We start from the raw sequence: 144179 nt of genomic DNA, 5'->3' as shown, positions 1-144179 counted from the left end.
CCAGAAAGCCTTCAGCCCTAGTTTCTTCCAGAATATTGCAAACATTTCTTTTGCTTGCATGGCAGAAAGCACACACTTGTTGTAGGGGTTGTTCCCCATCACATTAATTGGTGATGCTGGCAGCTGACACAGCTCCAAGTGAGGAAATCCACTTTCCCTGATGCAGAAAGAAGCAACAGCAATACACAAACAGAGCCAGGCACAGGCTTTTGACTGATCTGTCACTCCTTGCTGAACTTGCCTGAAATTTATTGCCAGTTAGACAGCATTTCCCTCTGTTTACTGATTTGATTGAAAGGATGATTTATCAAGGCTCAGCATCACATTGAGTGCTGCTCTCTGCTCTGAAGGGTAATGAGTTGTAGACACATCTCATTCTCCTTCCCCATGTGTCTGTGAGGGTGCTGGAGAAGGTGAGAGTCTGCTGGCTTTGGTGTGACACACAGACAGTTCTGCTGGGAGGGGCTGCTCCTGCTGGCTCCAGGACCAGCCTGCATCCCCCACTTCCTGCAGGACAGGATGTACTGTGTTTGTCAGGAGGTTGCAGGTAGCTGCACAAAGACATAAAAGGAGCGGCTATGGCAGAGAGGGAGTGGAATGGGAAATGACAGCAGGAGGGACAATGACAGTGGTAATGAAATAAAAGGATTAGAAATACCAGAAAGTGAAATGACAGCTTGCTGTTGTCACTGCTGTGACAGTCCCTACTGTCTCTGGGTACCATGGCTTGGTGCTGTTGAGCACTGCTTTGGTTAACTACTGTGGCACAGTCCCATCACAGCACAGGGGGAACCAACACCTTCTCTCTGAGTGGATATTTGTTTTGGTTATGGGGAGTTCTCCTTAAGCAGTGCTGGTATTTGTTTCAATCACAACAAAACCCATCGTCTCACCTTAATTTACAGAGTCATAACTAGCAGTATTTCTTTTCAGCATAAAGAGTGAATTGGAACAAATACCACTATTTATCAACTGTAATGCAGTTCTTTATAAAGGTCTTATGTGAGCAAAGAATAAAAATGCAATGATAGTTTCACAATAAATACTCTAAATCCTTTATTGCCTATTTATGGTGTAATCTCTCTACAGTTGTGCAATATATGACTGTTTAGAAAAAGATCTAGAATACGGTTATATGTTTTATTTACCAGGAGATGGCAATGGTGATCTACTGCAGTATTAACTTATATACAAGGCCCACGCAAGTCTTCCACAACATCACAAAGTTCAGTATGAATGAAATCAAAGTATTCCAATACTGCTTTTGCCTTCCTTATTTCTAACTTGTTTCAGTTGCTGCTATTCATTGTATTTTTTCCTCTCATTTTTTGATTGAAATTGCTGTCACTACATTTTTAAAGATGTCTAAATCCAATCCTCCTGGTATTCTAGAAAACAGAATATTATTTAAAAACAGATCAGCCAATACCATTGAATAAGACATGCCACGTGTCAGAAAAAAAATCAAATGATTGATGAAAGTAAAAGTTTAAAAAATACATTTAGCTTTATAGTATCAAAATTGAACTTGAGCAGTTAATGAAAAATAAATTATCAGTTATGCTACTAAAAAGCAGGGTATGATTTTCTATTTGGCTGCTTGAAGTATGGTTTTAAAGTATGCATATGCCAAAATTTTTATGTAATTTGAAATTAACTGAGGTCTGCAATGTTGTCTGAGTTGTCACATTACCTTAACCTGTAGTAAGGCATTCATCATTCTTGTAAATTAGTGCAGCACTGATGTTCACGTGAAGATCACTGCCATAAACACAGAGTAAAAATTTGGCTTCTTATGGGATAGCTTTATGTTCCTTTATATCATTCTCCACATGATTCTCCATTTTTCACTCTTCTTCCCAGAGCTTGCACAAGTTGACCAATAGGTTTTTGCATGTTTATTGGGTATCTGGCAGATTTCAAGCTGAAGCAATAGCAGGTGAGTGTCACTGCTCTCCTCAGCTACATCCCTGTCTGTTTGGAGCTGCCCTGGGACACTGTTGCATATCTAATCCTGCTCTGAAGCAGATCTGGACCTACTACAGCAGTGACCATCTTTCACCAGGGAAATACTCCCATGGTTGGCTTTTCCTCTGGTATTCTGAAATACAAAGTCCATGTCTCAAACAATGATTATGTGGCTCTCAGCTGGGAGGGTTATCCACCCTCAAGTTAAATAAATGATTTAACTGAATTTACAAATACCAGCATTTTTACCTTTCCATTGCTCCTATTTTAGTGTTACTAAAAAAGCCAGCCAGGACCTTAGACATGTGAGACTGTAAGGGGAGCATGGAGGAGGTAAGGAGTACTTATCTGTAACAACAGATGATAAGAGGGAAAACCCCATTGTTTTACTCGTGAAAAATCTCGATTTTCTACTGTTTTTACTGTTTCAACTGCATTTAATTTTCTTAAGTTCTTCTTCACCACAGTGTCTACCTTCCTACAGTATCTTTCCTTTGCTCTGCATTAAGTGGTGCTCAATCAAACCTTATCTCTACATGGAAGAAAAAGCAAATTTAGAGCATACGGAAAGTATTTCACTTAAGTCTGCCCTCTCCACACCTTCGTATCAGACAACTTTTGTGTTGGGATCTGCCTGCTCAGTACTCATGATATAGAGGAAGAGCTGGCTCCACCTAATCAGTAACAGGAAACCCCTATGTCCACAAAAGCAATCACACATTTCACATCTGCAGTATCTTCCCTCTCCACAGACACAGGGTACAACGAGACAGAGGTAAGGAAGACCTTTGTCAGTCTTTTTTCCAATAAGGAGATTGATCTATGGAGCAAAATAAACTGAGTGAAAGCAGCAGAAGAAACAGGGAGTGGGGTTTGGAGTCTGTTGGTTGCTGGTGCCTTGCTGTATCAACCAAGCAGACTTTCTGTTTCCCTCTCACATTTTTGTATCTCTTTACATTCCTCTGCATAACAGCACAAAGCCAATCAATACACTCAGCTCTGGATTCCTCTCTGTGCACCAGGGCAGCCACAGGATTCTCCTTATGGAGAGGTTCTCCAGCAGCTCTGATCTAACAGGGCTGGGAATCACCCCAGTGGTGTTCATACCTCTTCAAAGGACAAGTTTTGAGAAAGGGCAAAACGATGTTCAGACTGACAGCTGCTCACACAAAATCCCTTGTTTTCTCTGCTTGGTCTCTTGCTGTGAATACCCACATTCATGTCAGCTCTGTGAAGAGAGGAATTTTGAGTTTCCCTTTTCCTACCACTTATTTAGTTCCCTTGTCTTACCAACTTAGATCGTGCTTACGTTCTAGTACAGACTAGAGATACAAATGTTAGCTTGAAAGGAATTAGCTCAGCCATCTCTTTACTTTGCTAAAATCTGTCCTGTAAACATACCAGACTGCAGGCTCTTGAGAATGGGACTGCTTACAGCCTTGTTTTTACATTGTTTAGTACAACAGGGCCAAAGAAGAGAGGCTTTGGGTGCCCTTGGAGCTCCAATAATTTTCACAGTGATCTAGAGGGAGAAGAAAGGCCAGACTTAGAGGTGAGTGGTTCATAATGGGTCAAGAGAAGTTTAAATTTCTGAATTATAAAGTTGTAAAAAAGATTCAAAGGGAAGTAAGGGCATACTCAGCCCACTCTTTGATAGTACAATACATAAAAACCAGATTTTGTAGGAGTATAATAAAAGATTATATAGGAGTATAATAAAACCCAGACACAAGTCTGAAAAATTCATTAGTTTCTGCCATGACTAAAATAAGCACTGTCTAGGAAAACTATTTTGCAATGGTAATGAAAAAGCAAGTGGAAAAGCAAGTGTTAGCACCAGTACTGCAATGTGAAATAATTTCTGTATACTCAGATCTGTCATTGTGAACAATGTTGTTGATTATAAACCACATCAAATTCCCAGTCCCCCAAGACATGTTTTATTTTGCAGTTTTTCTAGTAATTATGAAATCAAAAGAATGCTATCAAGTTTTACCACAATTAAGCTAAATATATACTTAAATGATATAACATAGTTGGTAATTGCAGTATCTCTCTAACTTCCTTCCAAGGAACTGTTGGCATCGTTTCTCAAGCATTTTCAGGGGTGGCTGCTAATGATAATGACAATGCTCAGCTCTCTCATAATTTTATAATTTCAAAGATACTTGAATCCAATTTTGAATAAAGATTTGACCTGCAGAGCTTCATTCTTGTGAGCTGATAAGACAAGTCTCCTAGTTTGAATGGATTTTATGGCCTCTTCAATGTGTGTGGGTTTGATAGAAGAGAGGATGACACAGACTTATGGCCCTGTGAGCAGTTCTCTGAGAACAGGTCTGTATCCAGTCACTTGTGAGATAGTGCTCACCTGTAAAACCATCACCATGTCATCGTGCTGAAGACCTTAGGGCTCCAGGAAATAAAAATGCTTGTCTTAGGTCCTCAGTGAGAGAACAGCCATGTGCTACAGTGCTTCAAGCAATTGCCACTTGCTTGGGGTCTGGCCAGAGTGTTGTGTCGGTGATGGGCCTGGGAGGCAGGAAGTTTGTTCCAGTACTTTTCTCAAAGTCTGTCAGCTGCATAAATAGCTTAAGAGACCATTCAGTATTCTCCACCAAACTGGGACTCTCACTACTTTGGCAGTTTTGTCTTCCTGCAGCTGATCATCACTGCCATTCTGGCCACCAAAACTGAGCGTGTACTCCAAATTTATGTTTACAGATACTGGAATCCACCTTGTAAGAAAAGACAAGGCAAGTTTATTTATAGTTCTACCACTGACAACATTTATTTATATATATTTGTTCAGAAAGATAAAATCTCAATGAACTTGATGATCTTGAAGGTCTTTTCTGACCTTATTGATTCTAAAATGATTCTCATTACCTGGTTTTAAATATCCTGTCTTCATCTGACCTTGCTTATTATATATGATACCATTTGTCTGAGAGGCATTTTTCTGTCTAACTGAATACTACCTTTCAAATAATTTGGTTTAATAATTGACTTTTTTCTCAGGTCAGTGAATGGCAAAGGTCAGACAAAGCAAAGACAGAACACATCTACTTCAAATACTGCTTGCCTAACTAGAATTATAAATTGTGATAAGTATGGCATAATGAAACTATTATGGTTATATATAAAATGGTGTTTCTTTACTGAATTAGATAGATTAGACAAGTAAATGAGTTTACATAAAAGAGTGCAGAGTTTTTAAAGTTTCTAGGTTTATGAGTGTAATGAGCCAGATTTTATTTAATGTCATGTGCAAGTTGGTATATTTTGGAATGCATGATAACATGTTCAGATTCCTTCTAGAATATGAAATTGTCACTGAGATTTTTAAAAGCAGCTCTAACGGGTCCAAAACCATTGGAAAATAAAATTTTGTAAAGTGCACTAAAAGAAAAAGAAGGGTTTCCTCTATGCCTTTTAAACAACAATAAAGAAAAGACAAAGCATTTAATTTTTCCCCTTTTTTAAATGCCTTCTGGAAGCACAACATCCTCCTGTATATTTCCCAGTTTGTGCATATAGAGAGTATATTTGCCTTTTGCTTTTTCCTGCTAAAATCAGCCAGTGCAGTTAGGTTGTGGGTGTAATCACCTGGGTATTTGCTATGGTGAATATAGCACTGAGAAACCTTTGTTTTCTCTTTAGGAAACAGTGAGATCTTAAGGTTGTCTTCATGAAACTGTCCACTGGATGACTATGTTAAAGAAACTAAGAATGAACGGGGAGAAAAGGTAATTACAAGAAAAGGAATTTCTGGCCATATGCAGAACTACGTCTATCACAGTGCATGTGTATTTTTCATTACCTGCATGAGATAAAGATTTCTCAGCTCAACTGCATGAAAGGGATTATTTTATGTCTGTTGAAAGATATCTATTTCTATTGGAATTTCTGATTAGCCTGTTATGTTCCCTGGGTGATTAGTTCTGAATACTTTTCCATTTTGAGAGCTCATCATTCATACCCTGTGCGTGTCCCAGCACCTCTCCCTTGATCAGAGGTAGACAGCACGTTTTTTGCCAATTGCTGACATGCACAGACCAAGCTGAAGCTCAGCTTTTTTGTGTCTCCACCACTACAAAACTTAAGGGCAAACATAACCTAGGTTTTAAACCGTTTCAAGCAACACCGAGGTCAGCACAGGTTAAACTGCTTGTTTTTTTTTAATTTTCTGAATGAATTTTGCAGCTTGAACTGTGTGCTCTGTGCTTCTGAAGAGAGATTTCTGCCATTGCCAGTGTGACTGCTTTACATGATGTTTGGCTACACCCCTATAGCACCGCAGGCACACGCTGCTGTCCAAGGACAGTCTAAGAAATTGCACACTGGGAGTACAAATACTCATCTCTATGGTTGTGTGAAGGCTTAATGATCAGTTTTGGACCTGTCTAAAACTACTTTTGTGCTATACTTCCAAAAAACCTCCATCCAGGTCCAGTTTTTTTTTCTCTCTGCTTATCTCACTTTCCATTGTCACAAAATGAGAGCAGAAGCCCAGGCACTATTTCACACAGCTTAACAGACTTGACAGATAATCTTGTTCAAGAAAAATCTTAACATGTTGCATCTGTAGTAGAAATGATTCAGGTAGTCAGAGACTAGGACTTTGAAATCTTTCTCTGTTGAATATAATTATATATTAACAAGTGCAACAAAATGTGTATAGGCTGCTGTAAGTCCTCATTTCTTTGCCAGAAGACTGTGCTTTGCTTTGTGTGGAGAACCCAACCAGAGCGAGCTGGAACTGCTCGAGACAAACTAACCAAGTTTATGCTATGCTGTCACTCATGGGAATGTTTCTCTCATGAACCAAACTGTCTTTACTCTTCTATCCAGTTATTTTACAATGGAGATTACTCTGAGTAGTAGCAAGTAAACAAAGTAAACCTCTTCTTTCATTATCCTGCACAATAAATAGGTTCCAATATATCTGGAAAATTAAATTATACCATCGGGGTAAACAGAAAACGTTTTACATTTTACAAGCACAGAGACAAGCAGGTGACTGTTTCTGGTGAATCTATTTTCAACTTCCTTGGGAAGAGTAAGCTAGCTAGAGAGTCTTCAGAAATACTGAGCTACTCAGAGGGCCCTTCTGCCTGTTACCTTCTGTATTAAGATATTGGCCACCACAGCATTTTCTGCTCTGCCTTCCTCAGAGCAGCTGCTTTCAATCCAAAGAGTCTCCATTTAGTCAGAGCAGAGACTGGGTTTGTCATAGCCAGCACAAGGGTCTTCATTGCCCCACATGCATAGTTCCTGTCTTCTTACCAAGACTTTTTTAGAAACAACAAATTAAAAAAAGTTGAAGGAAGAAAATCGCAGTGGGAACAGTTGAGCTACTTCAGTTTTCTGGCAGCTTAACCAAGGGTAGCTGTCAATGTGTGGGGTAAGTCAGCGAAAAGGACACTCCTATGTGCTTTTAGGTCAGCTGGGAGGAGTCAGGTGTAGCTCTTGAAAAACAAAAAGGACCAAATGGGTCCAATACATTGCGTTTAGCATGACCATACAACTGTAAAATAGAGGGAATTCCAAAAGGAGACATTTTTTGTCACACAAGCACTGAGCCACTGTGAATAAATCTGGCAAGGCTGAGGATCCGGCTCCCCAGGCTGATCATCACAACACTGTGGGTAATGTCAAGAGGCAGGAATGGGGCTGTCAGATACTGCTGCTGTTATCACCCTATTACTGAAAATATCCATAAATTTCACTAGTTTACAGAAACTGTCAATGAATATCTTAATCCATAAGCATAGAAAACACAACTATTTACCATACAATTGTAGAAGCTAATCCCTGACAAGGTCATTACTTTCACCACTTCCCTTGTAATCCTCCTCATGAAACTACAGAATAAGGCTCTGAAGCCTAATCTTTCCAGTGCTGAAAATGAGATTTTTATGCAAACTGATAGAAGTTCTTTGTTTGATTTTTCTGTAAACCAAAATAGTCTGGTAGTTTGCCTTGAAGTTAAAAGAAAAAAAACATACTCTGTCAAATCCTGTGTATTCCTTTTTACGTATTTTGTCATTTCCCCTCTATTAACTCTGTCCTAAGGTTGAAAAGAAGAGTGCACTCCAGCTTCCATTTACATACTGTACGTTAGCTTTGACTCTTTTTTTTTGCAACCTGTTAAATTTATTGACTATAAACCCCTTGAGCTATTGAAGAGTATGCTGCTTACATTAGATATCTTTTGAAAGATGGTACTGGTAGCCTGTTTAAACGTGTTTGCTCTCTCCAGATAAAATTTGTCTTACATATTCATTGGTTTTTAGTGCCAAGACCAGTTTCTTCATTGTAGCTATTGTTCGGAAGTCTCACACAGATATTAAGGTTTAGTAATTTTCAGTGCTTCTCAAGGGATCTGAGTGTCAAATGAAATAATGGGTGGGAATTTGGGCATTGAAAACCCCTAAGCAGCTGGCTTTGGAGATCTCAATTAAAAAAAAAAAAAGGGAAATAATTCAAGATGGCATGAAAGACACTTTGGGACATCTAGGTTGTTTTATATGTACAAATAGAGCTGGCCAAAAAGTGCTACTTTCCATTCATTGACAATTATATTTCATTTTAATTTCAAGATTTCATATAGCCTAAAAGTCAGAGAAAATTTCATTTGCAAAATGCCAGCACATGGAGCTGGGAAAACGGAATATGTTCCCCTGCATACTGCAGCTGCTTTTTCTAGTGATGGAGCTGACTGGAATACTGATTTCATTAAGCAATGGCTCTGGGTGGAAAGGATCTCTTTTCAGATTAGTCAGAGCTTTCAGGTGCTCAGTTTCAGAGGTGGTTGCTTAAGGATCTCAAGGCTCCCAGACCTCTCCTGTAAGGCTGGTCCAGAGTGTGGGAATGTGATGCTTTGTATTCTGTGGTTCTGGCTCTCACTAACTGGAACCCCAGTTCTTCCCCATTCCCTGATGCAGAGGTGAGCTTTGGAATATCATTTGTTTCACAGTACAGGTGTTTGCACCTTGGCTGTTCATGCTAACTTGGAATCTGACCAGGTAGGACACCCACAGCAGCATGGATTTGACAGTACAGAGACAGCTGGATTGGGATTTTCAGATTTATGCTGCTATAAGTATCCTGCCTAGTCAGTTTAAACATTAGCTGTAATATACCTAAACCAGTAGCCAGCATGCCAAAATCTGTTGTGCATCTGGGACAGAACTTGGACTTGCCTTCAGATCGTCTGCATCTTGCTCTGTGTGCAATTACTTGTGTTGGATCCTGAGGCAGATCTCTGCTGTGGTGTATTTTTATTTTTAGAAAATCAATACCAAAAGTCAAACTCTTTCTCTCTGGGAAAGCCATGGGAGCAGACCTGAAGCTCCAGGTACTGACCTGTGAGGTACAGGTGAGTTCTCTGTGCACTGCAGCCTACATTCCATGCTCTTACCAGCTCATGCCAGGCTTCCAGTTTTTCCATCCAGATATTCGTATCTTCCAAATCTATTTTTCTGAGGAACATCTATGTCCCCAACAAGTACAGAAAAAGAAAGATAATTCAGTGAATGTTTCACGTGGAAAGCACTAATTGTATTTTGGCTCTCAGTGAAAAAAGGTGGGGACGTCATGGAGCCCCACTTGTTGGTTTAGACCCTTTGTGGCCACATCAACATGGGGGTGATCTCTCCCTACAGGGAAACCAGGAGAGCCTAAAATATTTCCATGCTGCTGTTTCATAGCACCTAAAAGCTTTCACAGGCAGAGACATCGCAGCTGTTAATGAAATAAATGTGGTTTAAGTTACATTTACTCTGTAGTGAGAGTATGTGTTGTGGAAGAGGGATATATTTTGGCTTATAGTGTATATGTCAAGTAAATGCAATTGTCTACTTCTGAATCTTTATAGTCCCCATCATCATAATTAACTTAAGTGAAGCTGTATTTAGCTTGCATATGACTTCAATTTGCTGCAAAGTAAATCACCAAATAAATCAATAATTTAAAACCTAACAAACAGTGCAGAGTTTTCCAAAAGAAAAAAAAAAAACTACAAACAAACAAGCCATTATGCCTGGGCTTTTCTGAATGCAGCACTTTTCCTTGCCTTGTTTCTCTGAGAGAAATGTGACAATTTTCAACGCCAGACATTTTCACTCAAGCAAGGAATCATGTAAAACCAAACAAATAATGACATGAAACAAAGCTTTGATTAGGAGCCTGTGAATAATGATCCTTTTCACATATTCAATGTCTAGGGTGTTTAACATATTTTACATGTAGAATATATCAAGCCAGTTCCCCCAGTTCGAATTTGGTATCAAGAGAAGCACATTTTATTAGACAGGGAGCGTGTCAGGGCTTGGTGCCAATCGGCTGCAACTACTTATGTTGCAAACACATCCAACACCCACATTTGGAGAAGTGCAAGAGTGAACATGTTTCTTATTTTCCTCTTTCCTGCTCTTTTTTCCTACAAAATTGTAAGAAGCAAGTGCAAGTTATCTCTTGGTTCCTGCATAGAAAAAAAAAAGGTGAAAGGAATTTTACATGGCATAAATAAATCACAGGTTTGCATTGTTGAAAATTGCTATTGGGCTTGGATGCTTTTGTACAAGTCATTGCTATGGCGACTGTATTAATTGGCTGCATTTCTCATGTGGGGGTAAGTAATACTCAGTGAACTCAAAAGGTGGAGAAAAATAATTTTGATATGTGTTAAATTAGTTGGTGTTTTTTGTTGCCAGGAATGTAGCAGGGACCAAAAGCATAACTAAAGTCTGAAACTTGGCGATATTTAGAATAAAGAGAACATCCATGGGTGAATTATTTAAAATGAGCTTGAGACCAGGGGCTGTTAATCCCAGTTTCAGAAAGGAATAAAAGTCTCTCATGTTTCACAGCACAAGCCACATATTTTCCTGAGGAATATTGGAAAGGTATTTTAACTGTACCCATCTAATTCCACATTTTTCATGAGGATTTGGCGCCTTGCTCTAGAAGTTCTAGTTCTGGATAGCAATGGAGAATAGTTACTGGAAGAGATGAACCACTACCCTGCTGTGTCCCTTCCTTGGAGGAAGGATTTTATACAGCTTCTGTATATTACTGGTCTCTTCCCTTTGTGTAATTCTCAACGTATTTGCTGCAAGAAGCTACTTAGCCTATATCTGTGATCCTATTATGTTTATCTTGAGGTCACATGCGGTATTACAGTAATCATTGTACTTTTAAGATATAAATATTTTACAGAGGATCAATGCAAAATTAAATTGATATGTAAGTGTCTATAAGCAATGAAAAGGTATCCTTTAGAATACCACACGTTTTAATTGTTTTCTGCACTATTTGTTAACATTAAGAAAAATTGTGACTGCATGCAACCTCCTGAAATCGGAAGTAGGAATTTAATCATATATCGGAAGCTGAAAATTTTAAAGATTAAAATTACATTGTATTTCCATAGATAGAGTTGTTTGTATTTCATTAACTAAAATGACTTTCTTGTTTCTCAACACTTCAGGAAAGAAATTATTTTTGCATTTGTTTTGGGATGAATGAATAAAATCCCAAATCTTTTATTTGCATCAGTGTGCAACGTGCCATTTTCTCAAATGAGGGCTGGGTGTATTTGCAGAGCAGACACAGAAGTGTGTCTGATTACCTCACTGTTTCTTTGTACCCAGCATAGATGGAGGCAAATTAGAACTCATCAGCAGAAGGGGGTTTTGTTTTCTTCCCAACCAAAGCATCAAAGAATCCCAGAGCCCAATTTAAACTATTCAGACTGAAAATAGACTGATTTTTTTCTTCCTGATTCCAGTAAATACTTGTATATTACTTATAGTGAGATTCTTTCAGGAGGGATGCTGGGAGCTGTGAACACCCATGTTGAAGGTAATGCTCAGTAACCAGTCTCAGGCCTTTCATGCAGCTGAAAGATTTGCTGAGCAGGACTGTTAGAAAATAGCAGTGTTTGCAAAAGCCCAGGTATGGATGCAGTTATACAGGCAAAAGAGTCTATTTGCTAATACACCTTCCTGTTTAGAGACCTACAGTACATCCCCAGTGTGTGCCAGCAGAGCTCCACCTGCAGACAAAATGCTCTAAATATGAACAAGGTGAGCGAAAGCTAATTAATTAGGCTGTATGTCTGAGAGCATTAAAGTTTGGTGCTCCTTATCCCTCCTGGAGTGCATGTTATTGATACTGAGAGATTTAGTTCCTGACTCTGCAATTTTAATTCCTGTCATGTACATGACACTAAGTCTTGTCCTTGATTGCCCCAAGCAAAGAGAGTTTGAAGAAAGTCAAAGGAAGCATCTGGAATCACCTTAGTGCTGGCGGCAGGCAGTGTGGGGCAAACAGCTCTGAATGCTCCGTAAAATGAGATTTGGGTCCATGCAGCATTTTGTGTCCTGCTACCTTGCACCAGCCCCTCACTAACCAGGAGACACAGAAGGAGGTTGTGCCTGGTTTCTGCTGATGGTCATGATAAACTGGATGCTTTTCAGCATTTTATGTCAGAAGTCTGTTCCCTGGAAAAATTGTGGGTGTGTCTAATTAAAAAGCAATAGCTTAACAACTCCCTTGTTTTCTATTGCAGAGGTCTTGCCCATGGTAAATAGTTGCTATTATCTGTCACAGTTCACTGAAATCCTCATTTCCAGTGGAGACAGACAGATCCAGACAACCCTTTTGCCAGAAACTATTGCTTTCCTTTGGCATGCGGTGTAAGGGGAGAGAGAGAGACAGGACGGGAAAAGAAATGAGACCTCAGTGGCTAAGGTTACCTTCTAGAAAGCCAAGATGTGGGTCACGTCTTTGGTGTGACTTGAACAGGGCAGGGATCATAGAAGCACTGAATCTAAGAAGCAGAGAATCAGAGAATTATAGAATCATAGAATGTTTGGGGTGGAAAGGACATTCAAGGTTACCTAGTCCAACCCCCTGCAATGAGCAGGGACACCTTCCAGTAGATCAGGATGCTCAGAGCCCTGACCAAACTGCTCTGTGTGTTTCCAGGGATGGGGCAGCCACCACCTCTCTGGGCAACCTGTACCACCCTCATTTTGAGGCAAGGATGTGAGACTCCAGCTCCTGCCTTCTGGTCATTCTCCATCTCCCCTTGGCTATGTTAGGATGGTAATATGTCATGCTTCTTTTTTGTGGTTGGTTGGCTGATTTTTGGGTAAGGGTTCGGTTTTTTTTGAGATACTGTCAGCATGCTGGTACAGACAAGAATTATTTAGTATCTTTAATAACTGTTGCAAGCAGGAAATTCTGCTGCCTCACTGTGGCAACCTCACTTACCAGAAATCTGCCTGTTCTCTGTGTCATTTCTGTAGTGTAATGGGTGTTTCTGTGTGACACATACAACATTTGTTGCTACTTTTTTGCAGCTGTGTGAAGCTCCCGTTTGACATATGTTTCTGTGGAATTAGCTAAATTGTGCAGTGAACAGATTCTCTGTTTCTGCTCAGTGTAGCAGGGAAGGTAAAGGTTATCCCTACCACAGGACACGGGGAGGAGTGGTCACTCCTCCGAGCTGCTTCTGGTGCTGCGCTGATGGTGTTTGGTGAAGCAAATCTGCTGCAAATTACAGCGTGTGGTTATAGATCAATTTATGCTCCTGCCTGCTGCCAACAATGTGCTGTGCACCAGTGGAGCTAACTCGGTAAACATGCACTCTAGTAACTGAAAATAACCAAGTGTTGTTGAAAGGAATAATTAATTAATGTTTGTAAAGCACTTAGAAACTGAAAAGCACCTTATTAGTGCTAAGTGTTCAGGGGCCTGGCTTTCTCATCAGAAGTTAAAGTCCTCGTCTTTTTTAGTCTTTAACCGAACAAAATATTCAGGGTATAAAGCCTTTGTGTCTAATGTCCTCAGTCAGGTGTTTTTATGCCTGGCAGTCATTAGGATGCAGTAAGTAAACAAGAAGAAACTATAAATGGCCTGAATCAGCTCATTTCCACTGATTCCAGCAGAATCAAGTTGATTTACATTAGCTGAAGAGCAGTAACGGAGAATCCAAAGCACATCTCCTCTTCTTGATCTCAGGCTCAGCCAGAGCCAGTGACCGGTTTATTCTCTGCAGCTTCTGCCTTTCTGAGCCCAGCTGCCAGGAATAAGCCCAAAATATATTAGGGAACAGGGTTCCCTGGGCAGTGAGGTGGACAAATTGGATGGCTCAGATTTGCTCCCTGGGACAGGCAGCACGTAAATGAACAGCCTCTTGGTAGATAGAAGGAATCCTATTTATCAGCTGTGCCATGCAGGGCTGAAAGGGGACAGCTATGGCTGACCCTGTTCCAGAGCTCAGGAACATGGAGAATAAGAATCTCTGCCTTTACTTCAAAAGTGCCTTGGCTCCCTCAAAACAACTCCAAATCTTCCTGATGCAGAAGTCACTGACTAAAGGGTGGATTTACTCAGAAGGGTAAGAGGGCTATGAGCCACCTAGAACAGAACTGTCTGGGGAGATGTGGATGATCCTGGGACTGTGATACAGCCCACAGCAGCCTTCAGCTCCTGCCATGTGCGGAGTGTGGCATCACACCTTCTCTGCAGCCATCCAAGGGCTGCTCTGCTCCTCCAGGAAGGTGCAGTCCCCAGTCAACCTTCCCATCTGCTTAACAGGATGCTCATCTGTATTTCATTCTCTGTAAATAGTACCTAGATCAGAAGCTGTGGGAGCAGGAGAAGGGGAGGGAGAGGGGAGAAGATCTCATGGAACACAGGGAGCTGCAGGAAAGAGTTTAAGACTAATTGGCCAGCGAGCACAGGGAGAAGCAGTAGCCTGTCCATCACAGCACATGCTTTTAAGATTTTCATATCCCTTTGCCGCACAAGTTTTTTTTCTTCCACCAGAATTTTTCAGGCTAAATTTGATTATATTGGGCATCTGTTCCATATTTATGAATACCCAGGACCTTAGTTGCTCACATTGAACTTCCAGATGAATGAAAAACCCAGTGATGTGCCCTTTCATGGTGCATGAGCAGTATGCCCACATATGCATCACACGTACTCACTGGCAGGAGTGCTGGGACAGGGAATCCAGTCTTTGATCACTTGGTTATTTCTTCGCACAGGAGATCAGGAGACCTTTTTTTGTCTTCTGGATTGATTGTCAGAGTAAGAAAGGTTACCTGCCAAGAAAATCCAGTTATTCAGCCCTTGCTAGTCTTGAATAAAGCTCCATGGCTGATAAAGGGTCACAGTTAGAGAGAATCAAAATAAGCCACCAGGACACCAGATATTGAGTTTTTTCAATCTCTGCACCAGCCTAGGGCAGACTATGTTTGGCTCACTTCAGTTGCAGTGCTGGAACACAGTGTGCCAGAATACCCCTTCATGATGTTTTTGGAAGAGCTAAGCATTACTAGGATTGGTTAATAGTTATATTTGTAATTAGCCATCTGTTATAGATCCATTTATTGAATCTGAGAGGGGACAGAACTGTTGCATATCCTGCTCGCTCCTCACTTTGCTTGAGCTCACCATAGGGAGCTTTGTGCAAAACCCATAAAGAACCAAAAAAAGAGCTTATTTTAAAGGGAAAAAATTGTGGTGGCCCTATGAAGAGTAAAAGTCATAATAATTTGTCTTCACCAGAAGCACAGGCTTAGGAGCACTGGATAATTTTTTTTTGGAGGTTGGAATAAGAAATTGAGAGGTCTCTCAGAGGTCCAAGCAAGATTCTGGAGCTGTTCACTTGGTCCCAGTAACCTCCTGCCCCACGTATCCATAGCTATGGAGGGGAAGACTAGGTGTCAAATCCTGTGTCTATCATCAGCAACATTTTCCAAGTTAGATATTTAAGAGAGCCAAAGATTTTGTTTCTGTAGATTTCTGAATCCAGAGGCCAGAGCTGAGGTGATTTGGGTGAAACACCCAAAGAATCTAGCACAGGTAAATGACCAAACAGAAAGGTCAATAGATATCAAGGCAGAAGGTGAATATGTGATAATTAATTCTTTCTCCTGGATTATGTGCTGCTAATTGACTTGGCAGCAGCACCATCACTGTGATTCCTTGGCTCATGGATTTTAGGCCAGAAGCAACAACAATAATGTTCTGGTCTACTGTCTGCAAAGCAAAGCCCACAGAACCTTACCTGGTGGTTTCTATACCAGCCCTCAAAATTCTGCTTAGATTACCATTTTTATTGAAAACCAATTCTTATTAACAGACTATGCAATATAAAATGCACCAAGTACTTGCTCTAAAGGTTTTTTTTTTAATTTGCAGCTTATTTTTGGCATCATATTTACATTGATATTTCCATATGATTCTATTTCTTTTTTTGTGTGAATGAACCCCAGAAAATTAAGAAAATAGACAAAAATTTTTTTTCTTGGTTTTTTTTGGTTTTTTTTCTGGAGTTAAAGGTATCTGTAGAGTTTATGGTAATCTTCCTATATTAGTACATCTTTATATATAGATATAAATATACATATGTATATATTTACTGTGTTAGTAATATCTTTAATGGATCATTGAAGATTTTTTCTTTTTTCTATCCTCTCTCTCACTTTTCACTCCTTTCATCACCCACCAAAACCCCACAAAAACCAAACCAAACCAAAACCAAATAGGACAGAAAATTAAAAAAATAGCAAGAAGTGGCAGACAAAATCCATAATTCCACAGAGGAATTTAAAAATATGCAGGGTGTTCCTGGACACATTTAGTGAGACAGGGAAATACTGACATTCCTACAGTCCTGGAAAAATACATGGGGTTTTTTTGGTTTATGATCCCAACTGTTGCCTCCAATACATCTCTCTCCTCTTCTTGTTCCCCAATATTCCCCCTGAATCCAATTTCTCTGGTTTGTAGAGCATGTGAGGATTGTTTAGGTAGCTGACATCAGTGACAACCCAGTGACACAAACCAGACAGGGCATAACTCTGCTTTCTTGCAAGAGCTGAGTTTGCCCCCTTTTCCAGACAAATAACAAGTCAGCAGAGCTACAGGATCTGTGCCCCCTCCCACACCAACACCAAGTATTCTGAGACAACCATTTGCCATTCTCTGCTCCTCTGGGTATCCTTTTATCCCACAGAATAATTTCAGTGATTTAAACAGGAACTGAAGTACCGAAAAATGTGACAAAATCTGGCACACCTTTTGTCATTGAGCAAATCCTTATCCTGCGAAGGAGGAAGTGTCAAAATATCCACTGTCTGTACCTGAATAAACATCTTGAAGTAAGTGATGCTGCCCATGAAATTTCTATGAGTTACTTGTGATATATTTGCACAACTTAGAAGAAAAATTCATCAAAACATGAGAATTTTTAATCAGCATTATTCTCAGTACATGAAATGGAACAGTTTAGCTCTCAAGTAGTTATGATACAGGTGTCCAGGTGAGCCAGTAGTCACAGAGATGTAATTTCCTTCTTATCTCATGATCATATCACATATCTGTGTCATCTGTAAATAGAATATTAACCACCATGCACTTTCAGAAGTTGGGAGAAAACATGGTGAGTTCCCAAAGGTGCAAGTGGAGTTGTTTGTGTTTGTAAGTAAGCCACCAAGCTGATGTGATTAAACACTTACTCCATCAGTGTCTTGGCCCTTCTTTTCTCCATCTGGTAGGTAGGCAGGCAGATTAAATATATGCCATGTGTTTGTTTTTCCTGTACAAAATGAGCTGTGTTAGTATTTCTTGTCACTATGAGGTGGTACCAACTGTACAAAATATATTGATTTATGTTAAAAAATGAGGATTTACCAGGAACACGACATGCCACCCAAAGCACAGTATTTCATTAAAGGAAATGGCAATAAACTGTATTTTTTATTTTAAAAAAGCTCAATTACAGACTTCAGAGAAAATTAAATTTATTGTTGAGCCTCAGTGTTTTGAAGCTACCAGTTGATTCCTGGAAGTGACTTTGAAATGAGTTTTGGGAAATCATTTTAGTATTGACTTGGGCCATAATGGTTGGCTGTTGCTTTTTTGTATAAGATTGATTAAATTACCCTGAATAAGCTCCAAGTCCGTGTCCTTCTCTGAGGCCAATTGTGAATATGACCATAATACACTCTCTAAAACATATTTCAGAAAGTAAATAATCTCTAAACCTGGAAGAACATCACTGCACTCTTCCAAGAATAAGCAAATGAACCTGGTTCCTTGTCTCAACATGTATCACTTCTTTTTTTTACACCTCCCACTTCCTCTGGTTTTAAAAAACAGGGGTTATTTGCTAGATTTTCTCTATACATTACAAAAGGAGATAATTTTGACTAGGTCTTAAAGAAAGAAGTAGCTAAGAAGTAAGTGTATAGTATAAGATTCAATTTTATTATTGTGTAATAAGAACTGGCAGTTGTTCTACTGATGTCAGCCTTTATCTCCACTCCAAAATGTAGTTATTCCTTCATACATCAGTAAACTCAAGTGAAATCAGGGCCATGGTGTAGCAGGTTCTATACAAGCACATGGGAATGAACGATCTTAATCTCAAAATGGTTTGAAAATTAATGCCAAATGTGCAAAGATATGATTTATCCACAGCTGCTGAGTGTGCCTGGTCTGGAGACAAGAGAGGAATCCAGGTCTTTGAAGACCCAAGCCCTATCCAGTGAGCTCTTCTCCCGAAACAGTGGCTGGTCTGAGTTTCTATCAAATCTAAGGTATGTACTTCAAAAGCCAAAATTAAATAACAATAAGATACATCCTAAAGAAAACCCCAAGAGATGACTGGTGCATGGCTGCCACAAAGCCAGAAACAAGACAGGTAGCAAGTAGCAGCAAAACAATAGGAGCAAGAGAAAGAAAACAGTAGAAGTTTTGGGAGGAATTTATCATGATCAGCTGCACAGAAAGATTCTTGAACCGGGACATGGGATTTGCAGGCAAGATTCAAGAAAAAACAACAGCTTTTGGAGTACAACCTTCCAAAGAACAGCCTGCTGCACTTCCCAAATGCTCCGAGTTCCCATCTGAGATGGAGTAGGCTATTTGGGGAGCAAAACTCTTCTAAGGAAATCTGGATCAATAAGGGTAAAGATTTCTAGGCAGCACAGCCCTGGGATACTGCTAGGAAGGATTTCTATTTCCCTGGCATTAGTTTCCATGCTAGGAGTCCCCTCTGGGTCTTCAGGCCATAAAATATGGCAAGTCTTGGTTGAGAGGCAGATGAGGTTGACCTGCAAAGGTTGAGATTTTCTGTTTTTCCTGTCCTTAAGTGTCTTTAACTCCTGCTGACACGAGTAACCTGAGTCCTCAGAGGTGTGGGGTAAACAGGAATCCTGCAGGGAACAGGTTAAGCTGGCATTGGAAGAGTGAGTAACTGCAATGTTCTGTAATTACTTCCATAAACTCTCTCTTTCCAGTACTCTCTTGTTCAAGGCAAAAATATTTGGGTACAACCCATGGGGGGAACTGCCAAACATCTCAGATATTCCCTACTCTACAGGCAATCTTTAGATCTTTAGGTTAGAAAGAAAACTGGTTTGCTCCTTAAATTCATCAAAGCACAAGGGATGATATAGTTTAGTGGATGGGGAGAGAAGTGGCAGCCTGTGTCAGATTTTCTTGTTGATAGTAATTTTTTTATTTATTTAAGTTTCTGTCTTGTGTAGAGAGTAAAATCTTGTAATTTGCTGCCTTGAATTTGAGCTGTAATAGAGTTTTTTCCTTACTGTTTTTTTCCCTTTGCTTCTGGCTTCTTTGAGTTTCAGAAAAGACAAGAAGTTTTCTTCTGCTAAATGTACTGGCTCATTTTGTATTAATTTGAATACCTTAATGATAAATTGAATTTACTGCTGCCCCACAAACAAAGTAGATATGAATGATCCCTCTTGCATTTGCTTTCTTAATGAGATGTTAAATGTAACTTGCTATAAATGGAATCTCGGCTAAAGCAATAATTAGTATTTCAGTCTGTTTAAAATAACATTTTAATTATCTTCACTAATACTAAAAATTGTAGAATATCCCTTCAGGCATTACAGTGTTATTGTAGATGCTCTGCTTAAGTACCTAAATTCACATTATTTGCTAATATTTCCTCTTCAGCAGGGTGACATTCAAGCTCTGGGTGATATTTATGTATTTTTTAAACCACAAAAATGGAGATGATACAAAATAAAGGAAATAGAAGCATTCAATTGAACTCTCAATTTATCTGCCACTATCTCACTTCACATCATTGAATGGTTCTACAGTAAAGCAGACCTAAAAAAGGAGAGCACTTTCTCTGAAAAGCTGATGTCCCAGGTGTTTGATGTAGAAGCAGGTGAACAAATGGGGAGAATCCTGGACAGAGGACACTGAAGCTCCAGTGGGCCAAGAGGGAGAAAATAACCACCATGAAAACATTGGGCCAAATATCACCAGAACATAGGTTTGAATGAAGCCTACACTTGGTGCTGGACAGAGCTGAGAACAGAATTTGCTTTAGCCACTATGTTTTTCCCCATCTTTTCCCAGGGTAGGAGTGGGAATGGCAAGCAGGATGCACCAGGGTCAAGAAGGTGACTTAGGAAACAACTCAAAGGGAGTGAATATGCATTTCAGCAAAGCCAGCTCAGTTTGCTTCAGGTGAGGCATGGGCAGCCTCAGTGCCTGTGCTGGGGGGAGTTTTGTTCACCAAACAGCCTCGTGTGCTTTGCCTGTGTCCCCTGAGAGGCTGTCACTGAACATGCACTGTGGGGTGTGTGGCTGGGGAGGGCTGATAGCTGTGAGCAGCTCTGACACCCCAGTTGCACTTTTGCTTTATTTAATTCAACAGGAGATCTCTATTTCAGTACCTGGTGTGAAAGGAATTGTTTGCTATTCTTCTTGGCTTCATTTTCTTTCTGCAGATGCTGAACTGGACACCTTAACAAGACCAAGTGATGTGTTTCCTATAGGAAAAGCTTTGAAACAAGGCAAGATTGTTGTACCTTGTTCAAAGCCTTCTTTCAGGAGAAACTTGACTAACACAGGGAGGCTTCCAAGAAGTTTGTTCCCAAAACTGTTTTTATGAGAGAAGAGTTTATTGTTTCTTTAATTGTTTTGGTTTTGTTTTGTTTTTTTTAATATTTATTGTGGTTTTTTTGAAAAATAATCTGCTTTTGTTTTTAATATGTGCTTTGGCCACAAATATTGCTATGAAGAAACCCAGTACTATGGTCAGGCCTACTCCAGTGATCCAGGGAGGAATGACAGATGCTTTAATGACATTCCTTAGGTGTATTTTTTTGGTTACTAGGAGTCATTTCAATAGAGACCCTGCAATATTCAGTGTGCTTTGCTCAGAGCCTGTGCCTGCCATGGGAGATCATCCAGCTCTGTGACTGTGAGAGACAACAGAAAAGCAAAAGGAATAGAAATAAGAGAAGGAAAGAGAATAAATGTAGGCAAGGAAAGCTCAGGAGAGGCATTTCTAGTTCTTTAAGGGATTTATAGTCCTTTAAGGGATTTCCAGCACTTGATCTGTAGAAAATTTTCATCCACATCCAAACTGGGCAGAAATTCCTTTCAGGAAATGCCATCACTAACCCCCAGCAGCTGAGATCAGCAGCACAGTCCAGGCTGCTCCAGGGACTGGGATCAGACATTAAATGATACCCAGACCCTTACTCTGAGGAAGGACCTACAGAAGGCTGAATACCTTGTATTTTAGTACTTCTGGCAATGTCCTGGTAATGAAGGTAATGAATAGCACAGGCAGGATAAAATATCAGCATGTATGGCTAAATACTGCTTGGACCTCTCTCTTGATGCAAGAGGCATGTAAATGGCACAAGTTTAATTTCTGGTTAAACTCTAGCTTTTTCCTGGGTGGAAGAAGCAGGAAGTATACTTCAGAAGGCAGCTGTGAGTGTATCCTGTGTTTTTATTCTCTTTTGCCATGGAGTCATTCATTCTTCAACCTTTCCCCATAACTTCCCATTATTTAATGTCCCTAGGCAAAAACCACTCCCTAGTACTCTCTTTCCTCTCCAGAATTTTCTTATTTTCTGGACGACTGCTTCCCAGTCTTACCTTTTCTTTATACCAACAGCATGCCACTTGCTTGGAGTTAATGCTCAGCAAAACCAAGGTTGCAAAAACTCATTCTGTGCATTTGAAAAGATTAATTAACAAAGAATTTGAAGTTGCTCAGTCCAAACAGGCACTGTATAAACCACTGAAACACACAGGAAAGGTTTTTCAAAAAATTCCACCAGAAACTAGGGATATTTCCAGAGGAATGGTAGTTAGGTTGTCAATCCCATAAGTTTTCATTAAGACCAAAATTCCTAAATGCTATCCTTTGAACACCTTCTGCCTTAGCACTCAGTGGTTATGACAGCTACTTAAGCATATCTGTACTTCTTAATATTTTGCTCCAAAATCCACCTTAAGTATCTAATTATGAGGGACTATAGGAATTATGTTCTTTTATTTGCTTAGGTCTAAAGATGAATACCATTTACATTTCCACCACCAAGGATACAAGTTTTCCAGTCTTTAGTCAATGCCACTAATAAATGAACAAATCAGACATTTTTGAAAAATTAAAAAACCCACCCCACCTTGGAATGTTAACTCAAGTATTTTTTTCCAATCCAATTCTTACTGCTTGCCTTTATTAACTGTGACTGAATATGCCTTATGTCAGCAGAGATTGCAGTTAACAGCATTACATGGGATTCAGCATCTAAAAGTTCTTAGCCTATATTGTGTGTCAGAATTGTAGGAAAGAGCAGCTGGAGAGAATTGTGTGGAGCTTGTTGTTGAGAGTGGATGCAATCTTAATTCTGGTGTCTTGTCCTTAGTAATGAGAGAGCTTTTGTAGGTTGAGTCACAAAAGGGAAAGAATAGTCTTTGTTTGACTATTATTAACCTGGTGAATAATGTAAATAGTTTTTCTTTTTGACATTTGGAGAATAATGTATGTTTAATGTCAGTTCCACTGTTTTGCTTCCCTGTTGCTCTGCACAAGTATCATGGTGTTTCTCAGAAGTAAAAAATGGTACAGAACTGTCTTGAGGAAGGACTGAGTTGCTTTGTATCTTGCACTTGTGGCTGTTTGGTTCTACACCCATTTTATAGATCTTCTAAGCAAAATAAACACATCACCGTCTTCAGTCTTGTGGGGTTGGTTTGTCCTCAGTTGCATCTTTTGATATTGAATGGATTATAGATTAAAAACAAACTCTCACTATCAAAACTGTCATTATTCCCTTCTCTCTTCTTCTTCTCTCTGTCTCTCATTTTTGGAAACAAACAAACAAACAAAAGCTACAATTTATTCTATCTTTATGCAGAGATGTTTGTTAAAACTCCTGTTGTTCTTGATGCTTCTCAGCTCCTGCCAATTTATATACAGTTTTTCAGTCTTTTGTTTAACTTTTTTTTTTTTTTTCAAGATTACTTTAGTCCTGAGTGATGTTCTCTGGATGACACTTTTATCAGTGCCAAGCACCAAAGAATGATAACCTCCCATGTTTTATATGTGCCAGTGCTGTTACTATACAGGCAGGTGAGATTCACACTTCTGCCACAGTCCTGCACTGTTCACAGGCACTTCAGCTCTGTTCTTCTCTTGTGATGCTGAATAGGACATTGCCACTTGCCCATTGTCATCTCGTTGAATCTTGAGCATCTTTCCAATTTATCAAGATCATTTTGAATCTTAATGCTGGCTTCAAGAATGTTTTTACCCTTGATGGTTTAATGTACACTGTAAATTTTACATGAGTACTGTCTTCCATCATTTAAGTTAATAAAAACAATGACAGGCCTCTGTCTGAAATACCTGCCTACCTTTAGATAAAGTATTAAATCTTCTAGGAAAGTGTATTTTCAAAACTTTGGTAGAATTGTGGATTAGTGCTAGTACATATTTGTTCACCTTGCTTTTATGTATGCTGTATAGCTTTCTCAGAGTAAATAGAGATGATCCCTTCATCTCTTAATCTCTAAACAGTTATTTGGTCAAAGAACATACTGAGTATTTTGTGGATTTTTTTTTTTTTTTTAAATTTCAGGTGCTCAGGAATAAAACAATTTAATGAAATCTCAGAGTATTTTTGTTCCAAAGTCTAATTCCTGTGCCACGGTTGCAGAAAATTAGATGGAAGGCTTGAGAGTTTTACTATTGTGCCACTGTAGGTGATAGATGATATGAACAAAAAATTTTCAAAGTGTTTGTATAACCACCCACAGAATAGGCCTAATGCATTCATTCAGGCTGGTTTTCTGAGAATTAATTTACATTTCATATACTTGAGAGTCTCACATGAAAAGATATTTTTATGATGATTTTTAATACAGTAATTTGATGAGATCATAAGGATTTACTTTGGAAGGATTTATAATTAATTTCTGCATATAAGAAGATATCATTCCACAAGTGTGAAGTTTATATTTATTTGTTCACCATAATGTTTCATGAAGGAGAGAGAAAAATAGGTGCAATTACAGAGCAACAGGATCTTCTGGTCTCTTCTCTCCCTATATTGTGACTGCTAATATGAAATTTTCAGTGGAAAATCTGTGAAGAAGGAGAAAGAGTCCATGCCTCTTTAAAAAGCAAGAATTTAATTATGAAAAAATCCTGGTTTCTCTACACTGTGTTAAACTTCCTCGTGTCCTTTCCCTGTTAATTTATATTCTACCCTGTCCTAGATACAAGATCTTTTCCCCAAACTGCCTTCAATAATACAGAACATTGTTCGAGGGAAGATTTTTCTTCTCTCTTTCTGTTGAATGTGTGATGAAAAAGTTGAATAAGACTCAAACAAATGCATTTTCAGGAAAATCTTGTGGGGGTCGGAGGAACAAGCACTGAAACAACTGCTGAGTCACTTCCTCCTGCCGTGCCAGGTGTCCTCAGGATCCCAGAAAGGCTTCTTGAAGGCAAAACCTTCTTCACTGGTGTAGCACATCCATCTGGGACATCATCAGATGAATTCCTGACAAGGGGGAAGGACAAGATAATTAAGGAACTGACTTTGGGATGTGAGCTGTTGTGCACTGAGCTCAGTGGAGCAGAAGACTTGTAAATGTCACCATCAAACCAGATATTTATTAGTTGGAGCTGACAGACTCCAACTTCCCAGTAAGTGGTGAGAAAATATTCCCCATCACTTGAGATTTTAAAACTGTGGCAGATTGAACATGGCCTGAAAAAAATGTTCTCTTGAGCTGAGTGCTCTTACAGCAGTGGGAGGAGTGATGAGATGAGCAGTTTTGGTCTTTCCCTCCTGGTTCTGCCTCCCTACTTTCCTGTCACCACCTCCAAGAGGCTATTGGTTGTTTCTACAGTCAAAATTGTTTCCAGGGTGCTATAGAGTAAGTGGGAACTTGACTTATACACTAGTGAGTACTGGCCAGAGAGCAAAATAATGGGAACACTTCTAAAAAAATAATATTGACTTTTTTCCCCTCCTTGCTTACCAGCTGCAGACTGTGCCATGAGAGAAACCAATCACAGACTCATTCCCAAACTGTCCAGATGAAAAAGACCTGGAGGCTACTTTGTTTATTGCCATAACTCTCTGGAATTGCTTCCTGCCATATATCTGAGTACTATATTCAGGCTAATTTGCCATAACTTTCCACTAGAAACCTATTCCATGCCCTGATAAATCTCATCTCTAGCTCTTCCTGCAACCCCCATCCTGAAGAACTCAGTCCATGTTTTCATTTGTCCATTTTCATTCCGAATCAGAGATGCTGCCTGAAATATTTAAAGGCTAAGGACCTCAACAGGCACTGGAGAATGCTGTCGATGTTTTCCCTGTCATTTTCTTTGCTCTGTGAAGGATCTATCATTGTAATAAAAATTCCAGACAGGCAAGAAAAACCATCCATATTACTGGACAATCTGCTACCCTTATCTCCTGCAGATGAAAACCTTTTTACCTATAACTTGGGAAAGTATTATTTTAAAAGTATGAAAAGAGAAGCACCTTATTACATAGTTGGTTCTACCATGCTGAATTAAAGAAATACCTTTATAGAATACAGAGGACAAACTGAATTTCAAACTAACCTTTCAGGTGTGTAGATATTCTCCTGGGCCAAGAGGATGTTGAAATGGTGCAGGCTTCATTCTGCAATGCAGAACCCAGCAGAGACTCGGGTACCCCACTTTTTGTGGTGCCATTTCGTCCCTGTCTTGATGTGGGGTAGTTTACATAAGGCTGTGTATTTACAATACACTGTGATGACCTCAGAGGAGGCAGTCCCAGCTGTAAGGCAGGACACATCCTCATGAAAATCATTCTCCAGGTGCTCAGCATTCCCATAGGGTACTATATATTACCATATCATCCCTTTTTGATTCAGGAATGCTCATACCTGATTCTGTAAATGCTCATTTATCTGTTTCACCTTGTCCATGACACCTCACTTAGCCCACACTGAAACTAATGGAAAGTTTTTCTGTCCTTTATGGGGGAATTGAATCAGACTCAGCTGGAAGATAAAATGATGTTCAGATTCAAAGATATTGAGGATGAGACCGTAAAAGTCATTGGTTAGAAGATAGTTTGAAATTTCTTCTGCCATTGCAGCATTAATTGTGTGTTGAAATATAAATATTTTGCTGTTCTCATCCAGATCTTTGAGCTCTTTATCAGCTTATTTTCAAATCCTGTAGCCTTAATACAGGTATTGAATCCTTTTACATCTTTTAGCAGTAATCCTTGTAAGTGTCACTAAATACAAAGAAAGCACTATTTCTCTGAGCAAGTGGTGATGAAGGTGTACTGTCTTGGGAAAAATAGCACTTTTTTGTGTGTGGATTATCACTTTTGAGCCCCCTCTTGGTTATCTCTCTTTGTTTCACACAAGGATGGTATTAGTAGCCTGGAACAATCTCTGTGTGCCCTTTCAATCGGAAACACTTCTTGATTTGTATACTTATATAGCACAGGCCAAGCTGAAGTGAGAATTTATTTCCTGAAGAAAACAGATTTAATGTGAAAGGTGATCCTCAAAAGTTTCACAGTTCCAGTTGCCTTGGATAAGCACCAAGAAAGGCAGCTGCTGCTCGGAGTGAGTCTCCCCTGTCCCTGAGAGCTGCACACCACAGATGAGGTGGGGGAATGTTCTGTGCACAGGCCCCTCTTTTCAAGGACAGTGCACATACTAGAAGTTCCAAAGGAGGATTAATATGAGAACCATGAAATCCAGGCTTTCAGTTCCTCATTCTGCATTGCATCGTGGTTCAGAAATCTGCCTAGCACAGCCTTCATCTCCTGCCCCTCACTAATTATGTTCTCCCTCTGTCTACCTTTAACTTTGCAATCCTGATTCTCATAACCCCAGACCATTCTAAACTTCATTGTGTTTATAGAAAAACAAACAAAAAAAAGAATAAAGAAACAATATTAGCAAAATATTCACCATCTTTTAGAGCACTAAAAAAATTATGGCAATAAGAATGTTTATTGGAATTTTAAGACTGTTTATACATTTGTTCTTAAATTAATGAGTGCAAAAATAGAGGGAGGACAGAGCGAGTAAGTAGCTTATTGTCTGGAGTGCTGAGAGCTGCCTAAAAGGATGTTGTACTGAGAATACACTCCAACGTGAAAAAGAGACCCACAGGCAAACAGCTATTATCTGAAGTAATCTTCAGCAAAGAGGATGTGTCTATGAAATAACTTTTGGAGACCTTGGGTAATTCGATGCCTCAACCTCTGCTCACCAACCTATTAGATCAGAAAAGAAATGTTCATAAACCCTTTTGAAATACCATTTGTTCCCACCAGAAGTGCACTAAAGTGTATGGAATATGGTGAATGAAGGATGGGTTAGTGTGTGACCTAATGATGAGATGAACAAAAGAGGGGAAAAACATTTCACCACCTTTTTGCAAGTTCCATTTATCCATGAAATAACAATTGCATTCATATTTGCATTTCCATTACACAGAATTACTATCTTCTGACTTACCAGCACAATGGTATTGTTTTATTTATTTAAACTGGATGGTTTGCTTTCCATGGTGTGACCAGCTGGGAGAAAAATAGGATTCAATAATGTGAACATTTCACAGTAAATAAATTGCATTGATACAACAATATAAAAGCTGTGCTCAGCAGTTTCTGTAGGACAAGGTCTGTTCTAGAACTATGCATCCAGCTTTCTAAACACTTGGAGAACTATAAAGGTTACATCTTGGTGTATGAAATAATACAAAAATATATTGAATTTCCACTTAGGATTCTGTTTACTCACATCTCCCCATTAAGGAAGTTACATGTTTAATTGGCTGCTTTCAAGCAGAATATTTGTCTCTCTATTTCTTGCTCATATTGCAGGCTTCTCTGTAAAATCTTGCTGTGATTAAGGACCATTGGCTCAGTTTCAAATTCACTCTATTCAGACATCACAACCCCCCCAAAAAGAAAGAAAACTGAGAAAGGCTTCAGAAAGATTCTTTAGGTGTTAGATATGTTGACTTGATTGCCTGTCAGATTTAGTGTTTTCTGTGCAGAATCCCATCTCCTCTGCAGGTTCTTCACCAGGACAATTGCTCTCCACTCCACTTCTTTGAGCTGTCAGAGACAATGGAGTTCCCTTCCTTTTCTTTGGTCTTCTCTGGATTCCCACAGGCTCTCTTAAGGAAACCCTTTTGGTATTTTGCTGAGGAAGCTGTCAGTGAAAGCTCTGCTTCCACCTCCTAAGCAGGTGCTGTTCGAAGAACAAACACTCAATCTCTATTCAACACTCTGCCTCCTTTCCTACTGATGTTTACAAAGTTCTGAAGCTGAGGACACACTCAGCTGCAGTCATGACTGCTGTTCCACGTGGACAGTGGTATGAACTGACAACACTGCTACGTGTGGCTGTGGATTTGTTACAGCAGTCGATGGCAGGGCTTTGTGGCAGGAGAGCCCTTCCATAATGTGTTCCCTTGACTCTGATTTCTGTTTCTCATGCAGTGCTTCCAGTCCACGGCCCAGCTGGACACCAGTCAGTCTTTGCTGGTATTTTGCCAGCAATAAATCTGTGCAAACCCCATCCTCCTCAGCAATGATAGTGTCCATCAGAGAAGGGCAGTGAATTATTTTGGTGGCACTTGAACTTATTTGGCCTTTGCAAGACAGTGAATTCTTTATATACTGCTTAAAGAATTATTTTAGCATTTTGAGTTTCATAGAAACCCTGGATTCTTTCAATATGAATAAAAAATTCTTGAAGGAAAGAAACCAGTGAGGTCATGTCTTAGTTGGAAGGGTAGCAAAACCAAAATGAAAATAAAAATACTTGCCTCCTTTTAATGTTCCCAGTTGTCCTCTTTCTCCTTGTCTACTTTGTAACAACTGCAATGTTTCTATTTCTGATCCAGTATGAAGGAAAAAGAAAAGCCTCTTGAAAATGTAGTGCTTGAAGATGGACAGCACATATTTTTATTCAGAAATTTTTTAACTATTCATATGTGCATAAAAGCATCTCAAACACTTAAGTTAGAAAAAAAACTCAAACCATTTTGGTTTTAACTCTTTGTATTATTCATTGCAATGGGGTAGTTTAGGATGGTGAACTCAAACATTCAAACTTGTTATGAACTTATGTACATAAAATGATACCCACAGTGATATACAGGTATAACAGTATTTTATTATGAAGCATTTGTGGTGAGCTCTTTTTTTATAGATAATACATATAATGATTGAAATTGTAAAATAATTAATATTTAAGTCAAGCAATTTCTGACTTTTTTTGAGACTCTATTTCTGCATGCCTCCATAAGCATCTGGAGCATGGAGGCATAACCAAAATCTGTAGCAGAAAGGGATGGAAAACACTGTTATACTTTGTCTCTCAACAAAAAAGCACACATACATTCTACACCTCCCGTTTCTACCCTGCACATACACTGAAATACTCTCTCTATCTTTCTTTAGAGATACACTTTATATGGTGTATATATCCAGGGTGAATAAATTGAACAAAAAATACTGTAGCTATATTTGTATTTATCTTTAGCAAGACAACTATAGCCTGCATCCTCTGCTGATGACAATTAGAATGAAAGAGTAGAAATTACAGCAAAGAAAGAACTTCTCACACATTATGCATGAACATTGAGCTGATTTTATTCTAATGTTCCACAACATCCACACAGCAGTCAGAAAGCTTGAAACAATAAAGCATAAAAAAGATCTAAATATTAATTTTTCTTTTTATGCCACTGGTAAATTAAAACCTTAAAAACATTGGGATTTCATTGGTGCCACTATTTGATGTTCATAAAGAAACTGAGGAATTTACATCTCCAGTTTTAATTATATATGATCTTTAATTCTATTTTTGTGCATAAAAATGGAAGCCTTGCACCACCTCTTCTGCAAGGGTGAGAAGCAGAATTTCTTCATGGTATTGTCTTTAAACACCACTTAAGTCAAAGCAGAATGGATGCTTGAGCAGACCCTTCATCTGTGTAAGGGATGGCTCTGTTTCCATTAAAGCTCCTGAAACTGTGATAAGTATCCTCAGGTGTGGATCTGGCCTCCAATTTTTTACCAAGAAGTAACTACAACACAGCAAAGGTTGTAAAGCATTCACTTTGAAAATCTGAGACTTTCTGCAACAACACTTTTTTCCCCCTGTCTCAGTATCCTCCTGCCTGATGACTCTTCTGCTGACAGTAAACTAAATATTGAACAGCCCTTCAAGGGATTTGGCTCTTTACTTCTGAGCTTTTCAAAGAAACTGATAAAATGTCTAATTATTTGAATAATCAAGGGAATGAATATTTGATCACCAACATCAAAGATGAAGCCATAATTCAAGAGCTGAGGTATATGCTTAATATTGCATTACTCATAACACAAAGAGAGTTATAATTTCCTTGAAAATGTGTTTGTTAAAGGTCTTTTGGAACAGTGGAATGGAGAAATATTGAGCATTAATTTATATATATTTATTTAATTATCCAAAACTTGCCATTGTGTCATTTGTCAAGCTGTTGGATGGAAGAAATCATGGTCAGTTAAGGACAATAACCTCAAATTTGAACGCACTTCACAATGCCAATAATGGTCTGAAGTCCAACCAGACATTGTGAATAATATTAGGTTTCACACATATGTATTCTTATTATATTTCTTAATTATTTGTAATAAGCCAGGCATGGAGGCTGTATTACCTGTTTAGTGTCAATGAAGTAATTTTGTTTCTGTTTCTGACTGAGATACACTGAAAAGTGACTATGGAACATTATCATTGCCACTACCTGCTAGATCCTGCTTGCCTTTCTCTTCCCAGCATCCTAAAGAGAAACCAATTTAGTCCTAATGCCCCTTTTCCCCCATCATCCCTCAAGGTTCAGCACCACAGCTAGCACTGATCATTAAAAAATACACTTTGACTTTGATGTGACCTAAAGCTCAAACTGGAGCCAGCCAGGAAACAAAGCAGCCATTTCTGTTTTAATATTTCAAACACACCTTAAGCAGTTTGGGGACCTTCCATCAAGAGCAGTTGCTGCCTAGAGAGCCACTGTCAACTTTATGAAGCCCTGTACATTTACCTGCCCTGAAAAGTTGCTCATATTGAGATGCCAGGTTGTTTTGGTTGAAGATCATTAAAATTATTAACGACTATCTATCAAGATATAGGGAACTGCAAATGCAGAAAGGCCACTTAATAGAGCCTGGGCTAATTGAGGAATGTGGGTTTGGACCCTTTCCTCCCTTCTGCGTCCCTGGAATAAATCACAAAAGACCAAACACTGGCTCACTCAGGTATGTCCAGGCACAGGGTTTCAGGCCTGGATTTGCCACCCACTGCCCTTTACTGAGGCAGAACAGTGCACAGTGAGTGCAACGCTGCACAGAGAGAGCCCAACAACATGCTGAGAGCTCCAACTCCAGTTCCCAGTCCCTATTTTACACATTTAATCACTTTCTCATTCATTCTGCCGTGTGTTTCCACTGATTAGATCTCAAGTCATGCATCTCCCACTCACATTTAATCTTTTGTTAGTTAGGTTGCGAGTAAACCAAGCATGACTCTGAGCTTCATTTATTCACAGAAATGTTATGTATTTTCAGCAATATATTTGAACATTTTCTGGTGTGAACATGCACCTGTACAGTGCTCAGGTGTCTGAGTGATTGCCAATGCTCTTTAGTGGACTGCAGACATCCTGCTTATTAACCTGAGTAACTGCTCACCACTCATATTCTCAAGAACCCCATCACTTCTGCTGCACAGCAACAATATTTGGGCTTTCTGAAAGGCATGTAGCAATATTTCACACCACGTACTAACCCAGGTTCTCAGGCAGAAAACACATCAGTCAGCTGCAGTTATGCAGTTAAAACAACAAAAAAACAACAAAACTTTTGTATTTAAAAGTGACTTGTGCTCATTTTGTTTGAATAAATTTGAAAAGAAATGAAAATTCATAGCCTCCCCAAGAAGATAAATCTTCCCAAATCTTCTAAAAATTCACAGCTAGACAAAGAAAGCGAGGTCATTGCCTCATTGCCCTTAGGGACATTAGGACTCTGGACTGTGGCAGTGTCCTTTGACCACCACACCTTTCCCAAAATGAATGAGAAAGAAGGAAAAAGGCCACCTGTGTTATGTTGACCTCATTGTCAGTTAAAAGAACAAAATATTGTATGGGTTTCCTCACAATTATTAGATCTATAGTGAATAAATGATCCAAGTGAAAGGATAAGGAGATTAAAGGAGGTTTGTTTACCCAAAGAACTCTTCAATTCTTTGATAACAGAACTCTTCATTGTAAAAAAAAACCCCGCCTTCAACTGAGGAACAATAGCTCAAATTGCAGATATTCACTAGCAGAGACAAAACTTACTTTAAAAGAGGCAATACAACTACTATTATAATTTCTGCTGTTAAGAAATAATTGCAAATTGTACTTGTGCCTGAACCTCCACTTGGAGATCAAAGACCAACTGTAATAAGAAAATATCTCTTATAAAAAAGAGGCCCCATTCTAACGAATGCCTAAAATAAAAATGGGCATCCAGACAAAATGTGTGTACAGTCAACTATCCTAGGGGAGCAAGAGCAACCCTGGAGCTTCTCACAGAGCTGCAGCTACTCTTTTTTATCTTACCGTACCTTAAAAGCAGCTTTTCTTCCTGTCTGTGCCAGCTCTTCCACAACAGGAGCTCAGCAGGAATCCTCACGGTGTGATCCAGCAGCTGCCCTTGGACATCCCAGAGCCGTAAATTCGCTGCTGATGGGAGAGAGGGCATTGATGGTGAGAGGAATGGCAAAGCACAACATTAAAACACCCTGCAAAAAACCTAACCAAAGAATTGTAAGCATTCACATGAGCTAAAAAAAGAAATTCAAGGTAATTTAGATATAGCTTGGCTAAAACATAAGGCACGGAAAGCAGCCAGCAGATATTTTAAGGCCATGTTTGCATAGGAAATACTTAGAATGGAAATACAAAGAACTGTGAAGAATTGCGTAAATAGGAGAGTTCAAATCAAGGGAAAATTAAAAAAAAAAAAAAAGGATTTGACAGCAAGGCTGTGTAGTTGCTTCATTTTGATTTCACAAGGGAAACACTCCAACCTGTTTCACTGGATACAGTAAAACACAAAACGAGTTGGGCAAAAGCAGAAGAAAATATACTGCAGAGAAAGTCAGCAGTCAGAGGTGGAGCATGAGAACATTTCCATCCATTAATTACCCATTTTCTGTCTGGTGTTTCACTGTGACTTTTTTTTTCCCCTCTGGAACCACTAACATCCCACCACACAGTGATCCCAAGCAATGGGACAAACATCCCAAGACCTACTTGGGACACTGATGCCACTCTAACTTAGCTGTCTGTGCCATTTGTGTCTCTGGAAAGAGCCAGCAACTGGGGTTAGGTCCTGGAAGAAATAGCCAGAAATTAACTGCTCTATTATAAGACATAAAAATGTAATCCAATCTTGAGAATGTGTGATAATTTCCCTAGTCTATTTTTATAATTGCATGGAAAATATTCTTGAACATTCCACATAGATTATTAGAGAACACTTAATTTATGCTGCTAAGTACTGCCTTAAAATACCTTTACTGGAGTCTTCAAAATGACAAACACCTGTCTTATCATTCACACTAAGAATAGGTTTCCAGCAGACCATAATAACAAAATGATAATTTGTGAGGTTCTGAAAGAAGATGGGACTAGTAAAAATCATCACCGAATTAACTTTTTAATATCCCAGTATCACTGTTGATTAGTAAGAGTGAGGTTTTGAGAATGAAATTAAAGCATAAATCCCTGGAAAAGACTTTGAGAAGCCTAACATTCAATTACTAGGTTAAAAAAAATATCAGCTTTAAGTGTCTCTATCGATAGAAATGCAAGGAGAGGATGTAAGCACACACTATTAGAAACAAGAGCAGCTCAGCGCTGGAGATGTTTAGGGAATAGAATTCTTTGATCAATTCAGGGTCCAAAATTGTTCCATCCAGCATAGCAGTTTTATAGAAAGACCTCAAATTAGACAATTGTTGGTGCAACCAAATTTTTCTCCATGAAGGTATGGAAGGAGTAAAACATGTTTTCAAGGTGTTCTCCAAAATCCTGGGCAGCTCAGACAGATGTCCAAAGATCTTCCCAGTAATTTCACAGCTCTGCAGACCTGGGACACCACAGCTGGCACCAGGAGAACTGGGGAGAATTCCCCCACCCCCAGCCACACACAGGGTCAGGTTTGGAGGGTGGGGGCTCTGTCAGCCCCTCCCCTGCAGGGGTGACCTGCAGACAGGGCTGCCCACAGCCTCTAGGAAACTCCTTGCTGAGGGGCCACAAGGAAGGCGCTGCCTGGAAGCCACAAGTGCTTCAAAGCCTTTCCCAGGGCTAAAGTTTCCCCCCTTCTGGAAGGCAGTCTGATGAATCCTGGCTCAGACCTGTTTCCAGATGCAGGGATGTTTTCCATGAGATACTTCAATTTCTGGGAAATAGCAGGGTGGTTTATCTCAACAGAAGACTGTCTTGTCTGATGAGGTCTGACTGGCCTGTTTCTGCTTCATTCCTGTAGGGGGTTGCTTAACGCTGGTGATTATTTTTATTTTTAGAAGTTTACATTAAAAAAAGTCAAGCTTCTACTTAAAAAAAAAAAAAAAAGAAGACGAAATTGCATAGCTGAAAGCAAATGGTCAGTTTTGTATAAAATGGGAAGAATTTTCTGATGGTAAGGCAGAAGTCTATGTATAATGACATAGAAAGAGATGCAGCTGCTGTGGCTCAAGTGTGGCAAGACACAGAGCTCCTGCAGCATCCCCAGTTTATGTCTTACAGCAAAATCCAGGAAGGACACATACAGCAGTTTGGTGCCTCAGCATTGTGTTCAGCCTGGGCTGGCAGACTCATTCAGAGTAACCTGGGTGTTTCTGTACTGACCGGTAGGTCCAGAGGTGCAAATTGCAGCAAAAAGCTACTCAGTTTGTAGAGGTGAAAGCTATTTCTACCCCAAATCCCTCTTCCTGTGATGGGCCATGAACACCTGCTCAGCAAGTGAACTCCTGCAGAGTTCACTGATGTCTCCAGGCTCAGGATCACATTTATGCTGTTGATAAGCAGAAATTTGATCTTTAGATACACCTTGCTTCAAACTACACAGATACCACAAGGTGAGATGCCAGAGTTTCAATTACTTTTCTTCAACTGGGTGTGTGTAAGAGAAAGAGCAAGTAAAATAGACATAACTGCTGTTATTCAGAAGACACCCTGAGAAACAGGGAGACAGGGAAAGATTAAATGTGACAGGGACTCCCTGGAGGATTTTGGGGGAGTTAGGGAGGACTTTTTTTTAACCCCAGCACATCTGAAACAGAGAATCTGAGGCAACAAAGGAATAACAGTAGTTCACTAACAGGTAATTTTATTCTTAATTCCGCTGAAAAACGGCTAGAGAACTATTTAAAGCACAGTGGAACTTTATACAAATAATACTTCCTTGGACAACAAAAGGAAAATAAGGCATGCCTAATGTGTGAGAGGAAATTGCTGGAGAAGCTCAGATAATGCTGTAGCCTTTTGTTGATTTTTCTTAATAGTGACTACAATTATAGAATGTGTCTATGTGCTATGAATAGATGCTGTGAATAAAATTCAGGTACCCTGCTAGTCAGTTTTTCTTACCAATAAATACACGCCCCAGAAAACATTCACCTGTGTGGCAAGTAGCTTTTAATCCATGTACTTTGCACAATTGATGGAATTACAATGGGGATTCATTAGAGGCTCCCTTGAATGGATATTTGGCATTGCTGACTGTCCTTGGGCAGCTATCAGCCCAAGTGTGGGTCAGCCAGAGGAAGGATGAAGCCAGAGCCCAGCTGGAAAACAGGTGTGCTGGAACAGAGGTATTAGGAATCCGTGATCTGAATTCCACAGCTGGACAGACACCTACACCACAGAGTTCTCTCTCAGCTTGGAAAAGTGAAAGTGAAGAAGAATCTCACTGGTTTTAGTCTCTCCAAAATGAAAGGGGAAGCAGATCCTGTTTAACAGGAGAAACAATATTTAGTGACTCTCAGTGACATACTTACCAAATATTTATGTGTTAATGCCACACAAAACTGACTTCAGATGGCATAAGCCACATTTCGTTCACTGGATAGTCTAAGTAATGCTTCTGCTTAGTTGTTATTGTGCTTGAAGCCCTTCATTCTTCCCAAAAGTATCTGGGCAGTTGGGTGTTGCATGGTCCCCAACTGGAAACACACTGATCTTTCTTAACGACTGTAAATTTATTTAATTGTGTTGGATTCAACTATTTTCATGCGTGTCCAGCTGAGTTACTGCTTAATCTGAGCTGAAATCTATGAAATCTAAGAAACCAGGTTTGTTTGGTTTTTTTTTTTTTTGTTTTGTTTTGGTTTTGTTTTTTTTTTTTTTGAGGAATCTGACTGAAAATAACACCCTAGCTTGGTTTAGCAAAGTCACATCTGTCCTTATCTAAGCTTTGCCAGGAGGTGAGATGTAGCAGTTGTTGAATGGTGCTTCTTGGAAAATCACACAACTATTTCAAATAGAATTTCTAATAATGTGGCATCTTAAGGTAATGAAAAGACTTTAAAATAACGTTTTTTTTTCCTTTTCTGTTCATATTTTTTGTTTTCCTAAGGTCTTTCCTTTTCTCTGATAGTCAAAAATATAGAGAGGCCCTCAGAATAAATCTGCATGGGTCACCTGACTTCAGTGGTTTCCTGACAATTGCAATGAGTTAAATTTCCAGCCTTGTGATTTAGAGCATGAGATCATCCACGTCAGGTCTTAGCCACTCTCTAGCAATGCATACCTAGGGAAAAATTACAAGGATAAGACTTTGCAACTGGCAGAAATTACACCTACTAAGTCTTCTATGGAGTTTTTTCCTTTCATCCATTTGGCTGCTGGACTTTTAACCTCAAATATATTTCTGGCTCATAGCCATGAATTTGACTAGTTGTTTAACTAACTAGTTTAACTAAACTAACCATTTAACAGGATGTTGGAAAATGACCTTGTGATTGTTTGGAACCTGTAACCTGAACAGCCCATTTGCTGTCCTCTTCTTCTTCTATTTTGAGAAACAGGGAACAATTCCTTTCTCTTAATTTCTTTATTTATAATTGCACAGACCTGTGTCATATCACCCTGAGTCATCTCTTTTCCAGCCCTAGGCTTGCTTGGTTGTTTTCTCTGAGAAAGAAGCTATTCAATATGTTTGCTCATCCTTCTCCCTGACTGGAGTTCTTTTTTCTTCTCTTTCCAGATGAGAAAAGATCTAAATAAATACTACCCAGAGACCTCTTACTTTCTTTGAAGACCGCAGTGATCTTTTTAACAGTACTGTGTAAAAATGACATATGTGAAATACAATGAAATTTGTTGACACTCCCAACACTGAAGATTAAGTAAATATGATTTTACTCTCTGTACTAAATCTGCTGATGAAGAAGCTAACTTCTGATCAGCAGCAGTTACAGTAACTAGCTTGCCTGCTGTCCTCACGCTGGGGATAATTCTGCCTTGGAGATGCCACTCGTTGATTTCTTTTTGCCACGACAGATGTTTAAGCTGATACTTCCTTAGATGACAAGACTGAAAATAGACTGAACATCGTTTGATGGAAACCCCCCAGCATCAACAGAACCAGTACAGACCCCAAGCCCTTTATCTTGCCTCTCAGACAGTACTTTGGCAGCCCTATATATGATAATGTAAGAATAATTGCTTATTACATCTCTGCTGTAGCATACAAGCATTGTGTAATTCAGCATTAATGTCTGACAACCCAGCTGTCATCTTTCCAAAAATACTTGCTCTCTAACTACTGTAGCTGCTGCTGCTTCTACTTCAAACCAAGGGAAGAGATTCTGCTCGGGGGCATTTTGACAGGGTGTTATCTTTTGAAAAGACAGATGTTTGTGCTGCAACTGTCTGGTGGTTTTAAGGCTCATGCACATGTTTCAATAAATAAGTGCTAAATTACTTGCCAGGTTCTGAGTTAAAGTGGACTTCTAGAGAAATATGTAGGTGAAACCCAAAAGTAAGACCAGCATGCTCACAAGAAAAGTTTCAAATCACCTTTGAAACAACAGGAAAAGACAAGAAACTCTGGCTTGAAGGCTTATGAATATGAAAAGACACTTAGAATTTATAAAATAGATGATGGTGTCACTTTCTGCCCTTCTTCATTTAATTTCCCAAGAGAAATACTTCAAAGGGAGGGCAAATAATTCCTCCCCTTGACCCAACTTTGATTGGTAAGATGGTGATGAAATTAATCTGGCCTTTGGTATAACCACAATTAACTTCTCCAGAAGGGAGGTGATTCCATGTCTTGAAGTAAAAAAGTTTCCTTGGAAGGAGCAGCCCAGGGCATTTATGTTGTTTGAGGCTTCAATAGACTCATGCCAGGCTGATGTGGTTTGCCTTCCTCTGGCTCAGGTCCTCTGCCCTGGGTGGAATTTCACCTTGGCAGATAAATTATGGAAATTCTCTCACATCAGAACCACTGACTATTATCTGATGTGGGAGTTTAATTCCTCATTCAGATTCCCCATAATGGACCAAACAAAGACCTGGAGAATGACACATTGAACAGAGTTTAATATTCTTTAGAAAGCCTGGTTAACCTGTCACTGCTAAATGAATATGTGTCTCTGTGCACTTTAGATGCTGTCTTGTCTTAATAAATGGAAGTAGGATAAACTACTTGAGCTTTAAAACAACTTACAAGGAAAGACATGAAACACTCCCCTCCCTCTGGTAATCTGCAATTCCTTACTGAATGAAGGGTGAGGAGGAAGAAAGAGAAAAGAAAAATAGGGATCCCATTTTCTAAAGTACTCTAAAACTCAGTCTTGTGCTACTGACTTACCAGAACACCAATCTGAGGACTCTGACTCTGCGAAATTTGCTCAGTAGGATCACTTTGAGTCATTCTGGAATCACAGAAAAGCGAACATAGGGCAAATAATTCAGAAAATTCATATGAGATGTGGGGAGGCAGGTAAATGTATATTACAAAGTACAATAAAAGTACAATGCCTTTTATATAAATACATAAATAAATATGTATGTATATATATGTATGCACATACATACAAAGACCTTATGAAACCTCAAATTTGCAAGCTGTTCTGTACAAAGATTTAACATACATAAACTAGATCCTGGGGCAAAAAAAAGACCACTTTGCAAGTTAGAACCTAACAGTATCTCTCCTCATGCCAACGTGCCCACCCTGTTCAGCTAACCACATGCTTAATTTTATTTTGGACATTATGAAAATAGAATTAATGAAAAAAAGCTTAGTTGCCTGGTGCTATAGCTCTGATCCTGTCTGATATTTTCTGCCCTGTTAGGAGCTGGAGAGGGCCATGGGTGCTCATTGATTCCAGAGGCTGGAAGAAAATTTTGTTGGAATAATTTTGATTTTCTATGCCAAAATAAGATTTTTCCATATGAAGATTATTTCTTCTCCCCTTTGTCTTCCTTGGATTACACTCCTCCCACTGTACCTCATGCCCCGCTGGAAAACCTGAAACCAAGGTTCCCCAGGTGCTGCCGTGGGGACTCCTGAAAACATCACCTCCTATGAATGTGCTGCACACTTCTTACATCCTGCTTTAGTTTTTTTAGAATTGTTTGTGGCACATCTTTGCAAGCAAGCAAGGCCACAGCAGCAGGTTCTTAGCAAGGCAGCACAATAGCTATCAGTAGATAAAGTTTTTAGTTCTTCCTTTTCCTCTGACCAGCTGTTCAAAGCAGTATGAAAAGCTGCAAGTATTCCCTGGGGAGAAAAAAGAGAAAGAAAATTAAATTAAAAAAAAAAAAAAAGGGAAGACAAAATGGAAGCATTTCAACATTAAAACACTTTGATTTCTTTTTTGTTAAAAAAAAATCATTTAAAAATGCCTTGTATATTTTTTTCAGTGCTGATACTAGTTTAAAGTATATGAAAGAAATGAAATAAAATCTATTTACTTGATTTCTTTTTTTTTTTTTAGATTGGCACTTTGGAAGCAATTCTTACTTGTTTTCCCACTTACTGCACATGGGCTTGCTTGCAAACTTGAGTGTGTGAAGCCGATTCCTTTTGCATGAGTGAGGTGGAGGGAGCACATTGGGCTCACACACAGCACTCTGCTCGTGAAGGGTCTCCTGGCACAGAGCTCAGCCTGTGCCTTCCCTCCCTGCAGCCCATCCCTGGCAGGGGAGAGGAGCCAAGTCCCACCTGTGCCACTCGTGGAGGTACAGCTGCTCTACAGACACAGACCTTACAGGGCTGATGCATTCCTTTGTCTCTGAAATTCCAACAGCAGCAATATTTTGAGAGAACAATGGCTTTGGAATTTCTTTAGGGCAATCTAGTGAAGTAGCTGTTTGTTCAAGGATTTGCTAACAGCGGGAGAGGTTTGAACGTGCACCCTCTTACTTTTGTCAGGAGAACACTGGCCTGCAGCCCCTGCAGGGTTGCAGAGGTTTGAGATAATCTTCGAGATGTGTGCTTGCTTTGCACATATGTTCTGCTTTCAGAAAAGGCTGCAGCAGGTGATGTGCTCTCCAGCTCCGCTCCTCCCGTGTTTTTCTGAGGATTTGGCTTCCTTATTGGATGTCTGATGGTGCACTAAGGGACGTGTGCCATAGAAATGACAAGCACAAGGTGACTTCTCCTAAACAACAGCTCTATGCAGGTTATGAATGTGCAGGAGGGCTGTAAAAATGAAAAGCTCAAAGGAGAATCAAGGCCAGGTTGGGTGGGGCTCTGAGCAACTGGATTTAGCTGGTGGGACCCCTGCCCATGGCAGGGGCTTGGATTGAGGTGATCTTTAAGATCCCTCCAACCCAAATGGTTCTGTGAAAAATGAAGCACAAGCACCCACAGTTCAGACTCCTTCACATCCCCTCCACTGCAGTGCAGAGGGGACACAGATTTTCACTGCTGGAGAGGGAATTTCAGGTGCTCCAGGTGCTCTCAAAGGCAGCTCCATGATTCCTCATCAGGGGTTTGCTGTGCCAGCCGTGCATTTGTGCTGCTCTCCATCCCTCCTGCAGTGGGTCCCACAGCTCCTTCAGGGAGGATGACTGACAGTGCCCCAACAGCAGTTCTTAATTATTTTCCAACTTTGACAATTAATAACTAATAAGGCCTATATAATCAAATGGGATTTCAAGCCCATGGTTTAAACTCAATTTACTGTACTTTCACAACTGCTAAATTTTTCTTTTCCTTCCCCCTAAGGCACCTGCTTCCTTGAATTCTGGGAGGTGAAGATTAAGCTGACAGATGGTATCAGCAGAAGAATGATTATGAGTTTTAAAAACCTTGATATTTTGGCTTAGTACACCACTTTTCATGCAAATACTGACATGGATATTAGCATCCAATTAAGAAAGTATAAAACTATGCCATTCTGTTACAGTTTACATTACAATCATTTAATGTTTCATTAAAAATACTAGAAGAGCTGCTCTGAAAGGGATAAAAATCAATGATCTATTTATCACTTCTGCTGCTTTGCTCTTCTGGCACAATGTGGCAGTGAAAATGGGCTATAAATGTCCTTAAATTATTCTGTTAATTTGAGTTGCTTTCTCCATTTTTTTGTTCTAGCCTTACCAAAGGATCAATTTCTATCAAGACACACTACCTTGTGTTAAGGGAGTGTCAGCAAGGTAAAGTGTTAACTCTTCAGTGGTCATAGAGTATTTCCAATTTTTTTCCATAGGTTAGGTTATGTCTAAACAGACACCATTTTTTATTTGGACAAGGACTGTCAGTGCAATTTAAACACCAAAACCAGCTGATTGTCCACAGATGAATGTTTAGAAATATCCTTTGTTTACTGTTTAGTCTTGTTTTTTGTGAGGAACATATATTCTTGGCACTTCCATTGAATAATAACACACTCTCTTATTAAAAATAATGCTCTGACTTGTTTAACATCACCACATTCACACCACTTTTTAAAAATAAGGAATAAATGGAAAGAAATTTCCCAGTCCAATGTGAGGTAACACATGAAATAACCTATGTTTATTATAAAAACTTAAAATAATTCATTTGATACGAGTATTTTTCTCTGGAAACATTATTACTTAATTAGCTTAAAATTAAAATGAAATTTGGAATGTTCTTAGAAAGTTTTCAAATGAAATGCTTTGAAAATTTGGAAACAAGTGGCTTTGGGTGAAGAAAATTCAATATACTTTTTTTTTCATAAATGTCAGGGATTTAACACACTAGATTTTGTTATTTTAACCAAGAAAGGTGTAATTCAAAAGGTTTTTGACCAAGTATACATACATTAGTTTAGCTCTTTCTCACAGACGGGGAAAAGGTATAAATCTCCTCCTTCTCGTCATATCTATTACCAGTGAACAAAACATGATAATGAAAATTATTCAAGTCTCATGAAATTCTGGTTTTGTGAGAAACTTTGGACATGCAGCCACATTATTTAACAAACTATTTAAGCGTTACATGACGAGTAAACGAGGGGCAACGTTGTACCTGCTGTAAACAGAGACCATAAAATAATACAACTGAACCTTCTCATCACTGACTGCACTGACCCTCAGATTACAGGACCCTCAGCTTGGGAGCAATCACCTGGACAAATGTCACTTACCCAAATAGCTTAGTCAGTTTAACAAGTATTTGAGGCTAAGAAACCTGTGACAATTCTCCTTCCTGCTTTGCTTTTTCCTTTTTATATGAAACGTGAACATACATCCCAACTCTGTCTCCTGCAGCTTCTGACTCCAAAAGCAACTGCTGGATACAGGAAGGATGACAAACCTGGATGGATCAGCCTGTAAAAAAGATAGTGGAGGCTCTGAGTGCTGAAAAACAAACAGCTCTTAAACTAAATGGAGTTGCACCATAAATAGCAACAGCTGGTTGCAAGTATTGCTTGCAGATTGTCTTCTTTATTAGGAAATATCAAAACCTCCAGTGACAATTCATCACTTTTCTAATGCTATTAGCAGTAATGGAAAAATGCCAAGTCATTTTCCACAAATCTCCCTCAGGTCTCTTTAAATTCATAAAGCACCCAAGATTAGAGTACAACCTGAGTCAAAGAACATTGACTGGCCCTTAGCTGACCAAAAAATACCCAGCCCTCTGCTAGAGAGGCATTGCTGAATTGTTTTAAAGGACAACAGAACATCAGAGTTGAGTTTTTTAACTGGAGATGCTGAGGCTTGTTTGCTTTATTTCATTTGCATGTGGGTAGGTAACAAGACTGCCCTACAAGGCCAAACTTCACCATAGCTCCTAATAGCCATTGCCTTTGATATCAAAATTACTTGTAAATGCTTTCAAATTTGAAACACCACCACAATAACCAGTAGCCTGGCTGATTTTGCAAACTCTTGTAAAATTTTTAGACTAATGTTCATTTTTATGGTTGGTATAGAGGGTAGGATATAGTTTGGTTTCATGCAATGGCTAGAAGCTAATGCTAACAAATTTGAATTCAAAGGAGTATATTACAGATAGGTAGCCAGCAGGACAGTTTACCTAGGGAAGCAATGGATACTTACACATATAAAATCCCTATTAGTCATTTCATTCAAAGAGCAAATATTTTAATCTTTTCTACCAAAAAGTCAAAATACCATAGTCTCAAAAAGTATGAAAAAATCAGAACATTTTTTCTTAAGTAAAATATTTTGACATCTTTTTACAACATTGTTCCAGGGTTTTTACCATTTCCCAAAATGTATCATTGCAGGTATTGCGGAACATTCCAAGAACAGAGTGTGGACAATGCAACCACTCTGTAAAAAATAAAGAGTTTCAGGATTCATGCTACAACATTTAGAACCTCCTGTGGTTTCTATTCTTCAAACACAAGGCAGCAGTTTTACAATATCACTTAGTACTAAGTCACCTGTTCTTTTCTGCTGGGATTCAGCCATACAGGATTCAGACAGGGCTGTTCCTCAGCTTGGAGATAAGGATATAATGAATACTCACTCTGTGGATCAGTTCAGTGCCGAGAGAGAGGTGAGCAATGAGTGAAAACTTCCAGTTCTCTTCACAGATGTGCCTGCCATTTATCTCACACTGTATTCTGGTAAACAAAATTCAAGGGAGAGCATATAAGAGAACAACCAGACTAATGATCTGCAGAGATCCTTGTGTTAATGTTATCTATTTATACTAAAAGTATGCTTTTAGCTAAATGCCTTTTCAGTTCCCTTCCTGGGCAGCTAAATGAAAAAAAGGGTGATAATGGCATTTTCATTATTTTAGGAACATATTTACACCTTAACAAAAGAGCTCTTGGGGGGCACAAGAAATGAAGATGCAAGTGCTTAAACCAATAAGAAAATGTTTTGTGGATTATGTTAGAAATGAAAATATAAACTGCTAACAAAGTCATCTCAAAGAAAAAAAACCCAAATGGTAATGAGATTTTTAAAGCTGCAGTCAAACTTAATCTTCTCATTGTATTTCAGTAAGTTTTCAGGAAGAAACCTGCAGGAAATTTTCTTGGACCATCAGGAACTAAGGAATTTTTTTCAATACATGAAATCATAGTTTTCTTTTGTGACAGATATCATCTCTTAAAACAAAGACTTCAAGTACATATAGACACCAGCAACCTTGAGCCACCAATCTATTTGAAAATTTGGGGCTCTCTGCTCTTAGCCATTTAAAAGGCATGCATTTTAAGGGAAATTTAAATAAAGTTTATGCTCTGTGATACATTACATTTACTTATGAATTATGGAGTTGTCAGGTTCTGGTCTCATATTCTTCTGGACTGTTTTCAGTGCAGTGTTCAGCAAGATGCAACTTCTCAAGTCTAACAGAGAAACACAGGAAAATTTCTCCCTTCATGTGGTTCTTCTCACTTTGGCATTTGGTGATTGGGGAAAAAAACTTACAAAAAAAAAAAAAAAAAAGAAAACTGTGGATGAAATCTGAAGTCAAAATTTAAAGCAATGCAAAACACTGAAATACGCCAGCATTTGATCTAAGGAGCCTACAGAATTAGCATAGTGAGCATATGTTCATGTTCAAAGATAACAGACATTTTTGATAACCCTCCCTAAACTTAGGTCATCTCTGATTTACATATTTAAATGTTCCTTTTTTCTTTTTTTTTTGGGAATGACTTAAATCAAGGTCACCTTCATCATTTGTACAGAGATATATACACAGCTTTCATTTACATAAATGTTTAACTACAAATATTTCACCTCAATTTTTAAACAGTAAATCTGTATAAAATTGCTCATTTTCTTGTCCAATAATTTTTGTAATGTAGAATTATATTTTCTTTCTCTGCATATGTGCCAAAACTCTGTCTGCAGAAATGATGCCTGAATCTCATTCATCCACACCTGAGTTGATTATTTGTTGGATCTGTTTTCCCTCTTCTCCATAATCTTCTCTTATAAACTCCTTATTAAAGTCCTTAAAGCAACCTAGCTGCTTTAAAGTTTTTATCAGAACATCTGTATTTCCAGAGAATATTTGGGAACTCATGATTCTAGCACAAGCCATTGCTGCTAAACATTTCTGACTAGCCTAGCATTAGCCATGATAAAGATCATTTGATGTGGACAAAGAGGGTGATCTAACAACATAAATCCCATAATTCCATTAAAAGCATAGGTAAATGCCTAAAAAACCCCAATCACAAAATTATCTTAAAACATTGTGAAAGCATCTTAAAAATGCAGATGTTTTCTTTTTTCTTCCTTTTCACATGTGGCACTTGCAGGAACCATAGCACTGATGAGAAGGAGACAGGAACATTCACAATTTTACCTGAAGCAGCTGTGTGGTTTGCTGTGACAGTTACGAGGGCCTGATGTAACATTTCAGCTGTGACCATTTCTGTCTGATTTTTGGCTGAAACACAAAGCTGTATTTCCAAGCTGGCCTTTGCTGTAGACATGTTTCCATCCAGAACAAGCTGATCCTTCTGGTTTACTCACCTCTCCAGCTGCCCTCCTGACCTGGAGGATAAGAGCAGTCTGAAATTGGGGCCTGGCAGGGCTGTGTACGGGTCTAAATCCTTCTTGGAACTGATGGGAAAAGTATCTTCTCCTTTTTTTTTTATTTTTTGCCAAGTGAGCTCTGATTAGGTTACAAAATTCTCCATCAAGATACCACAAGTACTCATAACAATGGGTAGATGTCACAGCATTTGTATGAGAATAAGCTGGACATCTAATGAGGTCAATTTTGGAGCTGTGTTTGTGTTCCACTTGTAATTACCCTCCACAGGCCAGGGAAGCTTGCCAAAGGCACTGCTGTAGCTTTTTACAGCAGGTTACGTACTTACATTTTATATCTGAGTATCTAAAGATACTTCAGGGCAGTACTTCAGAAGCAAACTGCATTAGTTGCTATGCCAGTGGATATGAAGCTTCCATGGCTTCAGACAACGTTTTCCCTTTATTGGGAAGATTTAAAAGCCCTGCATCCAATTTTACACTTTGGCTACACCACTAAAAACCCCAAAATACAGCACAGAGTGTTTGAGAGTGTGCATTAGCTCTGCTATCATTCATGCTCTTGGTTAACGAAATCCCCCAGGCCATTTGTCAGTGTTATGAAGCTCCCACAGCAAGTGCAGCCAGCCATGGCATCCAGTGTGCCGAGTGCTGGGTGTACCTGCCTTCCTAGAAAGGCTTGGGGCACTGGATGAGCTCATTACAGGGTTAGAGAGGCATTTTAAGGCTTTTTGCTGTTTCCATCCTCAGTCCCTTGCACTGGCTGCTGGAGGCACTTCCATACTGCCAGGACTGAACGGGGATTAGTTTGATTCTTTCCCACTATGAATATTAGAAAATATACCACAGCATATCCAAGTGTTATGATACTAACTGCACCTTTTGTACATGCAATAAGCGGGCTTTCAGAATAAAATAACTCCTCTGTGCTTTTCCTCTTCCTCCAGCTCCTGGTCTCCCCGCTAGCAGAGTTACTGCCATTGAAGTTCTTCACCTCAGCCCTCACTTGCCCCTAATGCCATGGTCTCTGTTACCTCCTTGGTTTCCCTCAAAACCTGGGGCTCGCAGGGATGGCTGCCTTTGCTCTGAGATGAGAGCAGAGGAGCCATCCAGAGGGCAGCAGAACTGGGGACCCCACTCTCCTTGACAGTTCACCCAGGGAAAGCCACTTTAGCTGAAAAGAGAGGGAGAAGTAGAGACAGGCACACAGGGGCTGGAAAAGCACAAGTTCTGTATTCAGCTGCCTGGGAAGGTGCATGTGCAGATTCCAGATGAGAATCATTGAGTCATTAAGCTTGGAAAAGACCTCTAAGGTCACCAAGTCCAGTTATTAACCTTACAGGACCAGGTCCACCACTAAACCCTTTGCCTTAGCACCACATCCATGCGATTTTCGAACACTTGTTATGTGGCACAGCCACCAGAGAGGGAAATATTTTACATCAGGGTGTACTGAACAATGTTTGATATTCAGCAGCTCTACAACTCATGGTTTAAGAAGACAACATCATTAAAACAAGAGGCTTATATTCAAATGAATGCTATACATTACAGGAGTGTCCCCAGTGAGACAGGCCCAAAGGACTGCACTGGGAATGGGTTAAAATTGCCTGGATAATGACCTTCTGCTGCTATTAATCTAGTATGTGGCACAGGAATATAGCACATAAAGTTACAGATTTTTCTTTCCTACAATCACAAAAGCAATAAAATTAGATAATCCCAAGCTTCCTGTGTTCATATAAAAGAAAAACATAATTTTAAAAACTAAGACCTATATTTGAGTTCAATTTTTCAGGCAGGTTTCAAATCTTAGAAGTGTAAAATAACAAAAAATTATCTCCCAGCAAAAAGTATTGCCTTTCACTTAGGTCCAAAAGCCTGCTGATATTTCATTCATCTGCATCAAATTAAGTTCAGGTGGGAGGCTGCGTTTATTGGTTTATTTGCTTTCTTTTCTCCTAGGAAAGCTGACCTGATTATTGAACTTACCTCTGTGGTGAAAAACTAAAATATAACTTCCTTGGTGCTGCTATTTTCCCACAGCTTGCACAGTTCTGCATTCCCAGGTTATCAAAATCTGCTTATATGAAAATCTTAAGTGGGAATGTGAAATTAAAGAAAAAACTTTTTATCATTCCTCTGTTATGAAGACTAATTTATTTATTGTTTAATCTGATAAGTAAGCAAATATTTATTGAATATCTAGTCTTTAAATTGCCAAATAATTATATATTGGGCTTAACTAGTTTAGTTGCCTTCAATCTACCAGTCTTCATTTCTCTGCAAGAGTATATCACAGTCTTCATCCTTTATCCTTTAAATATTAGACATTATGATGTTTGCCTGGTGCCACCCTATGTTCTGTGTAGAGTTTTATTACAGAAGGATGAAATGGGGCTTGCAGATATAAAATCTCCCAGGTTGCCCTCGGGTAAGTATAATACTTAAATGCAAGAGTTATTATAATGAAGCTGATAATTATACCATACACAAAAGGCAACGTGGAGGATGGTGCAGGAACGCACTGCACCAGAGCTGTATTTTAGCTGCAAGGGGAGTGAGAGGTTAACTATTGCCTTGCTGAATTCAAAGGCAAATTTGCCACAGTGAGCTGATGAACAGGCAGCTTCTCTCCCGACATGCTCGTTCCTCTATAACCACCAACAGCTGGACTAACTTCCAAGTTGGCTCTTTTAAGCCTTAAATATATGTGTATGCAAGCAGCCACCATTTCCTGCTCTAGGTGGGAAATGCTGCACATGTTAGTTGAAAAAATAGCAAAAGATCTTGCAGTTGTGCCAGCAACAGACACTTTTCAGCAGGCGTTTGATGGAGGTTTCAAGCCTCATTGGTGCTATATTTCCATATTTTGAGGTTCCAGCAAAGTGATCAAAATATGTATATTACCTTACTTAAAAACAAAATAAAACAAAGGAATAAAATTAAAAAGACAAAATACATTGAATAGTTTGCATTCTCAGCAAATTACGATTCATGATATTCCTCCCTTTGTTTGGTTCATTTTCTGGCTTCTGAAAAGCAGGCATGCTGCTGCCTCAGTAATATTTACAGCACATGGTAAAGCACATTTCTCTGTGATCAAAATCCCTAATTTTTTACTTCCCTGCTTATTCTTAAACACAATACTGCTCTCAGTTAGGCTGCATAATAAAAGCAGGTCTAATAACAGCAACTTCTTGTTTGTGCTCCTCACATCACTGACATTTAGAGAATTATTTTACAATGGCATAATGGAGCTCATAGAACATTTTCAACAACAGTAGATGGTCACAGTTTCACTCCTACCTAGTATTTATAGTGCATTTTACATTAATTGTACCTTAATTGGAAAATTATATCAATTGGATTAACAGACTGTGTGTCCTGCTTTTGCCTGGGATAGAGCTAATTTTCCTCACAGAGCTAACATGGGGCTGTGTTGGATTTTTGCTGGAAAGTGTTGATAGCACAGGGACGTTTTAGGTATGGCTGAGCAGCACTTACACTACGAGGGCCTTTTCTGCTCCTCACCCTCTCCAGCAGCAAGGGGGCTGGGGGCACAAGGATTTGGGAGGGGATACAGCTGGGACAGCTGACCACAACTGACCCAAGGGTGTCCCATACCCCATGGTGTCATGCTCAGCTGAGGGAGAAGCAGCAAGGGGGCACATTCAGAATGATGGTTTGCCTCCCCAAGCCAGCCTTAGCAGTGATGGAGCCCAGCTTTCCTGAGGAGGTCTGAACACCTGCCTGGACATGAGAAATGGGGAATGAATTCCACATTTTGCTTTGCTTGTGTGCTTTTATTCTCCTTATTAAACTCCCTTTATCTCAACCTGCATGTTTTCTCCCTGTTACTTTTCTGATTCTTTCCTCAATCCCACTGGGGAGCAGTGAGAAGAGGATCTGTGAAACTGAGTTGCTGGCTGGAGTTGAGCCACGACACCACAAAAAAATGATCTTTTCTTGAAACACAGCATGAGTATTTTCTTCATCTGTAAAAGGGGCAAGATCAATATTTAATTACCTCATGGGGAGTTGGGAGAGCTGCCTAAGGATGCCGTGCAAAGGGCTACTGACCAGTTAAAGAGAGAGCAATTCTGCTCTTGTTTAAGATGTGTCAAAGCCTGAATACGAAGGTGTGGCTTGTGCAGCCAAGCCTGTGAGACTCCTCGCCTGGGCAATGGCAGCAGTGCTTAGACAGTGACACTTTGGTATGGCCTTGCACAGCTTGAGGAAAGGTGTGAACATGAGGCACATGCGTGGTGTTAACCCACACTCCTCCTGCACTACAGCATCTGCGCTGACAGAGGTGCCACGAGTTACCCAAGGCTTCTGCTGTAACTTCATTCTGCTGGCAGGACTTCTCTTGAAAACACTTTCTGGAATAATTCCAGATATGTCACAGTGGAATGCATGTAAGAATTGGAAACAAAGCATTTATTTAGCTACATGGTTTATACACTGCTTTGTGTCCATAAACTAAATGAATTATTTCTTACATGCTAAAAATGTTCGGTGTGTCTTAGATGCCATACACACGGCAGAGTAAGATGTTAGTTGAAACAAAATAAAAAATATTTATACATATCACGTTTATATACATTTTGAATTTCTTCTCTTCCTTCTTTGAAATTGTGTTTTATATTTGCAGTTGAATCATTATGCTAAATTCTCCTTGGCACACAGACTCATATCCTTTTACAAGTCAGTTGGCTGCCTTATAGTGCATCACTGTATTGGAAAATCACAGCTGGTGAGAACTGGCACATCATGGAAAAATACGGAGCATTTTACAGATATTTTAAATTCTGAAGTGGGCAGTTGGGGAAAGACAGTGGAGAACCCTTGTCAAACAAAAAGTGGATATGCAGAAACTCCTCTGTGCCAAGAAACTCTGGATAACTCAAGAATGCTGCCTGCAGACAGTGTACTTTAAACCCCCACTGATAAATCAGTGGGAAATCCAGTCAGATCTGAAGGAAGGCCTTACCTTGACACACAGTGATCATTCTCCTGCCCTGTGTTCAACTAAAGTCACTGTGAAAACTTCAGGGCACTTCCAAGTGTGCCACGCTTAGGGCACACTCCAGGAGCACTGGTGGACAGTGATTGATGGTCTCTGCACTTCATAACAGATGGAATTTGCAGCATTTAACATCTAACAGGAGATATGGTGGAGTTACCTGCGCATGAAAAACCTGAAACGAGTGACAAAGCCAAATATTAGCCAAAGTCTGGTCAGAAAAATAAAAACTGAAACAAAGAAGGAAAGAATTTGGTCTGCATTGTGAGAAATCAATGTTCTCTAGTGCTGTTTCTTAGTGACAATTGGCAGTTGAGTTATGCTTGGAAGAGAGGTCTGAAAATCAAAAGCCTCGTAGAAAAAGGGAATAGTGCTGGCTTCAAATACTTCTAGTCCTGTCCTTCCTACAGCCTGCAGTGACACTACCAACACCAGAAGGTAAAAGTCCTGACTCTGGCAATACAGCCTAGAAAGACTGGGCTGATTGCATCTATTTAAAATATACTACAAGACCAAGGGCTCAATAAATGGAGCATTTCTGGAGAAGACATCGTCATTCACAGTACACGTGATGGTCGCTCTGCAGATCCACACAAGGACACACTGTCATTGTAATGCCTGGAATTCAGCCTCCTTCCCCAGCAAAATTAAGTTTTGAAGCCACTGGGATTTATGATGATGCCTCAATGAATTTTTGGCTGAGTTTATTTTAAAAAGAGCTCTCTGACATTGCTAAGCAGTAAAGCAAAACTTCATTACTATTAAAGGTAAACTGCTCTTTGCCCGGGTGGCCAAGAAGGCCAAGAACATCCAAGGTCATAAGTCAACTACTTTTGGGCCAAGTAATGGCCTCCAAAGAAGCAAAATCATCCAGTGTCTCTGACAGAGCTCATAGCAGCTTTTCACAGACACCAGGATCAGGATACTGGTGTCTGTAAGCTCGTCAGGTACAGTCATGTTCTGTCCTGTTGAACAGAGCATTTTAATACGGAAAGCCTTTCCTTCAATGGAAAAAGCCCTGAAAACAGAAACATTCATGTGGACTATTCATTTTTAGAACAGTTAATCATAATTGATCCTTACACAATGAATAGTAAATAAGAGTTATTACTGATAATGAATAATAAGACTGAATTATAATGGTGTGTTTATTAGGCTATCAATAATTAACAGGGATTTGCCATTTATTGTAAATACTGTTACTCTTTATGTTGCAGCTTTGGATGGCACAATTTATATGGTAATTTTATATGAAACAGCACCAATTACAGCATGGCTATTGCAACAGAGTAGAAGCAAATGATGACTTTATCAGTTTTGTTAACTTTTTCATTTTATTCATTGTCAGCACAGCCTGCAATGTAAACATGATGTAGAGAAGAGAATTAAAAAGTTCTGTTCAAGTCCAGTAACTTTGGTTGGTAATCTAACTTCCCCCAGGCAATCACATGGCAGAAATAAATACAATGGGACAGAAATAAAGGCAGGCAGGTCATAATGATGGGGTGGAAAAAAGGGTATCAGGGTTTGTTAACTACTAATGCCACTGGAAGGAAAGGCAGAGTACTGTACCAGCCAGTGTTACAGTAGTGAAAACCCAAAATATTACTGAATGAATATAACAGGAGTTATATTGAATAGCACATTAATAAAAATACTAAAAGGATGAAATATGATTTCAAAATAACGGACTTGGAAATATTTAAACATTTCAATATTTGGGAAATTTTCCATGTGCATCAGTAACCTGTCTGAATGTTAATATTGCAGATTGTGGCTATTTTCAAAGGAAAAGCATTTTCAACATGTGTTCCAAACATCATAATTTGTGAATAAAGTAGAAGATATATGTTAGAGATAAACAGGTAGATTACACGTGGTCTAGTTAAAAAAAAATAAGTTTGTATTTTTAATCTTTGTATTATTTGAAGAGAATTGCCACTAAGCTGTCCACAGCATTTAGTAAGAGTCTTGAAAATTTTAGGAAAAAAAGCCCATCTTTAAAAACATCTAAAAACAATTCTACAATCCTGTCAGAATCTGCAGCTTTGATATTAATAATCAGTGTTTTCAGAACTGCCTTAGATGAACCTGGTGGCACACAGATGGCAAGTTATTTACATGATAAAAAGGAGAACTGGCCCATCTCTGGATCCCTAGGGGTGTTGTGACCCATCAACAGAAGAAAGACGACCTTTACTGAATAATAATTGAGAACTATTACTAAGATAATTACAAAACCAATTGATTGCCAGAAGGCCTAGACCTTGGCTCTCCAATTTATACAGCAACTGCTGGTGATCTGCCCAGAAAAAAAAAAAACAGGCTTAAGGTTCACAAACACCATAACCTCAACATCTGCCTGCCATCTAAAGATAATGATCTGGTATTAATTAATTTGAACAGTGCAGTCATTGCAGAGGTAAACTGCATCACAAATCAGACACTTAACTTAACCTGAAGTTATCATGTTTCCATCCAGCCTGTATTAACAGGAAGAATGCTCTCAGGTAAATTAAACTGTTGCAGGTCACAACATGAAAATGAATTAAGTTAATTCTCTTTAACAGGGAGCATGATTGTGACTCTGTGCTGGATGCTGTACCAGTTAACATGATAAAAGCATTTTTAAAAACGTTTTTCAAAATGCTCCTATGCTATCATTTTGTAGTGCACAAACCTCCAACTGCTTTTTCAGTTTCCTTCCTCTACAGGAAAGAGGAGACAGAAGTTATTGGCCTTTGTTAATTTTCAAAAGAGGGATTTCTGGGAACAAAACTATTAAAGGGTGTCTGTGGTGTGATACCACCAATTCTCTGTGGGGGAAATTCTGGACAGCACTAAAAATCCATGTAAGGTTCTCCTGGGCTTCTCCCATGTCTTCTGCGGGCGTTTGAGGTATAAAAACTACAGTCAGCACACCATATGTGCTGCTGATCGGATTTCCAAAATTATGCTTCCTTACATGTGAAGGATATTTTGAAGACGCTTTAAAAGCTGAAGGATTTAACAACTTAGTGCCAAGTTTCACACCTGGGAATTGATATTTAGGAATGTAGAACAGCAGAAGAACCTGGAACTCTAAAAAATCATAGCAAACCTTCCTCCTTAAGGTGGAAACAGCTGAAATTACTGTGACAAATGCTTTGGATAAAATGTTCTTTCACCTAAAACCTGCTTCTTGATTTTTAACTCCACTATGAGTCCCATAGTTGGGATTCTTTGAGGACTCTCCACTAAAAGGAGTGTTACAGGTAGTCATTCTTCAAGGGAGATAATTTAAGTCACAGCATGAAATTTATATAAAATTCAATTCACATTTGAGACCTGTAGTAAAAAAGAGCTGCCAACACTGACAGAATGCCTGTTCTGCATGACAGAAATGCTAATAGAGACAATTTCTTACCCAAGAAGTACCTAGATAATAGCATGTGGTGAAAAAAGGAGATAATGCATTCAATTTGCAACAAGATGTGTGAGCTAGGAATCAAACTAATGAAGAGCTTAAAAAATTAACTGCACTCTCAGGTGAACTGAGATTCAAACATGCAAGACAACTGGAACCTGAGGACACTTGCTCTGAACTTCAGGAGTTCGACCAGTGGCAGGTCACCCCCACACAGTGGATTGGGTTGGGATTGAAGGTTCAGATTAGTGAGGATTGATAGATTGATTTTTTTTTTTTTTTTCTTTTTTACAGCTCTACTTTTCAAGGGGAATTGTTTTGGGGGAGTTAAAGCACTGCTGGCATTTTTCCCTCTTCTTCACATTGTCTTGACTGGGACAAAATCTGGATCAGGAGCAATGAGTCCATGGAGTTAGGGCTGAAAGCAACATTGACTAGGAAAAGGTCCTTACAGACACACAGGGCTTGTGAAAAGCCAATTGTCAATCATCTATCCATGTTTAAGTATGGAGTAACCAAAGCATGGCATTCTCAAGACCTGTCATCAGAGCTTAGGCAGGAAAGCTTTATTCTGTATAATGCCTTTGTTTACAAAGACCCTAGCTTAGAAGAGAGCATAATTTTATTAAAAGTCTTTGACAATTTATTCCTGTGAGCACTCCACAGTCACAGTAATTTATTATATTTTTCTCCCGACCCGACATAAATAAAATCTGAAAAAATAGCGAATATATGAATAGATGAATATATCTTCTAGGAGAAAGGACATCAGTGGCAATCAGAAATAGGAAGAAGATAAACACCCGACGAGACAAAGTGAATCAAACCAAAAAGTGTTTGGGAGAGGGGAATCACATTCTGGAAGAGCTGATGGAAGTAAATTCAACAGGGCGTAAGGAAGAAGAGCGGGGGTTAAGGCAGAATAGGTGCACACATTTTTGTATTAAACCAGCACTGCAACCATAGCTGACACTCCTCAGAAAACAATCCTCTGAGCTCCTTGATAGGGCATTTTGGACACAAAGAGTTTATGGTGTAACCCCACCCCACCAATTTGTCTGAACACTCTCACTGTCACACATCCAACTCAGTGCAATTTCTGACTCGCTCAGGCAGAATACGGAAAAGTTAAATCAATATATGCACTGTGTCCTTGGAATCCAGAAAGCATCTTGCTCTGGGATTGGAGCTACTGCAAATGTCTGGTGGCACTTTCTACCCAGTGATTTGTGGGGAATCCATCCACAAAGATTGACACTGAAGTCAGTCCATTCTTTGTGGGTTACATATTTGTGCTGTAATTCATCCTAGAAAGGTTTGGGTTTTTCAGAATTTCCTGTCAATCACCCTACTCCCATCAATAACCCCTGTGATATAACATGTTTTCAAGCAGTTTTTCCTCAAAAGATTTAAGATGTAGGATGGCCCTTATGCAGCTTTTGACTGTTGTAATTGTAGTAGAGATCAACAAAATTGGATGCTGTTCTGTCATCCTTGACTGGGCTCCTGGTGCTAATCAGGAGTTGGAAATTGCACATTCAGATGGATTTAGAGACATATACTGTGTGACAATTCAGCAAGCAGTAAAGAGCATTGTTTTGAATTCTTAAAGGTTAGTGATGCAAGCTGCAGTGACTAAAGCTTTTTGAGCCCTGAAAGAAAACCAATTAGGTGTATGAAACAAACACATTGCAGTAAAGCAATCTATATTTTCATACATTTAAGGCCAGGAGAAGAGATTAGTTCATCTACACTGAGTTTTTGTTTCAGATACTTATATTCCATCCAATTACCTCTGATATTGAGCCCCCCATTACTTGTGTTCAGCCAAAAAATAACTTTCAGAAAGTATATAGACTGTATCTGAAAGTCTCCAGAGATGACGTCTACCATTTTCCTACTGCAATGTAGCCTGCCCCAAAGTTTAATTACCATCTCTGTGAAACAGAGAAAAAAGCAACAGCATGTGCCTTATTTCTAATTTGAAATTGCCTTGCTTTAGCTCCCAGCTACTGGTTCTTGCTATATGTTTCTTTGGTAGATTAAAGAACCCTGTAGTATTTCATGTTTTCTTCACAGAAAGGTGTTTATACAGGCTTAACTTTCTTTTTTTAGAAGCTCAACAGAAATCTCCCACTGGAATACGTTTTCTCTGCCCTCCAAAACCTTCTTGTATCTCTACTTTGTACATATCCTTTTTTTTTTTTTCCTGCAGCACAGATAGTGGGAACATTCCCAATATTCCTCTATTCATCTCTAACGGTTAGAGACTTTAATATCACCATACTACTTTAAATTCTGTTTTTATCCATAACCTTAAAGGAATTTTTACCATAATGAAAACTGAGAAAATTTTGCCATTGAAATCACGAGGGAAAAGCGATGAGGCATTAAATGCAAGCCAATGTACTGAAGAAAGCAAAAATATCAGGTCAGATTTAGAGTCCAATAGGCCAAACCTGCAGAGCGAGCTGGATGAGCAACCCACACATTACAATCTTTGTCCATAGTACTGGAAAAAAGCATTGCCTTCTTACAAGAAAAGCATGCATGCATTTTCAACAAATCATATCCTAGAAAAGGAGGAGGAGAAAGCTAACTCAGTTTAACTTATTATGGCTATGATAGAGCCTTGTTTTTGTGTTTGATATTATGCTAATAATGGTGTCTTTCTAAGATCCCGAGAGCCGAAGGGATGACCAAATAAATATCCTGTTCCCCAACAGCCTAATGCAGACTTTGAAGGTGGTCACAGTACTCACAATTGATTTTCATTTACTAAGACTGTTTAGAAACATGAGCAGTTCAGCTTTTCCTCCCATAAATAATTAAAATAAAAAATTACTGGGAGGGAAGGCGGGGAACTCATAGAAGTGCAACAAATTCTGAAGCTTATGAAATCACAGCCTAATTTTAATGGAATACAGTCAGTTAAATAAACATCATAGAAACACAACAAACAATGCAAGTTACAAGTCTTGTTAGCTATGAATATGTTGCACATTTGTTAAGATGACCTTGGTTCGTGTGACATAAACTGGGCACCAGATGGACAGAAGCCTGAGGGAATTATCTTTAGCGCCAAAGTACCAATGTTCAAGTCAATTTTCATACTCACTTTCTTTTGTTCTCTTTCTTATGAATTTGGACTAGCATAAGTTCTTTGTTATTCTTCATAATCACTCTTCTCCCTGGGCAGCCTTATGCTTATTGGTTTGTTATATTGGTTATATCTGTGCAGTGATCTGTGTTTCTATGATTTCCATGGATTTATTATTCTTACAAGAATCAGCTTTAGTTCTGCGACTGTCATGCTTCATTTCTGTTAGAAATCTTAAATATCTATGTATATTTCTTATGGATTATGGCTCACAGTCCACAATTATAATTCTGAGTTTATAAGAAATGAAGTGATGTGTGACATACAAACACGACACATAAACCGTTTTTAACAGATCCTTAGTCTACTTTTATAACCTATAACTGCACTTCTAGCTAAGCACAGCTGCCAAAGACTTAAATTCTTGGTTTTATCCCTCTCATGGCCAACAACACAATTAAGTGAAAGTAAATGAGTATCTCCCCAAAATCTGACTCAGATTACCAAAAAAAAAAAAAAAAAAAAATTAGGGATCACTTCAGGCTTATTCAGAACACAATAAATGTTCAAACAACATGACAACCCAGCCAGTCTGCTGTGAGGTGCTTTATTTGGGGAAAATAACTTTCTGCACATCCAAGTGCATAGGGTCTCCGTGAGTGCAGCCCAATTATCTTTTATAAGCTGTGTAAAGCTGAAGGTGAGGAAGTTAAAGTTTTAGGAATAATCAAGATATGGTATGAAATATGCTTTTCATCTAGGATAATAAAATCTTGTTCACAAAAAAACACTGAAAAAAGATGGCTAAAAAGGTAACAGAAGCTGTAGCCATGCCAAGCAATGTGCAAATTTGGTTCACTTGTTCAGACAACTCATCACTTTGTCAACCCTGGGGCACCTGCCTCATTCTTCTCAAGGTGCTTTGGAATCCTGTTTCTATGAAAAAACTGAGACTCACTTTTTCATTGGAATTTTTATGCCTTTGCTGTATAAAAATACTGATTACAGTGATTGTTCATACAACAGTCTGAGCTTTTTGAAATCAATCTTTTCTTATAATATCCAATAACAGCTTTCCCCAGCAGGCATATTTAATTTTACCAAATCCCACACCAGCTGAAGCTCATTTCTTTCCACATACAAAGCCCAACAAAGACAAATTTCTTATTTTGTGTTCAGATTTGTGCATTGAGACCATAACTCACTTTTGACCAAAGAAGCAAAGCCAAAAGTCAGTCCTTTTTTTTTTTTTTTCATTAAATTGACCCCAAAACTTCCTAATCACTGTAACAGCCAGTCAATAAAACCTGAATGAAATAGTTAATTTGTATTAAGTACCAAGAAAAAAGTATGCTTATCCAAAAATCAGCAATATAAAGCATTTGCAAGCTCCTATGCTTTTGTTGCTTGCGCATTTGCAGAGTATTTGGGTGCTGAGATGAACTTCTGCATTTGTTCAGGGACAACTGTCCCATATGCACTCATATTTTTGGAGAGCAAAATACACATTCACATAGTACTGGACCTAACAAGGCTGAGTAACCTGCACACAGCAAGTGGAGGGCCATGACTGAGCTATGAAAGTGGGGAAACCACTGAAATTTAATGTTTTTCTTGAGGCAATATCAAAGGCAAATATAACCACGTGTCACTGTGCATCCCAGGTATTGTAGGAACAGCAGGAATCACCTAGCACAGTCTCACAGTGCAATGGTTTCCCATCTCTTTCTGCTTTCCCTGCCTTCTGCACCACTGCACAGCCCTGAGGTGAGGCTCATCGAGCAGGACCTGGCTCTCCCCCAGGGGAATCTTGGTTTAAATCCCATGCAGATAGTCTTTGCTCAGTTCATGGCAAAAACACAAGTCTACGGGGTGCAATACATTCAACTATAAGAAGCAAAAATTAGATTTATTTTTTTTCACCTTTTCAATTGTCTGCATTGGATCAGACTGCAGTATTGGTTACCATTTGGTTTTGGTAGGAAAGCAGCTGGAAGGTAGTTAATATTGACTGATTTTTTTGCAGTAACTTCTCATTTCACAGCTTCTGAGCACAAAATCAAGCCATTCCACAAAATAAAAGATCTGATGATAAAACCCATTTAAAACAGCCTTCTGTGTGTTGAAGCAACTGCTGAAGTTAATTAAAATAAAGCACCCAACTTTTGACAGAACAAGCTGGTGGCCTCTTATATTTTGGTTCTAGCATGCACAAGGAGCAGATTCCAGAGACTGGCTCTGCTACTTGGATGCAGCAGTCAGTCTCTCACACCAACATGAGGCATAAAGCATCAGGCTTGATGCTCTTGTAATGGGATTTAACATGAAAGGAAAGCTCTCAGGTACCTCTGGTTGCTATGAAACCATTGACATTTTCTGTTGGAAAGTAATTTATCCTTAGTATACTACTAAATTAGAAAGCAAGTAAATGGTATGGGTGCAATACTGAGGACTCTAATTACTTTTGAATGGAAGGTAACATCACCTGAGCAGGCCAAAAAGCTTAACATTGCAACATCTATAGTCCAAGAGCAGCAGTGATTCTGAGATGGCCACTCTGAGGGAGCAGCTCTGTGTGCAGAAGAGCTGCCTACCTGGCATCCACATCTTTTTCCACCAAATGAGAATCTGGCCCAGAAGTTATTAAGCACCTTCATGTAAACTATGCAGTAGTCAAACAAAGATTTCAATAAATTCCCAAGCACTCAGCTAGGTAAGATTGAGAGATTTCTCAGAAATATAATTAGGGAAGGTTGGAATAAGAAAGGTTAAGGTTGGAAAAGGCCTTTAAGATCATCAAGTCTGATCATTAAGCCAGCACTGCTGGGTTTACCACTTAACCACGTCCCAGTAGGAAAGGAGCAGGCTGACAGGGAAATAAGGACAAGAAGTCGAGCAGAATCTTTGCCTCAGACAGGCCTGCTTCTGGGGACAAACTAGGGAAACCTCATTCCAAGATCATCCCAAAGTTAAGACCATCAGCACAAAAATGACCTTCAAAAAGAATCTTGAGAGTCCAGCATGAGTGCAATCACTCTCCTAAAAATTACATTTCATTTTCACATTCCTCTGTGGTAGGCTAATAGCTTCCATTACAATCAGCAGCTCAGGTCACAGACCTGAGTGTAAGAATGATCCTTTCCCCAAATTAGTTATTGGCTGCTTGGGTCTCAGAGCAAAATCAAGTTGTAAAGGTAATCAGGATAAACAAATAGATACTAAGACTTCCTGTGAGCAACAGGACAGAAAGACGTGTTTGGACATTAAGAACTACACAGTTGAAGAATATTATTGGGTCGTAAATATAACGGGACAGCATGATTTTGAAAGTTTTCTTGGGTTTATATGAATAATAATATAGAACATTCTTTTGTATTTCTCTCCTTTGTGCATTGAATTTGGTGTGTATTACCTCCACATGAATAATGCAATATAGCAAAATTGATGGCACAGTTCTTTTGTTAAAGCAGTTATGAAATGAGAAAACAAAATCTACAAGGAAAAGTTATGAAAAAAACAACACTTCTCCAAGAATAGAAAGATGAAGTTGCCTGACCGTTTACATTTGTCTCCTGTGTCATGAATATTAGATCGGATTCTTTTTATTAATCCATTGATAGTTCTGTAAGGCAGCTCATTTTTGATAAACTCTGTCACGGCTGCTGTAAATACAAAAAAGATTTATGAATTAATTTTCATACGTAAATGACAAAACCTTCTGATACATTTGAAATATGTGCCTTGCAGTTAAAATAGAGATATATGTGCATGCATGCATATGTATTAATTTAACATTCAGATCAGCTCGTTCTTCTAGAACACAACTTGATATCAACTCTGTATTTCTAGGGGAAAGAACACTAGACTAAAAAGGTAATTGACACTGAAGGCATAGTAAAAATTAAAGAAATGGACAATCTGTGATCTGGGAATTGTGCTGGACTAAAGGTGTAGTGGGTTTTATTTCAAAAGCATTTTTGTTTTCAATTACCAATGGGTTGTGCAGCCAGTATGCTGTAAAAACACAGATATCTACAGCTCATTACTATTATTACTTGAATTGTCTTTACAGCTACAAGTCCCAGTCATTAACCTATTAGGCTAAAAATAGCACAAAAAGCATAAGCTCTAAATCAGTCTGTAATTGATGTGTACATGGGTAATTCACTGCAGCCCTGGATATCTGCATAAAGCCAGAAGTACGTCTAAGCTCCACGTTTCTGCCAGCAGTAAATCACAGAGCTGGTTCAGCCCCTCCATTTCCTTCTGCCAGTGAGACAGGGGCTGTGATGGCCCTCCCAGGACTGTCACTGCCAGCACATGCTGAAAAGGCAATGAGCTGAAATCAAATTTTTCTTCATTTCCTGTGTACCACAGCAGTGACCTGTGCACCAGGGCATCTGTGCTGACGCTCCAGAAGTGTAGCACCCTCCACTTTTCTGCACCTTTCAGGCATTTTACAAAGGAAACTCAGAATCATTCTTTTGATTTTACAAATGGGAAAACCAAGGTACAAAACCATCTGGTGACTTGCTCCAGAAGGATGGATGTCCAGTCTTTTTCACGGACCCTTAGTTAATATAATATAACACAAACTTGCATAGCCCCTCAACATGAGCATTTTTAAGTTCTACAAGGACAGATAGCATTAACCAGCTCATTGCTAGGCAGAAAATGAGGCAGGGATGATACCCATGAGGTTCAGTTCTGGATCTCCTTCTTGCAATCACTGTACCTGTCTGGCACTTTGTTGTGTGTTCTGTTTATGGTGTGCTATTTGTGTAAGCTCCCTGGAGCAGAGGCTGTTAATTGTGGTACCACCCACACAAACTATTGATTAATTCATAAGAATCACAGATTAAAAAATATGCAATATCCTGTGAGAAGAAATAAAACAGATTGAACTTCACATCTACTGTGTGCTTCATCCCTGTTGTCTGGGACCTGAGTAACTTCCAAAACACAAAGGGCAATTTAGCCTCTCTTCCTTGTCTGTAGTGTGTCCTCACATTCTCTACACCAGGACACACTTTGTACTGCAAAATACTCTGTTCTGACATTGTTTTGACGTAGTTTTAACATACCTATAACCTGTGGATTGGTGTAGAGGGGTCAGGTCGAAGGCCAGCAGGGTAATGGGATTTGTAATTCTAAAGGATCTTGTTCCAGCATATGAAATTGCTTCACAATGCTCCTGCTTAGCAGCCTGTAGTCATGTACTAGAAAGCCAAGTAATGCCTGAGAGTGATGTAAACCAGCTTGCCTGCACTAAATCTGGGGTTACACTTGATGTAGTAACTCTGTGTTGTTTTAAATAACAGCATTACACCCCCGTTATGTCCTACAGAAGATCAGAAATGCTCCTTTAGATGAAGAGAAAGTAATAGATACACTTAATGAAAACACTTAAATGAGAAAGTTAGTGCAAAAACTTGTAGCTGAGGTAAACTTATTTGCATTCAAATAAAAAGTTTAGATATACTAATCAAAGCATTCTTTTCTACATGTACTATACATTTTATATCAACTGTGTCCTGAAGCCAGACTACAAGTCTATCAATAAAGGCATTTGTCATGTGTTTACAAAATACATCCCCCAAGCTTATTTGGATTACATGAATCCTTTTAAGGTTATACAGAAATGTGGCATGTGTGGGCAGACATATTGACAATCCATGTCTAGGAGCATTAAAAATAAATAAGCAAGGGAAAAGATAAGTACAGAGAAGGATTTTGTACATCCAAGTTAATGCAGCATGTCAGGGAGCTGATCTGTCCTCCACCATCCCACAGAGTGAACCATACATTATTTCTTAGTACTAACACAGACGAGTATAGCATTATGACTCTTCATTATAGTCTCGAGAGAGACTTTGCCAACTGTGCATCACGTTCTTTTGCTCTGAAATATATTGGCTTAAATTCCTTTAGTTGTAAAGCATGCTTATTGATGCTATTACTCATTTACTTACATTACTCTTCTCATGTTAGTCTGACTTATACAGTTAACTTTACTGTAAAATTGTTCAAGCCCATTGTACAAACCATTCATGTCAAGACCTGTTCTTGCAGATGGTTTCAAACAATGAGCAAGGAACTCTTAGTTAATATCAAAACACTCCATAATGCAAAAGATACAAAAACTTGTAGATTATATGTTAGCTTAATTGCTAGGGCAAGATGGTGGGGCTTGCAAAGTCCCAACCTCTTTAAATAATCATTAATAAGGGGAAAAAAACCAACAAAGATGTACAAGTAATGAAATACACATTGATAAATGTTATTTTTTGTTATTAGGAAAAGAATTAGTTTTATAAGGAAAAAAATGGGAATAAATAGAAAGGCTATAAGAAGTTAAGCATAATTTGAATAACTCTTACTCCTTTATTTTCATAATATTCAAATATTTCTGTTGGCAGCTGACCAAGAAATCAAGTACATATTTTGTTGATGTCAATAAAACTATTTGGGCTAAATTCTGGTTTAGTCCATGTCAGAATGTGGCCCATCATCAACTTCAGCTGGGCTCCAACAATATATTTCCCAGGTGACTAAATTCAACACATGTAGTATCCTTAGGACATTGCATCACCTGCAAGAATTGTCTGAGAGGTGGAAAAGGTAAAAGTAAAGCCCTAATGAGGTTTGAGCAGGGTGGGCTCTCACTGCACCTCACTTAAGGAAGTAGTTTAATTCTGTGTTTCACCACAGTGTTAAGGAATACACAAGAAAGCACGTTGGTGAATTACAAAATGCATCTGCCCTCTGCTCATAATGTTATTTTGCTGCTGAAGGAGCTCTAAAAGGAGCAGAGAGATAAAAGGGGCTGGGAGAGCTAGAACACTTCTATTAACCTATTAACTCACAGCTCCGAGGGCTTGTTCATCATGGTGCCTATCAAAGTGTCAGTCTTTTCTACTACCTTTTCTTTCAGAAGATGTCTGTCTATCATTGTCATGCTCTTCCAGCAGGATTATCCATCTTTTGGGTGAAGCCAAATCATTCATTGTCATGGCTGTCGCTGTTAGCGAGTCGGGATGGAAAAAAAAGTGTTTTATTCAACAAAAGATAAATGATGGAATTCCCCTCTTAATCATTTTCTTTTAATACTTAATCCAAAAGGTTGGGAGGAGGCTCTGCAGTTTATTATACCAGCAGTCACAGGCACCATTATATTTCAGGGTGTAGCAATACGTCCTGCTTTCCAGCAGCTTATAAAACCAGCCATAAACATTAACTCCAGGCAAGAGTTTGTCACAGTGCTCTTGATTCAGAGCACTGGTTGACTCCTATGGTTAGCACTGTGATATCCCTTCCAGGGGTTTTTTTGAGTTAGGCTGGGATAACTGGAGATCACCATGGGTTGGTGTGATGAGCTGCAGCCTTGTGCTGCTGGACCAAGTGTGCCCTGCAAGGGATGTCACCAATGCCAGTTCTGCCTAAATGTTAGGCTCAGAGCACCTTGACCTAGATTATTATGATTTCAATTATGTCTTGTAACTAGCAAGACAGCACAGGGCACATCCTTCTTATTGATAGAATTTTCAAAATTAAATGCTTAAAGAAAAATAATCATGTTGTTAATTCCCCATCAGCCTCTGACATAAAACAAGATGAATAGAATAATACAAGGTGAACCTTCTAGAAGTTTGGATGCAATTGTTTTTGGCTGTTTGCTGTCCTAACACAGTTTTTGTTTTCCACACAGCTACTAAAGTGACAAGAAGAGTTTATAATGAAATATGTAGATATATTCAGAAAATGTGTTAAATAAGGCTAACAGCCCAAATTGCACCCTATTCCATGTTAATGTCCTGTAAAAGTCAGTCTCAAGTTTTGATAATGTACAAATTGAGGGGCTTTTGCAAGGAAAAATGATGACTGTGTTTTTGGCTTAGTCCAAATCGAATAAATCCTCTTCAGTTCTCCGTTGTTTTATGGGAATCTTTATATTGACTCTCCAGTCACAGGAAACTAAGCTCCTGTTGCCACTATTCTTTCATGGATGAGCACTAAGTTTACATATTCTCTTCTTACCTCTGCCTTGGCTGCCTATTATTATTTATTATTATTATTATTATTACAAGTTTTAGTAACTCAGTGACTGAGATAACTTCTGACATTTTAGATTTGGTAAAAACTGGCTGCACATTCAGAATATATTAGCCATTGGTAGGCAAGAATGTTAAAACAGATTAAAACTTGTCATGGGCAAAACACTTGGAGTGATAATTGTAGTTGCTGTAATCAGGGGGAAAATAAAGTTTTTATCAAGGAAGAAAATATCAGAGAAGTGTGACACAGTAAGGACAAACATCCTAAGCTCAGTTGTGTGAATGCCTGGCAGCAGTGTACCCTTGTCCTGGTGAGTTCCTTCTTCTACCATGTTCTGATTGCAAGACTAATGAAATAAATGGGGAATCACCTTTTCCTTTCACTAGGATTTGGATTAGGCCATGGGGAAGAGAAAGACATACTGGGTAAGTCCTGAGCCTGAGCTCATAAGGCCTGTGAAAACTGTCTTGAACTCAAAACTGCTCTGCTGCAGCCACAAGGCTCCTGGTCAGATTGGCACGTCAACCAAACAAACAACACTGGTGAAGTGCTCCAACATCTGCCTGAAAAATCCCATGTAAATAAACCCATCCCTGTGCAGTTACAGTTGTGGAACATCCCTCACAATCTCAAATGTGACTGCACTGCAAAAACCCCTAAATATTTGTACAGAACTAGAGCTCAAGAAATAATTACTTGATAGTCTAGGATAGGCTAATTCTTGATAGTGTGGTGATGATGTCTCATTACTCTGCAATGTCAGTTGCTCAAGTACTACTAAAGACAACACTTGAGAAACATTGAGTGTCTTCTCCTAATCACACTCCTAAGAGCTGTATTTTTCAGTGATGTCCATAAGTGGTTCCAGGATAATTGTGCTAACCTAATAAAATCCTAGGTCAAATCCCACAGAACACCTGAAAATCAACTGGCACTTTAAAATGCAAAATTTGGATTTTTGAATTGAAACTTGTACTTTTTACACTCTCAGACTCCCTTCCCTACCCAAGAACGTGTCTATTCAATGTGACAGATGTTCATTCTGTAGCATTGTCAAAGGATCTGTAAAGGTTCTTCTTTTGAAGGTACTGATTATACAGCCTGTGATCTCAGCATCCTGGTCCTTTCACCTTCCTCTCAGTGGAGGATAAGGAGGTTATTTTTCCTACAGATATCCACAGGCACCTGAAGGGATTCATCTTATGCTTTTGAACCCCAGGAGCACCATAGATCTCCTGCACTGCCATGGATTTTCTGGGAGGAACACCACTACATCCTCCCTTTCCCAATTACACGTTTTTTAATAGATTCTGAGAACATTTGAAATGCTTTGAGTCTTTCAAAATTCCTTATGCTTTCCTTACTTTTGCCTCAGTAACAGATCTCAGTATGCCTCAGTGATACCTACATAGTAAAACATTTGCCAAAATTATTATCCAATTTTAATATTACAATCAAGGACAATAAAGCAAAACTCTACAGAAGTAAACACCTCTATTGAGTCATCAGGTGAACCATACCCTGACAAGCAGCACAAAGTGAAGATTCACCTAAATTCTCCAAAATCATTGTCAATCCTGCCTAAAGAAGCATAATTCCCAGCTCCAGCTTCAGGCTGACAATCCCAGACGCAGCATTCTGCCACAAGGCATGAGGATCTCTCATTTAATATAGTAACAACATCCATGAGAGAAGTAATCTGTGCTCACTGGTATGCAAAAAGAGCAGGAAGAGTGTGGGATAAATGCTGGGTGAATTGCTGGTATCTGTACCCATCCTGGCCCACGTGCAGTCAGTCCCAGTATCTGTGCACAGGATTTTCTCACAGTTCTGGTTCCAGCCCCTGCACACACAGAGGCAGCTCAGATCCACCCACTCTACACACACATCCCATCCAACAAAAGCCATTTTTCTCTCAACCTTTAGCCTCACATGGGAAAAAAGACCCCACAGGTTTTCTAGGAATCTATCTTTCTTGCCAGTGAAGCAATAGAATTTGGACTGTAACTCGGATAAATGTCAGGAAATTCCTCGCAAAACTTTTCACAAGAGCTGTTCAGTTCTCTTCAAAATGTAGGAGAAAAAACCTCAAGGAAAGCTGCCTTGAGTCAGGGGTATATATTTGGAGGACACCAAGGATGCACACTTGGAGGACATCAAGTCCACCTTGCATGCTATGATCCTACAGCACCTTGAGAAAATCAACTCTCATCAAAAAGGAATTCCCATCTGCAGCCCCAGCAAAACAGGAAAGTGTTACACTTTGGTTTACCAGACACGTCCCACACATATGAAGATCACAGATGGTAAAGTTTCAATCAAATATAGGTGTTCTGGGTATTTGCTGCTAGAGAGTAAATACAAATCATATTAAAGTAGACAAAAGAAGCTGACAAGGAAAGTATTAAACTTAAGCAAACCCAGCAATGATGGTAGAAATGGATGTGGATTCTGATTTTCTGGATTAATTCAGTGATTCCTGTAACCCAGGGAAAAAAAAGAAGCAATTCATGAGTAGCTTCAAAAGACACCAATTCTATAAAGAACACTCATGGTTTTTAACAGCAGTTCATAAAAACAAGGAATTGTAGTCATTCACTTATCTTTTGAAACTACTGGTTAAAATAAGAGTAGGGATGGATACGGCCAGAAGGCTCTAATTTAAATAATATTTAAAAGAAATCAAGATTTATTTCCTGTAAGTAGAAGAGATGCTTTTTCCTTATGATGCCTCTTATTCTAAATGCCAATTCAGTCAAGTTAATGAACAACAGGCAGCTGAACTAGCAAACTTTTCCTTTAATTATAAGTACAAAGTCAGTTGTTCACTGTCAGAAAGTTAATTACAATTAGAGACACTGAACATCAGTGGAACATAATTTCTCTTTGCTGTTCTAAACAGATATAATAAAGGAAGCAGAACCAACATCTTAAAAATATGCCTGAAACTGAGTTTGTCCCTGATCAGAAAACAGGGAGACATGATCCCCTCTCTCACCACCTCCCTCCAAAGGATTAGAGTAAAAAAATGAAAATCAGGTGAAACACTGCTCTGATGCATAAGCCTCATTCTCTTATCCCCTGAGTAGGTGACACAGGACCACGTATATGCCCCTTTTTCAGGCCTGACAAAACATAACAGCCTCTGTAGAAAGCAATGTCCCCATGGATGGGCCCCTGGGAAGGAGAAGGGAATCTTTCCTCCTGCCTTTAATTTTTCAGCTGAGAAGCGGCAATCAGGACACAGCATCAGCACGAGCAAACTTCTAGTGTTTATGTAAATGAGAGTAACAACTATTGAAGAGGCTGTAAGGAGTTTCTAAGAGCACAATCAGAACAATTAAACGCCTGATCTGGCACGCAGGATGTGGTATCTGTACACACTTCTCAGCACACGCCTGAGCAGCCGCGCTCCCATCTTTGACAAATTACCCGTCACTAAGCAGTGCCAGCGTTCGACCCACTCGAGCTGATAATGGGGGCTGGAAAAGTGTGCCCCAGGGAGTCACCTTCCGAGCAGACTGTGAAAAATCTCGATAAAAATTAAGGGAATGGGAGCGATCTGTGCATGAGTCGTGTTCCTTCAGCTTCTCCAAAGCAAATTAGAGCTCTTGCTCCCTGCCTTCAAGGGAGTTTTGCTCTTCTGTTTCAAAATTCCTTTGAGTTAGTCTCAATAGTGCAGTTCTTTGAAAAAGGCTCTAAAACATTGCCCTTTATATGTGAAAATATAAAGCTGTACATCAAATTATTTTCAACCAAAAACTCAGCTTAGCATGGTCTTCTCCTTCTCACCACAATATTCTACTTTCTTGTCAATAGTATCTGCTTTTATTTCCTTTATTCGGGTCTAAACTATTTTATTTCTATGGTGTTGCTATATAGTAGCCCTAGTTATATTTTACTGTCATATATTTTTACTACATCATATAACACTCTAGAAAATCACTTTATGCAACACTAGGGTGTATCTGCATATAATGCTTAGATTAGGTTCTCCCTCTCATTGTGCATTCTGCCTCCAGCACTGTGCAATGCACAGGGATTGTCAACGGGAGGATTTCCACTGACTTAACTGAGAGCTGGAGAACTCCTGTAACTGCTGAATATGAACTTTGCTTTGGTATTTTGCCCAAGTCTAAAGAATTTAATTTAAAAAAAAAATCCAAACCAAAAAAAGCACAAACAGCAAACAACTTCCCTCTACTCTTCAGGCAAGGTGCATTGTTTTCTTCTTAAAATAGAGATTTACTTTCTCCGTCATTGATATACTGATGGCAAGGGAGGGTTACAAAAAAATAACCTCCTTTCCTCCTACCACCCTCCCACTCATTTTATAAACAGGTAGAAACTACTGTAAAATTCTGTCATTTTTCAAGTAACAAAGTGTAACGTCCAAGAGCAGCAAATTCTGGGAACCATTTAGTTTGTTCCAGTTGTGACAGTTCTTGTTTTTAACTTTAGGGACTTCCAGTTTAATAATCCTTGATAAACAAGACCTGGTCTTTTTGATCACTATATAATGCATATCTATAGGTAAATCTGGGTATCTGTATGGATACACTGATGGGTGAGTTCCTGCACTGATGTATTTATATGCACAGCCATTTATACATTTTTATCCTGGTCTCACACAAATTTTAACTGTTTCCATTATGATATGACTTTTTTTTTATTTGTTAAAAAAGCAGTAAAAAAATAGTTGCCAAAGCAGTTTACAGTAGAAGGAGGAAAAGCAATAACTACAGCAATCACCTAAGCTGAGACCAGCTTTTCAACAAGTAAAAAAGTGGACTTCTTCAGACTTCTCCACTACTATAAGTATTACTTACAGCAAAGAACATTTTCTAGCTGTCAGATGCCAACCTGTTATTTGCTACTGTGGAGAATTTTTCTGTCAGCCTCTCTGTCTGCTTTTCTGGGGGTTACTAAAGAAAGGTGGAATGGGAGGTAAGACAGATCCTTATGTTTGTAAAGTAAGTTATTTTTCATAATTCTAAAAATAAAAATTCACCCTAGGACAGACACTTAACTGTCTCCATCTCAGCTGCAGTTGAAAGTTATGCAGTTATGTGCCAGAAATATCCTAATACTGTAAAGTCACCATATAAACAAAATTCATAGGCTTGGGATGAACAGACCCACAAAAGTCCTTATTTGTGCACTTTTTTTGGTAGTGACAAGCCAGCTGTGACTGCAGTGACAAAAGCAGATATAGAAGGTGGAGAATAAGGGCAGATTTGCTTCCTGTGGGCAGAAAGATCAGGTCACTCTCAGAGGCACCAGGCAGAAGAAAGAACCCACTGCAGTCTAAGCTCAGAGCATCACATCATGGAGTACAGAGGGTGTGTATTTGTATGAAAGAATTGCATGTGAGCTAGGAGTGGTGTGGGAAGAAATACACAAACACCAGATTTGACAACTTGCAAGGGCATGGCAGGAGGGAGGGGATCAGTAACAGATGGTGGGAGCAGAATCCTGGTGGGTTAGAGCTGAAACAGAGCTACCGTACACCGGTAGACAGGAGAAAAAACATGTGTCTAATGGTCTTCACCTTTTCTTTATCTTCCAATCAGCACCTACATTTCACACAGGCTGTTCACAGCAGCAGAGCCTTCTGATGGAGCTCAACAGGTAAAAAATTTGAACAACCACCCAGCATTACAAGAGAAGTAACCCTGTTATGACAAGACCCTCACACCACAAACACACAGCAATGCAGAGCCAGTGCACAGGAAAGTCTTTACACTGGGAGGGACAAGAAGCATCTCCACTATCAGAGCATGGCCCTGGGACCTCTAGAGCCACAAAAGACATCACTTTCTGCCTTTCAATTACTCAGAGCCAGATGAGGGTAACCCACTCATAACTTCAAGGACTACTGGAGAAACCAAGGACACCATGCTGAAAGCAAGATACTGGAGTAGGTCCCATGAATCCACTGTGATTTACCCTATGAACTAAATAAAAACAATGCCAAGGGAAAAAAGAAAGAATTAAAAATCAAAACCTTGGGCCTTGAGCAAACCTTACAGATAGAAAGCAGAAAACTTGACTTTGGATAATAGCACATCCCCCATTTCCCTCCCTCCTTCATTAACCTTTATTCTTTTTTATTAGCAGTCTTGGCACTGTGGTGCTGAACTGAGCCCAGCAGGCTGTCCAGGCAATGACATTTCAGAGATTGGCAGAGCAACACAGTCCATGTCAATTTAACACTATCTTGAGTTTTTTAACTTCACAGCAGGAGGAAAACTGGCCTGTTCCTTTGGTACCTTTGAGAGGGAGATGAACAAAAATGGTAGTGAGGGGTGGGAGCATGACAGGGAGACAGGAAACTTAATTAGAAAGAGAAAACAGACTGGAAAATATACCACTGACATTTTGATAATCTGGAAAGTAGACATCACATCTTAGGCAAAACATTAGATTATACATTCTTTTCTCTCTAAACTGTATCCTTGTGGAGACTATAGGAAAATAAGCTGAAGGGTTTTGGCTGCTACATCTTCCTCTTTAATTGAAGATTAGCAAAGCCTGTGATAGGTTACTTTAGACATGGATAGGCATAGGACAGGAAAGGACCAAAAGAATGTTTTGAGTTCATCCATTCACCCCAAGACTAAAATTATCATTAATTGCCATCTAGTCTATCAATTTAATACTGCTGAACCAACCATGAAAAATATCCCACTGCCCTTATGCATCTGTCAAACAACCAAGCTCTCTGTATTCAGCTGGAGACAAAAGGTATGTCAAAAGACTGAGGGGAAATTAAAAATGTAATCTCTTGTTTGGGGTTTTGATTGCTCTGATAGAAATAACAATAGAACAATAACTATTATACTTGTGTAATATTTATATCATCAAAGGATTCATCTCAGGTATACAAACTTAACAAATTCCCATGAACCAGGAAGTCTGTGGCAAAGTTAAGAATTCAATTTGGATCTCACCACATTCCAGGGGAGTTGTTTCCTCAATACTAATGTATAAATGAATAATAACAAATCCCGTGTAGGGATGTTTCATTTAAAGATTAAATCAGAGTTATTATAGCTGAAAATACAACTATCAGGACAAGATGTGGTGCCTTTTGTCTGCAACATGAAAAATACTGTTTTAAAATATTAAGTTAGTTTCAATTTCCATTATGTGTTATAAAGTCACAATAGTAAAAGAAAAATGAGAAGGAGGAGGAAGAATAAAGGACAATATTAATCCAGTCAAATGCAGTAATAACTGGAAAAGACCTATTCTTCCTCAGGCCTCTGTTTAAATTTCACCAGATTCTTCGTATGGAGAATGAAGAACATATGATAGGCAAAGATGGAAAACCCTGTCAATAGTAAGATCAAGATGGAAAAGGGTGGTGAAAATGTAATACCAATGTTCTATAAGCATTCAAATAAAAAAATATTTTAATACCAACAGACATGAACTTGAAAGGTTGAATCTTAAAAGTCATTCACATCATACAGTGTTCAAAGACTGAGTATTGGCATTGTCATTTTCCAAACACACTTGCACTATGAATGAAAAATTCTTGCTTTTAAAAGAATTAATTGTGTTGCATTGCATGTTTTCATTTTAATTGATAGTTCAGTAGTGTGTCTGGTTTTCCCTTTTCTTCCAAAACAGAATTGCTTAAGCAGACACAAGTTAAACTCAGCTCTTTTGATTAGTAAAAGCTTTTGCCTCCAGTGTTCACTAATTGCTTCCTTGTAATGCAGAGAAGGAAGCATATCTTTTTTCATGTAAGAGTTCTGGCTTAATTCTTTAAGTGACTTTTCAGTACATTTTCAGAAAATACTACAGAAATAAGGTGTTTTCTGTCTATAGAATTTACACATTTTTGATATATTGTAAATGGTCTAGACCTAAGGAGGGTTTCTGTAGCACTGTTGGCCTAGAACTGAGTGAGACCTTGGAAAGATTTTCTGCATGATGCCACACCCCAAAAAGAAATGAGGCAAAACAAAATCCCAAACTTTGAAAGTGGAGTCTTAGTAAATGGTTCAGTGCAAGATCCCATACTGCATAAACCTTTGCTGTGCCTTATTTTTGAGGGAGAAAAATTCTGTATGTGAACCAGAAAGGTGTTGAAAGGAGCAGGTCCCAATTCAGAACAACCTGAGAACAAGGACTGTAAAGTGTGCTTCACCTATTTAATAGATGTAACGTGACAGTGTCTGGATTTATCCTGACCACTGAGTATGGAAAAAGCTATTGAGCCCTCTGAATCTCAGTTGGGATTTATTAAAGTCAGAGGCCAGACCTGGCCATAAGAATTTTCCACTGTTTTTTCCCTGGATAGGAAAGAAAAAAATGAATACACCACCTCATTGGTTAAACAGCTCATTTGCCAGTAGAAGAGTGAATTGTTCTTTCAGTGATTTTAATCTGCTTCAAAAGCATGTGTTCATCCTAGAACCCTTGAGCTCTCTATTTCCTCTTACCCTTCAAAGGATATTTCTTGTTAAGGTTTATTTGCTGTTCACCAATAATTTTTCCTTGCATCAGAAATAATGCTTGCATTTTACCAAATGGGAAACATTCTTCTCAGAGGGATAACAGCTTTCATTTCCTTCCTCTCTTTCAAAATCCAGAGATGGAAATGCAGAATTGCTTTTCTTGGGAGTTGTCTAACAGTGCAGCAAGGATGTAAATGAATTAATTGTCCTGAACATGCCACCTGCATCTCTATTTTCTACTCTGATATCCAAATTACAGCCTTGTAGAAGCCGTGATGTTTTAACACCTCCTCCTCTCCTGTGAGCTCAGCAACACACACTGTATTCCAGCAAACTGCTGGACCAGTGCTTCAGAGATAAAGGCTAACAAAAGACACTCCATCCTGTTAGGCTATGCTGATAATGCCAACTATCAAGTTTGCCACAATTACTGCATTGCTTCTTTATACAACCCTGATTTGTCTTTTTTATTGTATTTTCCCTGATTGTACTAGATCACGTCTCTTCTAGAATGAATGCCTCCTGCTCTCTCCTGTCTCAGCAGGACAAAAGCTTGTCCCCAGCAAGGACTTGAAACTATGAAGCTTCAAGAAACAGAATATTTTTAGAGAAAAACGTTTTAGAAAAGACAATGGTGTCAGTACAAATGAAGGACTAACAACTTATACAGGGAGAAAGACTGTAAAAACCAGTAAACACGTGAGAGGAAGTCAGTTGAAGGACCAGTACCAGCACACAGACCCTGACCCAAACTCTTGTGGCATTGTCACTGATAGCTCCTGTCGTCACGAGGCTGTGAACAATGAGTGCACAAGGCACAGCTGGATTCAGTGAAGCTCTAAAGTCTCTCTGAAACACTTCTTATGGCACGAAAGAAACAGAAAAATCAACATCATTAACAACTGATTAGGGGTTGTAGGTTTATACAGAAAGCCTGCATACATGGGCACATTTCTTATTTCATGTCTTTGACACTTAATATTGGCTTTCATACATCAATAAATCCCCCCTCTATACACATAAAAATCACCAAAATCATTACAAGAATCTTTAAATAGACTGAAACCTCTGCTGAGCTATTAAGGCAGAAATAACAATGCAAGCTCTTACTTCTGCTAGACAAAGCAAACCCTCTGACTGTAAAAAAAAGCCACCTTCACTTTATATGGAGAGGTACAATGAGAGAAAGGAGCAAATGCAACTTGTCTGAGAGCCCAGAACACGGGCACAGGAGGTGGTGAGCCCCGTGTGAACAGAGGACGCTGCCCAACCCTGCAGTGCTTTGGGGCTTCTCTCAGTTTAAATCTACAGGACAAACAGGCTGAAGGGTCAGAGCCCACAGGGACACTGTCTGCAATACAATACAAAGAAGCATGAAGTAAATATTTCAGTTGCTACTGGAGAAGCAAAAGGCAGTTTAAAAAGATAAATGTTCCTTAATTGTTCTTCAGGAGATATTTGACTGAGATGCCTAACCTGTTCCCTACAGCATCCATTCCCTCAAACTTCTTATCCTTAGGGAGAGAAAAAGTTTTATGCTCAAATTCCAAACCCAGGATGTCAGCTGCACTCCTTTCTCTTGGTTTCTAAATTTGTCTGCTTTTGCAAACATTTCATGTTTAGGTTTGAACAAGCCTATCCTGGCTGGAGCCCAGTGCATGAGCCAGAGTTCTGTAAATCTTCCCCAATACGTTTTCTTTCCTGAGGAAAACGCCAATGGCTCTCATGCCATCATTATCTATGACAAAGGTGGAGCAAGGCACCAAACATGTTCTCCCACCTGAAAGGTGGAGATCATCATTTTCAAATGACATCTGCTTGTTATCTCCGCTGCTGCTGGGGCTACAGGTCTGCTTTCTCCAGGCACACTGCCCCACTTCCTGCAGCCAACTTCTCTGTCACTGCCCATGCTTTTCATTTGAGTTATTGAGCCACACAAGTATTGTTTTGCCATTTGTAAACCCTCTTGAAAATGTTCAATCTGCTGCAGGAGCAAGGTGTTTACCTGCCTTGCTCTTGTGTGGGAGAATCTCCAAGCTAACAGACGGTGCTCTCTCATCCATCTGCTCTGTCAACACTTCCTGGGAGGGCAGGGCATGGATGGAGTGCTCCAGCCCAGCAAAGAGCTGCACCAATTTATTTACTGCTTGAAGCATATAAACCCCACAGAGATAGACTCAAGGTTTCTCTAAATGTTCCCCCATGAAAATACAAGAAGGGTAAAGTCAACAAGAACCCCTGGGAGCACTCTTCATACGCTGCTGTGACACCTGTTTATCCACTCACAATCTGTGTGTTTGTACAGCAAGCACAACATCAACCTCTTTATGGGGTGTAAAACCAGAGAGTCTTCTGGAGCACTGACAGACTTGGCCACAGTTCCCTCTCTCTTTTTCCAAAGATGTGTGAGGAATAAATGATGGATTCAACACAAGCAGTATCAGTTGACAAAGAAATCTTTCTGCAAAGACTCCTGCAGACAAAACCTTGCTTACAAAAACCCATTACAAAAAATGCGCTTCATGGAAATGTTTTTTGTGCATGCTCAAGGGTGCAGAGTACTTCACCACGTGAAAACAAGCCTGCAGTTTGTGTATCTATTTACATATATCAAGGTGTGATATCCCAAAGCCCTTGAGTCTGGAGTTCCTGTTCTATTAAACAGAACAAATCCAGCATTCCTTAGTGAAGCTGTGCCCTCAAACTCCCTTACACAGATGGTCTTGAAAATTCTAGTGTAAAAACATGTTATAATACAGATGAAAGAGATTTCAAAAAGGTTTTCAAAAACCAAAACTTAGGCTAACCAAAGTTAATAGTTATGGAAATCCAACAGCAAGCACTCTGTTGAAGAAGAAGAGAAATATACTGGTTTGGATTATGAAAGAACAATAGTTATTTATGTAAATTTGGACTGCAGTAATTATTTTTACGTAGTATCATATACTCGTTCCATTCTTACTGTTACTTACTCCCTTTAGAGATTCCACTAATTGAGTTATTTTGTAAAACAGACCTTTAACTTTTTTGGCTAATTCTAAAATAAGTGTCTGAATATGATTATGTTGGTAGAATACACTGTTTTCTGCTTCCCCAAAGCAATGATTTCTACTGCTAGCAGAGACTAAAATGAGATGGAAGGGTGGAGAGTGCTTACACCTGTCGTAACTAATTTCCAAGTAAGCTTCATGTTAGAAGCTGGGTTTCCAGGGAAATGAGCAACCTACCACAACACCAGGTCATTTTTCTTGTTTCGGAGGGAATGTTTGCAAAATAGTTATAAATACAAATTAAGTTGCAAAATAGTTATAAATACAAATTAAGTTACAAAATAAATATAAATAAATCTGTGCATGTTATTTTAGGAGCCAGTAAAATTCAATAGCTCAGATTGTATTCAACACAGAAAATATTTCAGTAAAGGAAGTAAACTTAAAGCTTCCTGTGTGCAAAATTGCTCCCATCTAAAAATATCCCATTCCATACAGAGACTATAGAATAAGTTACATCTCAGGAGATACTGCTGAGTATGTGGCAGATGCTCCTGCAAAAAAAAAAAAAACCATCTTAAAACAAAAGCAGCAATAATTCCATAAATACCTTACAGGTATACACAGCCTCACAGGTGCCTTCCAGACCCATTTTCCTTACTGTCACCAAGGACCATCTATCTACAGATGCCCCTATATGAGTGGAAGGACTGTCTCAGTCCATCATTTACTAAGCCATACCAGAGGAACAAGAAAGCAGCAACTCATAGGAGAGGGAAAATGCAACTGTTCAGGAAAGGAAATAAAGGCAGAGATTCTACCTCTGATAAGAAAATCCCTAGCAGGGGACTACAAAATAAGAGAGAATACAATGAACACAGTCTGTGAATAGGGTGGGGACACCCTATTTGCAGTTTCTGAGAAGTATTTTGATTACCTGAACAAAGTTAGATGCTCAAGATCTCTGCACTGCCTTTGGCAAGAGGAGAGAACTTACAGGAATGAAAGTTAAACTTATACCAGGAAGGGCAAAACCCAACTCTTTAAAGCCAAATGTAGCTTATCTTCTCCTAAGAGACATTGGACACAATGGCCTGAAAACAAAAACTACGGGGTGAGGTCCTGTGACCTTCAGAGGCAGAGATTGGAGTAACCTGTCCTGTCAGCCTTCCCTGGCCTCAGAGCTGTGTGTGTGCCTGAATTTACCAAGTCAGCAGCAACAATAACTCTCCTTTAAAACGTCTCTGTGGAACATTTAAATTACTTTGGTCTTATGGCTTGTCTAAAATGCTTCTGATAGCACAGTGTACACTAAAGCAGTGTTATGAATGCCTAAAAATATAAAATCTAATTATGGTAGCTCTGCAACCAGAGTAATGAGAAGCAAGTGTGACTGATAAGAAGTGAGACAGGCTAACGAGCTGAACCACTGTAGTTCAAAGGAAAACAGAGGTCTAAAGGAAACACCTGTGGTATTGCTTGGGGGAAGATATGTGGACTAGGAAATATGAATGTACAGCATTAAAAAAGATATGGGATGAACTGAATACACATTATTAATTATTAGAGCAGATACTTAGCATATGGATAAAATAACTTGTTAATAAGGATGTGTAAGACTGAAGATGATTGCTAAGAAAAATGCGGCTGATGTAGTGAATAAGAAATTACCTGCTGTAGATAAGAGAAAGCTGTGACTTTAACTGTTTGCATTAATTCTGCTGGACAGGCAGAGCTCACTGAAGGCTGCATGGCCACCATACACAGCGCTGTCTCTGAGTAGTTGTTACTCTGCCTGAACAAGTGCTCTTGCAACACATGGAGTGACCAGCGAGGCAGAGCTGTCAGGATCAGAGACATGGAAGGAGAAGTCAAAGCAGACATCCTCTGGCATGAATAAGAAACAGGAATGGAGGGACACAGCTCATGATTTTGCCTTCCTTTATGTAAAGAACATACTCTATCAGATCAGTTAATGCATCCACAGCTGCAACAATTCCTGCTGGACTGTCAGCATCTGACCTGACCCTTTGCAGAAATTCTTGCCACTAAATAAGACTGTTGCCCAGCGAAGTATCAATGAATTTTCTGTATTCATCCAGACTTTCCCAAGATCATAAATTGTTGACCAATTTGTACTCTGTGAGAAACAGTGAAAGCAAAGCATTTACTAACAACTTCCTTGTTCTACTGTGAACCAAAATTGCTGTAGAAGAAAACAGCACTCCATTAAACAGAAGATGGCAAAAGCCCAGCAATGTTCCTGACATTCTGCTACAACCAGCACCTCACAGCAGGTTTTGTGGCTGCATGTCTGGGCCTAAGAAAGACACCTCAGAGCTTACCCTTCCATAGAATTAAAGAATCACAGAATCATTTGGGTTGGAAGGGACCTTAAAAATCATCTCATTCCACCCCCCTACCATGGGCAGGCACACATTTCAGTATCCCAGGTTTCTCCAAGCCCCGTCCAACGCAGCCTGAAACACTTCCAGGAATGGAGCAGCCACAGCTTTTCTGGACATTCTGTTCCTTCTCCCCTTGGCCTGTTTCTATGTGGTTAAAATACACAGCAAGGGGTCTCTTTTCTATGTACATACAGCACTGGGGGGGATGGACGATACTTGATGAGATTTCCTTTGCTCAGTTTCTCCAATCTGCATTAACAATAATGCTTTTTCCTGTTCTTACTGGTCTCCTGAAATGTTTCTCACAAATTATATAATCAAGTAATAAACAGCAAATATCTATTTGTTTTAATTCTCAGGTTGCAATGATGATGATCTTAACCTTACCAAGCATCAAAACTCTAGAGACAGTCCTCCTATTTAACAATATTCAGTAACTTACTTTCTTACCCTGCTGCCTCCACACTAGTATTTTTATCTCAGTGCTGATTTTCCAATCTGTCTAGGCTGTCATTCAAAATACGGGGAATACCAGAAATGGTGCATTTGGATTTGACAGTACCACAGACTATTTTTTAAAAATAACCAAGGAAAAGACTTTACAGCATTGTTTGAAAATATTAAATTTCCATAGGGGTCAATAGAGGTCCCTATGCAATTCATTTACTAACAAGTTCCATGGGCTTTATGAGACTATTCACCTTCCTGGTTAATAGAAAATCTGTACTTGCCATGGCAACCCCTATATCAGATGGCTCTACAGTAATACTCTGGAAATATACCATAGATTTTTTCAGTCTTCATAATCGATCTGGTCATAAATGTCACAGTAACTTGTCACTAAACTCTCCCCTCTAGCACCTCCAGTAGTTGTGTGATCCTTCCTGCCTCTCTGTCACACTCTTCCCTGTGCACAGCTGCATTGTTCTGCACGCAGCCTTTTCCCAAACCTGTCACTTGCCAGCGGTGTCAATCCTCAGTGATACATGATCGGGGAGCTGATGACAACAGGCAGTTTCACACACACCTGCTGGTTAGAGCAGTGATCACTTCCAGACAATTCTGATAACCAAGTGCAAGCCAAGATGGGAAAAAAAGGGAGAATCTTGCAGTTTAATAGCAGGCTAAATTATTTGCCTGTGTTCCTCACGTGACTCCTGGGATCTCTTTTCAGGTTCACCAGCTGACAGTGGGAGATGCTGCCTTTGGGAATAAGAGAGACTTGTCTCCCACCAGCAGCATTTGAAAGGAATGCCATGTGCAAAGTGAATTGAGGAGATGTGGTGGAATTCAAATTTCATCAATTCCTGACTGTCATGAGACTCCCAGTGTATTGTAGGCCTAATTCTTGCTGCCTTGCACTTTGCATTGCAATCAGAAATGTGGGTGTAAAATGCTATCACATCAACATTAGTAATGTATTGACATTGACTGCCGAGAGGGAAAAATGCCAACAGGAGGGGAAATATTGAAACCTCAGAGCTAAGCATGTATTTTGAACATATTTTTTGTAATCTGGAAATACAACCAGATAGAAGTGACATTTTGCTAAGGGTGAAAGTTAAAGTCAGTACATAAAAGGGTGAAAAAAATATTTTAAGTTATCTGAATGAACTAGGAGATAAATAAATAGTTTATGCAAGTCATTTAGGAAAAAAATATAAGGCAGTGGTACTGCAGAAAACTGCACAAAAATGGAATACATTCATTTTAGGAGCACATGCTACACAACACTGAATAGGAAAATAAGGAAGTTATGGTGGGTCACTCCCTAAATGCTTCTGCAGTGCATGTAGTACACTTCAATCTTCCAAAAGCTGTGTAGCAGAAGTAAAGCAGATTTCATCTGCGTATCTGGGGGTATTGATTAAAGTCCAGACTGCTAGAAGTATATAAGTATCAGCAAACTCTTTATGCAAAATGTTAGATTCATCTCATCTGATTCTTTTTCACGTTATTTTAAATATACAGCAGTGCTGTGTTATTGACAGCAGCACAGTGGTTCTGGAGCCAAGCCAGAGTAATTCAGGAGGGAATCAGATCCATCGTGTTACCAGTGCCCTCTCTACAGACACCTCATCATATTTACATTAACTAAGAGAAAGGTTATTAAATATATAAAGTTTTAAATTTCCTTTACTATATTTAGACCAGTAGGAGTGAAACTGCCCAAGGTTCACAGTATTTAGAAGACACTTTCCAATGACAGAGAATAAAAAAGTTCCCAGCTGGAGAGCCTTAACTTTGTTTGGATCTTATAATTTAAGGAATCATTTTCTAAAATTACCTCTTGTACAGTAAAATGACAATGATTAGGCTTGCTATCTTACAGTCTCCTGCTGTGCAAAACATTCACTCAGTGGGCTCAGGATACAAAAGTAGCTGCTTTACAAATAATATCACAGATTAACTATCACTTAATAGCTTTGAAAACATCATACTAGTTACAAACCCTTTGGAACGAGGACAACTAATTTCAGCATCTCAGTTGTTGTCATGTTTAATCACTTTCTAATGCTGGTGGCTGTTTTGGTTTGCTTCTTTGTTTTTAATTGCTGGAAATTTTTAATTCCTGGTTCAAACAACTTAATTTCACAGGTTTTAGATTAATCAGTGATCACTTGAGGGGGAAAAAATGATTGAAGTTCATCAGGATGTAGTGTGGAGAATCAATGTAATTTTGCATTTCGATTCTACATTCCTGGCTTTAAACGCTAACACTTGAATGTAATACTGGGAGAATTGTCTGGGTACGTGACTTTCAGGGATTCTTTGCTTAATTTACAGAGCTGATCTTCACTGCCAGAACTAAGGCTGTGTCAGCTCCAGGGCTGGTGTGCTTAAAGGGTGGGAAAATAACTCTCTCGCTAGAACAAAAGTCATCTCCTGGCTCCGAGTTATCATTTACACTCCAGGGAAATTTGCCTGCCTGTCTCCTCTGACTGCCTTGTGCACTAATGTCTCCTCCTGGAAATATTAAAGTACTTATACATCATTTTGCTGAAGAAACTCTGAGAAAACTGTTAGCAGGAATTCAAACACAATGTGAGAATGCGAGCTACTTCTGAGAAAAAATAAACCTGTGAAGAGATCCTATTCTCTGTTTTCTGCCCAGAATTTCTACAGCTGGCAGAATGTCTTGATGGTCATGCTGTGACCATCATGGATGTGGTGAGAGGTGCTGCCAGAGGGGTCTGTGGTACCCAGCGTGGCACGGGCAGGGTGCAGGAGAGCACCAGAACTACCCTCACCAACATACCCTAGCTGCTCAGGTTGATGAGAGAGAAGCCAAGAGCTTTAGAAACTTTCATAAATAAAAACTTCAGCCTTCAATAAGTCAGGCAGGCAAATCGATGGGGCTCCTCTCACCCCTATTTGAATGCAAATCAAGTGTTTGACCCAATAAATAATTGTGATTTCCCATTTCCTACACACTGAGGGATAGCCCACACTGAGTCCTACCCCACTAAACAAGGTTGTGTTTAGGGAACATCTATCCAACAACTAGGAAAGGGGGTTTATCAGGGTCATCCAGTCATCTCCTTGGCATTTTTTTAACCATGGCATTTTACCACTGCCTTTTTATTTTACTGTCTCCCTAAGCAAAGGAGAAAATAAGAGATATTTTCTCGTGGTTTTAGAATGGCACTTTTTATTATTTATATATAAATACAAACTTACTTGGGTTTATTTTTAGGACCAGCTCTGAATTCAAGGTCTATCCAGACATTATTTGGACACCCAACAATAAATCCCTGATTCTAGGCTTCTATGTATGTGCAGCGCTTTTGCATTAGCTGTAATCCAACCAGCAATAAAAATCATAAATCACCTCTGTGAACACAAAAGTGCTGAGAACATTTGTAAAGGTCCCGAAACTCTCAGATCCAATTCTCATACTAAAGCCTTCCATCACAGAAGGGCATCCCTACTCCTATAATTAAAAGTGCCCACATGTCTTCTCACACCATCAGCCTCCCTCAGTCTATCCACCAGCAGCAATCCTTTTTCAGTGTTTTAACACTGCTGTTAAACAAGATTATCTGTATCAAGGCAGTCTTTGTTCACACCTCACCAAATCCTGCAGCAGGTTCAGCAAGGCAGTAATGCATATGAGACATTGACTCATTTTAAATTATTCTTTGTTAGATAACTTAGCACAGAATCCTCAGCGGACCCTTTTCCAAATAAATTTCTGCACTGAAACTTACCTGGGGATGCTCAAATTCGTAACTGGAGCATTCCATATAAGAGAGAGGAACGTGAAGGCATTAATGTTTTATTTAGTCTGAAATGAATTGTATCAGCTGCAGCTACAGTGACATCAACATCTTTGATTCTTATCTCTCTTTCAATGGCTATAAACTGGTTCATTTCTACTGTTCTACTCTGATTTGATATTTATCTGATCTAGGTTAGAATCTGGCCTAGTGGGATCTTATGAAATGTAAAGCAGCCCAGAATTTGCTCCTGACTGGTCTATTTCTCATGCCACAGAAAATATGCTTATCTTTAGTCAATATATTTCACATTCCTGTAACTTTAATTTATAATTTTAGAGCTTGTCATCATCATTTCTAGCAGCCAAAATGCTTTAGCTATTGTGACACTATTATACTGTTAATATCTTGATGAACTCTTACATCTTATGGTATTGGTTCTATAAAACATGAGGCAAATGGTTGTGACTTGATACTGAGAAAAGCCTGAAAGCATCAAAACATGTGCAAGGAATTAACTCTGTCATGGAAAATAAAAGCTGCCACCCATTACTGCAGACTTACCTGTATCCCTAAATTAGAAAAATCCAGCATATGCATCCCAGTGGGGAAAAAAAATTGAGCATCTAAAGAACAAAATAGAATCCTGAATTTCTAGTTAGTTTCCTGTTCATTTCTGAGTTCATATATACTCAAGGGACTATTTCAGTGTTAAAACATAACTCACTGAAGACACAGAAGATAAAAGAAGCTGAAACATTTTGATGGAATATTTCTCAAAGGGAAAATTTGTTTTTGAAAGTCTCTTTTTAAGCCTTTTTTAAACCTTTAGGTCCTGTGCATTGTGCTTTTCCATAATTTTTTCCCATTTTGATTTTCACTGCTGTTTTTACAGGGTGTGAAGTCTCTTGAGCATTTCAGATCTGCCTTCTTCATCTTTTATAACCCAAGGGCTTAAAACTCTGGAAAGTAAAAAAATATTTAAAAAATAAAAATGGAGATAGACAGAGGAACAAAAAGGCCACAAGGTGTCTTGAAGAAGGTGGGAAAATAGATTATTATAGAAGAAGGAGAAAGGGGATAATTCCAAGAGAAGTGTGCAGTTACCCACCATTTTCATCATCCAGAAGCAAAGTATTTAGGGGAAACATTCAGATAAAATCAAATCATGGCTCTGAAGTTTTTTGGGTAGTGAAAACATTTTTATAGACCCATGAAGAGTTCCTGCTATTCCATCTTTTGTGCCTCTAAACCACAAATATCCATACGACTCCCAAACAAAAAAATATAATCCTTCCTTATCATTCACATTTAATTTATGTGAATTTATTAATTTAATTATGCAAGAGCAGCCATAAGCGCCTGGCTGGTTGGGAGACTGATGTGAACTGAGTCCCCATCCCTGTGGTTTTGGTATCTTCTCTCTGGGACTCTGAGTCTGGGTTCCCTGGCTCACACCCCACTCCTTCAGCAGGAAATCAGAAGCCTTGGCTTTACTCAGATGTTGAATTTTGGCTATAAACTCCATAGTGAAAAGCTGCAGACCCAGAGATTTTGTTACAAAAAGCAGCACTCTGCAATTGCTGCCTCTATGCTGGGCAGCCAAGAACAGGCCTTGAGGGTCTGCAGCCCCTCACCAGTCAGAGATGCTGGATTTTAAGGTTACCCTTTCCTGCAATGCTCACAGACTCCTATTTCACACAGGAACAAACAAGGAAAAGGAACAGGGATATTATGGTATTGGAGTATTTTTGAAATTGTTTTCCCCGGTAGTCTTTTCAAAATACTATAACTTCTAATAGAAAAGAAGAGTTTTTAGGAACCTTAGTTAAAATTGACTAAAATTCAAAAGGCCTAATCTTCAAAAATAATTTGTTACTGCAGCCATCAACTGCTCCTGCTCTTCAGCAATCAGTTTCACTGCAGGTTACTGATACACTGCCTTGATTAAGCTAATGATGAAATGGAGATAGTTTCTTTTCTTGCCTGTACACTTAACTGTAGAAGGAACATGTGATAGCTGTAAATTATTTATTATTTGGAGGGGAGGGGATGGCAATCAGTAACTGCACAGTTTGTACAGATTATTCTCCTCTGCTTTGCTAAGGTCTAATGTGGGCAATATTTGATTACCTGAGGGATCATTTCAAATGTGACTGCAAAAACTATGCAAGACTCAATATGCTTGAAACAGCGTGTCAGCTCTATCAAATCAGCTTTAGGACCACAGCATGAGAAAACTAACATAGGTCTTTCATTATAAGAGTAAAGCAGACTTTCAAAATGGGAAAATTCAGTAGTAATAACCAACAGTTTAAGAGATATTCTCTTCCTGCAAACAGACAAATGTCAAAAAGGGATACACAGAACAGGAACATTATGGTAGAAACTATAGAAAGCTGATCTCTTTTATAAATTTTATCTCTTTTTATAAATTTTGAGCCATCAGCAAACATCAGAAAAGCAGAAGTTTTTGCACATCCCACACCCTGATACACAAAGGTCACTGCTCATTTTTACAGGACTGCATGTCCCCCCTGCTCTACCACACTGGATGTTTGGGCAGCCACCCATCCCTGACAGTGGGACCACCTTTCCTCCCAGTAAATTCAGAAATGCAACATGCAACACATTCCCCAGCTAAGGAACACAAGGAAAGTAGCAGCACTCAGTCTCCCATGGAGCAGCTTTTAAGCATGAAAAAATCTTTCCTCTTAATCTTACGGTGAGTTTACTTCTTAGAAAACAGACATAACCAATTTTAATTCCCAAGTTTTCTAATGAAGAACAGATAATGGATAATTCTGGACTAATTCCACTAAGAGGTTGTGTAACTCAGTGGCACACTTCCATATATTCATAAATAATGACTGACAGCATCTAACTAACCCCAGAGGAAAAAGGACAAATAAGTCACCAAGATATTCAGGTTCATTTTCAAATTCCATCAAAAATGCCTATAATGGCACCTCTGTTTACCCAATGACTTAACTATTGTGAATTACACAATTATATTTGTTCATTATTTTTGTTCTGCACCATACCAGTAAAAGAAAACCTGGTTTGCTTATTTAGAAGAATAGCTGAAAAAGTTTACTTGCTTACAGTAGTTAGATCTGAAGGTCTTTCAGGCAGTATATTACTTGAATTCCCAGAAAACAGTGAGATTTTTCCCAAATAATGGAAATTGGAATGAATTTCTATGTTATAAATCAAAATATTTCCAGTCACGTCCTCAAATATGTTATAAGTACATTAGGGTTATAATTCCAGAATATGCTCACAAGAATACATAATTAAATAAATAAACCTGGTAAAAAAATTTCAACTAATACATTTCCAGTGGAAAAAAAATGTTTCAACACACATTCACAATTTAGTCACCAGGAACACTGTGATTTTTAAAGAATCATTCAGGAGAATGAAGAAAGTCACAGATTTTCATTATTACAATTTCTAAATGGAATATCCTTGCATTCAAAGCCAATTTATTTTTTAAATGTTAATAAATTTGTCCCAGAAAAAAAAAAATTCATATTACCTAGCACAAGAGTTTGCAAAGAGAGTTAAAATTTTCACGAGAATTTCAGACTGAAATGGCTGAATATCACAAGCACACAGAACTGTAATTTTTTGCAACAAGTCATTTCAACAAATTGAAATTAGATTTCAGTCTGAAAACATACAGAAGGTTAAATGAGCAAGTGAAGGGTAAATATCATTGAGCTGCCTCCTCCTGACACACAGGGCAGGGGCATGAGGGTGGCCAAAGAGATTTTCAGGAGTTTCTCTTCCCACATCTGCTGGAAGCAATGCCCTGCCAAAGAACAGAAAGATCTGCACATCCTGTGTCTTCCTGACCCAGTTTATTTTTGAGATAATACCAATTTTTCAGTGTAAAATAATGGGGGATGAGGGAAAGGGAAAGAAAACAAGCCCTTATACTTCAATGCAAGGCTTTCAGGGAGATGTAGCATGAATATTTCATGCTCACAGTCTCATCTATATGCTCAGCTTCCTAGCTGACACTATAGTTTCCATGATGTCCTTATAAAAATGGAAATGAAGAGCACAAATATAAAACCTCGTGGACTAACTTGGTGAAAGCGTTGCAAAAGGAAACCTGCCCGTGAATTAAGTTTACAAAAAGAAATGAAGATGAAAAATTGCAGCAATGTTTAGAGATAAAAAAGGACAATCTAACAGCATATTTAGTTTGGGATAAAACCTGAGAGTTTTAGAGATTTGACTTAAAAAAAAACCCAAACAAACCAGCAAAACTCCATGAAAAATTGCAGAAAAACAGCCAACAAGACCTTCAGTTTAACATTTCTCAGAGCCTGTCTTTGTTGCACCTACATATTTTTTCTGCTCTGTGTAAAACAGAGTTTGATCTTGGATAACCTGGACAGAAATTAACTTTGACCTGACTGAATCAAGCCTTTCTAGTATGCATAAAAATCAATATACTCCATTTAATTAATAGGAAAATACAACTGGGCTAAAAAATACAGACAATGTTAACCAGCAAACACATCCATGTATATACTGCAGAGCTCTGACCAAAAATATTAACTCAGATTTAATTAATGCATATAATGCTTCTATCTGTCTCTGATTTTTCACAGGAAGCATCACAGAATATAATTAATGTTCCAAAAACAGATGCAAGTTCAGAACAGCATTATCTTGCAGAATTTAATTGGTCTTACTTATGTATGAAATACAGCAATACATTTTTTCCAATAAGTTTAAGAATGAAAGACACTCTTTCCAAATCTAATTATAGATATTTTAAAGGTGAGGCAAAGAGAAGCAGAGATAACACCTGTATTGGAATAAAATATCCCTATTGGTGTATTCAACTCACAGTAATTATCAAATGAGATGAATTCTCAATAAACGGTTAACGGGATGAAAAAAAGCTGAATATTCTTATTGTGGATGCTTCATTGTAGCAATTTAACAGGTCAGTCTCAATCTGACCCTGGAATTAGTGGGACAGATCCTTAAATCAAAGCTTGCTGCCACCAGGGTGAGCAGTGCAAACTCAACCAGAGGATGTCCCATAGCTCTGCGTGCTTTTGCCTCTGCTGTGTCAGGATACGAGATTTGTGGGTGCTCTACTCTTTGCCATTGCCTTCTGTGAAAATTATTGCACCCAAGACTGTCAAACCCTGCTTGCCAAGCCTTACCCAACAAGGAGTGATGATTTAGCCACAGCACTATTTACATCTGGACAGTGAAATAACACACTATTCTTTTCAAATCCCTCTGAAATGGTATTTTGGCTTCAGTAGTGAAGGAACAATAACTGTGTTAGAATTTTCCACCAGAAATTTTATACCCCATTCTTTCTTCAAAATACTTCAGGCTACTGGGGTGCCTGTGAAATGGATTGTCCTTGAGAGATGAAAATGGACATGTAAGCATGGTGTAGCAATGGAAACATAAAGAGCTGTTCTATACTTTAAGATGGAGAGGCTATTCCTGCAGCACCATACCTGGTCTGCACAAATTTTTCTGACAAATTAGAATAATGAAGAAAATTTATTTGGCAGTGTCATGTATAACATAAAAGTGAGAAGTGGGTGGGTTCCTGATCATAAAGAGTTCTTCAGGCGAAGGCAGAAAATTCAGCTTTTGAAACCATCAGCCTTTTATGTTTAGATGTAAAGAAAACGTATTTTGTGTGGATAATTGACTATTAAATTGGGCATACAGGGAGGTTTCAACATTTGATGCCTTGAAAAATCCTCTTTTCTAGCTCAATTAAAAATTATGTTGGTTGAGAGAAGCGTAATTTATCAAATTCTAGTGATTCACGCTGAGCAGGTTGTCATGCCAGATTATTTTAGAAGGGCATCTGTCATTTAAGTCTATCAAAACCTCTGTGTCCACGACACACAGATTGAACACTTCAGTGAAATGTTCTCATAATGCCATATGGATTCTAGAAATCAGCCTTTGCAGAGCTGTGTCTGATGCTTGACACCTTAAATTCACATTCAGCTGACCTTGGGGTTTCATTTTGTCTAGAACAGAGTTTGGCTCACTGACATGGAAAGAGACAAGTCACCATCCTGAAAGGAAAAGCAGAAAAAGCAGTATAGGTGTCCTCTTCATATCCCCACTTCTGCTGAATGTAATTACCTCAGGACTTCCAGATAATTTCAGTAGAGAGCAAAAGAACAAGCTGTCTTTAAAAAAAAAAAAAATCAAAAAAGATCTGTGGATCCCTGGGGCTTTTTGGCTTACAAGTGCTTTGATTTATTAAAAGTTATACACATTTACTTGCAAAAGTTCATATTACGGCTCCAGGTAAGCCGAGGTCAAGTTGCTCAGGAAGAAATTTGCACTTAAATGAAGCAGCCTTTCAGCCTGACAAAGATGAAGACATTCAGCATTGACGTTTCCCCAGTGGGTCTGGGATCAGGAGTGAGGGGAGAGGCAGTGCCATTTCCAGGTGCCAGGACTGCTCACAAAAGTGAAGGCAGCTTTCTGAGCAAATAATTTCAGTAGAGCAAGAGGGAAAAGAAAACATAACAAAATCCTGACCCAACAAAATATCATCCCACAGGCTGTAGCAAGACCAGAGTATCCAAATCTCACCTGAATGAGGGCACAGAAGAGCAGAGAGAAAAACCCCAACTTCTTCATGTAGGGACTGAATAACTAGCACCATGTATTCAAGAAGGACAGCTTGTGCTATCATAACAGCTTTGAAAATAACTTTGCTTTTAGGAGAGGCACGCCAAAGACTGAAAGGGAGAGTGGGCACCAAAGGACCAAAGTATATACTGTACTAAACCAGAAATGACAAAACCAGCCCCTGACCAATATATTGTCTTTAGAAAATTCCAAGAATCTCTAAGTGCCTATTTATTTCCTCTCTTGATTGCTTAGTTCAATAGACAGAGTACTGTGTGCCAGATAAAACTGTCTCCCACATATCCCTCCTATTAGATAAGAAGAGAAAAGGAAACACAAGGAAAAGGAACAGCAGCATAATGTATAGTTTGAAAAAAATGAAAACTTTAAACTGGCTTTAAAGTACACACCAATGAGACTAAGGAAAAATTCATTATTGTCTGAATGATCAGACCTTTAGTGACCATTCAACAAACTGTGATACCACGAGGGATCCAAAAATACTTCCCTGGGAAAGTGGTTGCTCTTTTCTTTATTCAGCAAGGGGTGATCCCAGCTCACAGTGAGCTGAAGCATTTTGTGTGTGCTTGCAGTGCAGGTCCATGGCAGGGTGAGGGACAGACCCCGGCCTCCACAGCACTTTTCAGGGACACTGTGCACTTTTTACTAAAACACTGATGACAACTAGGAGTCCCCAGTGAACCACAATTGCTTTATACAATCATAGCATACCTATGAAAGGTATCTCAGATAAAAATGTCTTTTCCCCAACAACCTGAAGTTTTATTCCATCGTTTGCACCCAAAAAAAAGGCACACAGTACCCAGCTAGTTTTCATATTAGCTCAGTATCTGCATTAGACCCCCAGATTGCACCAATGTGTTTGTTCCATATTGTATGAGTTCCATATTCAGACCTAAGCTGCTTAGTAATATTATAACATGATTAATCAATATTGTGTTCCATACTACAACTCTGCATAAACAAACTTTTAAAAATACTGTCTTACTCTAACTACAGTCTCTCATGATACTGTTAGAGGACATAGAAGGAAAACATAGGTGAAAGAACAGCACTTTTTTTTGTAAATTATCTGATCACAGCTCCCCTGTAAATCTGGGAGCTGTACATATTTGTTACACCTGAAAACAGTGAGAAGAAAGCTGTACAGTGCCTCACATCTTCTCTTACCATCAGTTACTAACAATGGATCTCGTTCTGACAATGAGCTGGCTGAGGCTGAGATACTGTACCTCATTATCACACAGAAGTCTCCTGAATTACCTTCAAGATGTGCACGAGGAGTCACAGAGCACATTGGTAATTATTTGTGCCACAGCAGTGCAGTGTGTTTTACAAGGGACAGTCAAGGACTCAAGCAGAATACCTGAAAGGACTTCTTTTGATGTGTTGCCAGTTTAGTTGAATTTAAGAACATATACAGGTAAATAAAAAGTGTTCAATTATCCTATAGGGATTTTATTTTACACTGTGAGAAGATGTGTAATTAGATTCTTGCAATGCCTGACTACACTTTTGGATTTTTCAATTTAGGTTTGATTACCTGATGATTAATAAAATTTCAAATTTCAGTTCTGATCTTCCTCCATAGTTTGCAAATAGGAACAATTTCCATGACTGCAGAAGAACTTCAGCTCCTCCTGAGGAGAGGCAATCACTCCACAGGATTAGGAAAGCAATGCTGCTCACACCCTGCACTGAAAGCAGCTGCATGGGAACTGTCAGGATCGCAATCCTCGCTGTTCATGACCTCTCTTTAGTCTGTAAAAGGGATAGGCTACTCACAACTCTAAGCATGCTTCTAGTTTCATTCTGCTTGTGGATGTTTCTCCCTGCATGCTGGAGATGCTCAGGAGACACAAACCTTTCCTTGAGAATTGTTCCCACTACGAATGTCCCACTCTGTAACCTAAATGCAGAGCTAGAGGGAAGCAGCTGCAGCCCTGCACCAGATGAGCCACAGCCTTCAGAGAAGGAGATGCCTGCTCTAAGGAGCAGCCTTTGGGGCACCCTTATCCACACCACATCAGGAAAATAATAAACTAGTAGTCCAAAAGCAGACAGTTGAAAAATCAGGCTAAGATAACTTACGACTTCAACCACTACACAACCCTCATTAAATTCAGACAGCCAAGGCTGGCTTGGGAGCACCAAAGGATTTAATGTACAGCAAAGGACATATTCCAGCCATAAATACATAAGACAGATGAAAAAAGGACAATCCAGTTAAGGTAGGATGTGCAGAGTGCTGGAGAAAAGATGGTGGCGAAAAAACTAAATGAGCTTTCAGCAAAATTTGAAAGGGGATGTGGTAGACAGGGAGGAGACAAGAGAAATACTGTGAGATAATGATTAATATCAAGGCCTCAAATCAGTAAGAATGGTTTGAGGGAGCATAAAATTCAAACAGATGAATTTATCTGATTTTTGGTCCTCAGTCCATGTGAATCATGGAAAGCAACATAAATTTGACATGGGGAGAAGTAGTACTTTAGAGGGGCAGAAGGAAGACTGGAGGCAAGTCACTGCTCTTTCTAGCATCTATCCAGTAGTTTCCCATTGTTTACAATGCAAAAAAAGCAGCATTTACTGGACTGGATGACAAAAAGAATCTAAATTTTCTGCAGGAAAACAAAGCACTGGAAAGGCTGGATGAAATACTGGGAGACAGCATGGTTCAGCTTAGTTAAAGAATGTACTAGACAGAACTGAGAATATCCTTACAAGCATACGTTGCTCTAGTAAGCTGTGTTGCTTTCATAATTGCAACTAATTTAGGCACTGGAATGTTCAGTCTGAAATTTCTGCTCATCACTATCTATCAAAGCCTCTTCCCCTGTCCCCCAGAGCCTGGCTGCAAGGCTCAGTGCAAAGTTTACCTCCAAGCCAAAGTCAAGGGAAAAGAAAGTCCCACTGTGCTGTGAAAAAGAGCAGCAGATCATTCCTTCTTTAAAATAAGCACTACTTTATGCTGGCTGCTGTGGCTTTGTTTTCAAATTTAGCCAATCACCATAGAAAAGAACAATTAGGAACCTTTCAACTCAGAAAATGGAGCACAAGCAAGGAGTTTTTGGACATTACCACAGGTTAAATTTAGTTTTCCAAGAGACATCCTAATTTTAGTTGTATTTTTTTTTCCTCCTTATAATATTTACAAGGCTTTTGCAATGGTGCCAGACTTCTATCTGAGCCCCCTACATACCAACAGAGATTTGAAATGTGACGCATGGGAATGGAGCATGACAGAGACACATCATTCCAGGGGTAACTGCTGTGGAAGAGGCATGTGGCAGAGCAAGAATGATATTCAATTTACCAACTGTCAAAGAATTTGCTAAGGAACACATAGATGAACATAAACACCCAGCAACATCCCTGAAACTTGCAGTGCTTGGAACAGCAATGTACCATTAGCAAAAAACAACAAAGCAAAAGCATGAAAGACAAATCCTCCCTAGCATGTTGCCTCTTTCAGAAGACTGGTTCTCATTATGTTGAGCCTTCTGTTCCCAAATTAAGAACCTGAAAAAGCTATTTTGAGTATAAAAAAGAAAAAAGGACTGTGTTTTTCAGCTTAAAGATGATGAATGCATCATTTGCTGCTAGAGGTAATGAGGATTTCAGTTGCTTTTGGCCCCTGTAGGATTTTCTGAGCTTTGCCAAAATGAACAAACAACAATCTGTATTAATGAACAACTCCAAAGGCTTGGATAAGATGCATAGCTCACATTCACATGGAGTTCACTATTGTAGCACCATAAATTGTATGTGTTGTGTGTAACAGATTTAGGTGGCAAACAGGTGTGCTCTAATGCAAGTTTAGCTCTCTCTGTACCATAATTCTGCAGGAAAAAAACAGAAACTTTTGGCTGAAGGACAGATTGACGCACCTTCACCTCTTAAAGTCACTGTAGCACACACCATGCTCCTCCTCCTCATGGCTGCAGCTTCCCTTGGCAGTGGAGGAGATGCAGGCAGGGCACAGACTGCCTTTGGAAAGCTCAGCACATGCACTGCCCTGCACAGGGTCTGTAAAGGCACCCAGGCCCTGCCATGGAAGGTTTCTCCCATCTGCAGAAGGTTCATCCCTTCTGCTGCAGCACTTCTGTCACAGCTGGAGGGGTTGCAGGCTCGTGTAGCCAGACCTCTGTGGCACGGGGCACATGTGAAACACCTTGCGAAGAACAGAGCCTGCTTTGCACAACTTAGAGCACAGCACCATGGCTAGATGTGCTTTAAACTACCCTTCATGGGAACTGGTGAATGTAAAAGATATTAATATTACCTGTGTACACACACAAGAATACCCTTATGAAACAAGGTGTAACACAGCAGCAGCAGTGCCCAAACAAAGCAGGGTCTGTGGCTGCTTTTACACAGAGCTGAGTGAACCTGTTTGAAAAGGATAGAGCCAAGGACCTGGGGAGAGGAGAAAGCCAAGGACATTGGAAAATGCAGCAGTTGGATTGCGGCCCAAAGCAAACTTCCATGAGATGATTTCCAGCATAATCACCACCTGAATGATGAATGACGAGCAGAGCCCCACCTCCTCCTGCATTCAGAGGAACAACACTTGGTCTCTGCAAGAGTGTTACCCCCTGTGGTAAGCAGGTGGGGAAACACCCAGGCACCAAGTTTCAGCACTAATTTTTATAACTAGAACAATCCTGTAGGTCCTGCCTTTATGCTGATAGCAGTGTCTAAGAGTGGGTGTGAAGTGTACAAAACATGTCCATGAGAGACACTGCAACTTCCCAATTCCCCATCCTCCTGGCATGGTGGGGTGCAGTTTCTTCAGCCTGCAAACAGTACATGAATCTTTCATCTAACCATCCTCTGGTTATGCCACGGTCAGAACTGCATCTTACCAACAGTGGGATGAGATCAGTCACCTGAGAAAGGGCAGCTGTGCACCTAGCAGAGTAAAAGTCAGTGACTCAGAAAAGGTGAAATAAAACTATTATCCACCCCATAGAGAGAAAGGCAGAATTCTGATGTAATGATAGTTCTTCATGCACAGTGCTCTTGAACTGAGTCCTTGCATGACAGGCAACCAGATAACTTGGAAGCAAATCAAGCCCAGAATACTCCTCTTTATTTTTTTTAAAGACACTTATTTTGTATAGTACCACGAGAAAAATTTATGTCCCACTTCTCTCCCCTTATTTTCATGTGATCAACTGGAGTTTTTTATTTTGGGGAGGGGAACAGAAGGAGAAGGAGGTGGCTGATGGGTTAGTAATTTACAGATCCATATTTCTTTTATACTGCAAGTATGTTCCATTTGTTCTGAAAATATGTAATGATCTAAAATGGGGACAATTTTAATGAATTGGATTCATAATATTTCATATCTTGCTGCCAGACTCTTAGTCAATCAAACTAATGTTATAAAGGAACAGCCAACAGCCAATTTTGACATCCTTTAAGCAGGTCAGTTATAAGCCAATTAGCTCTACCTACTTGGTCTCCAAGGTCTGAATAAAATATAGCCCATTTTGATTAGAAGCACTACTCCCACCAGTGCACATGTCTTAAAATAGACTGCAAAAATACTGAAAGGCCCATGGAATTGTTAGAGGAAGTCTCGATCCTACTGAAGTCAATTACTGTAATACAATCTCTCCTGACTTCTCACAGATTACGAGAGCTCCCAGATTCACACAGTGTCGTTCCAGTTTTATTGGATTGCAGAAAAAACTAAGTGCTGCATTCATCAGAGCCCTTCCATCTGCTGAATACAACTTTTCTGCAACGTAAGACAAATTGAAAGCATCAATCCTGAATTCCAGCAAAATTCCTGGAGAACTAACTTCAGCAAAAGGAAATCAAACAAAATTGCATTTATTTGCACCTCACATTAATTTCCCCTGTTTATTTTAACACAACTTTCACATTAGTAATAACTGTCAGATCCTCCTTGACTGGTTTGACAAGAAATACAGTTATTAGAACTGGGTTAAATAACACTAATCAAATTATTTCTAAAATGAACTTTGCATTAACTTGAATGTATAAATTTTATTTTATTAATTAGAAAATATTTTTTTCTTGTTAATCATGTAATGTTTAAGAGCTGAGAAATATATGGATGTTTCTTTTCCCAAGAATCTCCTGCTTTACATTCCTTAAAAAATGGGTGGATTTTTTCATTATTTGTCCCACTCTCCACTAAAATATAATCATATTCTTTGGAATCATACTGATGAGTAGGGAGTGCTAGAAAATTCTTGTTTTCTAGTAATACACTTAAAAGGACTCTGCACGTAACATATAAGGAGTATTCAGATTTTTGTTTGTTTTCCTTGTTTCTGCATAAGCCAAATTCCCAAATAACAGAACTTTCTGAAACCACACCAGCAGCAAAACCATTTTACTTTGTTTCACAACATGTTTGCTACTGTAATCATACAGTCAGTGAAAAAATTAGGAGAAAAGAGGTGAAAAATAAATAAAGAAAGAAAAAGAAAAGAAAGCAAGAGAAAGATGTATGGCTAATAATCCAAGGGCACAAGAAGCAGTAAGAACAGGCTACAGAACCATTTAGAACTGTCAAAAAAGCACATTATGAAAAGCTAGAGGGGCCTGACACCCAGGTATAGGGAATGGCACAAGCCATATGAAGCCAGATGGATTCCAGCCAGGCTGGCCTGGCCAAATGCACAAAGACATAACATGAGTTTGAATCCAACCTAAGAGGATTTCGTTGACAGGAACTGGAATTAAGATCATACAAAACAACAAAAATGTAATATTGAGGGTTGTAAAATTTACTCATGCTCAGGAATATAAATAAGCTGTTCTAGAGTAATTTAAAACAAAGATATAACTGTTTCTTACCGTGAAAAAAGAAATATTGAAACCCCTTACCAAGGAACAAAAATACAACTTCCTTGATTTAATGGTTAATTATACTGAACCTAATTATTAAAATTCTTGATAACTGATGCAGTAGAAGCAATTGTATCTGCCTTCTGAAAATAAAAATCTGTCAAACTTTTTCTGTAATACACCACTTTTTCAATTTTCAGATGATTGCCTGTCCTATGTCCATTACTCTCCTGCATTTCCACTGAGCTTTAATTAGAGTTTAAGTATGTCTTGATTTGCTTATTAAACATCATAAGCAATTTAAAAGAAAGGGTCCTAATTTTAAATATGCAGGAAATCAGGAAACTGCATTTAACTTATTTCAAAAAACATAGAATTAAATCAAGTAATGTATTTTTTAAGAGAAAATTTCTGATCATTTTAAGGTATAAATTAATTTTTTACTGAGGCTGGGAAAAGTCTGACCTATTCTTGAAAATGAACCTAGGGAGCAAAGGGAATATCAACTACAGGAGGGCATATGTGTAATTTGCAGTCCAAGGTGCTTGTACTCTAATGGGTACATAAAAGGTGGAATGGCTGGAAGTTGTTCACACAGGCATGATCATTATTTCCATCCCAGAGGGACTTTCTTCAGAAACTTATCCTGCCTGTCTACACCAGCACCTTTGGTCTACAGCACTTACTTAACTTGAGGATAAAACTAAAGTCACTTGCAAGCCATCTATATGGATAAATGCATACATATTCTAATTCTTCTTCCCTGCTATGGAAATGTGAGAAATGTGTGCACTGGGTTTTTTTCTTAGCAGGACAATTTTTGACATCTCACAAGTTGCTTTTTTGGTAATGTCAGAGCAAGGGATCTGTGGAGAAGGAGAGTTAATACAGGTGGCCTTTTTTTCTAAAAGGTTATTCATTATGGAGAAGCGCAACCAACATGTTTGTGCATTTTTCATTGAAGAATCTTTCCTATTTACTTTTTCTTACAAACAGCTGTCATAGCATCATTTCATTACGTAATCAGCTTTTCTCTACTCACACACAGTCAACAGACATTGTAATTGCTAGTTACAGGCCTAATATGGGAAAAAAATAACCCTGGAATCAGAGAAATGGCTTAAAAGGAAATATTTCACATGAAAACAAAATGACATTCTTAGAGAGTGACAGAACATTCAAAATTTGACACTTCAAATTAGATACCCAGTCCCCCTACCTATGAAATATTATGCAAGAGTTTAAGTGAACAGCTCTAATCAGTACAAAATTAAATATCCTTAGCTTTTGCAGAGCCGGGGTTGTGTTCTACTGTTACATAACTCCATAAATTACTTGCTTTTTGACAGTCCTTAAGTCACTCCTTTTGGTATCTGAATGTAGCTACAGGCACATAAATTTGAAAGTGTGATAATAAATTACCTAAGGCCAGACAGTGAATCAATGTCTAAGTCAGAAGAGGAAACCAGGAATCCCAAGTACCTGTTGAAAGACAAGGTGACACTGCTCAGTGTAGAGAAAAACTATTTCATTTGCAGCCCATGCAAATATAAAGCAATTATGCTCCCCAAACTGGAGTTCTCTCCTTGAGATAATCTTAAACACATTGTGTATTCCTTTACCATCATTCTTAGAGAGGTAGGTGTGAAAGGATTAAAAGCACAAAAAGCCAAACCTGAAACTCAAAGCATTCTTCACCAGGATTAAATCACTAATTGCTTGCACACTTCTTGCAATGGTCCTAATTACACTGTAAATAAGACTAGGTACAGGATCAGCTGAATTACTTAAACCATTTAATTACCCTGAAAAATGCTTATAAGCTAGTCTATAGGAAGCCAACAAAGTGGCTTTGCAATTAGTGCAGAAAGTTGAAGTCTAAAGTTGTGCCAAAATAACTCCCCATATGGAAAATTTCATATTTGGAATAAATGTGGTGCAAAATTTTGGGGCTGTCGAGGTGAGGGCAGGTTATGAACTACTTTTTACTTTTATGAACTGCAGAAAAACTATTTTAAAGAGTTCAGTACCTCTTTCCCCACCACTGCAACAATTATTCCCCCAAAAGCATCAATGGCACTAGGAAACCAGAGAGCTGGGAAGTAGATGGCAGGGAATCCAATAGCTTCAAGGACCCTAAAACCTACCTACATTAGAAATTTGTCAGAGGTTCAGTGGGTTTCCACATGCTTCAGTTTCAATGAACCTTCTTTTTCAATAGAAGCAAAAGCCTTCAGAAAATTTCCAGCTAGATTAACGAGAGCTGCTCCTTGCTTTTCAGATAGAATATAAAGTCACTTTAAGAGCATTTAAAACTGCTGTGGCTCATTGTCTTCAGCTGGGGCAATGTGAACTGTGAAGTGATAAAACCTGGTCACTGCCTGAGCCTGAGCAATGAACTTCTGTGAGAGCTCAGACACTATTTCTTTGGTGAGATGAGAAAAGGAAAAAAAAAAAAAAAAAGGAAAATTAAATAAAGGAAAAAAAAAAAAAAGGAAAATTAAATAAATGAAAAAAAAAAGTATTTTCCACGTCTGAATATCCCAAATGTTTCTAGCCTCCTTTGGGTCTGAAATTGCTCATTCTCAAGTCAGACCTATGACCCTACATTTTTTAACCCATGATTCTTGACAGCATCTGGTGCTCCCACGACCAGGAAATATTTCTGGATGTGGAAATGAATAAGACTTACTTAAGATGCCAAAAGACCTTTTTTGGCACTCATAGAACATCTCAAATAAGTGGAACAACAGTGATTTTTACATAATGCTGAAACATCATTTCTTTTTTGTGCGCTGCATTATGTATTTCCTTTGGTATCTGATAATAGCTAGAGACTGGTAAGCTAACTAAATACCAAGTCTTTACAGAATTCAGTAGGCTCTCGATACATCCCAGGAGAGACATGGAAAATAATGCTTCACCTTCTAGAAAACTTAATGCAGTCTGCAAGGTAGGACATTCCAGGTACGATCTCTGCATTCCAAAGCAGCACATTTGCACATGAGGCACCACCTCTGATAGAGCACGAGCAGCCTCAAGGTTAAACAACCCCGATGCTGAGAGCTGAGGCAATGGCTATGAATTACAGCTGGAGCCAAGCTGCACTTCCCTGGAAGTGAACTGGTGGCTCTCACGAACACAGAGCACTGAAACAAATCAATTGTGGAATAATAATACTGTTTCTGCAATTTCTAAACTTCTCTAAATTCATAATGGATAAATTTTCATCTTGTAGAATCAATGAAAAAGGACTCACCATGTTTTCTTGGAAGAAGAAAGGAGTGATGTTTTCTTGGAAATTATGTCTCTTACCATCTTTGGAAAGCCTAGGCAGGTTAAACAAAAGTAGTGCACAGTGTTAATCAGTGCCTGACCAGGAGCAAAGGCAACATCATCCTTCTCAGGTGGGAATAAAAGTCTAAGAACATTCTACAGTGGCAAAATGTAAATGAACGTAGAAACATCAGATGCTCTGAGGGCGGGCACACCTCTGCTATGGAGACAGGCTGTGAGAGTTGGGGTTGTTCACCTGGAGAGGAGAAGGCTCTGGGAGAAGCTTATAGCACCTTCCAGTACCCAAAGGGGGATACAAGAGAGCCAGAGAGGAGCGTTTGACAAGGACATGTACTTATAGGATAAAGGAGTTTCAAACTGGCAGAGGGCAGGTTTAGATTAGATATTAGGAAGAAATTCTTCCCTGTGAGAGTGGTGAGGCCTGAGAGATCCACGTGCATGCTGAGTTTAGCCATTTTAAATGTGCTAATTTCCAGTTTAGAGCAGCAAACAAATTGGATGGCTCCTATTTGAACACTTCCCCTTAAGAGATTTGTCAGGTTTGGACTGAGTCCTCAGAATACACTGGGACTCCCACCAATGTAAGCTGCATGTGCAAACTGAAGGCAGCTCATGGTCCTGTGAGATAAACTGCTTGCCCTTTTATATCCTGCAGCACATAATTAAAAAAAAAAAAAATCTTCTTTGCTTATTGCAATTCAAAACTGCAGTGTCCATAACATTTGAATCACATCTTCTTGCTAATGCTACTTATAATTCCATACTATCAGAAGTCCTATTTTAATGATTCTACTTTGATAACAGCCAAACTTCTTGACCTCAGCCATGAGATAGTGAAGTACCTCATGCATATGTGAATGCTCCAAGGCATCAGGTACTTCAGAAAGGCCAGGGGAAAGTGGTATTTGGATGATGACTGTGGCTCACGTGGGAACCCATCATTCCCTAGAAGAACATAAAGATGAAGGCAAACCTTAAGGCACAACAGAGAATTTGCAGTTCCTGTAAGTTCTTTACCTCAAAAAACAAAAACCCTAAAAAATCAACAACCCAAACCAAAAATAGATCCTCATTGCCAATAACATGATGTAGTTGTCAACAGAGGCTTGTGCTAGATGCAGCCACCAACCAACTGCACTGGAACTGTTTGAGAGCAATCACCTGCCCTGCTCAGCAGGAGCACACCCACAAGCCTGACAGTAGAAAATACAGAAAACAGCAAAGAAAAAGAGGTGTGAATAAATCTTTCATCCTGTTAATCCCGGTAGATATCCAGTAGAAATGTGGAAACCCAGAACTAAATTTGGTTATAAAGACTGTTTTCTATATCCTAGACAAATATCTAAAGGCTAACACATATACTTGTGTTTTTTGAAAGCAGCATTGTGTGGTCTCAGGAGATTGCAGCATTTAAATGTGGAGCATTTAGCTTTACAACTAAAAGTCAGAACAGGTCATGTCCATAGAGCCCAGTTTTCAGAAAAACAGGTATTCAGCACTTCCAGTAAATAAGGCACAGTTCAAAGTATCAGATCCCAGCCATTGGTAGTCACATCAGGAAATCCTGGCCTAAATATTCATCAAGGTAACTAAGGGTCTGCTCCATTATGATTCAATATCTGGTGCCTTTTCCAACCATCAGAAGGAATGTTCAAAATGTCACCTAAGTCAAATAAGTTCCAAATGATTTGGAAACTGGGGAGAACAACTTGAGTGACCTGGAGGAGCGGGGATTCTGTTTTTAAATGTGATGACTGCAGCTGCCATTTGCTCTCTAGATCTTCCATTCAAATCCAAAGTCAGTCATACAATGGACTTCTATGGGGTGGGCTCTGACCTACCCATGTCTCAAGTACCAGACATCTTAAACAGCAACACAATTTCATGAACAGCAAGAATCCAGATAAATTTACATTAACTTCAGATAAAACCCTCTTATAAGCCAAACACCAGCTCTTATGGGATTTGTTCATCGCCATTGCTAGAATGTCCTGTAACATGCACCCTGACTCTGGCTGTGCAAGCTAAATTTGCTGTGATTAGTAGGGCTGAAAGAAAAACGACTGCACTAATATTCAAGCTGTTTGAAGAGAGGTTTACTGCCCCCAAAAGAATCATTTAATTATAACACACCATTTTCTTTAGATCTACATATAAAAGAGTTAATTTGCCTAAGCATGCACCAATGGGGCTAATGGATAAAGGTTTTTATTAGGGATGTGCCAAATGGTTCAATAGTTATTTGAATACTGTAGAGACCTCTCAAACATGTAGCTTTGGTGTGCAATAATTCTGTTCAATTAATGGGTTTATTTCCTTCACAGATATCCTTTCAGAAGTGCTTCATCATCCATGCAGTGCTGTTCAGAGACAAGCTGTAAACATTTTCTCTTTACTGGTAGGTTCTAAGGATATGATGCTGTTCTTTCACACTGCTGTACTTGATACGGGAAGAAACCTGCAGAGGAATACATAAAAAATGCTGTACAAATTCTCTTTGGACCCGAGTTAATTGGTGATAATATTGTTGCAACCAAAGAAATCACATCAGCTTTCAAACAGTCTCTAGCACTCTTTTCTCCACTTCAGCTCTACATGGCAGAAGGTGGCACACTCAGCATCTCTTCCAGCTTTAGTTTCCACAGACAGCCGTTAATATGACTCTAAACCTCCTAAAGCAAATGCAGCTCTGGTAGCTGTGCATTACTGCTGAACCGGCACACCTCCACATTAATCTGAAGTTTTAATAGCTGTCAGTAATAAATTAAAAAAACAACAAAAGAAGTCTTTCTTCACCAAACCCACACAATTAAAGGAAGGCACAGCACTGCCCAATGAACAAATTAGCAGACATCACTGAAGTAAAACTCTTCCCTGAGTGGTCTCCTCAGCTTGTTGTTTCTGCCAATTGTTTCTGAACCCTCTTCCTTTAGTTCTTCTTTCCCTTCAATCTGAACTCTAAACAATTCCATCAATAGGGCTGGGAAAAAATGACAGTCTTGATAAGGCCATTGCTATCCAGCTGTCAGCTGTCCTTGAATGGTCTCTATCTCTGCCTTTAGCCTTTATCCAGGTGGTTTATTCGAATGCTAGAGAGCAGCATTTGTATGAACAGACCTTCTTAGATGGTCTTAAGGTCCACAACTTCAAAAGTGTTTCAGTGCCTATCTATCATTGGAAAAAAAGTCTGGTAAATATTTATGCAAAGCTGTCTCCAGGAATTATTTATTAAAAATCTTTGCCTGTGTTATATTACAAAGATGTATTAAATCTTTATGTAAAAATATTTTTTCTATTCAAAGGGAGTTTAGTTAAACTTGTAATACCTGTGAATTATCTGCTCTGAGTTTAAGATTAAGTTTACATTTGTCATGATTTTTCTTAGCTTTCAAATGGAGTTGCAAGTAAGCAACATGAAATGCTGCATGAGTAGCCCAATATGTATTGACAGAGAATATGAACATCTGAATAGGAGAAAAGTTTGAGATTCTCTCCAGGATGATAATTCTATCTCATCAATCATAGGCATCATGGCTCCAATATTACCTTAATTTAAAAAATAAAAATAAATCATTAACTTGGGAATAAATATTTCTAAAATTAAAGGCTGTGGGTTCCCGTATCTATACTCCTGCGCCTTCCTCTCCCTTGCTGTTTTTTGGCTGTATGATCACCTAGCCAGCAAGTATCTCATTTTCTGTGCTGTACTACAGTTCCTGCCTTCGATACAGATGCTGAGAGACACTGGCCTCCTGCGTACAGGGAAGGGACTCTGCATTTGCACAAGGCTCCTTGCCAGCATTTTCCCTCTCTGAAACACCCTGGCAGTATTTTTAATTTGATATTGTGAAGCAAACTTCTCATATTCTTCAACAATTAGCAACATAATGGAGGTGATGTAGACACGTCTAGCTAGCTAAAGTCAGTACCTCCACTATTGTGTTTTGGTCTCTTTGTTTTTCCCCTCCTTTTATTCCTTATTTCTCCATTTCTGAGAGTTTGGGTCCTTTTCTCCTGCTATAAGCACAATAACAAAAGGAGGGCAGAAGTCATTAATACAAAAGAGCATAAACATTACAACACTTACATGGTGATATTTTTACAGTGGCCAAATGATTACCTAATGACATCTCCAGAACTTCCAGAGGTTCCACCAGTCAGGGTCACGAGACAGGTTTTACTTTCTTCAGCTATCCAGGGTAGAAAAGGTCCACAAAGGACGCACCTTGCTCTTTCTCTACTAATGAACTTTGCAGCTTGAGATAGAGGAAAAGTACACAGGTTCTGGAGACTGAAACTAATCATCAAAATAATACTTCTGAAATTGTTTTCCTAAATTAAGCTATAAAAAGACATAGATACGACTTTGTCCTGTTCACCCTTCCGAGTAAGGATCTTTTATTTCCTAAACAACAGGGGCATCATATTTAAACACAGCAACTCTTTCAGCAGTTGGAATTGAATACCATTGAATACATTGACCTTTACAAAGATTTAAAAATAACCTTGAATGTTGTCTTGCATTAGCTTTCATTATTATTCGATTGCATCTGATGAGCTGGCAGTAATTTCCACTTCTGGTTGCTATTGTTTCTTGGTGGAAGAAACACCTTCTCATATCCACAGGGCAAACTATATATGGAAAAGTGCACAAAAGCCTCCCTGATAAAATTGAGAGAAAATATGTTGGTGCAGTGACTGTCTGGGGCACTGGTCAGAGCAGCATCTCATTGACCCACCATCAATACATTAAACACATTTCTGCAAATTTCTCCTATTTTTTTCCTCATACCACCCAATATTTTTAAGAGAATTTATTTAATCAGAGACATATTTTCTACATACACAGAATTCAGCTACGTGCTTCTGGAAAAAAAAGCCAAACACAAACAGCTGAAAATTACCTTAACTCAAATCCTTTCAAGATTTGTTGTTTTAGGTAGACATACAAGACTGGTTTCCCCTTTGTCCACTTGTATGGGTAACACCTGTTTTCTCACCTTCATTCTACTTCTACTTGCACCACACCACATCAAAGTAAGTTTACAAGTAAGCGATATATATTGCTCTGACCTACTTGTTAGTCACTTAAACACCTCAAGGATCAAGGACAAAAGCAGACTATTTTAAAAAGCAAAACACAGGGTAAGAATGCCCATTGTTTTCATTCCATCAACAGCCTCAGTGATTTACAAAACCTGATGTGTGTCTCAAAGAAATGGTAATTCCCCTCCAATGGTAACCCCCACCCAGGTATCCCACCTTTCTTGGGCAGATGTCCAAATATCCGCCAGGAAGGTGACAAGTCCTGCACAGTTGAAACGTGACTAGCAATAAGGAGGCTCAAACAGTCTTTCTTGGGACCCTCTTTGACCTTTACTTTGCTCCTTACAAGCCTTGCAGTATGATATAAGGAAAGCTATAGGCTTTTAATTATATTTTGAATGTTATGCTGCTACAACTGTTATGAGGTGCTGTCATTTTTTTGAGTCAACTAGACTCTCTGTGGAGAAATACATAGTAGGAAAATGCAGCTTCATTGACATGAATCCATTCACAGCCACATTTTAAATCCTTGATGAAAGGTGTGATAAATAAATATTTTTTAAATAATGCAAAAAAGAAAAAATGTTGACTTTTTCAATTTCTTGTTATTTTGTTTATAACTTTTAAGTAAAAACAAAAGGTGGAAAGCACTAGTTTTTCTTTACCTGCTAATGTATGTTGCAAGGATGCAAATGATGGTTCCAAAGTTATATTTACCTCCCTGGTGTAAACAAAGTAAAGTAATTGCAGGAAAATGGATTTTCCTCTACCAACACAGTCTAAGTTCTGAATTCAGTAAGGCTCTTGCAAACAACCCGAGTGGTCTGCACTAAGACCTTAGCAGATCCCCCAGGCTTAGTCTTGATTCAACACAGGTATTTTCTTATTTACCCACATTCACAAAGAGGAGAACTTCAAATATAAGTAAACATTCATTTTTATAAACTGCTTGTATTAATAATTCATTACACTGCCATCAGTTACTTAATAATTCTTTTTAAACTCCTATTGTGATGATGTGAAGCTAGTAATAAAAGTTTTCTTCCTGCCAACAGTGCTCAGAAAAATAATTATTCTCTCCTGGTAGCACCCAGCCTCAATATTCCGTTTTTGTTTAATACCTGGCCTGCAAGAGAACATGCAACAGCCAGGTGGGAGAAGGCCTTTCTGCAAAAGCCCCATTCCTATATTCAATTTTCATTGAATAATGATCCCACTGGAGTACAAAATGTTCTGTTCTTTGTAGCTACAAAATAAATTGGGAAACAAATGCTTCATTAGAGGAGGAACTCGTTCAACTGGTGCCAGTTACACTGAAGAGCCATCTTTGCCCCACTGTTTTACTATTATATCAAATATTCATAGAGATATAAACATTTCTCCTTAACTTCTCAAAATGCACAAGCAAGACTGGCAGCAACTTGCAACAAAGTAAAGGGGCCATATGTCATTATTTACATTCTTTGCCAGGTACAATTCAGGCTTAAGCTCTCCAAAGGACAATTGTTTTTGTGTAGCCCAACAACCCCATTTCTAGGTTCTGTCAGTAACGCAAGGCCTAATTTCTAAATGTGCTATTTATTTTTATTCTGCAAACATTACTGTTTTCATAGATAAGTCTTTAGGTTTCACTTATATTTAACTGGAAGGGGCTTATACAATATTTTCCAGGTCATACCCAGGCCCTGGGTTACTGGTATAAGGAATAATGTCCTGGCTGAACATGTAGAAGTCATGTGACTGAGGACACTTGCAATTCTAACAACGTTTTCAAAATTATTTCGTGCTTAACAGTTTCTGTGCTAGGAATGGTTAAATACTGTTCCAGGCGACAACAAGAGGAGTTTAGGCTTACAGATTTGTCTTACTGGGAAAGCATTTTGTATGATGCAGGGCTGCATACACATGAATCAGGTCTGTTTTGATGAGGCACAGGAGGCATGGAAACAGAGGTGAATGCTGTCCCTTGTGTCTGTTGCTGTTTTTCTTGTTGCCCATGCAACATCTCCAAAAATGTGTGTGTGTGTGTGTGTGTGTGTAAGGCTCTATCCACAAGCTGTATTTTGACAGAGAGAATGTACAAAGCAGCATAATGCTGGAAAACTCATCTAGGCTGTGCTTCATCTGAGACTCCAGCTCATCTATATGCTAATTCAGATGGGTTGCAAGTTGGATTCTTCCAAAGACCGTGCCCCTAATATCCTTTTAGCACATAATTTAATATTATGTTTTGGGGACAGGCAGTAAAAGTTAGTGCACTGTGTTGTTCTGTAAATCCACTGATTGCTTCTTTCAGGGATATTGCACCAAGCCTTGGCTTTTCAGCTGAAAGGACAGCAAGGTCTGTCAGGCTGAGCTGGCTCATTGTGCTACTGAGCCACACACACAGCACTGAAGAGCATTAAATAGCACTTCAAAGATGCTAATATAGAATAATAAATGGCATGGCACAAAGGTATGAGGAAGTGTCTATTTTTACACTGGCAATTGAACCACTTATCACTGAAAAGGCCATTATTTGCATGTAAAACTTACTCTCTAACACTTGTTATAACTACTGAATTCTAGACATCCATAGCTTAGGAAAAAAAAAATTAAAAAAAAAGAGAAAGAAAAAATAGCACAAATTTTTGAACTCTAAATAGTCCAAGAACAGGAAGTATTTACTACACATGAAAAAAAAAAAAAAAATGAAGCTATAAATGTGTACCTCCACTTCATGACAAAAAATTTCTACAAAGATGCTCTTTGTAGCATCATTTTTTAATATTATTGTATATATTTCTTATGGATTCCTTGTACAGAAAACCTACAATGACTACAAAGACTTTTACCAGATGTTTCTTATGGAGTTAAATTTTGCTTTTTTGCTTTTTTTAAAAATTATTTTTGTGCTTTAAAAGGCACAGTTATTTACAGAAGAACATGAACCACATGGTTCAGAACTGTATCCTTCAATTCTTTTTGTAGGATCTCAAGCTGCATTTAAAAGGTTCAAAGACTAAAAAAGCACAGTCATTTTTATGAACTTATTTAGTTTTCATCAGTTTCTGAAAGCATAAAATATCGAGTTCCATGTGTATATCATAACAGCTTGCCATAAATGAAATCAAGCTTGAAATCCCTACATGATGAAAAGTGTAATAAATAACTCATTAAAAGGTGATAGACAAAGGAATTTATACATATTTTGACTCTTATACTATCTAACAAGCTGTATCAACTGCATATCTCAGGAAGCCAAACTAAGTTAAGCTATAATAAAAATAACATTACTATAAGCTTTTTCTTTCCCCAGCAACACCAGAGCAATGAACACAAACACTGAAGGATCAGATCCCTTCTTACACACAGCCTCAAATAACCTGTAGCAAAACCCAAACCATTGAAATTGCCAGCTGCCAACCCCACTGCTTGGGTCCAGTGCTGACAGGTACCACTAACTAAGAAACATCTCTAAGTGCTAAACCAGCATCAGTGCATCTGCATCCTGCAATGCTTGACAAAAATTCGGGTTTGGCTGTTAAACTGATGCTAACTACAGTTTAAGAGTTCATGCAAGTTTGAGGAAATAAAAGGTTTCCAATTCCTTCAAAACCCTGCCTGGATTTCAGTATTCAAGGAAGTAGGGGGTTTGAAGTCAGTGGGTTAGTCTCTTGGTGGTAGAAAACGTTTGAGCAGAACTCTTCAAAAGAACAGAAAGTTGCTGCACAAGTCAGAAGGCCAGGACATGATATCTGCAATATTAACAAGAGGTACAAATCATGATGCTTTTTATTGCTATTTCCTATCCTGCCTCCTCTGCTAGAATATGGTTTTAGGCACATTTTGGTTGCTCTACAGAGCCAGTCTGATACAGTTAGAACTTTCCTAAGAGGATCTATCAGTACCACTGATCAGGAATAACTACCTGCTGTCAATTGCAAATATTAGCATACAAGCCTTCTTATTTAAGCAAACATATCAAAAGAATATTCAGGATCAATTGTGATGATTAGTTAAAATGCTGATAGGAAAAAAAGTCAACCTTTTCTTCCAATGAGGAAAGAAAGTCTTGTAGGCTAAACAAAGTAAATGCTGCATTTTTTGACTAAAAAATAAAAATCATCAGGGCTCAAGGATGCATATAGGGTAGGGAGTTTTACAAGAGCAAAATCAGCATAATTCAGTGTAAACCTGATGTTGGCAGCTGGTACAACCACTTCAAATCACTGCACCAAAATACAGCATCCATGAGGCACCACAGTCAAAGGTCCACCTGACAAAAAAGTCTAAACCCTGAATTTCAGATACTGACTTGTTGCCAATATGCAAATGATAGCAGTTACTGGCTAATAAACACTATCTAATCAATTCAAATACTATGTTAGCAGAAAAAGGAAGTTGAAGTGTTTTCACATACGAGTTATTTCCTTATCATGGCAGTTTCTGTGAGCTTCATTTTGTAAATATGAATCTGAAAGATAAATTCTCAAAAATATCTGCAAAGCTTAAAATCCATATCTTGTGAGAAATAAAAAAAAAAACCCAACAAACCACTAGCCAGTTAATATCAAAGACTAGATATATGAATTATACATAAGGAAAGTCAAACGTTGCCTTCAATGCATGGGCCAAATCTTCAGGCTGGTATAAACTCATACAGCAAAAGTTTTTGTACAGAGAAAGGCAGGTATTTTAATACTCTCAAAATCATTTTACCATAGGCATTTGTAGCCAATCAACCTTATTCAACAAATTTCAAGAAATTTGTTCGCCTGTATTATTGCTCATGACTTGATTACAGCAGAAAACACTTTGGATTAAGGAATATTACAGGAATAAGACCATTCATAAGCACAGTTAATTTGGACAAAGAAAGAGATATTCTGGAACAGTTCTTTGTATAGATAAATATCCTCTTGTTGATGGATGTCCCACTAGATGATCAATCTTTCCCCTGTGACAGGAATCTCTGAAAGCAAAATAATCAAATCATGAAATAAATCCTGGCTGTTGGATACAGGTTTACCATACTGAAGAGCTCACAGAAGTTTGTGTCTCAAATATGATCTATAACCAAAGTTATAAAGTAATGATCTTGTGATATTTCCTAGTCAAAGCAGAAGGAAAAAGAATAAGATTCCACTGTTGACATTACCCAGATATGTGTGTGAAGACACGTAATTTGTTAAGTGCGAGCGCTGTTCAAAGGCATTCACCGCATCTTGGAGGAACACTCAAGAGTCAAGCAGAATGCAGCAACACTAAAGAGCAGGCTATAAATAGGATACTAACAAAAACTATAAGGATTTCCAGTGGCAGAGAGTAATTTTTCTCTAAGCCTTTCTCATATCAAAGTTGAATTCAGCTCTGCATTTGAGAAGATGACAGAGTTCACAAAAGCAGATGCACTGCATCTTCACAGGAACCTTGCAGAGCGGGCCACGTGAAGCTGGTAGACACATTAAAATGAAGAATAGGTCTGAGCTTCAAAGGGAAGAGAATCACTCAGATTTGCAATAATACTGTCATATAACATCATATTTAAAGAAGACAGCATAAAAGGAATCAAAATACATTTCTTGAAGTATAATAGGCTTTATTCTTTTAGCTTGGATGTGGAAAAAAAGGGAAATAGAAGAGGCAAATGACATGAAACTTTCACTGGCTTGGAGAAGGTGGTCTACCAGTTTTAAAAACTTTTCTCTGGCTGAGAAAATGTAAGATATGCATTTATCAAAGTAACTCTGAACACAGCTTAGAGTCCATGGAGTTTGCTTCAAACGCAAGAGACACTTTTAAGCTGCCAGTGCACCGTGTTGCTTATCTACACGAAGACTTACTACAAAGCCCAAGAGAGAGCTGCTGTTACCTCCTACCTGAGTGCAGCTGATTAAGCATGTCCTTGACAGAAATTGTCTGTCTAAGTGACTTTTAGCTTCCAGGAACTTAACCAAACTAAGAAGTCATCCAACAGGCAACAGGGTAGGACAAAGAAATGATAGTTCTTTCAATTTTCTTCAAATCTAACTCTTCAAGAGAGGTTTGGTAACCCAAGGGAACAAAAACATGAAGTCAAATGATTGTACATTGCAGTACTCCTCATCTACACTGCCCTTCTCATCTTCTTTCTTCTGGAGTCACGGGCTGAGATATAATCATACCAGAAAGAGAGGAAGCATCCACTGGTGTGCCTAGTTCATCCTTTTCTTTTCTCCTCTCCAGCAAGTGCACCGCAAGGTAGACTGTCACACACTTTAGGAGAAACAGAGGATCAAGGACTATTGTATTAAGATGTGAAGTGACTGCAGTCACACAATTCTCTATGAACAATGTCATGAGTGCTGCCTGTGTCTAAACAGCTCAGATAAGAGCTATTTTTAGAGGTTTTCATTATTATTGTGTTTTTTCCCAGGTCGCACTAGGAAGATGTCTATTTTAGGCAACTGATACTTCATTCAGCCAGGTTTAAAGCTGTTATTTTGAATTTTTTTTCCCACCACTTACTTTTTATTGATAAGACATGCACAAATCTGAGGGCTGTGAAGAAATATGGTTCTGCCAATTACCTTGGTATGAATAGCTGCTTTGAACATCCCAAGATAGTGGACCAGTCAGAAGATGTATTTTGACCACTACCCTGCATGTGACCTGCATAGGCAGAAAAGTCTTTCAATTTGTGCAGCCTAATAGCCAGCACACAGGAGAAAAACACCAAAACTGGACAGATTAGCAAGATACATATGAAACCACTAAAGAAAGCTTTTTAATTAAAAAGCTAACCTGCTGATTGACTTGATCTGATTTTGATTTTTCAGTTCGACAGCTCGTTCAATAGGGACATTTTTAGATGCTCTTACATCTCTATTTCGGTTAGAAACCTGTTTTCTTGATTCATTGAGGCATCTGATAGATCAGATTTAATATAGGCCAAACTTTGTTGCAAACCCATGTCAGAATGCACAAGCCTCTCTGGGGTACTGAAATTTTGCCAGCTCTTTTTTAATCCTCTGTGTGCAAACAACAACCACCAAATTCCAGCCGTTTCAGTGGTGACTGCATTTTCTACACTGGTGTTATGGTCACAGTTCTATGTAAGGGGTGTCCTGCAGTTTTTTATCACATCTAATGTGTGTCCCTTTAGGTCCCAAGTGTTTTTTAATTTAATGGAAAATTTTTTAAAATAATTTGTGAGCTTAAAGTTAACTTCTTTTTTTTTGTTGGTTTGTTTTTTTTTTTAAACAAAAAATGGAGGACAAGGACAGAATTGATAGAGATTCTTTGCAGATAATGGAGGTTTCACATAAAAATCTCACTAAAAGGAGTTTTAATTGCTGTTGTGGGATTTTTATATTTTTTTCCTTTAGTCTGCCCACGTTAATTGCAGTTAATTTCTTTAAACTTAACCTTGAGGAATCATTTGTTAGGAAGTGAATGAACTCTTCCTAGCTATGATGGGACTAATGTTTTCACTGATATTTTCCAATTGAAATACTGTAGAACAAACTACACCAAACACAGTAAAATCAGATAAGTGCACCAGTAGAAATGGGCAGGACACCAGGTAAAGCCTCATATAAATTCAGTTATAAAGTCTTGAAAAATAAAGTCTTTGTCTGTGTTTCTCCATGGTGTAACAGAAAACAGGTTGAATTGTATTCTGAACCTAAAAACCCAAGTGATACACAGACTATTTTAATTATAAACAAAGTTTGCAATGCTAAGGAGTTGTAATCTGATAAGGTTATGGGTTCTTTCTGCATTGGAAAAAAAAAAAAACAATAAAAGAACCATTTTTTTGTCTTTGAGGTAATTTGTCAAATACATTAAATTAGAAAAATGTGGGGTTTTATTACCTCTTGGTTTTGGTGTACCAGAGTTTTATTATATTCAATAATATATTTTTTGAGTCATAAAGATTGGAAATAAATACACATAACAGAATAGTGTTACCATATTATCTCAAGAACAAATAAGCATTTCTTTTCATTTTCCTTTTCATTCCACCATTTTTCTTCTTTAATCCGGTAAAGAAACTGTAGAAAGATGTCTGCTCCTGTAAATATCTCATTTCTCTATCCCCAACAGATTTTGTGTAATCCTGAAACAACAGCTACTTCTGGTAAGAAACAGAATGACTAACAAATTATAAACATAATAAAACTATGCATGACTAGAAAAAATATATGATGTATTTGTTCCCTGGGTCCCCAGGGCTTTTCTGTTAAAAATAAAAGAAAAGAAAAAGAAAAAAGACAAAATAAACAAACAAAAAGCCCTGTTTGTTTTGCAACCAAATAAAGGAAAAAATACTGAGCTACATGTTCAGTGTCTAAAATTAACAAAGTGCACTTTGCAGCTGACCTAAATAATCCTTAACAAAACCCTAAAACCAAATAGCTGGGTAGCCAGTCCATATATTTATACTAACAGACAAGCCAAAGTACATCATCTGGTTAATTCTGAAAAATACCAAAGACTTTTTTGCTGTTACTGGAAGATGCTAATGGCCATTATCATGGAAATCTGTGATCAGTAAATATTATTAGAGACCAGTTCAACAAAAATAGGTGTGCTAAGAACTCCTTTCAGGTCCAGAGGAACAATGAATTCTCCTTACAGAACAGAGAGACTAAAACACCAGGACAGGTGAATATTTTTCCTCTCTTTGGTACTTTGCATCCAGGTTATAATGTCTATGGCATGCCTTCAGAGCCCATCGTTTTCTCCTTACAATCACACCTCCCCAGTGCAAAAATTCTCCTGCTCAATTCAGGATCTGTTTCTCTTTCATGGAAGTGCTTTAGCTGCTTTAATCTTCCCATGCCACCATTTTGCAGAGTGGCTACAGATGGATCGAGGCCTGAGTGACACAAAACACACAGGAACCCTTCATTCCCTTCTTGCCCTTTTTCATCTCTTTTTGAAGATTATATCAACTACTGTTGTCTCCTGAAACCTGCACTGCAAGTTGTTAGGGAAACTCACATGTGTTCCTTAAGCCAGTAGAAAGCCACTGCTGACACAAGGGTAATTAGGGGTGGATTTACACTGAACAAAACAGAACTCGTAAGGAAAGATGTTCAAGCATAGGTGAAGCTTACAGACCACACAGAGTGCACAAATCCCCTGCCTAGACATATCTTAGTGTCAGAAAATGAGCAGCTAAAGGGGAAAAAGCTGTCAAAGATTGCTCAAAGGAAGATACATAGAGAAATTAAGAGAGAAGCAGACCTGAGCCTGGAAACCTTTGCCAGTCACTTCCCTGAGTGTGAAGGGAAAAAGAAACGAAATCTGCAGAACTTTGTAACAAAGGGCAACCTCCTGTCACAAAACCATCTCCAAATAGCTCACAAATTCAGAGCCATTGCTCCCACTCCTTTGAAACAGCACAATATCTATTTCCCCCCATTTTAGAGATAAAGGGAACAATGCATGGACAGACAGGAGTCACCTCGAAGAATCTGCAAACGTGCTTTCTGTTACCCATGCATTTAACCTCTTTAATGATAAGAAGTCTCAAGCAAGAAGAGTCTAGTTCAGTGTTTCAATCACATCATGTGCTTGATATAAACAAAGTTATAAAAGCCCAGCTGATTCATATCACAGAGGTAATTCTTAGCCAAGGGAATAATTTCTCATGATGCAAATGGCATGACTTGCACTGAACTGAAAAAGAGGGCTCCTCCTGGCAAGGCAGCCTCCACAATTTTAGTAAAGCAGCAAACCAATTTCCTGAAGAAAGTTGTTTTCTGATTTATAAGACGAATCTTTAAAGGATATCTGAGTTTGCAGATGGAAAATATATACACATATACCTTTAATCTTGGGGGGGGTTTTGGTCAAGGCCAGAATTTTCAAAAACCTCAAGGGTTTACATAGTCCTATATTGATACACTTAGATGGAAGACCATGTGCAGTCATTCATATGTGAATTTCTGCATTTGTTTAAGTAGCATGGAGCTGTTCTGCTACTGTCTTCCAGAAAGCAGTTATGTTTCCATGGAAAATTTAGTGTTTCTTCAATGCAGTTGACTTCTGGAACTAAATTCATGGAAGTGGGATGCTTGTCAGCACAGTGCATAACAAACAATGCAGTTTCCTACCTTCCCAGTGCTTGTTATTCAATACCTAATTTAAGCCTTGATATTCCAGTCCATAGTCAGATTGTCTACCAGAGCAATTGTGCAGAAAATCATTGTGAAAAATGGTTTCCTCTTCCATATACATAGTCTTTGCCACCAGAGGTCAACGATTAGTATACAGATCTATTATTAATTTTAATTAATTTCTAGAAATAATATTTGTGAATATGATCATTCACAATTTATGAGCTGATATTCAAAATCTGTGAGGTAGCCCATTTGACATACCTCATAAATTACACAGTACATTATTAGCTCATGAGAGGAGAGCATATGACTTAGAATAGATTGTGTGAAATGCCATACATATGAATTTGAAATTCATCCTCTATTAATATTCTCTAATTAGTTAAAACTTGCTGCATATGCATTTCCCTGCCAGCAAAATTATGGAACATATGCAAAAAAGCGAAAACAAAGAGAGTGATAGCAGTTTCAAAGCAAAACCTTTTGAAATTCAAATCATTATTTGTGGAGAGAGAAAAAAACCAAAAAATCACAGTACTCGATTACCCTGTAGATGGAGAGATGGAAAAAGCAGGGAGGATGGTGACTTGCACTGTCTGAGCGACATGCAATGGCTTCACAGTTGACACATATTGAGTCACAATTAGAAGTAAGTTTGTCATTCCCAGTCTCTCTCCTAACACCTCAAAATTGCTGTTTCTTCCTACTACATGCATGAAGAACACAGATATCCAATTATTGCTAATTGGTTGTGGTTTTTCATGCATAGTTAATGCAACCTTATTTATACAGGGCAACAACTCCCTTCAGGTATATCTAATTTCCTGTAGCATTCATATAATACATCTTTAATTTTAAACTATAAAATGCATTGCATCCTCAGATGATATAAGGGTTATCCCAGATGAAATTAACCCTTCCCCCAAATATTATGTTTCAGTAAACATTTAAATAGGCATTTTCTCTTTTCACCAAGATAACCCCATTATGGATGCTCAGGATTGTGTGGACAGATGCATCAGACAAAACCCATCAGAGAAACACACCAGGCAGCAATAAATGAGCAGAGGCCACAGAATCAATGAGGCTGGAAAAGACCTCTGAGATCTTTGAGTCCAACCTATGACCAAACACCACTTTGTCAACCAGACCATGGTACCAAGTGCCACATCCAATCTTTCCTTAAACAGCTCCAGATGCCGAGCTACAGCCTAAGACATACCACAGAAATAAACCAGGGCACACAGAAATCTGTCTTGTATTCCCTTGGATGTTTTGTGTGAACACACATCTGAGTCTTTGCACTGTAAGTGCTTTTTGGTAAGTACACGTGTTTGAATGCACTTTTGTGAGCTCTTTTTACTTCATAATACAAAACCTCCTGAACCCTTCTATGCTGTGTACAGGAGGCAGAACCTCTCTGCACTCTTCTCCTGCAGCATTTCAGAACAAACTGGAAAACAGGAGAGCTGACCAAAACATTTGGATTCAACACCCGCATTTAAAAGCTAATGAATTTCCTCTGATCACTGTTTATTCTTCTAATATATATTCCTTGATATGCCCTCCAGAAATATTTAATTTTCCTACTCCAGAAATCTAAATCCCTTGATAGCTGCACTCATCTGGCAGCCCAGACGAACTGTAGAAATTCAGAGTGTGGAGAAGTTCTGAGAGCAGTATTTACCCAAGTGGCCATCAGATCACAGTTCAGGACAATATTAGACCATGCCAGTTTGATTCTGCCAGTATCAAACTACTGAGGTGTCTAGGAAAGCACTGAGAGATGATGTGACAGTGTCAGCCTTTCGCCATGGATGGTGAAACTGTAACTTGAAGAAGTGCAAAGGTGGTGGTGTTAAGCCACTGAGCACTCCCCAGAACACCTGACAGACCTTCCCCCCAGGTGTCTTTGAGGCAGTGCTCCACAACTCCCTGAACAAGCAGCTGAAGTTACACCTTTCTCTCCCAAGAGGACAGCTTTCATTACAGGAGATTCAGACCCCTGACAAGTCAAATTATGGTCAAACAAACCTCCTACTCTCTCTGCCATGCAGCACTGACTCCTCCTCCTGCAGTCTCACTTTCCCAGGAAGCTCTGGTCCCTGATGGGTGCTGCTGCCCACCTTGTGCCCTGCCTGAGCTGCTCGATCTTGGACTCCCCAGGACATGCCAGGTTGCTTTTGGGAAAAGCTCCTTCCCACTGCCCTGCAGATAGAACAGCTGAGACAAGAGACTGCAAGGGAGCTTTCTTTGTTCCACCTGGCCTTATTTACTCTTTTAAACTTGCCGCCCAATAGTCACTTTAAACTTCAGAAAAACCAATTAGGCTCTCTGTCACATGGTATAAATCAGAAGTCTTGCCATATGAAGAAATGCTATGAAATCAGCAGAGAGGGCAAAGGCAGAGGCAAACTCAAAGGTAGCAGCTGCACTGGCCACCTGAAAACATGATTTTAATTTTGTTTCTGCTCAGCTATAGACTTGCCTTCCTCTGAGAAATATTGGCTCAGTATACAAATGTCAGTGCTCTCCACTCCCCAGTCCCTTTTGGTGCATGTTCTCCCATCCGAGCAGATATCTGTTCATTTAACTCATTTAATGCAAATTAGTCCTTGCAAGTACAGTGGCTTATTCAGAAAAAAAATATAATTTGAAAATGTAGTCCTATGCATCTTACAGATGTAAGGCACAGTCTATTTTTATTTTAATGTCCTTAAAGATAAGCACGATGTTTCGCAGAATTATTCCTTTTTCTAATTTCTAACCCACTGATACCATACTCAAAAAGTACTTCCATAACAAAAGGTCCCATACTTCTTTCTCTCTGGGGAAATATAATAGCTTGACTGAAGTACAACTGTTTGTTAATTATTTCACATTTATCATCTATGTAGCACACTCACTTCCCTTGTGGTCAATAGCACTGTCAGGGAGACTCAGCTTAATTGAGTAGGTATTGACAATCCCTTTATCCAAATTGAGGCATGTAGAAGTAATTTGCAAGCACTGTTGATGGCATTTGGGTGATTAACATCTCCAGGTGTCTTTCAAAACCCCATCATTATTTTCCCTAACAGATTTCACTGGGATGAAATGAGGACATACTGATCCTGCCTTCAGTTCTGCTGTTACCGTTGCACACCGATCCTTTAATTCTGCAGTGTGACAACATTTGAAAATGAAATTAAAAAGTCAAACACCTTGGTCTGGGGGAACTTTTATTACTAGAACTGATTGTTCACAACAATTGCACAACATCACTCCAAGGTGTGCTGTTTTGAGGAGCCTGATCTCCAAACAAACTCTGTTCGTTTGCTTCTCTGCCATCGAACACATGACCCCTCCAGACCACAGCGTATCTCCCTTCTGGCATGAGTTCTGTGAAGGTTTTCTGGCCACTCTCTGGGCAGTGTTAGTCTGTACAACAGCCCTGTACAACAAACACTGGAGTACAAGCATTATTCAACCTGATGCACCCTTTAGATGTTGAATGAGGAGCCCATGTTAAAGCACTTCTATGTTATTGGTGGTTTCCAACTTATTTTACATTGAGCCTCAGCAAAGAAAGAGCAAGTGCTATGTTTTTAAAAAGCAAAACCTCAGGTTTAGCTAAAGAAGTCTGAGACAGAGGTCTTCCCTTTGTGTTACTACACACCCTTGGGGCTCCTGCCACCTATGTGCCTGAAACTTTGTTCTGATCCTCTCTGGTTTCCCTACCCTGTTACTGTGCAGCTCTCACCTGTCAGTCCAAGTGTCTTTTTCTTTTTGCACCCATGAGTTCACAACAAAAAATAGCATAAATTTCCCCCATGAGAGTCACTTTCCCATACCAGGAATCACCTGTCGCTCTAGTGGAAAACATTTTGTGGAGAGTGACATCCCACTTCCCTGTCATCCCTCCACCAGGGAATTGGGAGGGAACTGCCTGGAGGCAATGAGTTCAGAAAGGCTGCCTGTTGCATGTGCAGAATTGGATGAAAGACAGAACCAATGGCGACAAGGTGAAAGGTACAACAGGGATACAGTCCTTGACTGCCCTCTGATAACACTGATGCATCCAGCTTTGCTTTGTGTCCTTGCAAGTGTCTGACATGGGTAGACAAGTTCCAGTATGAGATGTTGCAGGCCTTATTCTCAACATTTAAATCAATACATCCTTAAAACTGCATCTCCTCACAAAGAAATACTGGAATGATAGAATAATTCAAACTGGAAGGGACCTTTTAAATGCCATCAAGTTCAACCCATCTGGAAGAAACAGGGACATCTCAGAGCCCTGGCCAACCTGACCTTGAATGTTCCCAGGAATGGGGCATCTACCACCTCTTTGGGCAACCTGTGGCATTGCTTCACCACACTCATTGTAAAAAACTTCTTTCTTATAGCTAACCTAAATGGAATCACCTTCAGTTTAAACCTTTACCCTTTGTCCTATCAAAGAAAGATGATACTGTGTCAGCTCATTGCTGCCTGTTGAAAATCAGCCACAGAAGAATTGGTTCTAGGGCTAAGCTGTCCTGACAAAGTAATATGAGCAAATAATTAACCAGCTTTTATTAAGCCATGTGTTTCAGCATCATTTTCTACTCTTGTGTGGCCCTAATCAAGAGCCAGGGCAGGGAATGTCAGTGAACTCCAGACTCAAGAGACCAGTTAGCATTTGAATGTGTGAACCAGCCTCTGAATTTCACAGTTTGATGTTCAGTGACTCTCAGTGGCACAGGTCCAACAGATGTGCAATTCCACTGACTGCAACAGCTCCTGTTTTATTTATTTATCCTGGGGAGGTATTTTGTGAAAAAGGATTAACTCAGACAGGAACTTTCCCTTGAAACTAGTGGAATAAAAGAAATAGTGACATGGAAATCCTATTAGTGGTTCCTGGCATTATTAACAAGATAAAGACAACCACTTTCTAATAATCTGTTTGCTAAAACCTAATAGTTGTTTCTCCCCTAGTTCACATGGGCACTGATCCCTGTGGGGATCATGGAGCACATTAATCATGTCTGGAAGCAAGGGTTGTTTCCACGTATTTTCTATTCTGCAGCTTCCAGGTGGGCAAGATGAAAACCCCAGGTAGTTCCAGGAGGAGGTGTCCAATTCATGGCACTGAGCAGAAGTTAGAAGTGAGCTGAAGCATGGAGTCTGCTCCAGCAATTCAGAGAGATAACCCACCAACAGACTGCCCCATCTGCAGGACCAGCCAATACTGTGATGTCAAGAAGTGAAACCCTTCAGTTTTCATTAACAGATACAGTATTTTTCTGTAGTGGCCTTTAGAATACAAAACAACATCAGTAAAAATTTGCACAGATAACTAAAACCTTTTATGAAACACAACATTCTGCATTTTCAAAATGTCACAGAACAACCCTTAAAAAAAAAAAATAAAGCAAGTAATGACAATAAGCTTCCTGCACTATAGTGAAAATGAATCTACAAATACTTAAAACATCTGCTTTGGTCTATTACATTTATTTTCCAAACAGTCTTAGATGCCAGAAAGAGTTCTTAAAGGTTTTCTGGGATAGAAACCAACAAACAAGAAAAGCATAGCCATGTGCATTTAATTGTAAGTTATGCATGTTATGAACTTTAAAATATGCATTTTCAAACAGATCTTGGAACACTTTACATTGTTGATACTATTCAAAAAGGAATACAAATGAAAATAACACTATAAATAAAGGATTTTTGCCAGCCACTATTAATATTTAAAAACCACATGTGGAGTTTTATTAACTTGAATAAGGACTTTTTAAAAAAAATTCATTTGCATAAATTAAACAGTCCCTTGCTATTATCGATACTTCTCCTTTTTCTGCTTCAGTTGTCTGATTATCCAAAAGAGAAAAAAAAGGAAAAAAAAAAAAAAAAGAAAGAAAAAAGAAAAAAAGAGGGTGATGGGCTGCAGGGCAGATAGATTTCCTGCAGACAAATTCTAATAGGCCTTCCAGATATATAGCATCTTGTTAAAAATTCATGCAGGCCAGAATACTAGAAGGTCAGAAAATGTCTTTGAAATTCTGCCAGAGCTCTTTTTGATAATTCATTCAGGTTTTAAAAGGGAAAATTCCTCATTAAAATGAACGTAATGCTTATTAATTTATACTCCTAAGGCAGAGGCTGAATATTAAGCAATGGACTCTGTTAATCCATTTATTAAATATCAAAGACCATATGTTTTCACCCTGTCTCCTTGCTTATTGATTAATTGCCTTAGACCTATATAGGTAAAAGCAGAATAAAGTAAGTCTCTAGACACTTTCCTAAGCTGGTGGAAACTGTAGCACTCTTTTGTGTAGCATATACCTTATAGAACTCAATCTCCTCTGCCTTCAGGTTCACGTCTGTAATCTGATGGATCTGGCTGAAAAAAAGTCCCCTTTGCTGAAAGTTATCATTTTGTGCCAAAGGGTAAGTAAAATACCTCCTAGAGCACTGATTTGTGCTTTCCTGGTGAACACATTAATGCACATGAAGTATCAGAAAGGCTTCTCCATGCTCCAGAAACAAAAACTTCTCTGCTCTAGGCTGGCACAGAGAGGATCTGAGTGCTTTCGCCACTCTTACAGCTGTTTCCAAGAACCCTACCTAGCTGCAGAGTTCCGAGCACAGTTCAGATGTGTCCTGAATCTGGCTGGGATAAAGTAAATTTTCTTCCTAGAAATGCTTACCCCAAGTGAATGACTTTTCAGTTTCCCATACTCTGACAGTGAGCAGGTGGACAAGAAGACTTTGGGGAGCATGGCCAGGACAGCTGACTGGAACTGGCCAAAGGGACACTCCATACCACAGAACACCAGTGTATAAACAAGGGGGAGCTGGCCAGAGGCTTGACCATTGCTCAGGACTGGGCTGGGTATTGGTCAGGGAATGTTGAACAACTGTCAGATGTTACTTCTCTCTCTTCTTTTCATTAAAATTATTACTATCGTCATTATTATCATTAGCATAATTATTTTTTTTTTCTTATCTCACAGCTACCAAGCAACCTCCATTCCACCCAGAACCCAAATATTACCAAAGCACAAGGCAACGAAAAGCAATAGAAATGCTGAAGTTTTCAGGAAATCTGTGTTTTACTGGGGTGTTTTGTCATAAGGTTTGGTACATGTACATCTTCCACCTCATTGTATCACTCTCAAATGAGAGAAGAAGAAAGGCAGGATCATGTTCACTTTGTAGTGGTATAAAAGATGACTGAAGGTGCTACTGGCTCAAGAAGAGTCAAGACCTAACTCTGAATCTTTTTCTGAAATCTAGTGAACATAAAACATTTTCATTTCTTATGACTAACTTCTCCCCTTTCCCAAAACTGAGGATAAAAATTAAAAAAGGATGATTTCATGTTAATTAAAAAGTTCATATCAAGGATGACTACTGACATGGAGAAGTATCACATTAGACAGCAGAATCACATTAGAGCAGAATCACCTTCCAAGTGATTCAATCTCTCTTCATGGAAAAAAGGAAAAAAAATAGAAACTTGTGAGCAAAGAGCCAAACCACAGACCACAATCATAATTAACACATTCAAGATCATCAGGTAATGCTGATTCACACCACCTTGTAGATACCAGAGAAGCATGAAAGCATCAAGCACTGGCATAGGCTGGCTTGGCAAACCTCTTTCCCTGACTGCAGAGGGGAAAAGCCCCTTGTGCAGTGGGTATCCCCAACCACTCTGCATGTGTGACTGTCAGCTTTCAAGCCAGAATTGTGTGGTTAACAAGAAAATGATTACTCTTTTTGCCTTTTGAAGATCAGGTAATGTTTTATCTTACTGCTAATTTTCAGTAGCCTGCTAACATGGCTTAGAAGTTCACAGAGACTTTTGCTTCTTTCCCAAGTGCTTCAGTTGTCAGCAGACAACTAACAAGATGGCAGATGAGTACAGGCAGATTTGAAACAACATGTTGTAGGGGGGAAACACCTGTGTAGCAACAGAGGAAAATCCACAACAAAAACAACAAAAAAAGCACCTGTAACAGACATCAAATGAGGCCACTTCAAATGGACACAGTAGAGAGGACTTTAAGGTGTTTTTCTTCTTGTACAAGGGCTGCTGTGTGCAGTCACTGCTCCTTCTGCTAATTCTTGCTGCTCCCTCTGTTGTGCCAGTACAACTATTTGTGTGACTGTAAAGTGAATCAGATCAGGGAATTGGTCCGAGTTAAAAATAACCTAGGGGGGAAAAAAAAGGAAAAAAAAGGAAGAAGAAAAAAGTACATAGAAGAAAAACTCAAAGCAGCTGCCACTGGAACCAAAAAGAAATGTCAGGCAAGTCACAGCCTTGCCTGGGTCTCTCCAGAGCCACAGTTACAGGACAGTTCGATTGGCATTACATCTGAGACCTACAGCCTGCACAGACAGCAGCACACAGACAGAGCCTGTCCTAGCACAGGGACATGATGAACGTAGGCAAGAGCAGGATTTGAAAACCTGCCCAAAACACCAACATTGGGAGTTGGGGATGTAAACACATGAACACAAGGTGTTAAACCATAATTTGAGATGGACAGAGCAAGGACAGTGCAAGTCTCACTGCTGCCCACACTTCAGTAATTCAGATAGTTAAGGTGCAGATCTGCTGTTTCAAGTTGGACTTCCAGCCACCACCAAACAACTGCCTCAGGGTGCTCTTCTCACAAGCAGGATTTTCAAAAATCAAAACCAAAACAACTATGCCCCATATGCACCAGGACATCCTCAGTGCTCCTTAGGCTAAGGGGTGGAAGAATGTTCTCCATGGAACCATTCAGAACCTGCACGGTAAAAGCAGAATATTTGTCACCAGAGTCCAGCCCTCCCCCAGTAAAAATGAAACACAGGATCAGTTTCAGTGATTCTCACAGGCAGAATGGCCTCACTTCTTCCCAAGCTGAAGTCTGCTTTACATGTTAAGATCATAATTCTCTGGGAATACAGCAAAGCCTCTTCCTGGTTATAACATGATCTTCAGCATGGCATTTAGTGACAGTCGCCTGCTCAGCACAGCACAGATAAGTTGTGGGATTTATTGCACTTTTTCTGAGCTCAGAAGAAAAAGCCTTCCTGCTGGACAGTCTGCTGAAAATACCCAAAGCCCATCTGTAGCATAAGCCGAATGGCTTCCTTGTGAATGAAAAGGATTTATTAAGATTGTATCATACAGAATCTATTTGGTGTCTGTCTCTATGGTGCAGATCACAGTTCCTGATGATAATAAGCTCAGCCTTAAATGCACACATGCCATGATCATGCTGTGTAAATTTAAAAATGCTACTTGTCTGCCTGCCTGTTTAGCTGGCAGCTTTACCCACCAGGAACACAAATGATTTAAAACCCAGATGCTGAGCAATTTGAGATGCAGAAGCACCCTACAGTGAAGCAATTATTGCCTTGGAGGGTCTTATTACCCTCATCATGTCATGAATTCCACACAAAGTAAACATGCTTTCATTGTTATGTATTTCCCAAACTGCAGTATTGTAAAGAAAAGTTTTGAAAGGAGTTTCTCATCCTTAAATGCAAATCTCAGCAACTTTTCTCCTTGCTAAGACAGACAAATGATGCCTGCTATTTTCCTGACATATTATATTGTATTCCCCCTCCCCAACTCCACTGGTTTAAGGAGAATTGAGCCTCCAGAACTTTTATAGCCATTTTAAACCAAATTCATGCCAACTGTCTTATGGAATAGATTTCAGAATAAAGCAAAACATTTTTTCCATCGTAACACTATCATCTTACCAATGCACTCTACTGTATACATGTTTCCCATGTATAATTAAATTGTATCGAGACAAGCATCCTCTTGAACTAACTAAACCCCAATGATTGCAGACCTGGCACCTTTGGCACCATCTGATCATACCCAGGTCACCTGACCATAACTCAGAAATGCAGTTTCCAGGTATTTACAGCAAAGCACAGACATGGATTAGTAAATTGCTGCATGAATGTTTAGAAATGTATAGAATTCCTTTAAGAAAACTGCAGGGCCACATATTCTGTCTTGAATAATACAGAAAACCTTTGCCAACTCATTCCAAACTTAAAGATTAATTGATAGTGTTGTTTAATCCATACATTGATCACTCTGTGTCCTTCTGGGCAATGCATAAAGGACAGGCATATAGTTTTGGACTTTGATTATTTTACAATACAGCAAGTACCTAAAAGAGGAAAATGCTAAAGTAACAGCTCTGTATGGAAGCACATGTGTGCAAACTGTGTTGAATCAAAGGCTTATTATTCCCTTCTACTCTCAGCAACCACACAGAATAAAGGGAAAAGAAACCTGAAGACATTAGTTTGTGTATGAAGTGAATGGGAACTACGCTAGGTAGTAATTGCAGTAGTTAATGCTTAGGTCTGTATTTTACCTGAAAATAACTGAGGCTTTTAAGGCTACTTTTTTTTTTTTTTTCTAAACTACACAATAAATTCCAGAATAGTTTTTGAGAGCATTCCTTTTCCTGAGAGGATACAAATTCACAAGACCTCTTTTGTATGTGCATGCCCCTAACCATTATGCTGTAACATACCTCAGTTACTGCAGACACACTGGGGTCAGTCTCAATTCTTCCTGTAGAAAATATTCCACTAAGCATGATAGTCACAAAGAGGAGGGAAGACTGAATAACTATAAAGACTCCTTGCTACCAAGGCAGAAAATAAGATTCCTAGTTTCTGATGCAGCAGCTCACTCCATTACACAAAGTAAGACAGGTTCATCCGAAAGAGAAAAAGCTGTACCTAGAATATGATATTGCAGATTCATTTAGCAATTTGGGCCTTCTGGGAAATGGGAGTGTAAATTCCATCCTACGAAACAAGCAGCATAATTAGTTAGATTTTAATTAAATAGGATTCAACCTGAATTCTCAAATAGATTCAGATCAGAAAAAAAACATATTAACTATTCTAGAAAAATATTTGCTTATATGCAGTTGAAATTTGCATCTGTGACTTTTTCATTTGTTAACTCTTCCCAGATACATCAGCTGGAATCTGTAGGTTTCACAGCAGTGCAAAGACAATGCTCTGAGTATGGCACTGCATTGTCCCATGCCTGCGCCTTAGCCTCAAGTGTGAGCCCAGGAATAGTTACTCTGATAGAAGAGCTCCTGAGCTTTAGGAAATTTAGAGAAAAAAATCAATTCAACTATTTAAATTCAGGGACAGCTCTTTATTGTAAAGAGCAGCAATAAATTTAAGAACATACAATATTTTAACCATTACAGATGAATGTATGAAGCTATGTAGTTGGCAGTCAATTCTGAGTTTCAAATATTTCCATTTTCTTATCAGCTGAATCCCAAGATCAGCCAAGTCCTCCACTTGATCAGAATCAACAATCTGACTACTGAGAAAGTGCACAGAGCATTTTATTACTCAAGTGAAGCAAATTATCTAATCTCTTCATGGTGCACATTCATCACCACCAGGAAGGAGGATGGATTATAGGAGCACTCTCCAGAATGCTTCACTTCTGCTGCCAAGTTGCAGAATATTCTGCTTTATTAAGATACTTAGCTCTTAATAAATGCCTAATAAGAAAAAATCAGTCCTGATATTACAGTTAATGGGTTTTGTTGATGCCAGTGGAGAGCAGGAATATGATTGTAATTTCAGGTTGAAAAATTCTGAACTGAAATGAATGCTGGCTGCTCTGCAGCAATCACAAAGGCACGGCATCCTTCCCTCCAAGGTGTCCTGGTGCGTGCACACTGGCACACCAGACAGTGCAGGTTAAATAAGCAGCAGTGCTTAAAGCAAGAACAGCACAAGTTGTTCATTATCTGGGTAATACTAACCAATTTTTATATGTCAGAAAACAGAACAGCAACAAAGATTTCGTAAATGACCTTATAAGTCTTCCATAAATATCCTCTTCCATGTTCAGCCATGAGTTGCCCAGTGTCTGCCTCTAATTTTTTGGGAATAGCCAACAAAGTATTTAGGGCTCTTCAGGAAGTTAAGGCAAGAGAACACTGAAGTACAGTTCCTGAATATGGCTTTCAACACGAGGGAAAATAAGTTATCATTGTAAAAAGGAGACCTGAAGCACAGAGTTACTCTGTAAATTCTCCCCACTCACATCACAAATGAAGTCACCTGACAGCAAGGTTACTGAGAACAAACTGTCTCCTCTGCATCACCTTTCATGCACATGTGTCCATCTGCTGAACATGGAGCTGGCATGAGCACCATCTGTGCTTAGCACAAGAGGGAACTGAGCCTCCCCAGTTCTACAGAAGATTATAAAATTAACACAGGGGCAGAGCCTACACTGCCCAAGGAAAGAGCCACCATGGTTTTTGTTTCTTTATGCTCCCACAGTCAATCATCATATCTCCTACCAGAGGCAGGGCAAAAAATCTTAAATTCTTTTGTACTTTTGTACAGTCACTCCACTCGTGTTCAGTCGTGGATTTATTTAGTAGACCTTTGTTAACTAATTTATTCACACCTAACTTCCCACCATTTGCACCTGTGATTATTTTGGTCCAATGCATCTTGCTGCTATTGCTGTTTGTTTATTGTTAACTCAGGCTTATAAGTATAGAAATTGATTTGTCTTACCTCTTCTCTGTCTTTCTTGCCCTAGTTTTCAATTAATGCCTATTCATTAGTACTTTTTCTCCATTAAAAATCCACAGGCTTTTTTTGTTGGTGACTTTTATTGGCCTGCTATAAGGAAGGCTCTGCTTTTTACATGTCAGCCAGGCCTGATTTCATATTATTTCTGGCAGCAACAACTAAGCACATGACACGGCCTTTGTGTGACTGATGATGTCGTGTGACACAGGTACGAGGCAGAAGTGAAAGGGGAAGGAAACAGAGAAATATTGGTCCTCTCTGTTTAATACCTACACATAACAGAGTCATAGCATGTAGCAGAAAGAATAGACCCTTGCACCTATCCACCATTATCTCTGGCAGAAGCACAAGTACAGATCTGCCATTCATTTACCCCACTCCCGCTCCTGTTTAATTGCAATCCTAGATTGCGTGCAGCACACTTGCCTGAATAATATGTGGAGAACAAAAGCTAATGAAAGCTAGATGAGAGTGCTCAGAAAAAAAAACAGTGGTGAGAAAAAAATTGCATGGTGGGAATAAAAACCATCTGTTTAGGAAAATTAAAAGAAATAAATGCCAAGATGGCTCAATTCCATAGTCAAATTGATATATGTTAGCTAGACTTCAGCACTTGTTCATACTTCTCATTGCAACAAATGTTAGGGAACATGATGTATTTTTTATTTTCTATCATTGACCTCTGGGACAGTTAAATGACACAATACTTTCTGCAGGCTAAGAATACCTCTTCTGGGCAGCCACTGCGGCCAAACTGGTGCAGAGTAACTTTTTGAATGATAGTAACCTTACTTGGAGTCTGACCTGTTAAATTTATTCAACACTTAGTGTTAAAAATACATTTTGTGCAGAAAAAAAATTCGTAGCTGTGTGGTGAAAGGAAAGAAGTCTAAGAACTCTTCTGACAGGTCACCAGATGGAGTGAGGACACTCTGAGCCAGGCCTGTGCTGCATTCTCACACAGTAACTGAGAGGGACAGCTAAATGATAGATGCCTTGGCTGAGCATCAAGATGAGCTGTTGTTCTCTCAGAAGATCAACGAAAGACCATCAGGCATTCTCTGACAGTGGAAGCTGCATGATCGAAATGCAGTTTAAGATGTTAATCAGAAAATGGAACAATAAACCAAAGCACAGCAGTTCCTTTCACTCTTGCTGCCTCTGCAGCCTACAAGAGTTTTGCCACTGATTTAAAAAAGAGAAAAAACATATAATTATAATGCCTGTGGCTCACAAAGCCCTCTACCTTGATGAACAAAGCTCCTCAAAGTGAAGCACTTCAGGGACTTTTCTACAGTCTCCTTCTACAAAAGAATTTATTTTATAGAATTGGCACATTTTTTATGAAAAAAACCCCAAAACCACATGAAAACAAAAGTGTCAAAAACAAACATTTCAAAGACCTTAAATAATTTTGTAATAGTCTATAAAGCTTCTTCACAGAAACGACAGAGAAATTACCTCTTTTAAGCGATAGCATTTTTACTATCATATATACATAGCCCTGCAGTAAGAAAGCGATTCAAAGATGAAAAAAGAATTTTTAATATTTTCTGTTTTAATTATTACACTAGAAAGGACACTATTCAGAGAAACCTTTTAGTAGAAAAGATTCTTCAGGTTAAGTCTCATCCTTGACTTGAATGGAAACTAAAGAGATTCCTAAAGTTAACTGTGATCTTAAGCACTGCCTTAAATTAGTGGCTTAGGAAGCACTGTCTCTGTTTAGTGATTTTTTTTTCTGGTTCTACCCCAAATCTACCAAGATGTATACAAACACCTATGTTTCAGCATATACTTTAGGCATAATCTATACATTAGGCATAATATATAGATTTGGGGATTCTAAAAGGTTACAAAAAACTCTGGGCTATTTGATAACCCAGGTAAACCTGTAACATAGGTAAACCTGGCTTTATTAACGTGAGGGTATTTAAGAAAACTTTACTCAAGTAGGGGCAACACTGTGTTATTGGCAGCACAAAGAAATCTTGCAGTTGAATTTTGCCAATCTCAAAGGCAAAAGCCAGTTTTGAGATTGTAAAACCAAGAAAATCCGCAAACATTTTTATTTAAATTCTACATCCACATAGTCAATTGGAAGATTTTTCTCTCCCCAGGGACTACACAGGCTAGAGCAACATGACCTTCCTTGAATTTGCCTTTTTTGCCAAGTAAGAGGAGATGACAGAGCAAAGACTAAATGGAGCTACAGTAAAATTTAGAATAGATGACCAAGAGACACCTCTTTGGGTGGATTCAGACCTGAGAGTGCCAAAAAGAGGGGTTTAATGATGTGGCAATTTTTGACAAAGGTGCAGCTTCATTTCCAGAAGGATGATATGCTACCCTAAGCAGGAAACAAAAACTCTGCAAAAATCCAGCATTCTTGTGGTGCACTGCTCATATTTTCTACTCCTTTGTGTCCAACGTCAAATAACTCTGAAAATCTGGGTGCTTGAAAAAAATAAATTAAATCTCTGGGAACCTGTCTGGACAATACACACACTTAATACTGAAAAATCTGCCAGCCAGAGGAAGCTCACTGGAAGGCTGAATTTAGGACTGAATTTGCAGAGGAACTCAAGTGAAAACAGCAGAGCAATTTCCAGGTCCAATGCCATATTGTATGTGGATACATCTAAAATCCTTCATTAGCTATCAAATATATGTCAGAATAATCTGTGCAAAATTATAGCCCTAGTGGAAAGGGATAAAGTGTGGGTAAGTGTTCTTAAATCAGATGTAGAAACGAAAATTAAAATTGTAAATTTTGACCTGGCACATTCTGGATTTACACAAGCTATCAAAATACAGCCATCTCTTTTCATTGGGCTGGTTTAACTGTGTAACTTTAAAGGCAGGAAAGAAATGATGCAAGTACATTTGTCTTTAGGATTTACTTAAATTAATATAGCAACCTCTATATCTACATACTTACATTTGTAATTTACTACAAAATTCCTTAATTTCTCATTACTACAGCCATGAATGTGAAAATAAATATTAATATCCCCAAAAGAGTTTCAGACCAGATGTAACAATTCCTGTGAAGCCATTAAGTTTCATCATTTCCATAAATTCAGTCCCCATGCAATAAGCACTTTATGAAAGGGTATTTAATTGCCTGATAAGATATAGTGGCTCCTCTGCATCAATAATAAAGTCAATAATCTGCATTTTTTAAACCTCTCTAAATATCCATTGATGCAATAGGTTGTTGCAGTACTAAAGTCCTCCAGGCCCACTGGATCACTACTATGAAATGTTTGAAGCCATTAAATATACATTTAACATGATAGAATTTTATGAGTCTATTGGAGGTCAATGCTGTAAAATTATACCTCTAAAAATCCTCCTCAGAAAGTAATTTATGGCATAAAATATGTTTATTAAAAGTCCCTGACTACAGATTTATGTGATTTTATGTGAAGACTGCAATTGAATATGCTTGGGGACCAGTCCTGAGAACACTTTCCATGAAGTTCAGAGCTTATTACCCTACATAATCCCTCCTGGAGTTAATTGAAATACTCCCAAGAGTAAAGTTACTCATAGTCAAGAGTATTTGTAGCTTCATGCCCTTAAACTTGTTTCCACAGCTCTCCCTCTGATTCACTGTGTGATCTAGCAAGTCATTAGATTAGCAGTGCTTATCTGAGAAAGGGAACCATTTAATGGGTAAAAGGTAAGATAAAATGTATGTTTGCAATGTACTTAGGTGCACAGCACTGTTGGTACTAATTGTTACTATTTCTGCAGCTCCAGTTTAATTAATCATCTATGACAGTGGTAGTGAACAACTTCAGAACGAAAAATGTTCTCAGACCAAATAGGATATCGAAATCTCTTTGGATCATACCTCAAAAAAAATCAAAATTCCTCCCATTCTATGCCCTGAACACCTTCCTAAGCTAAAAAAAAAAAAAAAAAAAAAAAAAAAGCAATTAGTCATGCAAGGCTATTTCTAGAATACTTTCAGAGCAATGCAATATTCATGAAAAAGTATTGCTTTTCTGCTGAAAATAGTTACAAAAATTTCCCCACTCTTCTATAAACCCCTGTAAAAAATGTCCCAAAAGTCCCTCCTTCTGTGCCACTGGAGCAGTTGGTTATTAGTGCACACAGCAAAGAGCAAAAGCCATTAATGAATTGCTTAATACTGTTTTCATTTAGGTGCTTGTATAAAGGCTGGAAAGAAATGGATAATTTTTACGTTAATTTAAGATGCAGTTTGGAGCGTGTACTAAGGAACTGAAACATTCCCACCACCGTGGCATGGGAGAAATTTGACCTCACAGTAAACGAATGAAGAGTTTATCATCAACTAATCTTGCAAGCTGGTTAAAGAGGTGCAGTTTGGCACCCAGGCAGGGAATGGTCCCACTTTGTCATGTGTGAACATCACTGTCTAAAATTTAGGAAGGATAACCAGCACTCCTCCTGGAGGACTGCTGATCTCCTAATCTCCCTTCCACTTGTGGCTCAAGAAAACTCCTTAAAGGTGAAGTTTTGGGAAAGAAAGAAATATGGCTAGATCTCCCCACTGTAACAGCAGAGGATTTGCATATCTGTGTAGGCTTTTGCTCATTCTAAAATCAAATTATCTTGTGATACAATAATTTGTTTAAGTACTGAGGCACATCTGCATGCCTTGCCAGCACATTAGCAGGATGATATAAGGGATATCAGGATGATAAAAGGATATTTGAGCTCATTTAAGGCATAATCAAACATACACATTTTTCTTGTATTTCTCTGTATCTGTCTTGGGCCTTATTACTATGCTGTGAGCACTTACATGATAACTTAAAGATCTACCAAAAAAAAACAAGACAAAAACACAACTATCAGTACACCATTTTTTAGTAGCAAGATTTTTACTACTGGAGAAAAAGCTGCTGTGAATCTTGCTCATTCTGGACTCCTGGCTAGGTGCTTATTTGCTACATTTTTGGGGGTTGCCAATCGCCAGGCAACAACAAAAGTATCAACCTCAGCTAGGTGAAGTTGAGCCAAGTCTTGGTTAGAACATGAAAACATGGTTTTGATAACATGGTGTTCTCAAAGACATTTCGAACTTCTACTGGGAAGTTTCCTCTCTAAATGAATATGACTTTTCCCCATCAGTAGCTTGCAAAAAAGAGATTTTGGAAGAATAATGTTGCAGACCTGAAAAGCAGATTTTATTTTAATATAGACAAAAGCCTTCAGATGTGGTACTTGGCACAGCTGTGTTGACTTCAACTGATTCCCAGCACAGTTTCTGGACTGTCCTGTCCTGACAGTAGGACAGTAGGGGTGGGATGTGTATTATCCCTGAAGGAGGTGCTGCCATCTCCAACCTGGGCACAGTGGCAGCAGCTCTTGGCCCTCCACTGGGCCTCTTTGGTACTGAATTTTATGGAAGGCCCGTCTAATGAATGCTGCCACAAAACCTCCCATCTTTTCTGTATTCATACCTTGTCCTTCCCCTCAAAGCCACTGGCAAACTCCTGAGTGGATTCATCATAAAACCTAACCTATTACCACAAGCTAGAAAAGGATTGTCAAAGGACTTGTGCTGTCACCTGATAAAGGATTTGGGAGAGTGTAAGTCTTACCTTATTTACGTAACACACTGGGCAGGAGGAGCTGGGTTAACACATAGTTCAGCATGAACATGTACCATAATGAAATCTTCACCTTCAGGCAAAGACAAGAACTAAAAGGGGACATTCAGGGATTAAATTGCTCCAGTCACAAGCCAACATCTAGGAGTACAGAATTTACTACAATGGCCAAAATGTAAAAAAAAAAAAAAAAACCCAACATATTTTACTTTTAAATCAAAGCTAAAATGGAAAACAAGTTTGTCAGCAATGCAGGAATGACTGCTTAGGTGTAAAGACATTTCTGTGGATGACAGCTGGGGTTACTGAGCTTACTTCATTCCCAACATTTTCTTATGGTTCTGCTTTGAGGGGTGAAGCTGTAGAGGAGAGGGATTTTCAATTACTGTTCAATTATTGCAGATCTATCGTGTGGTGGTCCAGTACTTAGGATAACCTTGGACCTAAATGCTGTTAGTGACTGTACCCAACCCAGCCCTATGCCCAGGCCTTGGACACCTGACAGATTTCTGACTGTACCTCCAGAACAGAGAATAGCACTCCAGAGCACTTGTAAAGGAGGCACTTACTTTAAAGCTGCTATAAATTTTTCCATAAACTCAGTTGTACTCTGTACATAGATCTCAGTAGATCCATGTGCAAGATTGCACTCTGGTCTTTGACACGGGAGCCTTGGAACGTGTTCAGTGCCAGATGTGATGAGATTTCAGGGAACTGTATTTACTGTTGTGACTAGGAGGAGAAAAACACAGCATCAGTGGCTGAAATTCCATCTTATTTTTCCCCCTAATCCATGTGTTATTTTCCAGAAGAGAGAAATCTTATAAGAGGAAGTATGTAATATTATTACATATTGTAATAATAATTATATATGTATTACATATGTAATAATAATTATGCAATAATAATATTGCATGCTTGGCCTTATATTTTACTACTTATTTGTGACATTTATTAATTCTTATATTAAAGATATAAAACTACATTTACACATAGAAATCTAGGGCCGTTTTTTACAATACGGTGAGAATTTTTTGTTTACCTTCTGTTTTTAACTGTCCCAAATACCCTATCTCTGGGTGCCTGGAGAACAAGAGGTCTTGCCCCCTGGATGAGCTATAACTTTGAGAAACTGAAAATGGGAGCAGGTAGCACCTTCTTTAGTAAGGCCATGTTGAAATTCAAAGAAATTCCTCTCACAGAATGAAATCCCCCTTTAGGAAAATAAATAATTTACGCCAGCACTGGTTAGAAGAAAATAAGAGCACCAAAAACAACAGAAGAAGAAAAAACAACTTAGAGCACCACAGGGAGTCTTGAAATTTCTGAACTTTCCTGTGCATTTTTTGGTGGCAGAAATTGTTTGTCTGTGAAAATAGGGCACAGCAAATAGCACAGCACAACACTAATTGCCGGGCACTGTGCTCTTACTCCCTGTGTAGGGCTCTTTCATATCTTTCTGGAGCTCTGTACTAATTCTATATACACACTAAGATACAAAGAAACTAAGAAATCTATATTTTGGTGCTGTCTCGCATGTTGGAAATGTTAGAACATCGGGTTTTGTTTTGGTTTTTTTTTTTAATGGTATTTACCACATCTAAAATTTTGCTGAAAGCAAAGCCGGGAATAAAACAAATACAGGGCTTGATTCTTTTTTTTTTTTCTCACTTGCATTGATAAAACAAGATGTTTAATTTCCTTGACTTCAGAAACACTATTATTTATTTACACTGGCATAAAAGAGAACTACTATCATGATAATAGGCGGAATCTGTATAGACAACTAGCAAATAAAGGAACTCGGTAGTGCAGGACAATCACATCTTACAAAGATGAGGATAAGAATCACAGTAATTGGGAATGTGTTAAGATTTTGCTTTCTTTCACAGCCAGAATTTTGGAGCTCAGAGAAGCTGTTGGTCAGCACTGATGGCATAGCAGCGACAAAGTCAGCCTTACTACTTGGGATGTGAGCAAACCTCTGCTCTGGCCACAACTCCTCTGTTCCCTGGGAACAAAGATATTGCTGCATCACAGCCTGCTCTGACGTAAATTACAATTTACATCAATTTACTATGCAGCATTTGGTTGCAAATTTAGTTTTTTAAGAAGCAGAACTAGAATGGAAAACATTTCAACACAGCAGAGTTTTGTCAGGAAATGCCTCTCACTAAACACAAAATGTTTTGCCCAACATTTCTCTCTTTCTGAGATTCACACGTCTCATCGGCTGAATTCCTGACAGGCTGTTGGAGAGCCCAGAACTTCCACACTGTGGAATGCCAGGGGATGAGTTAAACACACTCTCACACATTCTCTGAGATGGAGCTGACAGATTGAGGTCACCCAAACCAACCTTCATGCCAGGGACACGAGGGCAGAGGGCCACGGACCTTTAGCCTTACAGTAGAGTAAGTTCAGCGATACAGATATAAACACACACAGAAGTAACTCAAAGTATATTTTATAACTTCTAAGAGCTTATAAATAAACACACGTCCCAAAGCTTATGTTGTGGTGCACATTTACTCGGAGTTATTTATACAGGAAAACCCCAAGTAAACCACAGCAGAACTAACAAACAGCAAAATAATCATAGGTGCAAATAATGAAGCTCTAGTTCAAGCTTAGTAAAAAGGTGTTGAAATGTTACCTCCCCCTCCCCACCAACACTTTTAGGGTTTTTTTAAGCAATTAAGCCGTTCTAAAAATTTTCAACTATTCCTTAAACAACATAATTTTTCTGATATGAAATAAACTTCCTGGGACTCACAGCTGAAAAGGATGTAAGTTCTGTAGGACATCTTTTGGGATTTCTAGGATACTGAGCAGGTGTTTTCCCAAGATCCTGGGAGAGTAAAGATGAGTTTTTAAAAACAAATGTTAATTCTGCTTTCTATTCTCATTCTTTACAGCCATGAAAAAGACCTAAACATTTTCTTTTGTACCATAAGAGGTGGGTTTAGTAGTTCTTTTCATTCTCTATAATCAATTACAGCAGGAATATATAGTAGCAAATTGAGCAAAACGCTCCTCAGCAGCAGCAGTTTCTAGTAGGTGTCACTGACTTGGCCTTACACTCCAAGTCACTGATTTTTCCTGGGAGCTGGCACACCAGATGGCCCCAGACTCGGCCTCTCCTTTAGGTCTGCCCTTGCCTGAAGCCATCTGCGGTGCTCATCCTTTGTGCTTACCCCCTGTAAACAAGCAAGCAACCAACTCTGAAGAAAACAAGTTTTCAGTCTGATTTCTGTGAGTGCTTTCCAAGTCATGCATCCATAGTGCTGCTCGACCTGAATTCCACGTGTACATATCCCTGTCTGAGCAGTGCTGTGACAAGAAAGCACACGGCTGCAAGCACACAGTACAGATGAAAAGTCTTGTGTGTTTTGCAGGTTTCCTGCCTGCACAGCTCTTGGCCTGACTTTGAGTTCACACAGCCAGGATGGGGCACATCGTGTGGTCAGTGAGAACTAACCAGCATAAGCAGCCAAAATGAGAATCAAATTCCCAGAGAACCCAACTGATAGAAATAGTAACAAAGACCCATCTTCTGCCTTTTAAAATGGCACAGCCTGTCCAGAGAAGCTGTGGCTGCCCCATCCCTGGAAGTGTCCAAGGCCAGGTTGGATGGGGCTTGGAGCAACCTGGGATAGGGGAAGGTGTGCCTGCCCATGGGAAGAGTTTGGAATTAGGTGGTCTTGATTGATCCCATGACTGTATGATCAAATTTTAACGTTTAAAGCTTAGACACAGAGGCAAGGAACATGGAGTTGGTACCATCATTGCTTCTCGGACTACTGAGGATACTGGGGTGGTAAAATACAATACAGGGCAGCTGGAATTGCCCCATAAATTGATCTAAGGAAATGCTAGAGCAAAGGGTTTCCTTTGATCTCTTATCAGCCTGGACAAATATAATCACAGTGATATGTCCCTGTAGGCAGGAGTAATTTTGCCAGGTTTGAATGTATTTTTTCCTAATAAACCCCCATGAATCATTTGAGAAACTGAGTTCTGCATCCCATTATTAATTCTGATTTATTCAAAAAACATTCTGAAATCAACAGGAACAGTTTTTAAGTGATCAGAATGAAGAGCTGTTAGACCAGTAAGACACTGAATATTCAACTTCCTGTAAAATACAGCAACGACCCAAGTTCCATTTCAGCATGGCAGAAACATTAGCAACCATGAAAAAATGAACCTTAAGACTAGAACCATAAGAAAAATTTGGGAGCACTTGTCCTGGAAAGTCCTAACACATGGTAAATTCTCCCTTGTACTCCACCAGACTACTTAATTTGAGAAGCTCAGATTATGAATGTATTGCTGTTTGTAATGAATGCTACATTCAACTCAGAATATTTTTGCTCTGTAGTTGTATGAGACATTAGTGACTGTAATTGATTTGGCATTAGTCTTGCCTAGTTGACTTTGTTTAAAAGATTGCACTGAGCATCATAAGTACTTGGAAGCAGACATATAGACTTCTTTAAAATGCTGATTTGAGCTATTACTGCATGGAATAATTGCTACATTTCTTTACTATATTGTTTTCTTGAAATAATTTTCCTGTCTATATAATTTCCAAGTTTTCATGAAGAGGAGTTTCATGTTCATTTTTCCAGTATCCTTAATTTTACTGAAATGTGTTTGTATGTTCATTTATTGCTGAGAGTGACACAGAGTTGGGACCCAAAAAGTTCAATCTCTAACAGTAAGAGACTGGAAATAATGTGACAAAGTAATGGTCAGTGAAGTGTATAAAACTAAGTCTCTTGAAACTGGTAAAAAAAATTAAGGATGAAATTTGTCTCTGTAGACAGGCCAATATGAGGGTAAGACAGGATATAATGGGTGGAGTTCCCTTACAAAAGCGTGTTCCATCTTCCTTGGAATATGAGTGTTTGCCATGGAGGTCAGAAGAGCCTGGAGTGGAAGCAGGAATTGGGAGAATCCATACAAAGCCGTTGTGGCCAGACTCAAGAGGCAGTGAGTGGCTGTGGCTCCAACTTTTAGGATACACCAGTGAATTGGACTGCCTTTTATAGCCACCTGTTTACTCACTGGACTAACAGCTTCCTAAAAATAAAGCTAAGGTTTTTCCAGGTTTTGAGACTATTTTTTCATGTTATTGTAAGTTCTCCCCCTTTTTTAGGATGAAGGAAAAGATTACAAGATATCTATGTTTCTGCTGTTCTTCTTGCCCTATTTAGATTTAAATCAGGAAATTAAAATAATGATTAAAAAATGCATGTCATGCCTAAAAAGCACAGAACATTATCAAGGGACTACAAAGGCTGATACAATGGAGGGATGAGCTAAAAAAAAATATCCTGAGGAGTCAAAACTGGCTATGAATGAAGTTTTCAGAGCAAGGAAATAAGAACAATAAAGTCTCCTTCAGGTGTATAAAGTGGAGTGAAGCTGACAAGAGAAGACATTAGACCACGGCAGGATATTTGAAGGAAGTTAATAAAGAAGGAGGGTAATACAGCTGCAGAATTTAATGAGGTCCCTGTAGTGTTTGCAGGAGGATCTGAAGTTGGAAAGCAAGCAATAATCAGCACGCCTAAGTTTTTCAGAAAGTATTGTGCCTAAAGGCCATAAGGTTAATGTTCAGATTTAATGAAAAAACATACATGCACACACCAGAGGGGTAAAGCACACATCAGATCTCTTCCCACTGACTTCAGCCTCTGCTGAGGGGGAAGGGAGTGAAACCCTCTCAAATATAAAACTCATTCAAACGCTGCACGAGAAGATGAGATGAAAGAAAGTACAAACTGTGTCTCCTCTTAATTGAATGTACACCTTGATTATTTTTCTTTTAAGCAAGTTTCATTGACTGATGTAAAAAAAACCAACTTTTTTTTAGGAAGTTCTAATATTTTGATGAAAATTATTTTGAGTGTAAAGAAGAATAAACATTTATATTAATGATGTTTTATACTGTGTCTGGGCCTAATCTTCCAGGTTCACCATCAGAGAAATCAGCGTCAGGAAGAGGAGGGCCCAAGGCCCCTGCAGGCTGTAACCCCACAGATGGAACTGCAGCCCTCCAAAAGCCCTGGGACTTCCTCTCCAGAGCTACAAGAATTCTCAGGAGCTGGGAGGAGCTGGACAGGTGAGCTGGAAAGAGGATTGCTTTCTCAGGCAGAGGTTAATTAAAGAGGCAGACTGCTGAAAAATATTTAGATTCACAGGAATTCCAAGGCTTTATCTGATAACCTAAATGCCACCAGAATATTTCTGTCTAGCTTTAATAGGCAGTCCATTTCCTCATAACTTAGTACTACTGAATTTACTAAGCCAACACCACATAATATGAATTAATACCTGGATTCAGAGTCCCTGAAATAAATGAATGTTCATTGACAACTGTGGGCTTTAGATTATAAACCCTTAAGAAGACATTACCTACTTCAAATGACCTCTTATTATGCAGCTAAAAGCAACCAGAGATAAGACATTTTTGGAGCTGATAAAAAGCCTCCAGAGCAATGGTTCTCAAAATTAGAGTTGCAGCCTCAGGTTGGGGGATGAAGAGTTTTTGCTGCAGAGTCACAGCATACTCCACAAACTTAAGATCGCATTGTAAAGAAAATTACTTCTAGCTCTTCTGGCAACAAAGATAACCTTCTGAATGTAAATATCTGAAGGAGTTTGATTTACTTGATATAGAATTGTAGGGAATACTCAGTTCATGATGCTTCCTATAAGCATAGGGGATTTTTTTCTATTCTGGTGATATAAACAGTAATAATAAAAAATTGCAAGTGTTAAATATATATACAACCAACCATTCAGGAAGTATTTCAGTTGTGTTTCTGTTGTCAACACAGCACCAAAGTTTTTGACAACTCAGAGCACAGATATGCTGTGAAAGATTGCATGATGGGAATGGCTTGAATTTAGAGTTGTCTAAAGACAATTGAGTTTAAGTTTCAAATGCAGTGTCTGATTAAGGAAGAAAAGGTTTAGATAGAGAAGACTGCCACTGGTTTGAAATTGTGATGCAAGGAAGCACTAAGGTAGCCACAGAGATGTTTTCTAGGATATTAGGGCTCACTGAAGTTGGAAAGTTAAAAACCACAAACAACTACAATTCTTTACCAAGAACAAGCCTGGGTCCATCTGTGAATATCCTGCTCGCCAGCATAAAGTTTCACTACACATAAGAAGATATCCTTTTAGGTGACTGGTAATGCACTTCAAGGACTCAACTGAGTAAGTACTTATCAGTCTACACAGCTGTAACAAAAGAACTAGAATTCCAACTCAAAAGCACTGGTCTTATACGAAAGGTATCAGATGGTCCAGTCCTTGTTTTCATCAAAAGCACAATCTGATGCTCAGTAGTGTTGAAAGATATTACTCATCCACTGTTTTCACATTAGAGAAAAAAAAAAGACTTAAAAAAAAAAAAAAGCCAAAAAAACCAACAAAGACCTGAATTCTCAATGCTCCAATGGAAATCAATACACAGAACCCAATGTTTTCAGAGGTTTAGACTTTCTTCTGCTGCAGTTCAAAACACTTGTTGCTTAGAAGGTCATTGTTTCCTGGCTTGCAGGGGACTCATTTACATAGAAATAGAACTGGCATTAAAAGGGAATAAGCGGTGAATTTTCGAAGAAAAGCCATCATACAGGGAAAAGAATAGAAAAATATATGGAGAAACAAGCAGACTAAATCTGTGTCCAAAGCACTGAATAGCATACTCAGATTTCAGTACTTCACATCAGTCAAGCATTTGGTCTAATATCACTGAACTAAGCTGCTGTCATAAAACATAGAAAGGAATTTAAGAGAAGGTAGGGAGAGCTGTAAGGAAACAAGGGGAGTAAAGAGACAAACACTTCTGAGAAAAGGGAATGAACCTGACAGAGCAAGTGGCCTTACCCTGTACTGTAGGTTTTTCCAAGAATAAACCTATTTAAGGAATAAAATTATTGCAAATCTGTCCCTACAGTTACTATAGTGATAATGAAAACCATTAAAATGAATATTTGATAAATGAATAAATGAATAAAAATGAAGGGAATAAATGAATGGTAAATGAATATAGATACTAAATGGTGAAAATTAAATGAATAATTCTCTTAAATGAATAAATCCGCTGTGCTTCAGTTTGTTAGTGCTCTACACAGATTAAATTCCTCTTAAATGTCATCTTGAAAGGAGTTTACATTGCACCACAAGGATATATATACTGGGGGTTGCCAGGATAATGGAAAGTAAACATCTGCGTGTGTGACATTGCTTGGTTTCTTTAGCACACACCAAAACTGACAATTTAGTTATTAGTTACATTTCACAGTCAGTGCAGCCAGTGGCTGTGGCAGAGGAGCAGTATCTTGATTTTTTTCTGAGCTATTTATTTCTCTTATAGCAACTGTGCATTTCACATACTGATATTTATTAAATACTGATATTCTTAGCATTGTACAAGACTCAAGTATCAGCATGTTCAGCAGCACAGTCTAGAAATCTAAGAGGAGGATGAGAGTTGAAGACAGGGTTGTAGGAATATTGTTCAACACAGCAGTAGGTCTTCAAAGAAAGAGAAAAAAGGAAGAATTAACAGAGCAAATACTGGATGTACAAGGGAAGAAATATTCCAGAGCTATAGGAAAGGAATAAATACACAGGGTTAGGGGGAAAATGAAAGATGGAGTGACATGGTCAGAAAGAAAATGAATATTTGTCAATGGTCAACATAATTAAACTAGAAAAGGGTTCCCTAATTCACAGTGATATTACAGAGAAGGTTCATCTGTGGAAAGCCCGGCTTCATTCAGCCCAGACCCCCAGCTACTCTGACTGGAATTAGCAACAACAAGATTTTACCTGATCATCTCTGCCATTGCACTGACATCAATATTTGCGTGCAAATCTCTCCTTCATTCCTTATTTAAGTATTTCTAATGCAACCTGCTGCTAAAACTGAAAGCGAAAGTTTGGATATGGACTTTGTAGAACCTACTGAGAAGAGCTTATTTTTTGTTGTTTAAAAGAAAAATGCAGCTCAACTCCACTGGGAGTTTTTATCGTTTTTAGCTGTGGAAAATTAAACTGTCCTTATGCTGTACAAGATGTTCCCCTTCTTCCACTCCCCCGCTGTTAAATTCTAAGTGTTCTGCAGAAGCACAGGCCCCAGTAACTGAGGAACATGACAGTCAATACAAATAAAACCCCACAAAATACATTAGTATATACCCCTGAACAGATGAAATAAAGAATTGCCTCAATTCCTTAGGATTGAGCACCAGATTTTGTCCATTTTCAAACCAAAATTCCACCTCTTTGTAAACCAAGCAATGCAAATTCTGCTCCAGAGTCACATAAATCTGAAAATAATACTTCATACCTGGAACCCTGCTGAAAAGGGTGAAGCATCAGTCCTGTTATGAATCATTGCTGGATGTTTCAGTTCAATTCTCCTCTCATCTGCTGGAGGAAAGGCAGTAAGGAAAGTCAGAAAACAGTCAAAATCATCATGTGTTTCTGATATAAGCACACTCTGCTCTGGGATTAGCTCTGCACAGCTGCTGTCACTTGGCCAGTAAAGTAATTTTTTCTGAATTAGGTCTCACTGGGGAGTTCAGCTTGTCTTTTTGGTGGCTAAAACCTGTAAACTTAAGTCAGTAACTTGTCTCGTGAGGAGGTCCTTGTATTTTGGACTTGTGTTTCTCATTCCAGAATGTGGTTTTTTGCCTTGGTGTTTCTTTAACTGAGTTTCATAACCCAACAGAAGTAATTTGTGATTTGATAATTCCTTCCTATTGATATCTTGTGCAGTTTCTGTTCCTCAGTTCTGAAATCAATACATAGTCTATACATTATAACACACAATTCCAAATACAAAAGCCAGCATAAAAACAGCTGAGCAGTCTTATGATGGCAGATCCCCTTTTCACGCTATGAAAGGAGTCAAGGCCTGTGTCCCAACATTTCCTAGACTTGACTT

General features: G+C 38.9%; 2 long non-coding RNA genes across 4 annotated transcripts; both read right to left on the bottom strand.

The window, feature by feature from the left end:
• Positions 1-23290: 23290 nt before the first annotated feature.
• On the bottom strand, positions 23291-39599 carry LOC120410480. 3 transcript variants are annotated; one of them, XR_005602678.1, is made up of 4 exons: positions 39264-39599; positions 36445-36609; positions 33004-33121; positions 23291-29239 (listed from the first exon to the last, which is right to left on the bottom strand). It is a non-coding gene; the product is annotated as an uncharacterized LOC120410480 (long non-coding RNA). The 3 variants fall into 3 exon arrangements; XR_005602677.1 differs by lacking the exon at positions 36445-36609 and having other exon boundaries at positions 23291-24857; positions 25940-29239; XR_005602676.1 differs by lacking the exon at positions 36445-36609.
• Positions 39600-39614: 15 nt separating this feature from the next.
• On the bottom strand, positions 39615-143706 carry LOC104688027. Its single transcript, XR_002045116.3, has 9 exons — positions 143580-143706; positions 100814-100883; positions 98977-99036; positions 51369-51576; positions 46182-46372; positions 45117-45287; positions 44376-44472; positions 43021-43204; positions 39615-40178 (listed from the first exon to the last, which is right to left on the bottom strand). It is a non-coding gene; the product is annotated as an uncharacterized LOC104688027 (long non-coding RNA).
• Between the last annotated feature and the right edge of the window lie 473 nt (positions 143707-144179).

This window comes from Corvus cornix, chromosome 9 (assembly GCF_000738735.6).
Source record: "Corvus cornix cornix isolate S_Up_H32 chromosome 9, ASM73873v5, whole genome shotgun sequence".
NCBI lineage: Eukaryota > Metazoa > Chordata > Aves > Passeriformes > Corvidae > Corvus > Corvus cornix.
The sequence above is the reverse complement of the archived record's forward strand: the minus strand, read 5'-3'. Positions and strand labels throughout refer to the sequence as shown.